Source organism: Carassius auratus, chromosome 4 (assembly GCF_003368295.1).
Source record: "Carassius auratus strain Wakin chromosome 4, ASM336829v1, whole genome shotgun sequence".
In the NCBI taxonomy this organism is placed as follows: domain Eukaryota; kingdom Metazoa; phylum Chordata; class Actinopteri; order Cypriniformes; family Cyprinidae; genus Carassius; species Carassius auratus.
This window is the reverse complement of record NC_039246.1, coordinates 24,134,231-24,278,409: the sequence shown is the minus strand read 5'-3', so window position 1 is coordinate 24,278,409 and position 144,179 is coordinate 24,134,231. Positions and strand designations below refer to the sequence as shown.

At 37.0% G+C, this 144,179-nt stretch overlaps 5 protein-coding genes, 1 long non-coding RNA gene and 1 pseudogene across 7 annotated transcripts; 4 read left to right on the top strand and 3 right to left on the bottom strand.

Annotated features, from left to right (window-relative positions):
- Positions 1–26,983: 26,983 nt before the first annotated feature.
- On the top strand, positions 26,984–48,001 carry LOC113063549 (prickle-like protein 1). 2 transcript variants are annotated; one of them, XM_026233975.1, is made up of 8 exons: positions 26,984–27,241; positions 41,091–41,273; positions 43,202–43,315; positions 43,648–43,782; positions 44,638–44,841; positions 44,937–45,123; positions 45,521–46,366; positions 46,454–48,001. In XM_026233975.1, the coding sequence occupies exons 2-8, from the start codon at positions 41,103–41,105 to the stop codon at positions 47,374–47,376; spliced, it is 2,580 nt and encodes an 859-aa protein (XP_026089760.1). In that variant the 5' UTR covers positions 26,984–27,241; positions 41,091–41,102; the 3' UTR covers positions 47,377–48,001. The 2 variants fall into 2 exon arrangements, with proteins under 2 accessions (XP_026089760.1, XP_026089759.1); XM_026233974.1 differs by lacking the exon at positions 26,984–27,241 and adding an exon at positions 38,925–39,140.
- Positions 48,002–48,144: 143 nt separating this feature from the next.
- Positions 48,145–69,666, bottom strand: LOC113063876 (periphilin-1-like). The gene is made up of 12 exons (XM_026234281.1): positions 69,505–69,666; positions 68,715–68,763; positions 68,362–68,426; positions 68,028–68,237; positions 65,234–65,301; positions 61,878–62,015; positions 61,601–61,776; positions 61,312–61,404; positions 60,645–60,684; positions 58,982–59,057; positions 56,826–56,957; positions 48,145–49,006 (listed from the first exon to the last, which is right to left on the bottom strand). Coding segments are annotated over exons 2-12 (1,194 nt in total). The 5' UTR covers positions 68,716–68,763; positions 69,505–69,666; the 3' UTR covers positions 48,145–48,811.
- Positions 69,667–69,856: 190 nt separating this feature from the next.
- On the top strand, positions 69,857–72,919 carry LOC113063816 (zinc finger CCHC-type and RNA-binding motif-containing protein 1). Its single transcript, XM_026234162.1, has 8 exons — positions 69,857–70,016; positions 70,125–70,223; positions 70,674–70,702; positions 70,806–70,917; positions 71,001–71,108; positions 71,255–71,367; positions 72,289–72,361; positions 72,463–72,919. Exons 2-8 carry the CDS (start codon positions 70,140–70,142, stop codon positions 72,601–72,603), a joined length of 660 nt encoding a protein of 219 aa, XP_026089947.1. The 5' UTR covers positions 69,857–70,016; positions 70,125–70,139; the 3' UTR covers positions 72,604–72,919.
- Positions 72,920–73,307: 388 nt separating this feature from the next.
- LOC113063846 (YY1-associated factor 2-like) lies at positions 73,308–84,924 on the top strand. The gene is made up of 4 exons (XM_026234240.1): positions 73,308–73,460; positions 73,763–73,888; positions 81,257–81,385; positions 84,268–84,924. The coding sequence occupies exons 1-4, from the start codon at positions 73,435–73,437 to the stop codon at positions 84,506–84,508; spliced, it is 522 nt and encodes a 173-aa protein (XP_026090025.1). The 5' UTR covers positions 73,308–73,434; the 3' UTR covers positions 84,509–84,924.
- Positions 84,925–86,978: 2,054 nt separating this feature from the next.
- On the top strand, positions 86,979–91,714 carry LOC113056891 (glucoside xylosyltransferase 1-like; annotated as a pseudogene).
- Positions 91,715–93,868: 2,154 nt separating this feature from the next.
- LOC113056518 (uncharacterized) lies at positions 93,869–103,283 on the bottom strand. The gene is made up of 3 exons (XR_003277695.1): positions 102,993–103,283; positions 94,361–94,401; positions 93,869–94,168 (listed from the first exon to the last, which is right to left on the bottom strand). It is a non-coding gene; the product is annotated as an uncharacterized LOC113056518 (long non-coding RNA).
- Positions 103,284–113,726: 10,443 nt separating this feature from the next.
- On the bottom strand, positions 113,727–143,298 carry LOC113063460 (PDZ domain-containing RING finger protein 4-like). Its single transcript, XM_026233886.1, has 8 exons — positions 143,035–143,298; positions 123,079–123,326; positions 121,353–121,455; positions 119,386–119,484; positions 117,891–117,953; positions 116,975–117,076; positions 116,207–116,323; positions 113,727–116,115 (listed from the first exon to the last, which is right to left on the bottom strand). The coding sequence occupies exons 1-8, from the start codon at positions 143,101–143,103 to the stop codon at positions 114,517–114,519; spliced, it is 2,400 nt and encodes a 799-aa protein (XP_026089671.1). The 5' UTR covers positions 143,104–143,298; the 3' UTR covers positions 113,727–114,516.
- Positions 143,299–144,179: the final 881 nt, after the last annotated feature.

The window sequence follows — 144,179 nt, the reverse complement described above, 5'->3', positions numbered from 1 at the left end:
ATCCGGGCGTTCCTTGATACGGGTGACCTCTGTCCTGTGGGAGACTCATTTACAATTGCATTATCATTATGTACTGAGCAACAGTTATATAGAACACATTACAGTCGGGATCATTTTATGTAGAAGACCCATGAGTCAGAGAGACACTGATGGTCAGTGTTGGGAAGGTTCGTGAACAAGTCTCTGTGTTATGAGAACATGAAGATTTAGGAAGAAACACATGGTTCTTGTTTAGAGAGAGAGAGAGAGAGAATAAAACAGAAAGGCAGGCATTCCATTCTGCAGTTGGTTTTAACAATGGATAATCTGACTCTATCATTTATTATATGTCAGCATAAGGGCGTTGTTTCAACCATAGGGACTTTTAGCTCGATGGACTTTCAGAAAAACACTTTTCACACTCTCACTAGTTTATTTAATTTTTTCCTCTAACATCTATATTTGCATCGCAGAAGAAATGGTTCATTTTTTTTAAAGTTTGTACAACACGCCAAAGTATTCTGTTTTAGAAATGACATTGTGGAAACAAAATAAAATAATTAGACATTTTAAGCATCCAAAGTAGCCTACATGAACAATATTAATATAATTTTAGAAAGTTACAGCTTGTTTATAAATTCTGTGCAATAAAACCTATTCTGTTTACAAATTATATTTAACTTGGATTACACTACTGAGGAATGGTAGTATTTTTTAGGTCTAAAAGAGTAAATACTCTTTGTTTGGATGTTCACATGTGAAAATAGATTTAAAAAAAATATGACTGAAAGTCTGGGTGTGAGATAGAATAAAACAATAAAATCAGTATATAAATGTAGCTAAAATAAGGCATGGTAAAAATGTTTCCAAGACAATTTTGAAAAGATAAGTAAAGAGAAATAATCTGTTTTAATAAAAATCAACCCCTGTGACATAAAAAGTGGCCATAGCTGAAGAAACACCCATAAATGTATGTCGGGCTCTGCTTGTACGCAGACACAGCCGATGTCTGTATGTGTATAACACTGATGCAGTCTGACAAAGTCCTTTACCGTCTTCCCATAGGCCTTTGCATGTAATGAGTCATTGCAGAGATGTGCAGTCTGCTGCTATGAGAGCTGGAATCTCTGTCAAATAAGATAATATTATGTGGGCTACAGATTAGACAGATAGAGGACACGTGTGATTTCTTCAGCTAAAGTACCCATATCTCACATGACTGTACAGGTAACCCAGAGGTCACAGATTACACCCTATCAGCATGCCCAGAAGGAATCTGCTCGGTTTTGTTTTTCATTTTTCCCCCCACATTTTAAGGAGAAAAGCACTGAAATTCAACAGTTTTTATTTTACACTTTTACCTTTAGCTAAAAACATGAATAAAGTAGCCAAAATGTTATAAACAAACACATAGGGGTGTGGGATCTGTAGAATTCTAACAAATATGGCTTGTTTCATCTATAATTTCCTTTTATGAGTCACACCTTCCAGAAGAGCTAACATTTTTCTCTGATGAGGTTCTGATTAAACCAGTAAGGAAACAACTGATATTATTTGGCCCTTCCTTCATAAGAAAGGCCTATGCACTACTCCTGTCAAATAGTGGCTGCTTTATTTACACGGAGCTGTCAAAATCTGTCTCAGGGGACAGACCTAATTAATTATTTTCATATACATAGTTGAATATTTGCTTATTTGTTCAAGGATTAGATTGATAACAATCTTCTGTGATTCCTACAAATCTATCAATTTAATTAACATGGGAAATGGCTGCCGACATGCTGGAAATAAAAATAGACTTGAGACATAAAATCTTCTGAATAAATTAGAAAAAAAGAGCTACAATTATCCCTGCTCTTTTTTATTTATTATTTAGACCTCAGTTCTTTTCCATGTTGTTCTGTTCCTTCACCATCAACATTTTTTTGTGGATTTCAAAAAATAAAATAACAAATCGGTTCATAACCTGCTGTGTTCATAACCACGAAGTGGCATATGAAGACACGGCATGGGTTTTGAGCAATTCTGACAGGCTAAATCAACAACAGACCCCTCTTAGAAATTAAACCGAAAACAAACACACACACATAAATAAACACATTAGATTCCATAACAGTAAAATATGGATTGTGTCATATTTGCTGATGTCTAAAAAGTTATATGTATTATTAACTACAGGCTTATATATAGTATAACCACTTGGAATAGTTTTGATGTTGTTGTTGCTGTTGTTGTTGTAAGCATAAAAAAAATGCAATCTGGAAATATTTTATATGATAACCTTGGTAAATGATAGTGTAGTATGCAAAATAATCTAAATAGCACTTTCACTAGCAAAGATGAGATTCTATATTTGATGCATACCACCCTTGATCACTAGTCAGTGTACAATCATGTTAAACAGAAATCGAAACCTTCAGTGTTGTCAGTTCTTTTCTCCAGTTCACATCCTTGTTTACAGGTAGACCTGCCAAACTGGGTGGCCTGAAGCTCCTGATCAAAACCTGACCTGCCTTCAGCCTCAGGGCTTAACGTTTGTTATAGTCTGCACTACAGGGGGTCACGACTTCCCATGTCACGCTCCAATTATGAATTTCACATTGATGAGCTAAAGATGAGCTTGTAAATAAATTGTGAGCAAACTTTTTTTTTTTCAGTGAAGGTGGGAGATTAATGCCTTCTCTTTTTTTATTAGAATATTACATTGTTTTATTTATTTATGAAATATTATTATTAAATGTTTGAAAATATTATTTGAATTACTTATTAGGAACTAGGTGTCATTATGAGAGTTTGATATGAATATGTGAATGTGTTTTGCATTTGTTTTCTTTTTTTCTCCCTATTTTTCAAATGGAAAAGTGTATATGTATTTAATTGTAATCGTTCTAATTATTATTTATTATTTTTTATGTGTTGGTGGTGGGTATTACCACATAATTGTATTAAATGTGTTTTGAAATGAAAGACATGATAAAGTATATATATATATATATATATATATATATATATATATATATATATATATATATATATATATATATATATATATAAAAGAATATCACATTTTACCATGTGTAAATACATTCCTCCTCATATTTCTACATATTTGTATGGGAGTTTGCTTCCTCCATGGGATTAAAAAAAATGACAATTAGCAATTTTTCCACACAGTTTTTATTTCACAATTCTGACTTTCTTCATGCAAATCTGTAACTGTGAGATAAAAAGTTAATAAGAATTGCAAGAAACAAGTTGCCAGTTTTAAACTTGCAATTGCAATATACAGAAAACTATATTTTAAACTATATTTTATATAAAAAGTATAAGAATTGTTAGATAAAAAGTCTCAATTACCTATTTTATATTGTGTTCTTTAAAAAAAATAAAATACAGAATTGTGAGTTCTGAGAAAAAATTGTTACTTTAGAGTCATGTATACCATGTCAGTAAAAAGACTTAGTCTCTCCCCCTGCTCTCATTCAAGGCCATCTATGATCCCATCGGGAGACTGTTTCCTATTGGGCAGTCCAGCCTTTGGTTTCATAGTCAGAGCTCGTAAAACACGAGCAGAGAGGAACGGGGAGTGACTGTCTGCCACACTTACATCAAGCGTGCTGCACTCGGCTGAAGAGGTTCAGCGCTCTAAGAAAACACTGGATGAAGTGCAAGCCAATGTTGTTGCACGTAAATCAGAGACGGAGCCTCGCAGAGACAAGACTTTTATTTCTCTGAAAGATTTATACAGCTAAACAAAGAGAGACATAGACCCTACGGTCTTTGTTCTGCTCAGAAAGAACGTATATGAAAGTATACTAAGTGGTGCTTGTTAATGCAAGCCTCACTACTGCTCATACTTAAGATTAAGCAATCAGACTTAAATGAAATGAAAACTGGACAAACAAAGGAAAACATGGGGGGAGATCACATTGGAGGGATAGGAGACATTTCTTGACTTGGAGGAGGGCTCTTTTGACTTGAGCAATTTAATGTTAAGATATAAGGATGTTCTGAAATCATTTGGGTGCATTGTTCAGTGATTTGTTTCACAGTCAAATCTAGTTATTTCAATTTGTTTTGATAAGTTCAGGAATTTTGCGTGAGTGAGAATGATTTCCCCACACAGATTTTGCAACAGTGTTACACATATTTCTTGCAGAAAGCTGCTTGGATTAAAGTCACTCGATTCTTCGCTACACAACAAGTGGCCACAAAAATCATTAAAATTTGCTAATGAGACCACATCGCTGTTTGAAGAGACCTCAGTATATAAATGCAAAAAGGATACACATGAAAATATGTTTGTTTAAAAAAATACTTTTTTAAAGTTTATAAAAAAAAGTATATCATTGCAGTTTTCTTCATTTTATAACGGTGCAAAAACTTTGCTCTAATCCTTTACGCCTCCTTATTTTTTTGTTTTTACATGTTTGATCCTCATTTTGTTCTCTTCCGCAAGCACAAAGTCATGAAGGAGGCATGAAGGATATGAATCTGTGTTTGTGTAGTCTTGGCAAAGTTCCCCACACTCCCAATCATCCGTTCCAAGAATAAAACAGCACAAAGCAAACTGAGTTCAATTCATTTTTCACTTGTATCTGATTCAAAGAGCAGCTGTTCATAAATATGTCTGCATTCTCCAGGGTTTGGAAGAAGACAAGGCGCTTTATTGAAGCGCACTCACTGTTATGTTAGTTTTGATTCCTCCTTCAACTATAGGAGCTTGAGAGTGTTTTTTCCTTCTAGAATGAATGTGATTAATCTATGTATCATTTTCCAAAGCCTGCGCAAGCCTGTTAAATGCAGAAGCATCTTTGAAGACTATGGCATGAGTAGCCAAATGCATTTGTTACAAACACAAACAGGCTTGCCCCATTAATCAGTCAGAGAAAACAAAGGAAGAGTCTCCTTAACCCTTTCCAGCAGAGGTTGTATCAGAAAACATACATGGCAAGTTTACAGGATTCATCAGATCATATATCAACACATTCATCCATCCATTTCAAACTAACCTTTTTCTTTACAAGGACCTCATTCATTTTTAGATTCCTCCTACACATCACCAGAGTTGCTGTCAATCATCTTAGAAACAGTTGTTTCCCTTTAGGCTTGGATGGACTTGTCTATAAAGGACAAAATGGTTAAGGCAAGGCAAGGCAAGGCAAGTTTATTTATATAGCACATTTCGTACACAATGGTAATTCAAAGTGCTTTACATAAAAGAAAGTAAAATAATAAAGAAGAAAAATAATAACAAGAATAAAACAAGCAATTTTAATGATTTAATGAGAAAATGATTTTACATAAAAAAAATATAGTGCAATCAGTTCGGACATTGCACAGTGCTCATTCAATAAATGCACAGCTAAACAGATTAGTTTTAAGTCTAGATTTAAATGTGACTAGTGTTTTTGCACCTCTGATCTCTTCTGGAAGCTGATTCCAACTGCGGGCGACATAGTAACTAAAGGCGGACTGCCCTTGTTTTGTGTGAACCCTTGGTATTTCTAACTGACTCGATCCTAATGATCTGAGTGGTCTGTTAGATTTATATTCAGTGAGCATATCTGCAATATATTTCGGTCCTAGGTCATTTAGTGACGTATATATGAGTAAAAGTACTTTAAAATCAATCCTAAATGTATCTGGAAGCCAGTGTAAGGACCTGATGACTGGTGTGATATGCTCAGATTTTCTGGTTCTAGACAGAATCCTGGCAGCAGTGTTCTGGATGAGCTGCAGCTGTCTAATGGTCTTTCTGGGAAGGACGGTGAGGAGACCATTACAATACTCCGCGCTGCTGGTGATAAAGACATGAACAAGTTTCTTCAAGTCTTGGCTGGAAACAAATCATCTAATTCTTGCAATGTTTTTTAGATGATAGTATGCTGATTTTGTTACTGCTTTGACATGACTACTGAAACTAAGGTCTGTCTCCAGAATCACACCAAGTTTCCTGACTTGATTTTTAGTTGTTTGACCCCTAGAGTCAAGGTATGTATTCACATTGAAAACTTCATCTTTGTTTCCAAATGCAATGACAGTTTTTTCCTTGTTTAACTGAAGAAAGTTCTGGCACATCCAACTATTAATTTCATCAATGCATTGGCAGAGGGAGTCAATGGGGCTGTAGTCATTTGGAGATGAGGCTAGGTAAATCTGGGTATCATTAGCATAGCTGATAGGCAATTTGGTTCTTTCTCATTATTTGACTTAGTGGGAGCATATACCAGCTAAAAAAGAGCGGTGCAAGAATTGACCCTTGTGGGACTCCGCATGTACTCTATCATAGCCTATACTCACATAATAGCCTCTCCCTTCTAAGTATGACCTGAACCATTTGAGTACCATCCCAGAAAGCCCGACCCATTTTTCCAGTCTCTCTAGTAGTATGTTATGATCGACAGTGTCAAACGCAGCACTGAGATCTAGCAATACCAGCACCGATATTTTGCCAGTGTCACAATTTAAGCGAATATCATTTATTATCTTAATGAGTGCTGTCTCTGTGCTGTGATGCGGTCGAAAACCAGATTGAAAATCGTCCAGGAATCCATTTGAGTTAAAGTATTTGTTCAGCTGATTAAAAACGACCTTTTCTATAATGTTGCCTATAAAAGGAAGATTAGATATTGGTCTAAAATTGCTTAAAATGGTGTTATCAAGATTGCTCTTTTTCAGGAGGGGCTTAACAACTGCAGTTTTAAAGGAATTTGGAAATGTCCCAGAAAGAAGTGAGGCGTTCACCACTTCTAAAAGATCTGCTTCTAAGCAGTTAAGCACACTTTTGAAAAAAGATGTGGGAAGTGTGTCAAGATTAACAATGAAACCTGATTCTTTCTGTCAGACCAATAAAGATGTGTCCACATGAGTTAGTACATTTATTTTTACAATTAAAATGCACAATAATGGCACAATCTCATGTGCAATCCCAGTTAAAGCCTATGAAATGGAAGATCTTTACCTATAGCCGTACATATTTCTGTTCAAATGAGCTGCCTAGTACATATTCAAATCTATAATTAACCAAGCATTAACCTCAAACAATTAAATTACAAAACACTGTCTACTCAATCAGTCGAATTCTGTTTTCGTTGAGTGAAATATAGAAGGTTTTGAAGCATGTGTGCTTACTCACTAATGGCAAAATCTGTTGTAATGGTAAATAGTGTCAGTTCAGACAGGTGCACATGAGATCCTTATCCCAAAACAACTGGGGGGCATCAGTGAAAGACAATCCTGGAAGAGAAGAATAGAGAAGAAAGTGAATGTCCACAACACGAGCACACTGAATCAAACAAGCCTGAAGGTCAAGGCCTGGCCTTTGTGCACAAATAATGTCTCGGCTGGAAATGCTGTGCATGATTCATTTTAGGGGCAACGAGAGCTCAGGGGCTACATGAAATATGCAATGTTGTAAAACACAGACTTACAGATCTTGACAAGAGTGTGTTGCACTGCAGGTGCCTGCCCAGGGATATACTGTAAAATGCCCTAACACACGCACGTAGAGTCACAGAAAGTTCACAAAAATCAAATCTCTCTTTAAAATCTGAATGATATACACACCAAATGCTGATATTTTGGATACTATGTATATATATATATATATATATATATATATATATATATAAAAGCACAACTAAATGTACATTTATTTTAATGTGTTTAGGTGGGCATAAGTAAAAAATTAAAAGATGCTATTTTTTATGTTCTATAATGGTTTTGGCCCATTAAATGTAAAAAAATAATGGCTTTGGATATTGCTGTTAAATAAAATATGCTGTCTTTAAGCTGTTTCCACTTTAATTTTTTTAATTCGATCTGAAAATATATTTCTGGATATAAATTCTAAGTGGCATTTAATCGCTATTTATGTGCATGTTTTTATTATATTTCTAGGTTTACATTAGATGTAGTATTACGGATTTTCAATTAGTGTCAAACATTTGGACCCCACTTTATATGAAAATTTGATTCCTAATGTACTTTCATGCTTTTTAAGAAAGTGACCAGTCAAAAAGGAGTGAATATTTAGACTACTCAAACACTTTAGTTTGGATACAGTCCAAAAGAAACATGATAGAGAAAAATATGTGTCGATTAAGGCTCTTGTGACCGTTTAAAAACCTCTTTTATTTCATGTTCAGTAACTTTAGTATCCTGTGGTGTGTTTGCGGTATTTGGTTAGCCTGCAGTTAGTTATTAATTGGCACGTGCACTCACGACATTCAACCCACCATACTGGGGGTCTGACCTAACTCCAGCTGTGAATCAATGCAGCAAGCGGGAGAGGTTCAATAATTCCCCATCATGGCGGTTTCACTGCTGTATTGATCTGTAGTGCCACAGATGCTCTGTAGTGAGACTTTGAGCCGCACATCACCTCTTAAATGCCACGAAACTAACTGATAAAAATCATCCACACGTGTTTAATAATGATTTAAGAGAGAGTTCAGATTTTTAAAAAAAAGAAGATTCAGTCATCATTTACTCACGTTCATGTCATTTCAAACCAGTAAGGCTTCATTTCTTCTGTGGAAAACAAAAGAAGATAGCTCAAAAAAATGATCATACTGATCTTTTTTTTTAGCTCTTCAGGCTTCAAAAACAACAAAACACCATAAAAACATCATAAACATAGTCCATAACATCTGTGAGCTATATTCCATGTTTTCTGAAGAAACATTATAGTTGTCTTGAAAATCCATGGTCACCATTCACTTTTAATGTATTAGGAAAAAAAAGAGTAGAAAACAAATGTAGAAAAACTCTCAAAACATGAGGGTGAGTAAATGATGACAGAATTTACATCTTTATGTCAACTATTGCTTTAACTTTCCCAGGCGTTTCTCAACAGTAAATTACATTTTAAATGACCCAATAAGTTGACCTAAAAAAAAAAGAAAAAAAAAGAAAAGCATGATAAATTCCCTGTATATATTAAATTAAAAACTTATAAAATTATACACTGTAAATAAATAGGACTTTAAATGCCGATTTAATCCTCTGGCATCATAAATGATTTTCTATAAAAGCTGACCTCATTAAGAGCATATATCATATTTGCATTGGCTGTCCATCACAGTGGTGGGTTAAGTTAAGCTCTGTGTCCTATTTTAGAGCCCTGGCACATAATTAATCATGCAAATGAGGTTAATTGCAGCTATTGTTTAATAGTGCCCTACTCCCATTATTGTACTGTTTGCGAAGCTTGATAAAAACTCAACCTCTCATTTGACTGTTCGATCCCACAGTGGGAAAATAACCTATCCATCCCCCCATCCCAAACACAAATACAAACAGAAGTAAAAGAGGATGGTGAACAGCACACACAGTTCATGGTGACACACAGGGTTCTGTTAAGGACAGGTTGACACCAGCTCTCTTTGTTAATCAATGGATCAGTCAGTTGTAGCTGCAGTGTGTTTTTATAGGAGCCTTAGGGCTGCATTATGAACCAAAGTGTAAACAAATAACCAGGGCTAGGGAGGGGGTGCCTGGATCTTCCCCGGGGCTGTGCCTACATATGGAGGACAGGAGAACAATGCAACATGTATGCAATAAGAGTGAGGGATGTTTAGGGAGGTTTAGACCGCAGAATTCAGTTGGGCATTCATAGAAATTCAGAGGAACCAAATGAATAATTTATAGACATAATCATTCATTATCATTGAGTCAAACTCTAAATTGAGGATGATGAATGTCCCTAAATTGAGGATGATGGATAAACTTGAAAATAAAATGCAATTAAATAAATCACAAATGTATTTATCAATTTAATAATAACTGATAAATAAATAGAGAGCTTTAATTTAAACATCTTTAAAGTGTAAATCTATTTAAAAATGAAAACAATACACAAATAAATGTTTTAAGCACAAATAAATTTATAAGATGTGAGAGAGAATGTAAACATTAAATGTTAATATATGATATGTAATACAAATATATAAAAACAAATGATGTAACAGTAAACTAATACATTTATATAGCTTTTAAAGTGCAAATATGTTTTTAAAATAATGTTTAGAAATACAACAATAAAGCAATACGCCAATAAACGTTTTTAAGTGCATTTTCTAATATTAAAGAACATATCAATAAATAGTACATTAATACATTGTGAATATTTGTATTTATTTTTATTAGTATTTAAAAATATTACAACAAAATTATAAATGAATATGTTTAAATGCAAATGCCTTTTAAGTATTTTTTATAATCTTTAAAAATGTAACAATAAAGAAATACATTCCTATAACTTTAAAGTGCAATTATATTTAAAATAGCATTTTAAATAGTTTTAAAATGTATTAATAAGATCATTTTAAATGTGAATAAAAAAAACACATTACCCATTTGCCTTTTTATCCATTAGCCAGCTGTTTTTTTTTTTTTTTTAAAGACATTCTAATCATTCATCAGAGATAATTCACACTGGAACGTCTTTCCATGTGTTAAATCAAAACTATTATGTTCTTCCGACTCTTTTCTAACTTACATTGCACACATGGATAAAGCAACTGGGGTTTCCTACATGTGAAATGTGATTAAAGTCTTAAATGAAATTATTTTAAATGGTTTAAGCTGAAGAGCTCCAGTAAAGGGTTAAAGATGCAGACTTGTGATACTGCTGTCCCTGTGGTCACACATTTGGTTACTTTGGCCATGATGTGGCCACTGAGCGGCCAAAAATGAGGTTAATAGATGATGTATGTTGATCTGTCAGATGGAAAGGCGCCTTGTTGGCAATGTTCATCCATCATGGTGCCCGGCCATCCATTTAGCCTCTGACACTACACGAACCAAACCGCCTAATCCAATTGCTCACACTAAAGGGACAAGTTTGGGGTGATGGGGGTGAGTCTTCTTAGAGGGAACAGTGGCTTTCTTTGGACTTTTTCTTTGGAAAATTTGAACGCACTTTATTTAGAAATGTAAAACTTTAATCCATGAATGTGAAAATGATAATGAATGAACAAAGCTTATGATCTTTTGAATAAACGCGGATCTGAAATTCAATCTTGTAAGCAGACCTGCAGATTTGTGTCTCTCTAATGAATGTGTGGGTGTATATAATGATTTGTCCACCTTCTTAATGATGAAGTCAGACCCCATTAGTCTACTGAATGCCTCTGTCTCCTCAGGCACTGGGGTGTCGCCACTGTTTCCCTCTGGGACGGACGACCTCTGACTTCATCAGCGTAAAGGTTGTCTCCGTGGGGAACCCTGCAGCTTTGGGGCCATGTTCCTGCTGAGAGAAAAAATAAGCATGTAAACACACAGTTGGAGATTTCCAGAAAACAGTCAAATGAGACGGTGAAAGTGTTCACTCGTATCAAGAGCCAATCCTAACCAATACACATCCACCAATCCTTTTGTTGTTTGACAAATCTGTCATGAAATATTGAGTGAATATTTCTTACACCATCAACCTTGCTTTCGAAACTCAGATTTAAAACTAATTTGAATATCTTGACAAGCTACATTGTATTAAAAAGCATAAAACAAATCATGGTTGTTAATAAATATTATTTATGTGACTCTGGAGCACAAAACCAGTCTTAAGTAGCATGGCTATATGTTTAGCAATAGTCAAAAATACATTGTATGGATTAAAATTATCTTTATTTATGCCAAAAGACAATAGAATATTAAGTAAAGATCATGTTCCATGAAGATATTTTGTAAATTTCCAACCATAAATATTAAAACTCTATTTTTGTTTAGTAATATGCATTGCTAAGAACTTAATTTGGACAACTTTAAAGGTAATTTCCCCAATGTTTAGAATTTCTTTTTCATTTTTTGCACCCTCAGGTTCCAGATTTTTTAAATAGCTGTATCTCGGCCAAATATTGTCCTAACAAACCATAAATCAATGGAAAGTTTATTTATTCAGTTTTCAAATGATGTATGAATCTCAATAAATGTAATAAAAAAAGAACCTTATGGCTGGTTCTGTGGTCCTGGATCACATATGTATTTATATAAATATAATACACACACACACACACACACACACACACACACATATATATATATATATATATATATATATATATATATATGTGTGTGTGTGTGTGTGTGTGTGTGTGTGTGTGTGTGTGTGTGTGTGTGTGTGTGACAATATATATATATATATATATATATATATATATATATATATATATATATATATATATATATATATATATATATATATATATATATTGTATGCGTATATATACAAATTGTAAGGCTTTTTATTTATTTGTTAGGTGCTGGTAAGAAAATCTGAAACAAGATGACTTATGGCACTCAATGTTAGCTTCTCTCACATAAGAAGAAGAAAAAACATCTTTATCTGTATTGATTTCATATTTACCACTCCCTTCTCAACATCCAACATGAGTGTTTTTAGCACTCAGAGAGTCTTGTCAAAACCATATTTAATTTCAGTAATAAGTAACAAGTGATTTATGGTATATTCCTTAGCTGTCAAGCTAAGTGCAGGAAAACACATACAGCGCTGTTATATATGGCAGCCATGATGAAGACTTTCCTTTCAAACTGGTAGGAGCAGTCTGGAGGCCCTGAGATCTGTTTATGCTTTGTTTAAAACCCTCTCTCGCATTTGTTCAGCTGGGTTGCTTTTCTTGGCATCAAAAACTATGAGGGCCCAGGACTGCAAATCCAATCCCCCTCACCCAGGTCCTCTCTTGGCTCCAGTGACGGTCTCCACCTTGCTAAGAAGAGATGAGGAAATATACATATATATGGAATGTGAAAAACAAATTGTAGTTCTAACTTTAGAATTAGGAAGCATATTTGTTCTGCTCTGACTCTCATAACAACCTCTGATGCTGTTGAAGCCCCCATAATGCATTGCAACACCAGGAAAGTCCATGAGCCCACAGCAAATACATTTGTGGTTACTTACGGGTATATTATTCTCTGTGGAATGTGTATCTCTTTGCTTCAAGGGCATAGTTTGTGATTCATGGAATAGAGGGGTGTGTTGGACATGACTACAGTCATTAAGTCTAAGTAAACAATGACTCTGTAAGTATGTTGAAAATAAGGGCTCTTCTGTTCATATAATAAGAGAATGTTTATGTAGCATTCACCAGGCTAGGCAATGCGGAGCATGTTGACGACTGATAAACATCTTTGTGGGTCTCTTTTGTTGTCTCTTTTTTTTTTCATTCTTATGGCATATCTAAATGCATTATTCAGCAGACTGATGTTTGACTCGTGAATTAGAAACACATCCACTCCATTTATCCACTCATATAACATGTGGCCTCTAACAAACCCTCAAGGGTTTTCTCTCTCTCCCCTGGGCCATTTTTCTTGCTCACAGCTGAGACTTGTAGAAGTAGATTAGATTTAAACTGATCCAGGCCGCAGACGACCTTTTTCCACTAAGGGTGGCTAAACCCAACTGGTCTCAAGCCAGAAACAGTTAACGTTAGTGTGTGTAGGATGTTGTCTGCACCAAATAAAAGAAAAACATCTCATTCTGGCAGAACAAAACTATATTTTTTGTAACAAAAACAGCTAATGCTGCGACAGAGCAAAGTAGCTCAGTCTTCAATATTCTTCATCATTCTAAAATAAAATATATATATAAAAAAATGTATACAGAATAAAAATACTTTTATTCAGCAAGGATGTATTAAAAACTGATTAAAAGTGACAGCAAAGGCATACATAATGTAACTATATATAGTCAAATAATTTCTATACATACATATGTGTGTGTGCCTGTGTCTGTGTGTATATAGTATATATATTTACACACACACACGCAAACACACACACGCACACGCACACACACACACACACACACACACACACACACACACACACACACACACACACACACACACAAACACACATACATAAATACATGCATTTTTTTTTTTGCTCACCAAGTCTGTTTTTATTTAATCCAGAAACAAGAGTAGTTTATTTATTACAGAAACAAGAGTAGAAACTCCAATATTGTGAAATCTAATTCTAATTTAAAACAACTGTTTTCTATATTAATATATTTAAAAATGTAATTTATTCCTGTGATAGCAAAGCTGAATTTTCTGCCGCCTTTACTGCAGTTTTCATTGTCATTATTCTAATGACGGTTAATGACGGTTGCATTAAAAGCATCATTTGATATTTGGACGTTAAAGTGTGTTTTTAAAACACGCAAGACAACAGTCGATTCTTTACATCCAGATGTCACAGATCAGTTGTGTTGGTGACGCCATTTCAGATGGAGTGCCAGCATGAAGTGAATCTGAAAGGCGCCAGAGGTCTCACCTATTCTCACGGCTGCTAGTCCATTTGGCGTGACCCAGACTGGCAGGATTTATTTCATAGGGGCTTCGTGACAGATGATTTGTGAGGACACGTGCAGTCAGAGACTGTGGAATGAGAGAACGTGGTGTCCTGGATAGCAGAGGGTAGGTGTCAAAATGTTTATCTCCACCACGGAGAGAACATATATACCGCATACATACCTCTCTATCCTCAGAGCTCCCAAACAGTGTATTATTAACCCCACACATCATTTTGAAAGAACTATTGCAAAGCCTTGAATAAATCATCTAGCTCATCAATCCAAACCAGATGAGCTCAGAAGAAGCGGCTGAGTCTTTAAATCAAGCCAACATGAAGTGACATTTTGTGTCACTGCTAAATCAGACACAAGACATGCTCAGAGTCATGTCTGACACTTTAAGCTTGATCAGAAGAACCCAGAGCAGGACAGATACAGGTCAGCACAGTACACAAAATGAGATCATAGCAAATTGCACTGTGAGTAAATGCATGTAATTTTAATTTGGAACATTCCCCCTTAGATGTTGAACAGAATTCTTTTCTCTGACAATGTTTTTAATAATTAGGATGGTTTTTGTATATCAAATAATTCTTAAAAACTAAATATAAATGAAATAAAATATGTCTTAAAATATTCCTGTGAAAACAAAAATTATTTTTCAGTGAAATGTATGATGATTACAGGCTGTCAAGTTCGGCAGCAATTTTTGCTTCGGTTCATTAAAAAATAAAATTTAATCATTTATAACATTATAATATATTATTATATATTACAATAAAGTAGTACTTTTAGCTCTGGTCATTGCTAAATAAAAACTGTTTGCCAACAACACAGCACAGCACAACACAACACTAAAATAAAAATAAGGCATGACACCCCTGCTAATTTGTACATTAAACAACACTAAACATAATCAACATCTGAACCCCCTGCGAGCTGGAAATCCTTTTCCACCGAGTTATTTGGTCATTTGTTTATTGATTTTTTTTTTTTTTTCATCAGGAAAGGAAGGAAATTATGGCTCAGGGGCTTCAGTCCAGCTCCATCTGGTATTTTGTACAGTTTGGCATCCACACTGAGGTTGCTAATGGATCAATATCTTTAAATTACAGAAGGAAGATTCCCAGACAACATGTAGTTAAGTTCTGGAGCAAATTACACAGTGTTTCTTATAACCAATGTACATTTTTACAGTACTAAATGTAATAACAAAAAACGACACTCACTCTTTTCCAAAAACAAGGTTATGTCTAAATTCTAATTAATGATAAGCAACTCAAGATATTAACCAATTTGTTATAAACATTTCACATTTCAGTAGATAGCTTCACATCTCAAAATTAGACTCCTAAACTACTTTACATTTGGTGACTGATTATCCTGAAAAAGATATTTAACCTGAGGTACAAAATTTTAATATTCGCTTTTTTTTCCCCTCATAGAACCCTAATCACAAAATAAAGGACGCTGAGAGTGAGGGGTACAACTGGAATTTCAGAAGTGAATAATGGTTTTACAGTGTGCACCTATCCTACGGGATAGTCTGTGAGCCGAGCGAATCGCTATGAAGGAGCAGAGATTATATTCTACACACGTTCAGCTGTTTTCGCTGGCACGGGTCTGTGTTTACATAGTTGTGGGAATGGTGAGAGATGCTGTGCTCGGTTGTGGAAATCCACTGTGCTTGTGGAAACCAAAAAGCTGCCTACCTCAGCCCTGAGGTGACAAGCCTACTTTCAAACTGGTTAACAGAGTTTAAAAGCCAAAGCCTCTGGCATTTTCACTGTTTAAAGTAATTGTCATTGCAGTGTGGTTTGTTTCCTTTTAATCTATGAGATCAGACCATTGAATATGACCAAAATGCCTTGTCTACAGAATATTATGGATATACTGTAAGCAGTAAAGATGCCATAGATATTCATAGTGCTGTGTTAAGTTGAGAATCTACTTGTGTGTTTGTAAGTAGGCACTAGGAAGCCATCTGTCAGGCCAAATATGGCAATGAGAAAGTATACTTGTTTAGAGAAAGTGGGGAGAAGGTCCTCTGTGATTAATTAGAGATCCTGATGGCAAGGACAGGTGCAGTCTGGAGAGAAAGAGAGAGAGAGACTGGCGAACGGTCCTTTGGGAACAAAACACTCGCACACACACCAACACTCACACAGACAGCATTCTATCTGAGCACTTAGAAAGGGCACCTCACTTTAAGCGCGAACACTTTTAGTTACACATACACCCATTTATCATGATGACATTAGGTTTTGCACAGCTATTCTCTGCTAAAGTAAAATGTTCCTCCGGGGGAAAATATATAAGTCTAACTATGTCTGTGACTCTTTTGCAATGAGTTAAGAGAGGAAATATTATTCAGTTATACAGCCAGTTATCTGGTGTTTTTTTTAGTTTTGTTTAGTGTTTCATTTAGTTTTGTTTATGTTATGACTAGCTTCATTTAGTTTAGTGCTTTGTCTATTGTTTCCCTTATTTTGTTTAGTTTTTTTTTTTTTTTAGTATTTCATTTAGTTTTGATTAGTAATTTGTTTAGTTTTGTCCAGTGTTTTGTTTAGTGGGTCATTAAGTTTTGTTGTGTGTTTTGTTTAGTTTTGTCTAGGGTTTTGTTTTATTTTGTCTGGTGTTTAATTCTGTGTTTTGTTTGGTTTCATTTAGTATTTTGTTGTTGTTGCTTTGTCTAGTGTTTCATTTGTCAAAAAATAGACAAAACTAACCTAATGTTTTGTTTACTGGTTTAATTTTGTCTAGTGTTTCGTTTAGTTTTGTTTACTGTTTCGTTTAGTCTTTGTGTTCAGTGGTTCATTTAGTTTTGTCTAGTGCTTTGTTTATTTTTGTCTATTTTGTGTTTCATTTTGTGTATTTTGTCTGGTGTTTGTTAAGTGACTTGTTTAGTTTTGTTTGGTGTTTCATTCAGTTTTATGTTTTGTCTAAAGTTTTGTTTAGTTTTGTCTATTGCTTTGTCTAGTGTTTCCTTTATTTTGCCTAGTATGTTCTTTGTTTTTCTAGTCTTTTGTTTAGTTTTGATTAGTGATTAATATAGTTTTGACTGGTGTTTTGTTTTGTTTATAGGTTTGTTTAGCTTTGTGTAGTGTTTCATTTAGTTCAGTCTAGTCTTTTGTTTAGTTTTGTCTATTGTTTCATTTAATTTTTTCCAGTTTTTTGCTTAGTTTAGCTTTGTTTTATATTTTGTTTAGTTTTCAGTATTTTGTTTGTTTTGTTTAGTTATGTTTAGTTGTTCATTTATTTTAGTGTTTTTAAAAGTGTTTCTTTTGTTTAGTGCTTTGTTTTGTGTAGTGTTTATTTTAGTTCCAATAAGAGCTGCCCCCTAATAGTTGACCAACCATTAGTCAACCAGAGGAGGCTTGGTTGACCAAAATTATATCAGTCTCTTGTTGCAGAATACAATAAAAATCCACATTGGCAAAGTCACACAGATTGTTAAAGGCTGGTCTATATGGTAAAACATTGGTTAGGGCAATGCAAATGCTTTCATATATCATTCATCAACCTCAAATATGGCTTTATCATCTGAAATATATTAGTAGCAGCAACTTTACATGGCCGCTCAATCTAATGTTGTTAGAGAAATGTGAAATTTATTATTAAATTATGTAAGCACATCACATTAAAGTAGATATATTCTTCTGTACTGGATTATTACACAGGTGTTCTTCTCAGGGATCATATTTTGAACAGTGACTCTCAGTGCTGACTGTCACACTACTGTCTGTTTCTAAACACCTCTGGCCTGGCTACACTTCAGTCAACAGTTACAGTGCTGAGCATGCACTTGAGTTCCTACAGGTTTGTTCAGTGTCATTTCTTGTTTGTGTGTGTGTGGCAGGGAAGAAAAAAAAAACAAAGAGGGAGATGACAAAGACAGACAGACAAGGATAAGTGCACGTCTGAACAGATTGATGCACGTAGATATAGATCAACTTCTACAGAGAACTGTGCAAGGTATTTGAAATGGAGGATAGAGAACAAACTGAAAAGTGAAAATAAATGGGAAAATCTTGTAAAAAGTGCCAGACAGAAGAGAACAGAGAGAAAAAGAGAGAGGTTGTGGAAATGATTTAGTGTGTATGGGAAGTCCAAAAGTGATGTTAAAGGGGGGGTGAAATGCTATTTCATGCATACTGAGTTTTTTACACTGTTAAAGAGTTGGATTCCCATGCTAAACATGGACAAAGTTTCAAAAATTAAGTTGTACGTTTGAAGGAGTATTTCTGTTCCAAAAATACTCCTTCCGGTTTGTCACAAGTTTCGGAAAGTTTTTTTCAAGTATGGCTCTGTGTGACGTTAGATGGAGTGGAATTTCCTTATATGGGTCCTAAGGCACTTCTGCCGGAAGAGCACGCGCTCCCGTATAGCAGAGCACTGAGTGAGAGCACAACAGGCATTTGCTGATCAGAGCGAGAGCGTCGCGAAATGTCACAAAAGGAGTGTGTTTTTGGTTGCCAGGGCAAGACAACCCTGCACAGATTACCAAAGAAAAAACAACATTAAGGGAGCAGTGGATGAAGTTTATTTTTACAGAGCATCAGCGGAGTTGTGCAAGTGTTTGTGTTTGTTCCCTGCATTTCTAAAATGCTTGTTTTACAAACAAAGCCCAGTTTGACGACGGATTTGCACATCGTTTACTTCTTAAGGATAATGCAGTCCCAACGAAAAAGGGTCACGATTGTGTGTTGGAACCGCATGCGGTGAGTAAAACTGCTTAAAATATCTCTGCCTCCTTGTTAGTGCGTCCCCTCCCATCGAAGACCCGGGTTCGAGCCCCACTCGGAGCGAGTCGTTGCTGCTGCTGCTCTCGTTCAGTTTCAGCCTTCACAGCTGTCACAGCTTTCAAACACTCTCAACGCAAAAGCTTACTCGCGCTCGTGATTCTTTAGCTCCACCCACACGTCACACCTCCAGGCGCTGGTGTTTTTCCGGGAAAAATCTGTAAAGACTATCTTTCTCTTATGAATATAATAAAACTAAATACTTTTTGGAGTTATGAAGGATGCAGTACTACTCTATAGTTACTCAAGATTAACAGGATATTGAGTGAAAACGAGCATTTCACCCCCCCCCCCCCCCCCCCCTTTAAAAGATTTTGGTCTGAGTTTACAGATTAGATTTATGAAGAACAGAATGTCTCACATATAAGACTTTTGGTTTATATATATATATATATATATATATATATATATATATATATATATATATATATATATAAATATATATATAAACCAATATCAGGACACAACTCTGTATAATGACATGGGTATGACACAGGTATTATAAGGAGAGGGTGACTTATGAGGACATAACCCATGTCCCCATTTTTCAAAACGCTTATAAATCATACAGAATGAGGTTTTTTTTGAGAAAGTAAAAATGCACAAAGTTTCCTGTGAGGGTTAGGTTTAGGGGTAGGGTTGGTGAAGGGCGATAGAATATACAGTTTCTACATTATGAAAACCATTACACCTATGGGATGTCCCCACTTTTCACAACTTATATGTGTGTGTGTGTGTGTGTGTGTGTGTGTATGTGTGTGTGTGTGTGAGAGAGAGAGAGAGAGAGAGAGAGAGAGAGACTGTGATACATAATGAGCAAATGTTTAAGCAAAGGAAGAAAGAAATGAAAACAACCTGAATCTGGAAAAATTTAAGAAGAAGTAACAAAAGTGACAGATGTTGGAGAAAAGAAGAAGAGGGGGACAAAAGATAAAGCACCAAAATTCCACAGAATGGTAGTGAGTGAGAAAGATGAATTAATTGTTATCACACAGTTACAATGAGGGATAGACCAAAACAGAGTAAGAGAGACCGAATCCTGTGACTAGATCTGCTTCAGAGACATAGCAATAGGGCTGGTCTCAGCAAGGCTCCATGTTGAGTGTTTTCCTTGAGCAGTCATTTCTCAAAGTTTGTCCTAGAGGTGAGGACAGAGGCTGTTTGGCACATGCTCAACAGATGTCTCTCCAGGAACTGCCTTTTAACTACAGGGACAAAACTATCTGTATTGCCAGCCTGGACACTCCAGAGCTGAGAGTAATTACCCTAGAAAACCAACCAATGGATCAAAGATTCATTTTAGATATAGTTAGAACTAGTAGTAAAAAAAAAAAAAAATCTGCTTCACACATCATTGCTTCATGTTTTAAGAGTCTATTTTCCTTTACCTGTCATTTAAGGCTTAACATTTTGTATAATCCTGATTACTTTAAAATGGGTGTCCATTGCTCCAGGCTTTCATTATTGGGTTCACAGAAAATTATACCCTACAATGCATTCATTTTAACTGACTGAACTATACACAGGGTTCAACATCAGGCTTAGGCATGTGTGCATGAATGTGGACTCTGCTGTTACACCATCCTTAAGAGCTACAAAATAAAATTTTAAAATGTGTTTTTGCAGAATGTACAAATCTGAAAAGTAGTTAAAATAATGCTTTGTTATGTAAAATATATCTGTAATTATGAACAAGATGTCTAGGGGTTCATTAACCCAAAAAGCAACACATATCATATGGCGTTGCAAATGCAATTGACCTAGAGTGAGCCATGACTCCTCTTGAGAGGTGAACTTAGTCCAGAGAGAGCAAAGAAACAAACAAACTCAAAACAGTCTAATTAAACAATTATACTTTTAACCTTTCAAAACTGCCCATAATGGCACAATGAGATGGGGGAATAAAAACAACTAACTAGCTAACTAGACTAAAAGAAAGCAGGAAAAGGAAAGCAAGCAAGAAAGTAAGAAAGAAAACACCATAAGGACTTTAATTAACTATTTCTTTTCTAGATCCTCTGGTTGTGGGTGGTCACAGGTATGGGAGGAGGATAGAGGTTGAGGGTTTCACGGCTGCCAGCTTTCACACCAAAAGCAAAGTCCTCACCTTAGAGTGTCCTGTGAGCGCTGGGTCAGAGAGGGATCAGGAGAGGGGCAGAAATTCAAACCCAGAGAGAGCTAGACTTCCTGCTGATCTTCACCTCAGCCTGGTGCAGACAGCCTATTAGAGGCGCTCACGGTCTCACAGGTCGGCTTATCTCAGAAACATGAGAGAAGCTGTTTGTCAGGGGAGAGGGGTGCTATTCCTCCCAAAATCTGCTTTGGATTTTGGTCACAGCCTTCGGTTCATTTTAGCCCTGAGTACTTGCAAAGGCTTCACATATCTGAAGTGTGTTTTGCATGGTCTTGATAACAGTCACACTTTTAAATTTTTTTCTAAATTTACCAGTTTATAGAAATTCTGAAATTCTCAAGTTCACTCATTTAATAACACAACAAAAAGGGCCAATGACAATGCAGATTTGGCTTGTCTTTCATGGGACCTTGCTGTGTTTGATCTGAGCGTATCTGCAGATCAAACGAACAAATAAAAAACACGAAACAAAAGAAAACAAACAAAATAACTTAAAAAGAAAACCAAAAAAACTCAAATGAAAACAAAACAGCACAAGTTAACAAAATGAAAAACAACAAAACAAAACAAAACAAAAGAACGTAAAACAATACAAAAACAGAACAAACAGCTAAACAAAAAAGGCTACTTGAAGTTGTTCAGCCCTTATAAATGCTAAGAAAATCTCAGTTTGACGTCATCAACATCCACATTTCCCTCTCCGCATTTGCATTCCCCCTTTACCTCCTTCTTATCCCGACTCACTGGCATCAGCGTCACCCTTGGCTCTATGTTATATGACTGTGACATTCCACAGGACAACCTGGAGCTCTGTGACGCCCTTCACTATCTCCCTGCCAAGATGGGAAAAAGACCTTCACTCCAAGAAGCCTTTGGCCTCAGCATCCAAAATGAGAAAATCAAGACTAACCTACATATGCTGTAGATTAACAGCTATTTCCAGAAATACGAAAATTGATTGTGGCAAAACAAAGGTATTTAACTTGCCAGTTAGTGGTTTTAAAAGAAAACAACTGTCCGAAAAATTTAGAGAAGCACATGATCAAAAGCACAAGTAGTCAGGGTAGATGTATTTGAGACAGTCCTTGGGATGGTATGGTGTCTTCTTTCAATTTTCCTTCCTTGCCCCTGTTTGTTTCTCAGTATTCCTCAGTAAACATCAACCCAGGAGATGAGACCCTGCCCTACCCCCATCCTAACCAACCACACTATTCTACCACCCAAGGCCAAGCAGGAAACAATTGAGATATTTGCTTGGTCCTTACCACAACCACCCACAATTTGTTTTACATTCCAATCAATGATCTTGCACAGTTCCGGTTACTCTTCCAAGTATCAGTGATAGTCTCACTCTAGGTTTTGTTTGTTTAGCCAGTTTCATAAGTACTGCACTGAAATGCACTGGGTTAATATTGGTTTAAAGAGTGTCAAGAGGCATAAAGATGTCAATGAGAGATCTGGCATTAAGAGCCAAAGCTGATGCTGTAGTTTTAGTCAAAAGCATGATGAACTGAAAAGAAATTTAGCAGTGCCAATAACAACAAAGAACAAAAATCAGGTGAAAATCCGCACTTGTCAAAATTCCAAACTACCAATGAAAGACGGGGAAACAATGTGTGACCATGAGTCCCCTAAACTCTGAAACAACATCTCCAGCAGCACTTGGCCTCTGAGTTCACTGGAAATGAAAACTCAGTTTGCATATTATATGGAAAACTCCACAGCAGTTCAGTTGTACTTAAATGAAAACAAAGCAAGATAGAAAAACACACGACTCACAAGCCTGGTCCTGCACACTGACTTCTGCAACTCTAATGACGTAGTAGTTTAAACATGCAGTTTATAAAGCATAATTTTAATAACAGCTGCAAACCATATAAAACCGCTTCAAAAAAAAAAAAAAAAAAAAAAAAAAAGAAAATTTCTGTGAATTAAACTTAATTTTGGCTACTCGTCACATGTTCCTTCAGAAATCATTTTAATATGCTACTCTGGACTTTCTGAATCCAATAATATTCTAATATTTAACAGTAAAACCTCAAACAAACACAAACAAACAGCACACTGCTCCAGTTATGAAAGTTCGTCTTGTTTAACAGACTGTCCATTGCCAACAAGCATAATCTGACCTTGTTGAGGAAAGCCTGCAAACCCTGGGCTCGGTTTTTAGTCCTTGACATTAAGTCCATGAAATCATCTGTATCCGGACCTCAAAAGAGCAGCTGACTTCAGTATGCGCAGCAAACTTCCGTCTTGTCAATTACATCCAAAGAACAACGCTAATTAAAGCCTCACTAATAGGGCATAGAAGGGCCCAGATTGACTTTATGTGATGGGCAGACCAGGCGGTGAAGTACTTAAGTGTGCTTGACCTGTTTTGAGAGTAAGCCTGGATCCTGCACCAAGACTCTAATTAAGGTTAGATTGGAAGTGAACTCGGTAGGGATGAACTGAAGCAACAAGACTCCTAAAAGGGATTAAGGAGTAACAAGAATACCCTGACTTTTCATCACAGGCCTGACAAAAATAACAAACGGCAGAGCAGTTGAGTCCATGTGTGTGCGTTTTTCAAGACTCTCAAACATAAATATTACACTTAGGTGCACAACTCATCCTGTGCTGCATACAACAGACACAACATTTTAAACTGTACAGCTTCTTCAGGTGATCGGCCGATTTTTACCTGGTGCATGATAAAATGGTGTATGGTGTAAGTCAGATTGACAAAATGTTGGTGAAACACAAATGCAAACACCATGAAAATGTACTGGTAATAGAAAGTTATTTTTATCTGACTCAGGCTGCATGTATAGGGCAGTGTGTTTCCCCCAGTAATAAGAGACCCTCTTCTCTGCACATCAACAGGCTCTTTGTTTTGGTCAAAGGGCAGAGTTTAAGTGTGTGGGGTACACAGAAACCAGGGTGCATAACTAGCGCTGGTCTGACTTATGGGTTAACACCCCCTCCTACCCCTTAATGAAACATTAATGACTTCTTGCCATGCATTCTTGCCAGAGGCTGAATATGCAGGGTAAAAATGAAAAGAATCCATTGGGTTTAGTTTTACACAGTAGTCATCTGAAAAGTCTGTAAACCTACTGACCCTCATGCTACAAAATGGATTAATGGGTCACAACCCAAACCTCAGACTATCGATTCTGCTACAGCGTGAAGGAGTGATTTATCCTGAATCATCACGCATACAACGGATAACTCATGTGCTACATGAGACAGCATGGCTGTTTGAGTAGATCGGATTCTGAAATTCTAACACCCTGAATGTAATTAAATCGTTTGCTACTTTTGGCAGGGTTCAGATTCTTAGCTAGATTGATTAAGACTTCAGTGTGAAACATACTTTGAAGCTATCTTACACCATCTTTGAAGCAACTAGGATAAAAAAATCAATGGCACGTAATTTTGTAAAGCAACTCCTGAGCCTGGAGCATGTAGAAAGCAAATTACCTAAGATTTGATCTGTCCTGATGTTGAGTTTGACACTCTATTGTTTTTGTTTTTTTATATATTATTATTGTTTAAATCGAATTCATGCATACAGTGGCTTGCATACACATTTTCTTTAAGTGTGATTTACAATTTCTTTTTAAAATTCATTCTAATTGAGCAAATAACAATAATAATAATTCTGATATCACCACAAAGAAAAAAAAAAGCATTATTCAACCTCTATGTAATTTAGCTTAATTGTGTTTTGTTCTTATATATTAACTTTTTACCACTTTAAAAACTTTTGTCTGCCAAACCAAAGTCATGTGATTCCATTAACATAAAAAACAGAACATAAAATGATAAAAAAACAGTCAAAAAATAAAAAATAAAATACCTGCCACCCATCATGTCAAGGTCAACAAGATTCTTAAAATATCAGAATACAGAATGAACATTTCATGACAAGGTCAGTTCAGGTTGTAAATGTCATGTGGTGTGACTTATTTATGAATTAATAATGAATTTCGTTTTTTATTTTTAACTTAATTATTTTATATATATATATATATATATATATATATATATATATATATATATACATATTTAATACATTTAAAAGTGTAAAAAAGTGTTTATTTGTGTGCATGTGCACATTTTGAGTCATTAAACAGCTTTATTTCTTTTTCTTTGTTTTGAAAATGGTATAAAACCTTTTCAAAACCATAGAAAACCAGCATGAATAAAAGACGAAAATGTATTAAAAATCTTGGCACATGCTTTAAACTATATACTTTCCTTTATGGTCAATCTTATATTTCACTAAGCCACAAACATCTGCGTACATGAATCCCAAAATGGTAGTTGGGGATAGACTGACCCCTCTTTCTCAGTCAGATGTGTGCTCTGCCGAGTTAATCTGCTCTTCCGTTCGCTCCCAGCATGTGTATAGTCTTACCTTTATGCCCCACTGTAAGTAGGATTAGTGTTTCAGTTGTCTGTGGGATACATAAAGGCCTAAAGCGCTATTAGGGGTTCCTTGTCTGTGAAGAGCAGGTGGAGAGAGGAAAGAGAGATAGGGAGAGAAAACGATCTACAAGCTGACTCTACGTTTCCAATTGTGGGAGGTGTGCGTATGTATGTGTGTCATTGTGTGTGCAGACTTAAGATGAATAGGGAGATAAGCCCCTGAGATTAAAATGTATGGTAGAAAGGGGTTTCTCCTGGGCTGTCATTGTGTATGTGTGTTAGGGGCAGCCCTGTGAAATAGGTCAGGGGCCCAGGCCGTCTGCTGTCGAGAGCTGCGGAGCCGGTTCTGTCAAGGTGTCAGAAAAGTGATGTTTCTGTACTCTAAAGCTGTAAAGTGAACTCAATCTCAGTGCAAACACACACAGTAACAAGGTACTGATGGACAAGACAGACGCGACTGTCGGCTGAAGAGACTCAGATGTGTAGCATTAACCTGTCAAGATTCCAGTTAATGCATTGAACTAATTGTCACCTATAGGATGGGAATTCTGGATTTGCAACAACTCTTTGATTAATATGAATCAAAGCTCTTCCTCTCATTTTACATTTCAATCAAATATGTCAAGGACGGAGTGTAAGTGCTCTTAAGTAAGCCACTTCACCTTGGGGAACCTCAAGAGTGCTGTAAATCTCACTACCTCCCTTCTCTTGCCAGATTTACACAGTCCCAGACAACTGGGGTGCTCTTTGCCCTAAAAATATGGTGAGTCAAGACTTACCACATCAGGCTTGATGTCAATGACATGCAGTGTTATTGGTTCGCACATGTCTTGTCACTGACGTCAGGCCTGGTGTGGTGTGTGTTGCACTCCATAATTAAACATGCACAAGTGCATATGATATTTGAGAGCTACGGGTGATTTAGTTTGTAGACCAGTTTTGAAAATGTGTGAAAAATGTATGGAAAAATTACAAATTTAAATAAAAAAATTAAAATAAGAGCAAAATGTTGGTTTCTCAATGAACAAAGGAGTCTGCTGTTTAAGATATATAGAATTAACCAATAAAATATTGTCATAAATTGATTTATTATTATTATTATTATCATGTCTGAATTTACAGTAGAAAAAAAATTTCGAAAAAAAATACTATTCTGATTTCTCCACTATATCGCACCAATCAATGTGCATTTCTGCGCATTAATTCGTCCGCTGATGTTTAATTTACTTTGGACCCCCGGAGAGTGAGAGAGCAAAAGCAAGAATGTGTGCGTGGAGGCATTGGAGGGGGCCGCGCCTCTGAGCCAATCAGCGGAGAGTATCGCTCATGTCATTTCAGCGCAGTGAACACACAGGCTCTTTAACTGACTGCAGACTGCGTGTTTACTCATCGCAACTGGGATTCAAACTCGCTTTCTCCGTCTCCACTATGCTGACCCATTGGTTCGCGCTGTTTGGATACTGAACAGCTCCACGTCCTCTACAGATATCGCTGGTTTACTTTCTGTCTTCTGGACTCGAGCAAATGACACAATTTGAGAATATTTTCTAACAGCAACGGAAATAAATCAACTCATTTCGTCCCGTGAGTATGTTTGAGCATTACTGCATGTCCTAAAATAGGCTGCTTTGTTTTGTTTTAAGAAATATAGGGTCGTAAAATGTCTAGTAATTCTAGTATTGTGATGTGCAAAAGCACGGGGGAATCAGAATCAGTCTTTTCCAGCTGCGTAGGCATGAATTAAATATAGCCTTCCATAATGGAAATCAAAGAAAGTGCGTGAAGTTTCAGTTTAGATTACTATTATTTTTATTTATTTTTTTTGGGGGGGGGGGGGGGGGGTATTCATATTGCTTTTTTTATGTTTTAAAAGCATTTATAACTAAATTATGCAAGGACCCCGAAATGTCAACTGGTCTAACCATTAAGTAAAAAGTAGCTTAGTAAACTACATACAACCAAAATAACATTTCTTTAGAAAATAACAATGACACTGAGACACAATTACGGTGTATCTAAAGTGGTCCACCCTGTTTTATGTTTTTCTTTTCACAAGCAAACAAATAGGCTTTCTGAATATTGGTTACACTACACTGACTTTGGTTTGCCAGACGAACTTAATATTGTAAAAACATAAATGATTCTCATATAGCCTATAAAATGGCTAATAATAAAATAAAATGTCAACAGACATTACAAAATCTCCGGTTAACCCGATTTGACATTTTACTTAAAGATCCGCAATTCCAATTATAGTTTAAAATTTAGAAATCCGTTTAAAGTTTAGAAATCCAAATACATTTTAAAGTATTTAATTGAATAACTTGACTAAAAGAAGAATCAGGACGTAACTGCATGTTTGTGAAAAATAACTCTATGTGTGTAACTCGCTGATCTATATTATAGATCAGATAGATTATAGTAGCCTATAGATCTATATTATAGATCAGTGGTGTAACATCGCTTAAACTATAGAAACACCGCGCTTTACCTGCCTAATAATAGTGCTTAAATCGCACGGTGTTGCAGCATTATGGATGTCTGCTGTGAAGCCCTGCGGGTCTCCAGATGTGTCTGTACACACACACTCAGCTGCTCCTTGTCACTCAGGTCACAAACCGGAATTAAGTGTCTCTCTTTCCTGTCAATCAGGGTGCAGTTTGGTCTCCTGACATTAAGCTCATTTTCTGATCCATGACCCAAAGACTCACCTTTTCCGTAATAAAAACAAAAGAATGCTGTTAGTTGTTAAGTACTAGCCGTTGGGGACCATTTCCATATAAGGCGAAAGAGACGCTTACCTGATCGGTTCTCTGTGAAACATTTGCGTAGACTCGGATTAGCACGATTGGCGCACATTGTCTTACTATATCTTTCGTGAGAGTAATATTCTGATTAAAATATATATATATACTTTAAACCGCGTAATGTACATCTGTTTCTTATTTTTGAGCCAGTACTTTGTGAATTAGGTGTTGGTGTCCTCTAGCGGTTGTTCTGCTAGTGAAGATTTGGCCTGACGATGTCTTCGTGTCAGTTGCTCAGCAACAGATATGAAAAATACGTCAGAACAACCGTTAACTTACATAAACTTAATACATTATCTATCAATTTCATGAATCTATTCAACTTCAAAATTACGTTTTATCCCGTATTTACAGGAAATTTTAACCCCCAAAATGGTGTCATCATTCACTCAGCCTCATGTTGGCTAGCGTTAGTTAGAATGAGAGCATTGCATCAACAAAAGTGAGTGACTAAAGTTAATTTTGTGACAAAATTTGAGGTGATCTACATCTCCTTTAAGCAATGCTTGGTATTTTAAGACACTCCATGTGGGAGTGAATGACAAACCAGTTAACTAGACCCCTGGGGCTTCTCAGGTGACTTAAGTGGAAGTGGCAGATTTCCTAATTTCCAAATGCACTGAACAGAGATCTGAGATTACATAAAGACTTGGTTAATAAATGAGCCATTACGACCACATGTGAAGCTTGGTTTCAGCTGACTGTACTAGAGAGTGATGTATTGTATCCTCTTGGCTTACTTAAATATCTCAGCTGTGTTTTTTTTCAGTTGGGTTATGCAACTGGCTATGGAAAATAAATCAGAATTGTAATGTAAAGTCATAATTTAGACAGTGAGTAGATATGTGAATTTTTGTATGATGGGAAACTCTTGAACAAATTTGCCCATCTTGACATTTTTATGCTTTTTTTAGTTTGGGTTGGTTAAGCTATCTGTATTTGGAATTTATGATAGATAAATTTGTCTAGTATGTGAAACAGAGGGATATTTGTGTGAGAACGAGTCTGTGTGTGTTCGTGTAGCTACAAGACAGAAAGGACAGAAAGAGTGATTCTAACTCCAGATCTTGGCTGACAGAATATGCTATGAGGAGTGCTTGTATATATGTATCTGTGTTGATTTACTAGTGGCGGGCAGAGGAGGTTCACAGTGGCCCGTTTATGCTGAGAGGCCTATGCAAATCACCCCACACCTCAAACGCATTTGGTAGCTTTCTGTCTGCCCGGCCTGTGAATGTTGCCAAGTATGGAGAGGGGGCCAGAAACAAGCTGCTCTGTCTAGTTGTGCTGAAAGAGTCAAGAGTCAGATTCTGATACAGGCCAGCTGACATTTAAACTAGCAACTGCTTCAGACCACTTCATAGACAACAAATATTTCCTCAGATAGCAACCAGAACAACATTGACAGTAAAGACATTTATAATGTTACAAAAGATATATATATATATATTTCAAATACATGCCGTTCTTTTGAACTTTCTATTCATCAAAGAATCCTGAAAAAATGCATGCATCGCAGTTTCAACAAAAACTTTAAGCAGCACAATTTTCAATATTGATCGTCAGAAATGTTTCTTGAGAACACAATTATCATACTAGAATGATTTCTGTGAAGGATCCTGTAACACTGAAGGCTGCTGAAGAATTCGGCTTGCCATCATAGTAGTACATATATATAACATATTTCAAAATCCTGTTGAAATCTAAGGAAAATTTTATTAAAAGCGAGCACAGAAGACAGAGAAAATGGAAATAAGCCGTCATGACTGACAGCTTGTAGGTCGACGCACTTGTCTGGCTCGATGTGGAAGATGCATGAGTTGTTTCTAATTACTCGGTGCCTGAAAAATAAAACGCAAATTTCTGGCCTTAGCTCACTTGCTAAACCAAATCATATTCATGGACGTTGTGGAACAGCGGGTCGGTATTAAAACACATCATATTCCACAATCTGAGTTGAAGGAACACATAAGGGAGACAAATATTGAGTTATGAGTATGAGGTAAGAAATAGTCGATTTTTTGCAAAGCCAAGGGATCAGAGCCATTTTTTCCCTTTTTTTTTTCTTTCTTGTTTAGATTTTTGTAAATGCAAGTGAGAACAAGTTGATTTGGCACCGCAGTAATTACCCACAACTGGCAGTATCAGAGCAGTAGATTAAAGGCAGGTAATGATTTGGCTCAGTCAGACAGACGGCTGCCGGCAGCTGCCTTATAATCAGAGTGTGAGGATGAGACAAGGTAAACATGTGCGGCAGACGTTCAGCAGCCAGCCGCTTCTGACAGCGTGGAGATAAGGGCTTCTCAACTGTGATCGTGCAGTCTTCCTGACAGCTGAAAGGTGGCATGCTGCTTGAATTATTATATCACAGCTGTTTGGAATGAAAAAAGGAGCACAGATCAATGTTTCTGCTGTTATGATAACTGATTGGCATTGAGATTAAATATATATTTGCATTGCAAATGTAACTTGCTTTATAAAAGCAGGTGTGATATTTCAGAGACAGATTTCTTTGCTTGTGCGCAAATGGATTTCCCGCTACCTATGCTATGTGAATGTTGTCACATTACCAGGCCTTAAAAAGTCAATGCTTTTTGCAGTTGCAAATTCAATCAGAATGTCCCTATTGAAGTCCATGCAATCATTTGATGGTCAAATATTCTGTCAGTCATAGTGGCCTGGTGGTTAATACATGTGCTCAAACACATGAAGCCATGGTGCTTATATGAGCGATGTGAACTCAGCTTGACTCTGCAACATTACCCATTCATGTCAATATTATAATGTGTTGTCCATCTCTCAAGTGGCACCTAAAATAAGAGTACTATTAAAGAAAATGTAGTCTGAACAATCATGCATTATATTCTAGGGCTTCTGGCACTATATAATAGATTTCTGTTTGGAAAAGATCACAGTTTAAGTCTGTATTCAATTAATATCTGGCCAGCTCTCAAATCTAAACAATTTAAGTATGTGCATATTCATATTTGATCACAAAATATTTCAATAATATTTCAAAATATAGATTTTTGAATAAAACATTCTTTTAATACAGTAACTATAAAAAATGAGAAATGCATTTATAATAGTATAAATAACGTCACAATGTTGGACATTTTTTGTAACTGCTTGAAAATGTCAGCTACTCATAATTACATTACCACTCTAAACCAAGTAGATAACATGCAGCCTAATATTTACTGTGTAGTTATTATTATATTTTAAAAATACATATTGTTATGCTCAGGTCTAAAAAAAATTATTTAATTTTTTTGCACAAAGTAGTTATTTGTGAGTACAATAGGCATTTAAAAAAATCGTTATGCAATATTTTGAAGCAATTATGAGCAATTAGAAAAAATCATGTCATTTCATTGGTCAAAAGGAGTGAGAACTCTGTGCAAAAACTTTATAATAGTAAAAGTATTTTAACATCAAAAAACATTTCACCTTTAAGATACAGTAATGGCTTCTTCCGCATAGCGTGGGATGGAAGACATGCTTATAAATTTGCTGTGGTTTACTAATGAATGCTCGGGGCTTTCCAGCAAACTGCAACTAAACAGAGATTTTATTGTGCGCTTGTTTGGCTGGTAAAGGTATGGGGGTTTAACAGCTACCATTAATAACAAGTTGTAAAGAATCATCCTGTGTGTTAATATGAATGAACTCCCGGAAACCAGACCATTTTGCTTTTCTAAAAAGAAAAACGTCAGGACGAGATTCATTATCTATATGCGTTCAGCTGTGAAATGCAACATGCAAACGCTTGTTTTGGAGTCTCATCCTTTCTGCTTCTATGCTTTTCATGCCATGAAGCTGCTGAAATTCACACTGTATATATGTGTGCATCCATACAGTTTACTGTAGAAAACCAGAAAGTCTCAGAAGGTCCCTGACATCTGTTCAGGGACAAACAGCTTTACCTTTCAATAATACCTGTTGCTCCTCAGAGAGACTCGATGAGGATGATTATACGTTACTTTTCCCATGACCCAATTCTTTCATGCCTAACGAGATGAAACAGATTTATTTAAACACATCTCACAAAATATCATAAACATAATGATAATATACAGACCAAATTATGATATCAGTATTGCAGCACCAAAGATGCGCAGTATCACTTTCCAATGCACACAAAATGATTACGCTAAAGAGGAAGTAAAGCTTCAGCCCAGGTTTAAAGAACTTTTGTCAGAGGGGCCCCTGACACAAACAGGCATTATGTGAGGATTACTATATCATCCTATGGTGATGAATTACATATCATCACCGCGACACCAAAGAAGCACTATTCCAACAGGTATAAATAGCCTCACAGTGAAAGTAAAGTACAGTCTTTTTTTTTTTTTTTTTGTCAAAAAGTAGGGATGGTGATTAGCACCAGGCTTGTCATGTTACCATCTTATGAATGATGTGAAACAGGCTGGATTGTATAACACCCAATGTGTGTTTAAACCCAAACAATCAACCTGCCCTGGGGATCTAGTGTCATTACTGTTGCATACTCCCTGGCTTGCATTTCCCTGCTGAGAGAGGAGTAATTACCCTCCAACTGGGGATGATGCAAGATAACATTCACAGTTGCACGATTTATCATCAGAATGACTGAAGTCTGTGTTTGGCACTCTCTGAACGGTGTGTAGGTGGCCTCCAGATCGCTTTACTAAACCTTGACCATTTGACCAAAAATAGCTATGCTAACTTAAGCATTCTTGGCTTTATTTGGGATTTTAGAACCACAAATGCCATTTCACATTTACAGTCGCAACTACATGGAAGCAGTGACTGATCTTTTTCCGTATTGTGATATATATCGCGAGTTAAACAGCTTAGCAAAAAAACAAAAAAAGGCTTCCATGCTGCTATTAAAATATGATTGGTACTTTTACATGTAAAGCAGTACTATGCCTGAGTGGATTATTTATGTAACATTTTATAACACAGCAACGCTATTGCTTATGTGAAAGGTGTCTGTTTGACAGCCTTTTCTGTGTATTAAACATGACACTTAGCCAAAAGATTGAGTAACTAAACTAATCATTTAAAGCTCATTAACAACAGTTGTTTACTTAGAGCTTTCCTATCACCAGACTAGCCGCTAGCTTTACTTTGCCGCGTTTGTTACTGCCACATGAGTGTAAACTGCCATTAGACGGTGAGGTTCGTCAACTACATTAAGTCAATAATCTCTTCATCAGCACCTGGTTAAACTGCATGCCAGGATCCGGAGCCAGGAAAAACTAACTAATGAACTAGCAAAACATATCAGGCTCATTGCTTCAACATGTTGCAGTGTATCCTCGCTAATAAAAACAAATCGCATGGACTTGTACCTCTCCTTGTTATTCCTGTCTGTTGCGCTTCCTCTGTGTGTCGACCTGGGAGTAAAATCTCCTTAATAATCACAGTCAGCAGCATTAGGAGCAGATGTTCGGTGTCCGTTTGGTATGAGGCAAATGATTGTAATTAGGAGATGTAGAGGTAAGGGCCTGATGCTCTCAGTGGAGTTTGAGGAGGGTTGTTGTTGGGCTGGGTGGTCTTCAGCTCTCTAAATGAGGCCCTCAAGAAATTTTTTAGACCACCAGACTTTAAATTTTGCTCTTATTGTGAGTAACGAATGCACACATGTACAACATATATGCTTAAACATGAAAAATAGCTGGCTGTCTGACAAATGGCCTGGTGGACACTGTATTTGTACCTTCTCTCTTCAAGTCTTGATCATCCAATATGGGTCATATTTCAACCCACACTTAATCAAATAAAAGAAATAAACAAAGGAAATAAATTATCATAAGTTATTATAATTGTAAAGAAATTACTAATTGATCATAAAACTACTTAAAAATATATTCTTATTAGCATAATATGAAAAAATTCAGTAAATTTGTTGTGCTTAAAAGTAATAAATAAAAAATAAAAAAGTAGTTGTTTATAATATAACAGTAATAATAATAGTAATAATTATTATTTATATAATATACTTATTATTATTATTATTAATAGCATGCCATGTTGCATTACAGCAACTGTGAACTACAAATAGTGTGGGGGGAAATTGTGTTTTTGGAAAAATTGGAATTACAATTTTTAAAACAAGAAAATGTTGTATTTATTTATTGTAATTGTTCATAATATATGAAATTATGTCACAAGACAAAAAAGGTCCTAAAAACAGGCTTTTAAAAAAAAAATTAATTATTGAAAATATTGTCTTGTAAACTCTCAGAAAAAAAAGGTACAAAAGCTGTCACTGGGGCAGTACAGTACAGTACTGGCAGTACAGTAAAATGTACATATTTTACATATTGTGCATATAAGGAAATTGAAAGTACATATTAGTACCTAAAGTGTACATATTTAAACCTTTTTGACAACTTTTCCCAAGGGACAACTTTTCTGTGTGCGTATATATATTTATATATATATTTATTTTAATTGTATTTTTTCCTGAGAGCGTACAACTTTAAAATACATTATCTTTTGGTGTGAAATAAGACCTGGTCATTATTGCAGCAAACAATACAAAAAAAGAAAACTGTTGGTTTTGTGCATGTCTTTTATCTCACTGTTAAACTTTTGAAAGTATATATCCTCTGCGGGTAAGCCCACCTGTGTCTAGAGAGGTTAGCGTGACCTCTCTTTTTTTTAAAAAGTGGAATGTATCAGTTAACAATATCAAATTAGGCAGGCAGGAGAGGGCATGGGGGCCAGTATTAAAACAGGGACCATTATGAACGAAATGCATGCACAAACACAGCTGGATCCCTGCACGCACCGCATATATTATCATTACTATAATCATCTCCACATTATACCATATACTTTTATAATACGGTCACATCGAAATGCAATTACAGTATTTTAAAGTCTTAATTACAGTATTTTACTGTCAACACGGGTTCAGGTCAGGTTTCCAAACTGAATGGGGATATTCATGCATCCACACAAGGACTAAATACAAATATCTTTTTAACCTACAGGACTAGTTCTTTTCAGTCTTGAGTGATTTATATAATTTGTGTGGCAATGGTATTGAATAATGTAGTTTTTACAGTACTGTGGCATAAGAACTATCAATTGAGGTTTATGTAACACAATACACCATAAATCCCCATGGGATTAATATAGGAAGATGGACCTTTTTCAGGGACCTTTATGTACTTGCTGGCTGTTTGAGACAGTGGCTAATGTCCAAAGGATTAAAATTAGCTTGTGTGAAAAGCTTTAAAAAAGCTCTTTATCTCACAACGTGTCTCTACACAGTACAGCGTGTCGGTAATGCTGGGTACTCTGACCTTTCCACTTGCAAACTATTCAGGAACATGACTATTTCCTTTTTATTAGGCTTTACAACCCTGTGAAGGTGTCTTGCAAACATTCACTGGCAGGCTATAAAGTTTTGGCACATGTAAGTTTACCCTTTTCTTTTATGACCTGATATCTCACACTAACTTGTGTCTTTTTACTCTTCCGTGAGTCTGAATATTAACACAACAGTGAGAAAAGCCCTTGCTAAAGCATTGATAATGGATATGATGTCTTGACTGGCAGGAATGGGTGAAACTTTCATCAGGCTTCAATGTCTGTAAGGCAGTTTCCAGGTGTAAATAGTCAATTAAATTCAAATTCAGACTTCAGAAGAGAGTTCAGTAGTGGACTGAACGTGAATGAACTGATGATGGGTATGAATAAGGACTTTGCAGTAAAAGCTTGGTGAATTGCACTGTATGGAAAATGGAGGGATGACCATTTGAGATCTCAGTAAACTTGACTGTTTAGTTTGTGCATTTGAACTATGGATGTTTAGAATTAAGTTTGTGAGAATAGCAGTAGTTTTTACTTGGGAATATCTAGGAACATTCTGACTAATTGTGTAAATTGTAAGGAAATTATTTGAACTTCCATTACGGGTAGTTTTTTTTTTTTTTTTTTTTTGAGACTATTACAAATGCAACCAATTTGTCCAAGAAAATGAAATAAATGTATAATGTTAATTTAATGTAAACAGAAATGTATAAAATAGCTTAAATTTAAAAGCGGGCATTAGTAGGTGTTCATCCCACTGCTAAATTATCCAGTTGGCAGAAGCATCCGCTTGATCTTTATGTCATTATTTCTCACGGCCGACTACATTTCTGTATGTCATACTGCAATTACATTACAAAAATACTCAGCCAGGGAAAATATGTCAGAGCGAGTCTGTGTCAATTCACAGTTATGCCCTGAAAGACTATTCGATGCATCATCGCTTCCTCCTCCGTAATCCTCAGTGTTACTCAAATCAGAACGACTGATCTAAAGAAAAAGTATTTGAGAGACCGTCTGCGGCTGTCAGGTGAGACAGACTGTGATGTGTTGTTCTGACAGTGTGAATTAAAACACATACGGTGTGACACATCACAATTCGGTCGTTATCAAATCAATAGTGCAATCAGGATCCTGCAGAGGCTCTGATAAAAATGGCTTAGCCTGAATGTAGAGAAAAGAAGCAATGCTGAAATCCAAAAAACCCTAGCTAGGCATCCAACACTTTATTTTGACATAAACATGACCGTATTTGCTTACAAATGTTGGTTATGCTGTAATTGGAGCAGCTGCGTGTGACCAATTGTGCCTTGATCCATTAGTTTGATGCCTTGTCATTAATACGGGAAGGAAAGAGCAAATCTAAATACTTAGAGAGATGAGCGGAGGGAGCAGGGTGTGCGCAGGGGTCAGGGGTCACTCAAAAAAGCGTCATTAATTAAGTAGCACTGACATGTGAATGCAGTAGGGCAGCATCCATTCTTAAACACTTGTCAATTGGCGTGGCAATGAGGTGAAATATGCGTTATCGCTTATAATGGCTCGCCTGGGGAAGGTCGGCCCATTTTACAATGGCAAGAGGAGGATGTGAACCTTAGGTGTTTTGCACGTAGTTTCCCTTTACTATAAGTTAGTGCAGCAGTAACTGTGCAGGGTTAAGTGGTAATATGCTGCAACTTAAACTTTCCATTGAAGCCGGAAGGGTTGTGAACCTACTCCAGGAAATGATGGGAACAAGGCCTGTTAACTGTGGTTTCTTTGTCTCTATCTAGATAAACATTCAAAATAAGATGTAATTTTTCTAGAAGAATAAGGTTATTCTTTCTCATTGCTTCTCTTGGTTTCATATTTCTCTTATTAAGAATCACCGTGGCATTTTCTGCCATTTTGATGGTGTTCCTGATAAACATCTTAAGAAGAGAAAGGGGTTTCTGACAAAGGTCATCCTGATGGTTAAGTGGTTCTTCACAGCTTCTGCCAAAAACCGAAGAGAAATCCATGTTGGTTTGCTTGTACTGTTGTTGCTATCTTATCTCGCTGTCTAAAATGACCTCTCAGTTCTGGAAGATGCTTGAGTTCTTCACAGTGACTTTAACTAGGATGATTTGGCAATTGTTCAGTCTAGCCGTTTCACACAGGCTTAATGTGGCATTTCGAATGGATCGTGATGAAGTAGCTATGACCAAACAGAGATGAATGTGAGGAGGGTCCAGCCTTTGTATTTGGTGAGTGTAATGGCAAGTATCATTAAATACTTGCAAATGCACTCTGAACTTATTAAAAAGAAAAGATCAAATATAACCCTAAAACTAATTATGCTTTTTCTACCAATATTTTTAAAACTTCCTGAGAGCATATGCCTTCTCGGGGGTTTTTCCTTTGTGAGATTCCAGAACTGGAACGGAATTAACACAGTAAGCTCCTTGTATCCGACTGAAGTGTGGAGGTGAGAGATGGCCATTGGGACCATCGTCACTGTCAACACACAGAGTTCAGTCTGAAGGAATGGAGAGGAGGGGGATATTGAGTGTATGGAAATGCCTCAGAACGTGTGCGAAGCGATCTCAAGTCAGGTTGCGAACCCACCCGTATGACCATTGTTCTTTGATAAAAAACAAATGACTCTGATGAGCCGGTTCTTTTAGTGAATCAGTAACATACAGTACAACCAGTGTAGTCTTATTCCTTAGAGAACGACAGAATGAATATAAAGTATTGCAACAGCGGTTTACTTCAAATGTACTGAAAGGTTACATAATTCATTATTCCAATCCCATATCTGACTCTGTGAGTTTAACACATATTTCCTGAGCGCTCTCTGTTCTTCCTTGACATGATAAATGTAGCTGAAAAAACAGGAAATCTTGGCCATTGGTGGAAGAAAACAAGCCCTTGATGCAACTTATGCAACACTCAATGGAGTATGAACTCCAAGAATTCCAGGATGTACTTGACTTTGAATGTTTAGGAACAAAACAAATGGCTCTGTGGATTGAAGAGGTTTTGCCGTGGGATGTGGACAGCTCTCTTACAGCAGGAATTTGGATGAAGGTTGTTTTGGGATGGGGGTGTATTTCAGATTAAAGGGTAGGGGGAAGGCTTGAATGTGAAGGGGGCTGGCCCAGAGGGGTCTGACTACAAGACGACACGCTACTGGGCACACACATTGATGCATTCATTTCAACGTGTTCACAAACACAGGAAACAACTGCATTCTCACTGACTATCCAAACTACAAACCTTCAGTGGAATTTAGACAGAATTTACCTGATATCCTTGTGGACATGCTTGCTAGTCTCTTCCTCCATAACTTTCGCTAATTGGAGGCTTTTCATGAATGCTATAAGATGCATTACACACAGGTAAGATGCTTCTCCAAATGCAATCAAGTCTAAACTAGTCTTATACTGTAAATATGAAATTCTAGACTATACTGTCAGACTGATAAGTATTTGATGACAGATAGAAACAGTAGTTGAAATAACATGTTATGGCCATATGAAGTTTTGGCATTACGGAGCTGAGATGAGAAGTGGTCACAAAACAAGAAATGGACAACATTTACACTTGGATTATCTCAGATATCATTTACACCTGAGGTTGAGATAAATTGTTTGTACAATCTTGAGATCTAATCATTCAAATCACATTTGGAAATAGTTGGAAAAAAATGTAACTAATTTTATTATGCTTTTATGAAGTGCTTCAGGTTTTATTCAGCTCAATCCTTGGTCTTAATCAACTCAGTCTTTGGTCTCTATATGCATTGAGACCAAAGATTGCTTGGCCACACTGTTGCATGCAGCATGTCAAACTCACTTAGCTTACTTGACACTTTACATTAGAGAAACTTTAATATCCTAGGCTTGACAACAGGGGCACTGTGAAGCCCAGGCGTGTTGGATCTCAGCCTTAGGTGGAATGATTATAATCCGAGCCTCAGTTAATCCACACACAAGTCTGTGTTTATTTCAGAAGTGTTTCATATTTGACACAGTAACTCCCGGCCAGCGCTGAACGCACACTTTCCTGTCTGAGGTGCCAGTCAGATTAGTTGCATACATCTGGAGCATGTTTACATTTCTCTGCTGTTGCGCCTTTTTTTTTTAAAACGACCTCTCTTCAATGTTGCTTTACTCCTACGTATGTTCCTTTGAAAACAGGGCAGGGTAGATCCGTTCTGTTTTTGTTTTTGCCACAAAGCCACACATTGTGTCGGTGCCAGAGAGTGACAAGGTGTAATGTGAGTGCTTGTGTATGTTGGCCCTGGGAGCCACAGCAGGTATTTCCTACTCTCGAAGACATTTTTTAAAGAAAGTTGGCAGAGAAAATACCAAAGCCTTTAGATTTATATCTATGTAATTCAAACAGGATTTTGAAAAGATTTGATAAATTTAGAGAGCCCCAAATTAATTCAGGTTTCTTTCTAAGGCATTCGTACTGATTTAAAATCCTAGTCTGCCACTTTTTCTCATTGCTTGGTTCCGAGGACTGGATGTGGGGTTGACCATTCATTGTCATTCAGGTGTGGTAATTGCTGAGAAGTTACTGGGCACTCATGTGAGAAATGAGTTCGCATTTGACCGGGGTCATAGAAGGTGAGCTGTATTGTGATTGAGGCAATCCAAATTTACATTTTCCATTAAGAGAACAGGGAAAATGTTATCTGCCCCAAGATATCCCAACCTATTGATGCCTCTTTGTATTGCAAATCTATTATCTTTGCTTCTCTGAGTAGTTAAAATACTGGGAATAACAGATAACTCATAACAGTCGTAGGACTTTCTCTGTGACTCCGGGGCAAGCTGAGAGGGGGCTTGTGAAGCTCCAGCTTCAACCCAAACTAGGGTGTTCACTCACTATATCGGGCTCATTTGCAATTCAAAACACTTGAAGTAGGAGTGTTCTTTTCAACACCTTGGGACCAAAGGCATTTTATCTGACAGAAAGTACTCTGAAGTGCTTAAGCATCAAGATAAAGAAGGCCTGGAGAAAAGAGTCACGAGTATTTAATCCTGCTTCGTGTACACACATTGACATCTTATCTGCAAGCTTGAGGCTTGGCCTGAAAGGCAAGACTCTGCTGACATTTCAAAGCACAACTTCCCTTCGTTTTACATATCTGTCAATTCTCAAAGCTCGGACAGATAAAGGAAACCACAGCACTGGGAGTTGCTCTCCATCTCAATTTTAAGATGTTTTGAGAACATTCTTCCCTTAAGGATAATGCATATTTCACAAAACAGATGCAGCTCTAAACTTTGGGTATCAAACTTTAAAATTGAAATATCTCTCTCTCTTTTTTTTTACAGTGGCGCCATCTGATGAGTCTTGAGACTACATCAGGGATCTGGCCCATTACTCGGGCACCGGACATGGACTCGAGAGGAGCCAAAGTGGCAGTAGGATTTCAGAGGAGCTCAACCTCTGATGATGACTCTGGATGCGCTCTGGAGGAGTACACATGGGTTCCTCCTGGACTACGACCTGACCAGGTAAACCTTAAGCCTCAAATCTCTTTATATGCATAGATTTCCCACCAAAGTCCAAAAATTCAGGCAGAAACTGTTTTACCCTTTCTGAATCTACAATTTTTTAGACAATTCAAGCCAGATGAAAGCAGCTGATTTAAAGCATTCCATTTTTTTCTGGTTTTACTTTAAGTCTGATTCTCAGCCGACATAGATTTGTCGAGCTAGTCAAGCTTTTTGAAGTTTGTTGGCTGCCTTCACACTTGCCTAAGAGATTTTCAAGAGGGTCTGAGCTTCTGAACGTGAGTTTTAGGTAATGCATGCATTGCTTGCATCTCATCTACCCTGACACACAGCTGCACATGACCTTGCACGGAGGCCAACAGCTCTTAATCAATGTACACTCCGACGTGGGCAAAGTCTGGCAAGCTTTCTGAGTGGAGATTGGACCCTCTCAACCTTGACATTGAGCACACATGCAACCTATATCTGACTGACAGGGTGTTGATGGGCAGCACAAAGACAGCTCAAAGTAAAGCAGAAAACTTTTAAAGGGCAGAACAACTAGTAAAGAACTACAGAGACAGGAAAATTAGGGAGGGAAAATATTTACATGTTGAAAAGTCAAAAAGTTTTCTTAGAAACAAATTCCATCGTGTGGAACGAGATTTAGCGGTAATTGCTTTGAATACTCCCTGCAGTGTACAAACTGTTGCAGGCATTTTATGTCCCCACTGAAATGCGTCTCAGCAAGTGAAGTCATTAATGGCAAATTACTGCTATACACTGGCAGGAAAATTAATATAATTTTTGTTTTAAAATATATCAAATGACTTGTTACACTTTTTAGATGGTATGCCGATTAATCAAAGATGTTTGCTAGAATTTGACTGTCTGGTAAATATCTCCCAAATCCATAGTTCAATAAAAAAACACTTTTCAATAAGTTTAAATTTATGCACAATAAACATTTATGAAAATGTTAACCACATTTATTAATTTATGTTAAACGTCAATTAATAAATAATTATATTCAATAATCTATTTTAAGCCAGCTATTGAATTCAAGAAGTACAAATTACCTATTGAATTAGATTAAGTTATCAGAGAACCTTATTTAAAAAAATATTACCACTGGCAAGCTAGTATCCCTTAGTACATTGGCTTAAACTGCTAGAATTGTACTTGTGTGGTTCAAGCGCTAGTCCCAACAAAACAGCTATTTAGAAAACCTGCTTTCTTGCCCTGCTGTGTGCAGAAAGCAAACAGAACCAAGACTGTCTAGGGGCTAGTTGGCACTTTCCTGAAACAAGGCAATACACAAACACACATGCAGAACCAACGGGGGTGGAGGTTGGTCTAGAGTGAAAGAGGGACTGGAGTGAAGCTGAATGTGTTTTTTTAACCCCCACCTTCTCCTCGTTTTTCAAAACGTGGAGTGGGAGGCCTGACATCCTCATGAAAGCTCTTCTCTCAGTTCTGTAAAATGCACTGCAATCAGCTTTGAAAGAGGAAGAAACTGTAACTTGAAGGCAAAAACATAATTCCTGAGATTTAGAGAGAATTTAGGGCAATTTGTATGACAGCTCTTGATCTCGAATCCCACTCACATTCCCAACCCCACTGCTACAGAAATAACAATCTGCCTTGATCTGGACAGTAACACTTAAACACAAGGAACATTCCAGCAGGCATCTATCTTTGTGTCTTTAATGGCATACCACCCCATAAATATTCTTCAGGGTCGCCACTGACAGACACTGCTGTTTAAATGCTTTGTCCCGGTCACTGATATACCCACTTCCCCCTTGTTGGGGGAGACAATTGGGAGAAGCCTGTATGACAGGTTGAACGATGTAGCACCGATTGAGGCTGGTGTCTCATTTCAGCTTTCAGCTGTTGAAAGCAAACCCTAATCCTCTCACTCTCTGTTTGCCTTCTTTCCCCACAAGGTTCAGTTCTACTTTTCGTGCCTGCCAGAGGAGAAGGTGCCATATGTCAACAGCCCAGGAGAGAAACACAGGATCAGACAACTACTCTATCAGCTGCCACCACATGACAATGAGGTACGAAGAAAAAACTAACAATGAAAGTGACTGAGATGACTGCTGGAATACACAACGGTTTTACTAGAGGACTTTAAGATCATGTAGATAGAAGTGCGTACAAATCCCTCTTGGGTTTGCATACAAAGATATGTAGTACTATCTCAATGGTGTATCTTTATCCTTTTCTCTAGCAGCAATAAAAAGTCCCTATGTGATTTTTATGGTGCTTGCTGTAAGTCCTTGTACTGTGTACTTTAGCAAATTCCTGGCATAACTTTGGGTTACAGATCTAAAAGGCTCTTCGCGTGTGGCATTAACATTGCAAATCTTTTTTTACATTTGCTTCACAGATCCGATACTGCCAGTCCCTCAGTGATGAGGAGAGACGAGAACTCCACATGTTCAGCATTCAGAGGAAGAAAGAGGCACTTGGAAGGGGAACACCAAAACTGCTTCCCAGAGCCCTGCAGCACGTTTGCGAGCATGTATGCATAAACGTTCCTGGTATTTTTCCCACCATCTGTAAAAAATTTAACTTGCAAATATCAAAATTAAATTAAATTACAAATGTTATACTCATTCAACTGCTACACTTGAAGGAAGATATATAGTTCTTCCTGTGACCATTAATTCTGGCCGTATCAAATCTACTTAAAATGAAAATGCAGTTTCTGCTTCATGCTACATTCACTTGGAAACTGTGTTGACTTGTCATGGCAAATCAGACAACTTGGAATCAGGCAAATGGTCCAATTATGGCCTAAAGACAACCAAAGCACAGAGAAAAATCATGAAAGTATTCCAACACACAATATTTGGCTGAAGACCATCTCCTTCAGGGACTGGAGTTAGCACATGAGAGCCAGTTCAGATGGTTGTTTCCCATTGAGAAGACTTATAAACACAAACCAAAAAAGTCTAGCATCATAATACCTCCGAAAAACAGATGTAACCCATCCACAAATTGCCACACAAGACACCGCAGAGCAGTGCTAATCTCGGGTCTCTGGTTTCCGTTGCCGAAGAACATTTGCGGGACATTCAACACCCCTTGTTTCCAAGGCCAACGGCCATGTAGTAATAATGGGAAGCAGCTGTGAAATGAATACTTTGGCAAAAGTACTTCTAAAAAGACCATGATCATGCATTTGATCATGCTCAGTTGGCCTTTAGAAGACTATTCCAACAGATACCGGGGTCTATTTTTAATTCAAACTTAATGTCTTTGTTCCAAAGAAGAATGAAGATTAAAGCCAAGTAAATTGTAGGATGACTTTGTATGACCAGAGCAGCCATACACCCAGCCTTTAATTCTAATAAAATCTTTTTTTAAATTACAGTGTAAAGACAGCATTAAGGGTGGAGACATGGCAGTGTTTGCTTCACGAGCGGGCCCCGGTCCTTGCTGGCACCCAGCATGCTTTACTTGCTCCACCTGTCAAGAGCTTCTGGTAGATCTCATCTATTTCTACCACAATGGCAAAATCTACTGCGGTAGACATCACGCAGAGCTTCTGAAGCCTCGGTGTTCAGCTTGTGATGAGGTGAGGATATATATATAATCTTCTAAAGGACTGATATACAAAGAAACTAAATGTACATAGCCAATACAAATTTCTAATTGTATGTCTCTTCATAGATCATCTTTGCTGACGAGTGCACTGAAGCTGAAGGTCAACACTGGCACATGAAACACTTCTCTTGCTTTGAGTGCGAGACTATTCTAGGAGGACAGAGGTACATCATGAAGGATCGGCGTCCCTTCTGCTGTGGATGCTTCGAGTCACTATATGCAGAGTACTGTGAGGCCTGTGGGGAAAATATTGGTGAGTTATCTTTGGAACAATTAAAAATTGTATGGCAGGGATGACTATTACTGCTTTAGCTTTAGCTCCAACCTGGTCCAGCATAACTGCTAGAAGATATTGAGTAATCCTGAATACCGTAAATGGCTGATTAATTAGGCTTAAAGGGAATCTCTACAGCAGTGATCCTCAAATCTGGCTCGCGGGATCCACTTTCCTGCCAAGTTTAGTTCCAACCCTAATCAAAGGGTTAGAGCTAAACTCTGCAGGGAAGTGGATCTCGTGAGCCAGATTTAAGGATCACTTGCTTTACAGGAAGGTGGCCCTCCAGGAGCAGGACTGGCCAACTGTGTTACCTGTATGACTATCTGGTTGAAAAAGTACAGCATTTCTTACATGTTGATTTCCCTTTATTCAGGAGTCGACCATGCCCAAATGACATATGAGGGTGTACACTGGCATGCTACTGACAAATGCTTCTGTTGTGCCCAATGCAAAACATCCCTGCTGGGCTGCCCCTTCCTTCCAAAAGATGGCCGGATCTACTGCTCCAAGGACTGTAGCATAGGTGAGGACGTCCATGCTTCTGACTCTTCAGACTCTGCTTTTCAGTCTGCAAGATCACGGGAATCTCGACGTAGCATACGAATGGGCAAGAGTAGTCGCCCTACAGAGCAGTGCCAGCAGACAAAACTATATTCAGCAACAGATTACAGGACCTCCAGTCTCTGTGGTGACAACACAGAGACCGTGTGTCATCAACTGGAGAGAATCAACTTTGCAGAGGACAACTACTGGAGAGAGCATGACGAGCAGGAAGGCCCTGAGGACAGTGTGGAAGATTGGGCTGAGCATGAAGACTACATGACTCAGCTGCTAATGAAATTTGGAGACCGTGGTGTCATTCACACAGAGGACACCAGGCCAGCCGAGCCATGGATGATGAAAGACTCTGAGACCAACAGGACCAAACCAGAAATGAAGATCCACAGCCATAATTTGGCAAGTAAGAAGCACCACACAGAAATGTATTGGGCTCAGTCTCAGGATGGACTTGGAGACTCTGCCTATGGTAGTCACCCTGGTCCGGCTAGTGCTAGAAAGATTCAAGAGCTGGAGATGGATCAGGGAGCAGTACCTAGATTCTGGTCTGAGCCCAGGCAATGGTATGAAGACTCACTGGAGTGCATTGCAAGTGAATTCCAGAAGGCAGAGCTCAACACTGGAGATTCAATGGACTCTCTAGCTCTCTCAAATATTACAGGTAGGAATGTCATTTTAAACATCTTTCACAGTCTTGCTCCTTCTTAAATTAATCTTAATGACTCATAACATGTCTTCCATTTCTCAGGAGCTTCGGTGGATGCAGACAGCAAGGACAGACAGACCATCTACTCCCTCCAAAACATGAAAGACCAAGAGAGAGAGTTGGATGAGTGTGATAACATTAGTAACATGGGCACACTAAACTCCTCAATGCTCCACAGAAGTGCTAATTCCCTGAGGAGTTTAACCTCTGAGCTGGACCATGAGGAGACACTGAGGCAAGGAGAGAGAGAAGACGAGGAAGAAGAGGACAGAATTCCTCCTTATTTTGGAGAGGAACTACCCTCTCCACTGCATCTTCCAGTGCTGAGAAGGACCAAGTCTCAGTCTCAGCCCCAATCCAGACCTCAGCAAGTGAAGTTCTCTGACGAGGTTATGGATAAAGGATATTATGGCGGACTAGACTTGAGGCAACCACCCATGAGTGAGAGGACTCACAGACGGACCTATCACATGGAGGAGGAGCCACAGAGACGTCCTGCTAACAGACATCACAAACGCAGACAGGGCCGGAAAACACGTTCAGAAAATGCCTTGCACCTGCCTTCCAAACATCAGGGTAAATTGCATGTTGTGCCTCAGATAATCAGCTCAAGCATACCAGAGCCCAGAAACGGTATTCTTTTAAATCACTCATCACACAGTCAGCACTCTTATCATCAAAGCCCATCAGACTTTGCTCAGCAGGGCATGGTCCGAATGGACCACTTCCAAAACTTTTGTGATGGTGATGATGACGACTCGTGTTCAACATGCTCCTCTTCATCTTCAGAGTCTGAGGAGGAGGGATTCTTTCTTGGTCAGCCAATTCCCAAACCCCGATCTCAAAGTTTTCATTATTACACAGATGACTATCCGACTCGTGTCACTGCTTTAACACCTCCTTTCAGTTCACGGACCAAACTGAAAAAGAAAGGTCATAAGGGCAAGAACTGCATCATTTCTTAGACTTTAGACTGAAAGCCTGCATCTGCTGCAGCGGGAACATACACACGCGTGATTCTAAAGAAGCTGGAAAACTATTTTCTTGAGATTTAAGTTTTCTTTATAAGTACGGAGTGTCAGTTGTGTTGCTGTTGGTCTGAACAAGGAAAGTTAACGTAATATTTTCTTGTACATTGTATAGCAAAACCATTATTCCCAAAAAAGCGAAATTTCTTGAGTAGCATGTAGACTAAATAGTTATTTAATAGTGCAAACAATCTATATTTGTTAAATTAAGATTGGAATACTGATATTTTTATATCCAAATATGTTAAATGATTAATTACCACGATTCCTGGCCTCAGATGGAGTTATAATTATTGATCAACAAAATTGAGGTTTGCCATTTTATTGGCCAGGGGTTTGCAAATGCAAAATATATATGCACTATTCATTTGCTTAATGGCCTCGTTATGTTATTCTGCAGGTGTAATAACTGCACCTTTAAACATTTTTCTGTCTACAATATGCTTATGCGCTTAAACAGTTTTGGAGGAATCTTCTCTCTATTATGTACATTTCACCACAGGTAACATACTATCCCTTTTTAACATTAAGATGTCAATAAAATAATTCAAGAGCAATATAATAAATTCCACTGCACTTTGATTTTTCAAATTTGCTGCTTGAGGAAACTAAAAAATATGATTCCTAAACATAGCAACTTTATTTAATTACAAACATGAAATCACAAAAGGGTTTTAAATCAAAAGGAAAAAACATGCATTGTAGTAGGTTCAAGACTCTTTAATACTACACAAAGGAAAAAACTACACAAATACTTGTGTTGGGTTTTCACAATATAGTGGCCAGAAAATGTGATAAAAAAAAAAGATGAAAATGCATTATTGTCAGCTGCACAGCTTAACAGTACTACAGATAGCAGCAATTTGCTGAACCCATACAGATTACTTATCATAATTCATTCATCAACTTTTCTTACTGGTTTGAATGTAAGGGAATTAATTGGCAACAACATAGAACCCTTTCAGTTTATACACAATTGATCAGAACAAACAGCATCATCGAGTAAACCTCCTCAGTGGGTTAATAATCTCTATATCTTCTGCAATTAATGATGAATAGAGCAAACCCTCTTCTGACACTGCTTTCCTTGTGTTTGCCATCTATTTTTTTTATTATTTATTTATCTTAATGTTGAAAGGTTACAAAAAGATTATACAACCTAGCATCGACTAGTGTCAATGGATGAACGGAACCACATAAATGAAATACATAGAGATTTTCCTTGCCCCGTTGCAAACCAGGAAGATTTCTTTTAGGTGGACACTCAGTACACAAAGTACATTGGCCTTTACATAAACCATAAAAAACAATGAAGGACTTTTGTATAGGTACAGAGGGAGGAAAAACTGCTGGTTGAGTAAATGGGGCCACCTTAGACAGCAGGTTCAGGCTGTCGTACCACTTCATCTAGTTCAGCAATGAAGTTTTTCAAGTCATCAAGGCATCGCTCACGGATCTCAATCAGGTTCTCTTTCAGTGGGTTCTGCAGGGGCTTTTCTAAGGTGGGTTCCTTGGCCACCAGCATCTTCACCACCATGCCAAACGTCTCACAGTCCTGACGATAGACCTATAAAACAGTCCAATGTCTGAAATTATAAAGCTGTAATATTGTCCAACATGTACAATGTGCACACAAATGTTATTGGCAATCCCCAATCAATGCATAACAGTGTATAATCATGTCTAGTTACTTATACCTTATCAAACAAGGTTCTTTAAAGTGTGTTAAATGTGGCACCGTAAAATGTGGTTTTCTTTTCCATTTGGCTTTCTGACCAACATAAAAACACATGCCTTGACAAGCTCAGACAACAATTTATTGATAAATCATCCTGGAGCTCACAATAAAAATAAATGAAAAGTTGCATTTAACATTACATTTTTATGCAGCAAATGTGCCGCATTACTCTAGCTGGAAACAATATACTCTGCTTGGTGCTTTACTTTTCTGGCAAAATTCAGTCATGACAGTCTCAAGACCCATCTCATTGAACAGACCATGAAATCATCTTAAATCTAACTATTTCTGTACACAAAAGACATGGGGATAGAGAGTGGTTTTGTTTTGTATTTAGGAGAACATTCTGCCTTTCCGATCTACCATCCAGACGATAGAACTAAGCCCCAAACCCAAACTCTCAGAGCTCAGTTATGTTTACTGTGGTTGGATAATCAAACACTTCTGGACATCAAAGCAATGCTTCAGACCCAGGGGAGACTGCATAACCTCTGCAATTACCTTGACTCACACACAGCCCTCAGGACATGTAACTTATAGCTGGAGATCATACATTTACATCAGGAGACTGTCACGACTAAATGATGGCACAGAGCAACACAATGCACCCAGCCAAAACGGAAAGAAACTGATGGTTAAACATCTCGCCAGTTTCCAACATGGCCCTGGCATTACATAACCATACAACAACAACATCTGGAAGTACTTAAAATATAACAGTAACCGAAAACTTTGGGCATAATTAAAAAAAGACAATGCGTATCTTCAGTGGTTCCTGCTACCTGCCCCCACAAGTCTGGAAAAGAAATGTGGCCACCCAACTAATTGTGCTGACTAATAATTTCTGCAGTGAGCTCATTAGCTTCTAACATAAGGGCTCTTTCCCATGGCTGAGATCCTGGTTCCAGGAATCACAGAGGCCCACACACAAAGCCCAGAGTTCTTGTGTGAGAACAGCCTCCAATAATCATTAAGTCGAATAGGTTAAATGAGAAGACTCTAATAGTCAATTAGAACATTCCAGAAGAGAATGGAGAAATTATGTAGAAAGGAAGTACTCAGAAGCCTAAGGCTGCAGGTTAAGAGACTGCAGTAAAATAGTCAATCTGTGGGACTGTTTAAATTGCATTAACACTCAGCAAATAAACCTGGTTGCTGGAGCCTTGTAGCATATGTGCTATTTTATAAAGGGGGTTGAAAATAAATGTTAATGTAAGTTACAAATTTAAATCAGTACTATATACTAGGGCTGGGCGAAATATCTAACATTATGATCATGCGCACCTAGTCAGTAAATCCGGTTCCATGATTACCGCTAAATTGGCATCACCTGCTTTCAAATGGAGAGGCATTTAATAGGCGGAGCCATAGATCAATGACAAGCTACACAATATCGCATCCATTATTGAAGGCGATTCATCTTGGATAATGAACGTGATATTGCGTAGCTTGTCAGTGATCTACGGCTCTGTCTATTAAATGCCTCTCCATTTAAAAGCAGGTGATGGCGATTTAGCAGTAATCAAGGAACTGGAATTTTAGTGAGCAACAGTAAATGTTACAACATCTTTATATTCTATGATATTTAGGTCATTAAAGTCTTTTTTGTGCCCATTTTATTGTATGCCAGACATAAAATCTTAAGTCAGATATGAGTTACAGATCCTGGCCCTGAAAAAAGTCAGTACATGAGATTCCCATGAATAATTGAGAGTCCATGTGGGCGTTAACTGTATGTGTGGCATAGAATTAAATTCAAATTAGATGTGAAGAGGGGGGCAATGTCATCTGCAGAGGTGTAGTGGTAAAAAAAAGAAACTCTAAATTTTGGGTGACCACATCGTGGTCACGGTAAGGTGGGCCACTGCCTACCGGTGTATGTGTATCCTGATGACATCGCTATAGGCTATCATTTGATATTACTATCAAGGGTATCACTGATTATTCCCTCATATAGGTCACAGAGTCACTATTCAATTCATACATTAATCTAAGTTCTTGTTAAAGAGACTCAAGAAGGAATAATTATAAATAAGGTTGAAATCTATAAAGTTTACTAAATGATAAAACAGAGAGAACAATTTTTTTTAAAGAGGAATAGAGAGGGAGGCTTATATCCAGGGGTTCCAATGCAATGCACTTGTACGTTATGATTAGAGATTTGGTATTATTTTCATAGTCGATTAATCTGTTGAATATTTTCTCAATTAATCGGTTAGTTGTTTGGTCTATAATATGTCAGAAAAATGTGGATCAGTGTTTCCCCAAAAGCCCAGGAATGGTCCTCAAATGTCTCGTTTTGTCCACAACTCAAAGATATTCAGTTGACTGTCACAGAGGAGAGAAGACACTAGAACATATTCACATTTAACAAGCTGGAATCAAATTTTTTTTTTTTTTACTTTTGTCTTTCATATATTTGATCAATGACACAGACTGCAATGACACAGACAGCTTCATTGCAGAAGGACATCCTTTTGGTCACGTGGTTCACATGAGATGATTGACAGCTTTACAAACTAATGATAAGGCACTGATGTCATAGCCGACGCAAATCAATAAGAAGAAAGTGATCGCTAGCTCTGTTAGCTGTTTTAGCTCTTCAGATCGCATAAATCAGTGTAAAATTAATAGAAATGTTATTCTGTAAGACGAAATATTCTACAAACATGTCATAAAATTATTATCTATTCAAACATGCGCACCATTGGACTATAGCCCTGGCGGATCGTGGATATTGTGTGTATACGAACACAAATAAACCGGAGATGAGATGAATGGCTGCTGTATGAGTGATGATTTCTATTCAAAATAACGAACGTTATTATTATTAGTATTATTATTATTATTTTTAATTGCCGGATATCCATTTTAGAATCTTGATGCAGTCTGTTGCGTGTTGTTCATTTTGAACGAATCTTTAATATGACTCAGGACTACCGAGTTGTCTCAGAGAGTGATTCGTTCATTTTGTGTTGACTGTACATGCGCATTACACAACATATATAGGTTCTGAATCGACAGGTGAGGTCTGAGTCTTTTATTCTTCATGTCAGTCCCATAGAGACGGGAAGAGAAAAGATTAGTTCATTTTGCTGAACGAGATTCAAAGATCCGAGTCAGTAAAATGATCCGAACTTCCCACTACTGGCAACATCGCAAGCAATTGGTCAACACTGACCATAAAGTTGCAGCGCAATATGAAAGACTTTGTCTTTAACAACAAACAATCTAGAAACTAATAATGAACAATATGAAACTAAAACGACATAAGCTTAATTTAAAATGTCATAGGAACTGTAGGCTATTTAGAGGTGAATAAACTCAATTTAGAGGTGGATAAACGCACTTTGGAGGTGGGTAAACGCTATTTCCTCATTTTGGGAGGTGCGTAAACGGCGTTTACGTGCATTTAGCCTCCACTACATCCCTGGTCATCTGAGTACAGTAGAAAGCACTCCTTGGTACACAATAAACCACTACTAAACTCAGGAAGCAGAGATGATCTGAAGCAGAGGTTAACAGGAAGTTCTGAAAGACCGCTATTTTTTAAAGCAAATTTATTCTATTTGCAACACTTTTTCTGCTGCTTTGCAATGATCAAATTAAACATTTTACTAGTAACAGTTGTGTTTCTAATTCATATCACTATGCTGTTCTTTTATGAGATAACCTTGAACATACAAAGCCACACTGAGCTTAAATAATTCGGAACAATTCCAAGAATGCTGGGAAGCGATTTCCTAATGCATGCTCTACTTCCATAGACTTCCTGTGAACCCCACCTCTTTTACCCAATCAAACAGGAAAGCTGAACAGGACCTAGAGTGTGTGTGTGTTCTTGTTCAGCCTTTCATGTGCCATTTTTGTACTGTGGGAGGCTGATTCCTGATTCCGGGTAAAGATAGCAGAGAATTATTCAGGAAGGGCGGGAAAGACAAGGAGGGAAAAGTGGGAAAGTATCTATAAACTAATAACTTTCACAGTGGTTCAGCGAAAGTTCAGTTCTAGTTGTGTAAGACCAAAGTTAGGTTCAATTATATATAAAAGCTTTGAGTATACTATTTTGCCATGTGAAATTTCAATATATTCATCTGTACGCCCAGCAATAAAGTAAACATAACATTAACTAAATAATAAGAAATGTACTGTACATACATTAGTATATAGATGCCCCCAAACATACTGACTAAAAACCACACAGAACTAATTTACAATCCCAAATAACTGTTAAGGATGCATATTCACCTTAATATAGTATACTCTAATGCCTGTGTTCTCGAACAGGAGCATAGACAACCTAAGCATAGCGAAACATCATGTAAGGGTAATGGCCTTTAGGGGCAACTGTGTATTAGTCTATTATTTTATTTGATCTGACATATTCAGATCAGAAACATCAAACGCGATTAACGAACAAAGGAATCAAACATCCCTGATGGACCTCAAAAGCCTTGCTTCAGACCCAGATTAAGCCTCACCGTGGACTGCAGAACTATCACAACAAAGATGCCCTACTTACAGTACTTTAGCAGCAAGGAATTCAGTCTCGTTAGAAACACACGGGCTCATCTGTAAAATAAACGTCTTGCTGGTCAAAACAAAACAATCAAGACCCAGCTAGATTCCTCTTTGAGCTTGACTTGAACTGAACTTGTTTAAAGTATATGCTCTCTGCCAAGATGAAACATAATAATAATAAAAAAAAGATGATGATCATCAGGTTGGACAGATAAAAACAAAAACAAAAAGTTTAACCATAAATGATACTCTTTGGTGTAACAATTTTGAAGAATTGCACTGGTCGGTCTTTTCCATTTAATTGGTCCCCATGTGTACGAGGCTTTCACACTGCAAAATGGATGCAAAAGCACCAAAGAGAATCAAGTGACACTTTACTTCAAGGTTTCTGAAGCCATATGATAGATAGAAACAAACTAAACTTGAAGTCATTATTTACTGAATTCTTCAGTAAACTGTTAAATGTTGTGAACAGACCATTGAGTCAGTGTTGAACTCAAGAACCAGATCAGTCCAACTCATGAAGTAATGATCCTGATCAGTTTTGAGTGCAGAAAACAAAAGATTAAACATACAAGAACAATCCTTTGTCCAATCACATAAACTCATGTTTGAATCAAGATCAATGGTTTTCTTGCTTATACGCCATCATATGGTTTCAGAAGACATGGAAACTAGCTCAAGAGTCATACAGGCCCTTTTTATGATGCCTGTTTATTATCAACTCATTGTTTTATTTAATGGAAAAGAGCAACTGCTGCATTATTCAAAATTTCTACATTTTTGTCTCACAACCCTTTAGATGTATATTAAGTGTATAGAAACCAAAAAGCATGCTGTATAGTGCATGCCAGCTAAATGTTTGTTGAAAAAAGGTAAAGTGCAGAGTGTAGAGATGGCTAGACCAGATTAAAGGAGAAGCTAAACATCTGGTGGACACTTAAACAGAAACAACACACACACTTTGTGAAATAACAGGCTTTGGCCTGAAAGGCATCCAAACACTGTCACTGAAATATGTGCATTCAGGGCAAATCATAACACACTCTGACTTCTATTTCAAAAGAAGTGCAGAAAAAAAAAAAAAAAATCCTGAACAAATTACAAAAATGTAGATCTGTCAGTCATTTATGCAGGAAAGGATGCTTAAGTGATTGAGAATACAAAGAGCTATTCAAACCCTAAAACTGATTCAAGGGACTTCCTGTTAAAGAAAGCTTAGCCATACATAAAATCAGATTTGTTTTCGATATGTAAATAAGCCAAATAAAACTCATGATTGGGACAAATCTGACATTTAAAACTGTGCAAGTCCAGCAGCTATTGAGCCAAATGCTTATTCTCAATAGCCACATTTCCATTGTCAGGCCAGTGCGGGCCAGGGCTTAAAACGGGCCGGTCGGGGCCAATAGCCTCGGAACAGTAGCACCGAGGCAAGAATAGCGCAGGGTTTCCACATTCAGGCCTGAAGCTCTGGTGCATGTCACTAAAACACGCCCTCTACACGCCTCTCAGGAGCAATGACACGCGACCCCATAATTTCACCAACAAAGAGAAGTTATCAGAAAACTAAGAAATAAGTCACTGGAACTAGAGCGATCAAAAAACGAACATGATAAAAGCGGGCATTCGATTGCATGCTTTGTTCAATATTCAAATTCAAAAGCATTGATGTTTTACTATAGAATAGGTAATTGACACATTGATCAATGAATTAATTTATCAGAATAAATGTATTTACATTTTATTGATTTATTTTTAACGCTTAAGCGTTATGAAAATAGCCTGCTTATTCAGTCAAGTCGGTTTCTGTTTATTTGTAGCCACAGTAGCTATCCTTTATATGTCACATTTAGAATGAATGATAATCTCTTATTTTTATGAAAGCTCCCGAACAAAAAAAAAAATATTTTTATGAAAGGCTACGTGGAGCTAGACGAGACTTATGACAGATAATATAAGGTACTAAATAAATACACGATTGTGATGGAGAATAAGAAACTGATGTCTGATTTCTTCAAACGGTCACATTTACCATGTTTAGTATGGTAATGTTAATGCCTAGCGTGCAGTCTTTTACATCGCTTATAAATATTTCCGACCTTGTATGGTGATAATAATCCACGTCCGATCAAATTATTTCAAACACACACGCTGCTGACTGAAAGTTAGTTTTGAGCTCAACTTATTTAAAAAAGTTTTTAATGCTGGTGTTATAGCTGTTAGCTTTCTGAAATGATCCGCATCGCTGAGCTCAGAGAAACTCCGCCTTTGTTCATAACCACTCCTCTAGCCCCAGCTGGCCCGCTTTGGCCCAAGGTTTTCGTCGGGCCAAAAAAACCCCAGCCGTTGGCCCCAAGGAAGCCCCGATGAGGCACGATCAAGCCCCAGAAGTGACAGTGGAAATGCGACTGGCCCTGGCACGCCCTAGCACGCCCACTTTAAGCTCGACAGTGGAAACGCGGCTAGAAGGAGGGCTGGCTCACCAATCCTGTGAAAGATCCCATCAAATGAAAGATCCCATCTTTCACTTAATAGGGCCAGTAAACAAGAGGAGGAGAGAGCAGTAACTTTATTATGATCGTTCTGAACTTACAGAACGATCAGAAAGGTACAGAAAGCTGAGACAGTGGGTCTTTTACCCTTGTATCTCCTTAGTAAATGTGATGGATAAAAAGTGGAAGTACTCAGAAGTACCCCAAATCCTCTTTTAAATTATGTTGTTGAACATAATAAATGCTGTACTGTAATCTTTCAATGCTTTAAATAACCTAAAATGTAAATAGTTAAACTCTTTCTCCTTAGTAAATGTGATGGATAAAAAGGAAGGAAAAAGACAAAAAGTGGAAGTACTCAGAACAGAAGTACCCAAAATGCTCTTTTAAATTATGTTGTTGAACATAATAAATGCTGTACTGTAATCTTTCAATGCTTTAAATAACCTAAAATGTAAATAGTTAAACTCTTCTGACAACCCTATTAATAATATACAGCACCATGAAAAGGAGCCATTAAAACAAGTATGTGGCCATTAAAAAACTGGCAAGACACTTTCCTAACTAATTTAGACACTCTCAGAACTATGGAAGAAGAAAAGCTCCAAAGGGATTTTTGGCGTTTCTCAAACCTTCTCAATTTCCCGAGCCTTGGCAGCAATAGCTTGAGCTCGTCGCTCTTGAAAGTCGTCCATGACAGAGGAAGCTTCATCTACGATGGGTGGAACTTCATCTGTGGGCCCTTCCACCATTGTCATGTCCTCCTGCAGTACACAGGACAAGGCACTTTTAAAGGCTAGATTAATACAGAAACATGTTCAGAGTAAAACACCCCAACAGATGCAGGAAATCAACATTAGGGAATTCTGATTTCTCTAAAAAAGAAAAGAGGAAAAGTTCTCCAAACGCAGAACAATGACAGAATGGATACAAGTCCAAAAAAAAGTTGACAAGTTGGCTCTGTCTATTTAGATCTACGACTTGGACCTAATTGGATAGGTTTGGTCTCAAAAGAAAATTATATATAACGGTCCAACACTAATTAAACAAAATCAAAATAATATCAATCATTTGATCTAAGTGGAGACAGAAATATATTTAAGACAAGAACTGCAAAGGCATTACAAACAAATATGAGCCCACCACAGCAAAATCATCTGTTCTTTGTTCTTCAAACAATGAATCCCCAAAACAAGTGTGTTTGTTGAACTTAAGAGACCGCCTATCAAGCTGAGTTTACACTGGCAAAGCCTTTTCATCTAAGGCACAAGGTTATGGCTTATGCCCCAAGAACAGAGCTGTGGAAGAAGATCAAAGGCTGAAGGACTGAGACATCCACCAACCAGAAACAACTTTCATCTGTACATGGTTCAGAGGTGAATCTAAGTGATCAAACAAAAGAAACCCACAGAGGTTCTTTAACAAGGCATTTCATGTTGTGTTGGCTTGAAACTGAAGCTTGATTCAAGCATTCTTGAATCAAAACACTGATTGAGTACTGGGACAAAACAAAAAAACAAAGTTGAATTATTTTACAAATTACTTGTATATGTAATGGCATATGTTTGGGTGCAACCTCAAACTTCATTTTCATCAAAATGTGTTTTTCCCTTTCCTTCACTCAATATGGGTCACCCTCAAAAACAAAAATAATGTGTTAAATATCAGTTTATTTATTAAAAATGTATATATTCAGAATAACTTTATATGTATTATAAATGGTGATATTTTATAAGAAAACCACTAATATACAAATAATATTTTAGAATTTGTAATAGATATTAAAAAGGTTTTTAATATATTTAAAAAAATGATTTTTGAAATATTTTGAACATCACACATTTACAATACAGTTTTATTTTTCTGGTGTTGCTAAGTATTTATTCTACCAACTTAAATCTTAAAAATTATCAAAAATCCTGAACAATTTCTTTACAATTTGGGTGATAGACCTGAAATATTACATTTGTGACACTTAAAAAGCAGACACATTTACCTATTATTAAATAGTAAAAAAATTATATATATATATATATATATATATATATATATATATATATATATATATAGAAAACTTAAAAATAAATTAGCATTTATCAAGCTTTTTAAGTAAGGAAAGCCAATGTCTTGGGAATCAGTGAAAGAACTAGTTTGCATAGCAAATAAAAGAATATTCACAGAGGAGAGTAAAATGTAATTATTTTTAATTATAATTTTTCTTTTTTTTCCTTTTTGTTTATTTAAAAATCAGCAAAGAAAATTTTTATTTGATTTTTCTCAGATTTGGTTCACCTAAGCACAAACAAAGAAAAAAAAAAGAGAGTACATGAGAGAAACAGTTAAACCAAATTATTTTAGGCTCTCAGTGCTCCCAAGAGTATGTCCAGAGTGCTCTGAGCCTCTGATAAGATGTTGTGATAAAGCCGAGAGTTGAGCTAATGGATTTCTCCCTCTTTTTTTAGTCGTGCTGCGGCCTGGGTGGCCCAATGATGTCCATGAGTCTCCTTCAGCGACCCGCCGCCTTTTGTGTCAGTACCGTGCTTACAGTCTGAACAAACACGACACGGGCCGCTTGCCTTTCATACGCCAAATAGTACCCTTTAAACCCCACCATATGGGAGAGAGGAAATCGCAAGCAAACAGCGTTTCAAAAAGAAGGAAAAAATCTCCAGTTTTTTCACCATCAGCTGAAATTGCTGGCATGTCACACTTATTATTATTTTAGCGGATGAAAGGGAGTGTTCTGGTAAGCACATCTGTTTGGGAGCTGTGTGTGTGTGCGACTCACCTTAGTGGCTGATACGGAGCTATGGGGCGAACCGTCTCGTGATGCACTGACGGAGGGGCCGGGGGCCTTTCCCTGTCTGTAGAAGATGAAAGACTGGGATCAGAACATAAGAAACAAAGCATCTGTTGTAGGACGTAAGCCAACAAAACAGCTATAGTTTGGACATGGATCAACATCCCCCAGAAAGCCACGGAATATGGCCTTGCTTGACTCATTTGCTGCCATAAACGTTTTCACATGCTTGAACGGATCCTGCTCGTTTTCCGAACATCCAGCTGGCGTGCAGAACCAGGTGGTTCCCTCGCTGCCGATCAGGACTCTTCCCTGCAGGCAAACCGCAGCCAGGTGCCTGCAGTGTCACCCCGTGACCCTCTCCGTGTGAGCTGTGTGCTCAACACCTACGGATTCGTCGGCAAGAGATCAAGGAATGCTCGCTAAATTGATTTGGAGCGGAGAGAAGCCTATGACCAGAAGTTCTGTTTAGATTTACACAGATATAAGATTCCAATCTAAATCTCCTTGCGACGTATGCATGCACATCAAACGTCTGGCAAAGAAAAGCAAAAAGGGAACGGATGAAAGCTAGAGAAAAAGGAAAGGTTTAGCAATCAGACACACTCCTGTGGACTTTTTACGAACCCTGGCCAAAGGAAGTGCTAGGATAGCAGACAAACAAAATGAGGCTTTACGAAGGTGCGATTAGCAACGCTTTCTCTCAAGTTACCGTGACTGCGGGCTGACCTTTAACTTATAAAGCAAAGTGAAACAAAATCTCCTTGCATCTGAGCAATAAACTTTATATTCACAAAAAATGGTACCCAGGTGACTGAATACCTAGGTACAATACCATTCAAATGTTTGGCCAGTTTATTTATTTATTTTTGTTAATACTTTTAATCAGCAAGGATGCATTAAATTCATCAAACAAGAAAGTAAACGGTTGCTATTTTAAATAAATATCGCTCTTTTTAACTCTATATTCAAATAATCAGTGTATCATTTTAAACAAAAACATTGAACTGTTTTCAATGTTGATAATATTAAGAAAAGTTTCTCGAGCACCAACAGAGCATATTAGAATGATTTCTGATAGATCATGTGTTAATGAAGACTGGAGTAACAGCTGCTGAAAATTCAGCTTTACCATCACAGGAATAAATTACATTTTCAAATAAGATAAAACATTTATTTTATACAGTAAATATATTACACAATATTACATCTTTACTGCATTTTTCATCAAATAAATGCAGCCTTGTTAATTTTACCAACCCCAAACTTTTTAACAGTAATATTATGTGCATGAAATTGAATTTTTTCTTTGGAAAGTAGCCATCTTTATTTATTTATTTGCAAAGTAGCCATCTCATTATTGGAAAAATATAGTCAACCAATCATAATTGCAAAATAAACCATATCAGGATGATACAAGACCACACTGTTGTGTTTATTTATTTCCAGTGATGTGTCCGCCTGTACGTTATCCAGTAAAAAGATGAACATTTATATTATTTAATTTTTCTCCATATGTTCCATCAAGCTATGTTAAATTGTTTAGCAAAAAAAAACATTTTGTTAGACTAAATGACCATTTTTCAAAATTGAATTCATGCAGGCTTACTCGTGTATAATCAATATGACCGAATAATCGACAATGTTTTACTCACCCGGTCCCCTGCCTGGCCCGAACGGCTCCTCAAATCCTGAAACGCAGGAAAAAAAAAAAAAGTGTATATCATCAAAAACAGTAAACAAACTGTATTTTTAGTGAACAATAATTCAGGTGTTTTTGATGCATTTCTTTGATCAGTATTAGAGATCAGATCACATGATCCCATGCAAATGTAAGCCTGCTACATCTTTTCACAGCTGCATAATTTTGGGAGGCTCACTTGGGGTACGTCAACCCAAACACGTGCATCCAATATTGGCTGCTCGAAGCGTCACTCTGGAACTTATTACTGAGGATTTCATTATAGTAACAGAGAACAGCGAAACAAACACAGATGGGAGTCTTTATTAGGACAGGCTTTGAGTGACATCATCTGTGACCGGAGGTCTGCGGTGGACGCTTCGGTATAGTCATGTACAAGCCTGTCTGTTTTCAAACACGATAACTCACATCAAACCTGTCTGGGAAGCATTTAGGACGTTTATCTATGAGAAATAAAGCATCCAGGGAAGGTCTTTCCACTCTGCAGCTGGCCGAATTAAAATGTGCTTGCGTGCAAATTAGTCATGAAAGCCCTTAAATCAATCAACAGGCTTTTAAATGTTTCAAATACTAGTCCACGTCAGGTCAAAGACTACACTTCAAGCTGTGCACTGACCCTTTGTACCATCTAGAGTCTGTGTGTGTGGGAGATCCAGCCAATGAGATTTCTCCAAGTGAAATGCAGAGAGGTTTGGCAGACTGTCTATACCTGTGAACACCACTGGCATTAAACAATGTTCAGTTGAGGTTGAAAGTTTGAGGTCATAAATGCCTCAATATTTGTGTCTAAGTATATACACTTCCATTCTAAACCCAAAAATTTGAACAGTAGTGGAAATAACTCAAAACCAAAGAAATACTAAGGTAGTGATTGAACAGGCATTTTGACTGAAGTTTTTTCATACTTTTCCCCTGCTGAGGAGGGAAAGGATGCACTTTGCCCCGCTCTGGTGAGTAGCTGCGGCTGCTTATGCTGGACCCCGACCGACTGTGAGGGGAAGGGGGGACGTCCCGCCGAGCTGGAGAACGCTCACGTACTGGAGGGAACGGCGCCTTTCTTCTCAAGCTGTCCCGCTCCTCCCTGTGAGAGAGATGAGCACAGATACGCAAAGCTTTCTTGAGTATCTCTTCCCTAGTTGAATAACATGAGGCACTTTACTTTTAAAGCATGTGAATACAAACCCCCGGTCCAGGTTCATTATGGCCTGTATGAGGGTGTCGTCTCCTGCATCAGGGGCTATTGCAGGCAGAGACCTGGGTGGAGGAGGGTGAGCACCCAGGACTCGAGCATTCGGAGGAGGACCTGCACGACTGCTCGGTCTGAAGCAGGAAAAGAAAAATAAGCCATGGATTGGAAATATTAAGCGTACTTTTTTTTTCCTCATGAAACTTTTTTTTTAAAAACACACTAAACCAAAATAATAATAATACTAATGATAAATAAATGAAGTACAAATCTATTCCAGCTTTGCAATCACAGTATAAATTACATGTTAAAAAAATAACCGTAAGCATCTTTAAACATACTAAAAAAACAAAAAAATAAAATAAATAAATAAACAGTAAAAAAAAAAGCATTCACATTATGGATAAGAACTATTCAGCATACCTTTTTTTCTCGTTAAACATTTTTTAACAAAAAACAAAAAATAAATCACAGGTAAACAATAAATTTGAAAATATATTAAAACACAAAAGAGAACTTTTAAAAAATATATACTAGACCAAAATTTACAAAATTAAGCAAACAATTAGCAAACTTAGGAAAAGATTACCAAAAATGAAAACCAAAAATCAAAAAGCAAAATAAGTAAAACGTGTGGTTTAAATGGTTGTCCACTGTCCTCTGACAGGTTGAGGGGGGGTTAAAGGGGGGACAATCTGTTAATCTTAAAACGCTTGTTTATATGAACCGTGCTCTGTAGGGTCAGATTCTGAGTGTATTGAGATGAAGGGTCAAGGAAGAGGAGACAAGAGATTTCTCCGGGCTCAGGACTGTGACTGTCGCTTCAATTATTCCTCTTTTTTTATATGTATCACACACATATTTCCATAACACATATCACTGACTAATGGAAGACAAAATATTATATTTTGAAGGATGTTTTAATTGTTTTTGTCCATATCCAAACCACATCAGACCAATTTATGAACACACAAACAAAAAAAACTTTTGCATTTTCATTTTTGGATGAAGCATCCCTTGTTGTGTTAAAAGACTTGTAATGGTTAATAAATATTCAGAAAAGGAGGGACAGAATATATTCTGCCACGCTGGTCCTGATGACACAGATTTAAGATTCTCTTAAACTAGTTTCCACACTGGGCTCATTCATTTAAGACTGTACCTATTTGTGCAAGGACCAAGCCAGAGGCTTCACATCCTGCTTGTAAAAAGCAACTCAATATAAACTGCACAAAGAAAAGGGCAAAATGAGGCTTGTAAAAAGTTGCAGCGCTGCCTGACAGAGCAGCATCACAGTTCTGCCGAGTCTGCCCGCAACCAAGACATTCATTAACACACATCTGTTCTAGCAGCAGTAAAACCCCCTTCAGTTTACTCTGCTCCCCCTCGACTCGCTTTCCCTGCCAGGGCCCTCCGGTCGGTCTCACAGGCTGATTACGTGCCACTTATACGGCCTGCCGCACAGGCGAGAGGGAGGACGTAAAAGAATCACAGGCACCTGGTCCGGGTGACCCTGGCCTGAACCCCAGCCAGGTTCCCCTCTCACAAACACACACGACAATGTGTCCGCACACAGTGTCCTCACAAAACTTTAATGACCCTCGCATCTGTTTGAAGTGCAGGTGACCCTGTCTGCCCTGGACTAACAGAGCAAATTACCACATGTCTGTCTTTACTGCCAATATGAAACTAGAATATTACCCCACGCCAAAAAAAAAGGGTAACTTCTCACTACCAATCACGACAGATTAAAGCACTGAGAAGGTCATAACAGGTACTTTTAAGCATGTTTGACAAGCACGATTATTCGAATTAGAGAGAAAATGCTTTATAAAACCATATAAAGGACATTCTTCAAAACTGAATCTTGGCAATGTCTGATTTTAATAAGATGAGAGACTTAGATGAGTATGACTCCCTAATATCTAATTACAAAAGCGCCACCAAAAGGTAAGAATGGACCAAACTCTACTTTTCTCAAACAGTTATTTAGCTTTAGCCACAAGGTGGCGCTAGAGTCACCAAGTGTAGTTTTACAGTCACCAGTTTTGATTTCTGAAAGCAGTAGGCATACCTTAACTTAAAAGACAGCCCTACCCACACACTTTGGAATAAATTTATATAAATGGTCTCATTTTGAAGAAAACAACCTAAAGTAAAAGCTGATATAGGATTTTAGGCTAGTATGCAAGCACAGATGTAGTTATCAGCGCAGAAATATGATGCATAAGTTTGCTTGTTCACAGGATTCATTTAAGTTTTCGTGATTCTTCTGAAAAAATATTCGTTGTTATGTCACTGTAATGCATGAGATCTGTGAAATAAACAGTAACATTCCTGAGAGTGAGAGCTTTCATTTAATGTGTGACTTGTCTATGTTTGGTGAGTTTGTGTGCTATAAATCTGAAATATGAACATTATTCGTCTGATTTTCTCAAGGGGGGTGGTTGCGGAAGAACGAATTTAGACCTTATTATTTTCTTTTATGTAAAATTAATGCAAATATCTTGGGACTTGCAAGAAAGCAGAGGTTCTACGCTTTCAAAAAATATCATATATGTCTAGTTTTGTGCTTCACAGTTTTTAGATTTTTAAAAAAATAATAATATGACCCCCCCCCTACCCCCGCTGACCCCCTACGGGTTTGGCCAGAGCTGAAGAGAAAACAATGATGTCACCATTTAAACAAGTTTTCAATGCTTCTTAATAGGGGTGTACCAACACAAAGTTAATTTGGCTGCAATCCATTTCTGCTGCAAACTGTTGCATTTAATTACCAGAGAGACTGATTAAGAGATACGGAAAACCACTGGGAAGCTCACTGTGCTCCTCCATTTGGCAGAGTGACTGTCTGTAGGTATTTCCATGGGAGCTGAACCACAAAAACCAACCAGAGAATGTAGGACAACTCAGAGTTTGATTTATGCGCCTTATTAACAAACTTCCTTTAGTGTCTTACTCAGAGTATAAAAACAAGGCATTATAGCTGGAGGGAACACAGCTTGTTTTTAGAAGGAACAGTCCTGCCATCTGCTGGGGAAATTACACGTGCTTCAGTGGACATGTCCACTCTTGACTCCATTGCGTTTTCACAGTGTATTAAGATCCTGAAATGTGTAATGCGGAAAGGGGATCCAAAATGTTTCAAGGCCACTGAAACCATGTTTGGAGGTTATCTGAAATGCATGTAACCACTTTGCATTTCTAACTTTTGCTAAATCTAATCTAAATACATGTATACAAGTGTGAGCCACTATTTCCAAAGAGTAGAGAGAGAAAAGATAGATTCATTTATCCAGAATACACCAGGAATACATTGTTTCCTTTGTAACGTTTTGCAGTTATGAAATACCTGAAGTCCATTTGGCGTCCACCTTGCGGCTCCTCTCTCGGACCTCTGTAGTATGGGAAGTCCTCTTGCTAAAGTGCAAAACAAAATTATATGAAGAAGAGGTGAGATATACAATTGCATTGCAACAAATTGTTGAGCATTTTCCATATCTGATTCCCCCCCCCCCCTTTTTTTTAACCCTTATTCAAAACATTCAGTAGTGTACATATATATAGTTTTATACCTAAGACAAACATACCTATAAATAACACAAATAATAAACAAAAAGTCAGACAGACACAGTTTTACACATTAACAGGGGTTAAAGAAAAACAATAAAAAATCCTAAACCTGAACTTTTTTTCTGGTTGGGCAGTGCATGCAAAGACTGTGACAACTTTAACATTTGAAACGATACTATGGCAAAGTTATTGACTTACTTTATTCAAAATGTTTTTTTTTTATGAATATATGGTTGACCTGAAGAATGAAAGCTGTATCATACACTTGGAAAATGATGAGCTATATCACAATACACTTAGCTCACGAGATGAGACAAAGTACAGACACTTAGTTCACTAAAAAGTGACAATATTTGAATACTATTTTTTTAATTTCAATGACAAAATAGTTGTCTTAATTACAAAAAGTAAAACAATGAATTTGTATTAGAAGTATTTTACCTAATCTAGGGCTGTAACTAATGTTTATTTTGGTAATCAAGTAATCTACTGATTATTTTGACAACTGAATAATCTGATATTTTTAGTAACAAACAGACAGACAGTGAAAACCAGGCTTTAGTATGACTATTTATAAATAAACTAACAATGAGGCAATAATAATAATAATTACTGTATTGAATGACTGTATTGAACAACACTGTTCAAATCTGATCAAATGAGGCTGAAAAAGTATATTTTCATTGTCTGATTCTTTCTCATATTAATTATTGCCTGACAAGATGGTCTAATACACATGCTATAGCTCTAAAACAACTGGAATGAATCCAAACAAACATTTAAAATTGTATATATATATATATATATATATATATATATATATATATATATATATATATATTTATATATATATATATATATATATATATACACACACACACACACACACACACAAAGGAAGCAATGTATTCCTGGTGTATTCTGGATAAATGAATCTATCTTTTCTCTCTCTACTCTTTGGAAATAGTGGCTCACACTTGTATACATGAATTTAGATTATATTTAGCAAAAGTTACAAATGCAAAGTGGTTACATGCATTTCAGATAACCTCCAAACATGGTTTGAGTGGCCTTGAAACATTTTGGATCCCCTTTCCGCATTATATATATAGCCATATATTTCACCATTGTCATATCTTAAATACATAACCTGCTCAGCTGGGAAAACTTCACGTTTGATCACATCAAGTTTAGAAATGTTTCTTTAGTTCATAGGATTATGCATGGTTTAGCTCCTCTTCCTCTAGTTGATTTTATTCCATTTAAATCTATTGAATACAGAGTAACTAGGGGTGCTGCATAATTCCACTTAGAAAAACCTTGTTTAGCCTAGCTGTTTTTTCCATTCAGAGCATCACAACAGTGGATTCAATACCAGAATTAATTAGAGAATGTACACCATTTAACTAATCTAAGCATCATTTTAAGAAATGGCTTCTCCATCAATAATGTTGTTTATATATGCTAATATTATTTTAATTGTTTTAATACATATTTCTTTTTTATTTATATTTATTAATTTTTTTGTCAGATTGTATAATTGTTGTTTACATTTTGGTAGAATTTTTGGTAGAATACCGATGAAAACAAGCCTTTGAGTTAGTTTGGGTACATTTCATTCAAGAATGTTGATTAATGTGTACACAGTCCCTTTTTTGTGAAATAAATATATAAAAATAAAATACATAAAGAAATATACCTATACATAATATGAACATTTCCAACTCAAGTACATTATGTAAAAAAATACCTACAGAGAGCAACAACGCCTTGGTGATGTTTCACTTTACAGCGTGATTAAACAATGCTTAAATCCACTTAATTTTAATATCTGGACACAAGCAGAAACTTTTATTTCGAAATCTCGATGTACAATACATGGCATATTTAGACACAGGTTAATTTATTTTTCTGTGTTGGCAAAGGTTTATAAATGATTTGCGCAACAAATCTAGTGAGATTAACGTTAATCCAAATTCACAGAGGAAGAGTTTGGCCCCTTTCACACATACAGTCTTTACTGGTAAATTACTGGTAAAGTTAAGAGATCATGTGTGAACAGGACCTTTTCAAAAATCCTGCAAATTTGTTCTGGCAATCATATCGTTTTATGGAGATGACATGATTACTCTAAATGGTTTAACAAGCTCCCCTGCTTTTTAATTAGTTATTCTATGTAAATACAACCATTTACAAATTGACCATTGCGCCTCGCAGCTTTCTGTTGTGCTTCTCCATTCATCGAGGCTGGGACTCCGCAATTGGAAACATTTATGCATGTCTCACGTTTATAAGATTGGCTAGTAATGTTAGCTTGGTTGAGAGTGAAAGCTATGCTCCTCTCATACCATTGGTAGGCGAACTCGTGGACTCAAAAGTGATATCAATCAACAAGGTTTATATATATATATAGGACTATTTTTTTTCTGCAGCCAAATGCTGCATGCCCGAAATCTAGCACAGTGCTGGAGAACTTTAAGCCCTGCATTAAGTATACACCGAAAAAAAGAAACAAATAAGTAAATTAAAGATGGAAGAAGAAAAAAAGGTAACATCTGATCTCTGATACTTACCCTTCGCCCTGGTGGTCCACCCCTGTGGTCGTTTGGAAATGAGTGATGGCTGTCTCCATGATAACCTCTCTGATCCTCTCCAGGGTAGTTGCGAGGAGCACCATTTGGGTAAAACCGAGGGCCATCATATTCAAAGCCACGGCCGTAGTCCTCGTCTGGCCGCCCAAAGGGTGGTCTCCTGTCCCCTTGAGCTTCTCTTGGATATGGACCCTGGAAGATCAAAAATGCTCAATCACAGCCGTTTGTCTCACAGCATAAACCAAGAATCGCAATTGTAACCTCCCCCTCCTCGTCGCAATGAATAAATAAAACAAAATAAATAAATAGTTTTTACCACTCTTCCTGCTTGAAACCGTTCCTCATAAACATCTCTAAGATTTCGCTCTCTCCTAAAAGCCACTGAGATATAAAAACATGGACAAAGATGAAATATTATTAAGATTTAAACCTCAGTAACAGTAAGGCACTTACACATGAATTATTACATCTAATTAAATTAATTTAATACAAAACAAATGACAACCATCAATAAATCTTTAAATATTGCATAACACTGAAAAAAATATATAACGACATTGATATCTTATTACATTTTACTCATATTTACAATTCAAAATAATCTAAACATTTATAATATTTATGCATTCATAAATATCAGTCTTAAGCTTATTTCTCTTAATGACTTACTTTTAGTTTGTGAATGGAAAGCAGTTGTCTTCAGTTGTATGATGGTTATCTATGAACAAATGAGAGGTAAATGAATCAGGAATAGGGATGTGCTAGTGTCTGTAGCTGGCAGATTATTTATGGCCCATAATAATTATTGCTGATAAATATATACAGCTTTGCGTTCAAAATAACTGAAAAGTAAAGGCTTTATCACATTTTATTGTACAGAAGAAAACACTACAATTATGTACTTCTGACTTTTAATAATACACTGCTTAATATATTTGTGGCTAGATGGCGTTAGAAGAAACATTGCAACAGATCGTTGATGTGCAACAAATATATCGATCTGATATGAGTGAAGCGCAATTGGTACCCAGAACTAACGTTAGACGTTTCAGAATTTAACTGAAATAATGTGGTTTTGTCTTTTATTTTATTTTCCATCTACTTCCAATATTCTAACGTTACTTATCAGACTGATAAGTTAAAACGCTCACTGTATTCGAGACTTTATTATATAACGTTAACTTATATATATATATATATATATATATATATATATTTATCAAAGATGTGCAAGAACCTTTGCTTACATTTGAGCGTTGTTTGTGCTAAATTCACAGTCAACGAGGAATCAGCTCCAATTTATATTAATTTATGTTTTACCCGTATGTCTGCATCTCCAGTCAACAAACTGATGTGATATTATAAACAAATTTAAACCAGACTCAGTCATATCGTCTTTTACCAGTGTGCATGCATACTGGGAACACATGCGTTAACCCCAAAATAAGCGTTTACATACCGTTTACATTCGCTGTTTGACATACCTCCTGTCAATGTAACATTCCTTTGTCTTTTGTAGCCAATTAACGTTTGTTAAATAATAATATTTTGAGACGAAACGTGCGAGACGCTCAGTCAGTTGCTAAACAAACATCCACAGCCACAATCAAAAACAAAATGTTTCCGGTTTCATACCAGATATTCTTTTTTCAAAATAAAACCACTCACTCCTAATAAAATAACTTTATAAAAAATGTTGATGCTAGTATTTGCCGCATTTTAATTATAATACCTTTCCATTGGTCTCTTTGGTTTATATAAATAGCAATTAATTTAGTGCATTTGTTTTGTGACGGAGGGTGTTATGTTGTGGAGCCGGCGTCTCTTTATCTTCCGGGTCGCGTTGCGTTGATATTTTGAATCGGATTTACACGCTGATTAAACGTGCAGTTTAGCAAGTTTAGACACGATAAATGCAGTTGTTGTCATTATGGTAAACGTGCTTTAAATCAATAAGATTCTGGCGATTAAGTAAGTCTGAAAAGCTTTTTTATTGATGTTTTCCGTAAGCTCTTTTAGTATCACACCTTTGTTTATAGTCCTTGCATGGTTTGAAATATGTATTTTATTCTTTTGCAGATATCAAAGATAAATATGAGTGGTGGATTAGCGCCCAGCAAAAGCACTGTTTATGTGTCTAACATCCCATTCTCCTTGACTAACAGCGATTTGCACAAGGTACATATAACATCAGGTATATTTGGGGGAGTGGGGTAAGCCACTTGAGTGAGAAGTGAAACTAATAAACAAAATACATTTCAAATGTGTATATCTTTTAGTTTTATTTTTTGACGTCTTACCCTGAAGAATCTGACACACTTTAAACTTGAATGGACTGTCTCTAAATATATGGTCACATCACAAATATTATGCAAATACCTTCGAATAAGGGAGCAACGCATCTTATCACACTTCCCTTATAAAGTGAAAGTCGTGATATTTGCAAAGTATGGTAACCCATACTCGGAACTGGTAGTCTGCATTTAACCAAAAACACACAGCAGTGAGTAGTGAACACACACCCAGAGCATAGCCATAGTTACCCCCATATATTACATTCTTTCATTACAGAATTTTAAAAGTAAGTTTACAAATATTGCTAACTTGTTTCTTGCAATTTCCCCACAGTTATGCTCGAAATATGGCAAGGTAGTGAAGTAAGTATCCTTTATTTTTGGGCTGCAGTGGATAGGTTCTGTTATACCTCTATAATTCTATCAAAGTGTTGCTTGGTCATAGTCACAATATCATTTTCTGAAGGGTTACTGTTGTCAAAGACAAGCAGACACGGATGAGTAAGGGAGTGGCGTTTGTGCTGTTCCTAGACAGAGAGTCTGCTCATAATTGCTCCCGATCGCTGAACAACAAACAGGTATGATGGTTTAACATGACATCAAGTTAATAAAAAAAGAACACATGAAGCCAAAGTTTTTGATTGCTCTGGAACTCTTTCAGTTGTTTGGGAGAACGGTGAAGGCCAGCATCGCCATCGACAATGGGAGAGCTACAGAATTCATCAGAAGGAGAAACTACTCCGACAAATCCAAATGTTATGAATGTGGGGTAAGTTTTCATCCATAATATGTGGGGTTATTCAATGATAATATGTTGAAATGTGTTCATGTATTACATTTTTACACTATGATATTCCTAATGTGTAGATGGTATTGCTTATATGTTTTTGAGGTCATGTAATTTGTCTCCGGCAGGAAGAAGGGCACTTGAGTTACGCTTGTCCTAAAAATTTACTTGGAGAGCGAGAACCTCCACCTAAAAAGGAAAAGAAAAAGAAGAAAAAGTTGCAGCAGCCTGAGGAGCCAGAGTAAGCAGTTCCTAATATAACTGATAATTCAAACCGTGCTTTTTTTTTTAATGCATTTAATGGAATGCATTACCCAAAAATTAAATTTGCTGAAAGGTTACTCACCTTTAGGCCATCAAAGATGTAGATGAGTTGGTTTCTTCATCTGAAAAAATTTGGAGAAATGTAGCATTACATCATTTGCTCACTATTGAATCCTCTGGAGTGAATGGGTGCCGCCAAAGTTCAAACTGCTGAAAACAAAAACCAATACCACAATAATCCACAAGTAATCAGCATGTCTCCAGTCCATCAATTAACATCTTATAAAGTGAAAAGCTGCTTGTTTGTAATAAACAAATACTCTTGCTTTCAGCTAAAATAAATGAGTTTTCTATCGATAACATTGCCTTCTCCAGTGAAAAAGTAATCTCATTTGAATTAGGAGAGAAAAATGCACAGATCAAGCACTGTTCACAAGAGAAAACAGTCCACACAGTTCTAAACAAATATAGTGGTGGATTTTGATGTACCAGGACAACATTTTTTTTTTTCACTGGATGAAGCATTTTTTTATGCATTATGGACTTGTATTTTTATGTGCGTTTATTATAATCATGCACCTTTTCACTTCACAAGACCTTAAATAGTTAGACAGGAATCGTGTGGATTACTTGTGGAAATTTTTTTTTTATTTTTTATCAGACTCTCATTCTGATGGCACCCATTTACTGTAGACAGGATGCATTTTTAACATGTGCTGTACATTTCTCAATGCGTTACGATGAAGAAACAAACTTGTCTACATCTTAGATGGCCTGAGGGTGAGTAATATTAGAGCAAATTTTTATTTTTGGGGGGTCAAAATTATCCTTTAATCTTTTATATCTATGAACTTGCAAATAATATAAGTGAATACAAATTCTACTTTTGTTCTTTCAGAGAACCAGAGGACAGTGAAGAAGAAGGAGAGGATCCAGCACTGGACAGTTTAAGTCAGGCAATTGCTTTCCAGGTCTGTGAATATTATATACTCTACAGTTCAGTCATCATACATTAATATTCCTAGTAAAAAAGGTTCAAAGAGAAAAATACATTTTTGCCTATCACCGTCAGCAAGCACGCATTGAGGAGGAGGAGAAGAGAAGGAAGCAGGTCACAGAGGATGTGTCTCAAGCATCTACATCAGAGGACACCCACAAACCCAAGATCAAAAAGAGCGCCTACTTCAGTGACGAGGAGGAGCTCAGTGACTGACTCATACTTTTATGTGTTCGGAACACATCGCCTCTTCTCAACCACTCTTACCTATTGAGAAGGTTGCATATTGATCTGAATTTCTAATTTTGTCAAACTGTGTTGCGGAAATTCTGCTTACCTTCATCTGAGATGTTTGTTGTCATTTTATGCTCCTCATTCAGATAATTACACCTCCAAATATCGGGTATGTAGTAATGGGATTTAAAGATCCAGATTTTTTTTATCTTGTAAATAAAGTGTAATTTTATGTGTTTCGCAATTACATTCTTGTTATTGTTCCAGGAAGCATGGAAAATAAACTATTTTAAAATAACTTCCTGTCACCTTTGTCATCAGCTCTCATTTTTTTACCCACTGATACAAGTTATGAAAGTTCAATATAATTACCAATTGTATTACCACAGTTTTACTACAAATACCATGTTTAAACTATGATTAGTGTAGCAAAACGATGGTTAATTTGTAGTCACTACAGTTTAAATATAGCTTTATTTGTGGTAAACCATAGTAAAATCTTAGTAAAGGTATGTTGCACCCTTTTCGTGTAAAGTGCGATGAACGCATGTCTTTAATTTAGAGTAGCTCAGTTCCCTCACTTGCACTTGTCTCGCTCTGCGCCCGGTTGATTTGTGCTGAAGCAGGAGCAGGAGGCTCAGGAGCACGACCCTGGTTTTTGAGAAAATAGTTCGGCGCCGGATTGGTGGAGCCCGGTCACGTGGCCACCGCTGCGCTCGAGGTTCTACTACAGCTGGGAGGGAGCCGCTCGAGAGAGGACAGAGTGCGAGAGGCGGCTGTGCCTGCGACGCTTCGCACAAAGTTTTTTGGAGTATGGGAGACAAGAGGAGTCCGACGAGGTAAAAACAAACAGAAAGAAACTCCCTCAGCCGCGGCTTCGAGAAACTCGAAACCGTCTCAAGGCTTAAAACAGACCATTAGGCAGCGCGCGCCTGAATGAGAAAGACGCAACAGAGTGGCCACCATGGCGGACTGGCTGCTTTTATCAACCTAAAGTGTCATTTATTTAAAAGAAAAACAAAGCCCGCGTCGCCTGCGCAGGCGTCCTGCTGACTGTTTGCATGGATAGGATCATATGTGTGTCGGATATTTCTACAGTCCGATATGTGATGTTCTCTCTGTTTGTTTTGTTTTTTTGAAGGCCGAAACGCCAAACGAAACCCTCCGCCGACGACGGCTACTGGGACTGCAGCGTGTGTACGTTCAAGAACAGCGCCGAAGCGTTCAAATGCATGATGTGCGATGTCAGGAAGGGCACGTCAACACGGTGAGTGCGCCACACGACGCCTGCTTCTTCACATCTAGCTAGCTACCTACCTAGACAACATTTTGGGCTTCACTCGATACCCCAGAACGCTGTCTAGATAGCCAGGTCGTTAGGTTTTGAGACAGCCGTTTGTCTTGGGTGTATTAATAATTACACAGTTAATACAATGTTTATAACCTCAGGAACCAGTGTCACGTTACTTAACTTAATCTCTGTTTGTAATACACCCATTATGTCCTGATTAATGTGGGCTATTTGAGAAGTAATTGGGGTTTAATTTCAATTCATTTTGTAATTATAGTACATTAGCCAGGCATGACACAACCTATAAATAAACCACTGTGATGCCATACATTTTTTCCATTAGCAGTCTAAAACGATTTCAATAAATTGGCTTGTATACCATACATTCAGCTTAATTCTAATGCTTAATCGTTCATATTTTCATAATTTGCATATCAAATGCATTAAAAATAGCAATTTGTAATAGGTTTCTCTGTTTTTATCTAAAAGCATTAGGAATGGACTCATACTACCGATAATACCTACTCATGTGGTATATTGGAGGTTAAATACTTGTACTTGGTATCAGTATCATTATTTAATGATTTAAATTAAGTGGTTGCTAAAGATTACTTTGAAAATATGTTAGTGGTTTGATAAGCATTTTTATGGAAAATCTCAAATTCATAACAAACATTTAAAGAATTAATGCTTGAAGACAAACTTTGCCAAGGCTAAGCTGGAAAATTGTGAAGATAATGTTTCTGAAGTTGTGGTGACATTTACTGCTGTTCTGCAAATGTTAACCATCGAAATTGAGTCATATCAATAAGAATCAGCGCAATCTGGAATTTTGCATTGGTGTGAAAGATTTGCCCACATGCAGATTTCGCAACAGGTTGAAGTTGGTTTTGCAAATACTCCACGTTGACCAAAAAAGCTGCTTGGTTTGGAAGTAACTTTTGTATGCTGTGCTTTCTTTCGTTACACTTTTGACTAAAGTATGTGTTTTGCTGTATGTGGATACCCAGAGCTGTATGATACTTCTTCATACTTTTACAGAAACGGGAAGAAAAAGGATCTTGCTTGGAATAAATAGATTGAATAAAGACCAAAGATTACCTGTTTGAGTTACCCAAACAAATTATATTTTATGTTGAACCACTAAAGAGACATCAGAGCCAGTGGCAAATGTCAGAAGGACTAGCTGAGTTGAGACTTCTCTAGGCAGATACATGATCACTGGGCTCCCGCTGATCGCATGAAGCTGATCATCTCCGAAATCTGCGAAACACATTTTTAAATAGGCGCTGTCTTTATAAATAAACCGCATATTTGTGTTTAAAACAACTACATTGTCGCCTGAAATACTTTTAAAACTACATTTCATGACACGATAACAGTAATATTTTTAAAATTATCAGAATAAATGGTGGTTTAAATCACAATGCTGTGTGAACTCAACTGGCAGAAGCCCCTACCATGACGCGAATTCGCATCTGTTGTGAAGTTAATTTCACGCGTGAATGCAGAGAATAAACTCAAAATGTTCAAGCATCCAACACACAGTAAGCAGGAAAATTAAAGTAATACGGTTTATAAAGATATGGTCACATTTCTTGTTGTTTGCTGAACTTTCACGGCCAAAATCTAGTCATGAATAAGAATCTGGTATTTCGCACGAGGCCAAAACATTTAACCTAGATTTCAGAACATTTGGTCATCCATTTCGCCATGTTGACCAACAAAAAGCTGCTTGGTTCGAAAGTGACTTCGGCGTGAGCTGTGCTTTCTTTCCGCTACACTTTTGGCAATGGAGGTTTAACTGAAATAGGAAAGAAATAGAAAATAACAGTACAATAATACAAAGATTAATCAATTCGGGATTTTTCAATTAATCATACAGAATGTGGGGTCCTACACAATACTAGCATCTACTCTGCTTGTATCGGTCTCACAGATAACATCTATCCCGTGGCAGCGATCCATGAGAGCGCACTAATGACCTCATCAGAGAAGACATTTAATGGGCTCGTATTTTCTCACCTTCATCTCATCTGTCATAAAAATCCTGCTTTGGAACAGTCAGCGACTGAGTCGGCAGTCAGTTATTTCCCTTATATCATTAAGATGAGATCAGGTCAGGAAGTAAAACATTCATCATCTGCGTTTCCGAACATAAACGCACACTAAAAGCAGATGATGATGATGATGATGACAGACCTCAGTTGTCAACAACAGCGGCAGATAACGATCATCTTTCTTTAGGGAGATTGTTTATAAAGGCATAATTATGTTCAAGTTTCAGATCCCTTTACCACCGCTGAATTAAAGTATTATTACAGCAGTTATTTAAAGCCAACCAATGTTCATTTTTGCTGCAAAAGTGCGTGTGAGAGGGCGGTGGATTTTTATGTGGGGGTGGGGAGCTGTCACTCGTCTAGGCCACCACAGCAGCTGGCGTCCAGACGGCCTGAACTCATTTGCATTCAACGGCTTAATCAAGAATGCTGTCATCAAACGAGGCATCATCACATCAGGCACACACACACACACACACACAAGGATTCCCATGCCCATAAATAAACCCATGATTGCACATCTGCCCTGTTATAATGCCTCCGAGATGGCCACAAATGATGGGGTTTAATGATGATGTCTTCTTGATTGTATGATCCTCGCAGGTCATTCATTTATGAAGAAAGGAGAGCTTCTTGACACGCAGCTTGTTCACTCTTCTTCTGCTTTTATTCTCCATTTGCCTAGTGGTTGTATGTGTAATGCCAATGAAATGCATTGGTGTTGATTGCCGCTTTCAGCTTCGTCGTCTTTGAGCAGCCGTCAGATGACAACCGTGTGTTCGTTTAGATTGCGGTTGTGTGCAGCGGATAGTATATGAATGTTTTATAAGGCTACGATTTAGCTGAGCCTAACTGATATGTGGCGAATGATACAAGGGTTAATTCAGAGCATGTTTGTGGGGCATCTCATCATATTTAATTTGTTTTAAAAGACATTGTTTTAGAAAAAAATACAATTATCTGAACGTCAATTAGAGCCTGTGTTGTTTTGGATCCCATTGACTTGCATTATAAATACAAAACCAGGCAAAACAGTCTTCAAATAAATTATTTTGTGTTTCGCAGAAAGTCATACAGGTTTGGAACAACAGGAGAGTAAAAACGTCAAATGTATTATATTGGGGTAAATTATCCATTTAAAATGACGCAATACTAGTTCCTAAGTGAATCTTGTTGTTTTTTTTATGTTGCTTTGACTCATTTGCTCATTCGAAGAGAGATTTGTTACCTTGCGCTGACAGAATGACATGTAATTGATGAAGCTGCAGTGCTTCTCATTGAGCATTTCAGGCCATTCCCTCACTGACCTAGCGAAACTGCCGGTCAAACCTCTTATTTCAGTCAACCGACACTTTTTGCCCCCAGCGAAAACTTTGCTCTGCAGGAGAGAGTTTATACCATTCAATTACTACAAAATGTAGAGAATGTCCCCTCTAGACCAAGCCGTTGTTTTTATTTTTTACTCAAGACCTCTCACGATGAAGAACTGGAAAAAGGAAGGCTGTATTAGATTTTGTTTCACATTGGAGCTCTATTTGACCTGACACTATTGTACTTTTGTGCTGTCACAACCAGTTTAAGGCTGTCGGTTATAAATTGTTGACATAACCTGTGCGCGCTATAGGGGTATTGCTAAAAGAACTGGACCCATCATCCTTCATGACTGTCAGTGTTGGTGAGGTGATGACAAACTGAGGATTTTCACTGCAAATGATTACAGAGCACAGCATAAATCTAAATTCTGTAGTCACAGTGATATTTTCTTTTTGCTTAACGATGCGATAAAACATGGATGAAAAAGTGTGTGTGTGAAAGTGTGTGTGTGTGTGTGTGCGTGTGTGTGTATATATATATATATATATATATATAAAACATATATACACACACATACATACATACATACATACAGGTTTGTAAGTAGATTTAAATCTTTTTGCACCAATATCTTGCATTTTAGGGCATAACTGCATGTTGCCCTGCATCATATTTGTAAACAGTCAACTGTTTGAAATGTAAGATGATGTACAGGGATGGGGGCGGGGCCAGTGCATTAACTGCGTTAAAATATTTTAAATTGATTTCTTTTCCATAACCAATTAACCCATTATATTGACCCTATATATATATATATATATATATATATATATATATATATATATATATATATATAAACATTTTAATATATATTTTTTTGTTTTTATTATAATACCTGCATTATATAGTAATAATTAGTAATTAGTGTGCAATCTTGACATATTTCGAAAAAACATAATTTGTAGCTATATGCATTATTAAATATGTTATACCATGGCTTTCACATGCTTATCTAGTGTATGTTATTGGATGACTAGTCAGTCACTTGCTACAGTGTGGCATTTGAAAGAGTTGAGCAGCATGTGAAATCCTCTCTAATTGCGTGTGTGCAGAAACCCAGAGCGCTGCACTGCGATTTCTCATCTATTTGCCCAAAAAGGCAAACCAAATGCAGTCTGAGGAAGCGTTCCCAGCATGCCTCTGCCAAATAAACAAGAAGCTACATAAAACATCTACATTATTCTGTAATTACAAGAGCCAGTTGTCATTTATTAGAGAAATTTTGCATATAGTTTGCAAAAGCATGCAAAGGCGCATGCCCGTACCGTCTCAAATGGGTTGACCTCATTTAGATTCAGACAGTTATGGGCCTTTGATGAAAGGAGAGAAAGCTGGATACAGAAGCGAGGGAGAAGTAATGTGGAACTGCAGTGTGGGATTTTGAAAAGCAGCTAAAAGGAAATGCAGACACTTGGAAAGAACCGGGAAAAAAAAAAAAAAAGCGTGGAGAGTTGGGACGGTGGGAGGCAGTGGGCCATCTGTCAAACAGGGGACTTGGCAGTGGAGCGAAGGAAGGAGCAGTATGGAGACTGCATGTTCACACAGTGTAGTGCATTAATCATGGTGTCCCCTCCCATCACTCAAGTCCATGAGGACACAAGTCTCCCCGGTACAGTCATTACGCCATTATAAAAACATGCAGATATGAACACATCTGAGAGACTCTCGGCTCAGTGTAGAGAACGCAGCCCTCATGTCCTTCTGATTCAACACTGTAATGTGGGAAAATTTGTTTTGTTTGTGCACTTATAGAAAAGAAGACATCTTTGTAGACACATCAGTAATCATTTGATGTAATAGCTGACATTGATGTGAGATTATGACGAAATTCAATGCATTGGCTTGATTTAAACAGAAAAATTATTTGAGAAATTGAATCAAGTTATAGTGTGAGAGACTTTGCTAAGAATACGCAATATATATTGGTACCATATTCATTATTATAATTATTTTTTTATTTAGATATTAAACATACTGTATATTTGATTGCACGTGCTAGTTTCTTCTATTTCAACATTAATTTTATATCACTAATATTTAGCAAATCTAAAAATGAATATCCATTTTCATACTGTACATTATAATGTTGTGTTGCCTAAATTGACGTTATGGTCTATTTTAAATGGTTTTAGTTTGTGTTTACAGAATAGTGTAAAATTGTATTAATATGCCTTTTTGTAAGTTATCAGCCATAACGTAATACAATTAGTTATTACATTAGCAGCAATCCCTTTATTGACTGAATTGGTTGATACACCATACAATATAGTTAGAACATTAAATATGTATTAAAAATGTATTAAGAAAATTAAATTGTCATTATTCCAAAATAAATCTAATATTAACTGGCTTGCTTTGCCTTTCTGCATTACTGTAAAGGATAAATTTAAACTAATAGCACGGATTACATAAAGCATAGTTGCAACATGTGTGTGTGAGACGGAAAGTGTCTAATGATTGAGTAATTTCACAAAATCTCTCTCTCTCTCCAATGACAAACGTTCAAAAATAAGCAGGATCAACAATGTTAATGCCGAATTGCTTTGTCTGGCATGGAGGAAATGCATCACAAAGTGATCGATTGATTTACTAACAGTGCTGAGTGTGAAGGGTGTTAAGAGTCCACGGCAAGCAGCTAGGTCTTGACATGCAGCAGAGAGCGAGGCAGGCAGACAGCTAACAACAACTAATAATGGCCGTTTTCACTTGCCTTGGGCTCGGGATCAATGCTAATGACCGGTTCTTGGCTGCTCTGCTTTAAGGCTCTAGATGTCCTAATTTCACATTGTGTAACTTCATTAGCTATTCCCAAAGCACCCGGGGGGTAATGGATGAAAGCGTAAACATTGCACCAGCACACAGATACTGAGAAGCTGTTTTTAAAAACAGTGTGTGTGTGTGTTGGCAAAGAAGATGGCTACAATTGCTGTTGTGGACTGTTTGGTGTGACAGCTGTTGTTCTTGACATTAGAGCAACGGTCACGGGGCATCCCTGTCGACTTCACCCGGAGCTCTGATCTGAGATCAGTATAGGTTAGTTCAGCTCGTAGGCCTAGATATAATCTGTAATTGCCGCAGCTGTCAAGTTGTTAATGAGTGGTGCAACAACTGATGCATTGAAATGACAACAGCAATACAGTATTCTACTAACAGACAACAGTAGGACAAGAAGGGCTGTTCTAGCAATTTCTGATTGGCTATTTACATCCATAAGTTCAGTGTGGATCTGGTGTTTTACATGGATTGTTATCATGATTTTATATTATGCATATATTCTCTCCGGTTTATAATGTCAGTCTATTTTTTTAGGGCTGCCAAAGGTAATGTGTTAATTAGTATAATAGTGTTATTGCATCAATTTGCATTCTATTTCTATTATTTGTATACCATGTACCAAAAACTGAAATAAAAATTGACAAACTCATTTTAGGTTGTGGAATTACAAATGTATTTTAGTTTTTTCCCTTTGTTTTATTTATCAGTTAACTAATATATATATATATATATATATATATATATATATATATATATATATATATATATATATATATATATAGTGTGTGTGTGTGTGTGTGTGTGTGTGTGTTATGTCATGTTTAGACAGGGAAAGCTTGTATATTAGGGGAAGCTTATTACAGGAAGTTGAATTACCAGTTTTTGGCTTCCTGCTATAGAGAGGAAAAGAGATGAGTGAAATTGAGGCGTTTTTTTCTACTAATGAGAAAACACATTATTCTCAGATTACTCTGTGTAGGCAAAACTTCTTAACTGGCTTCAACACTTGCCTGTTTTAACCTGCTTTTTCCCACATAGTCCTTTTCATCAGGCCCTTGTGAGCTTGAATCATGTCACCCTGATTTAAAATATCTCGCTTTCTCACTTCTCAGTCTTCCCTTTTTTTTCCCCTCAGGAAACCTCGTCCTGTCACACAGCAGTTTGCTTCGCCCACACAGCCCAAGAAAGAGAAAAAGGAAAAGACAGAGAAGGACAAGAACGAGAGAGAACCAACACTGAAAAAGAATAGCCACAAGAAAATGAGGTGAAATGTTGCGATACGGTCCCTGTATTCATAAATTCACTGCGTAGTTTGCATTCCTCAAACAAATTAAGTGGTTTTCTTTGGCGTTTTACATAGCAGGTAGATCAGTCAGGAAAATATAGTGTATTGTTGCCCTCTATGTGGAAACTATTTGAATATAAATTATATTTCATCTTCCGCAATGCACCGAGAATTATACTACTTTTTGTCCTCTTATAGTGACAAATATTACAAATACAAATATTTGTAACCAATATTTGTTACAAAGTTTGGGGTCAGACTCAGTATCATTAATCTGTTCAGCAAGGATGAATTAAATTGATCAAAAGTAAGATTAAAGTCATTTATAACCAGGGCTCTGAACCGGTTCAAGGAACGAAAACCAGAAACGAACGAAATTTTGAAAGGAACAGAACCAGAAACTAAATCAAATTTTATAGTCCCGAACAGAATCGAAAATTTGAAATGGCGATAACGAGTTAATAACGTTATTTTATCGTTCCATTTAATATTTGAAATTTGCTGTCAACCAATCACGAAGTCCAGCAGTACCTATGCAAATGTGACGCTGAAGCCAGAGAGTGAAATGTCCACTCAGCTGTGAACTCATCATAGGCAAGTCTCAATGACAATGCACCGCCTTCAGGGCCGGATTAAGACCAAATTAGGCCTGATGCTGCAGCGCAAAAAGGGCCTATTTTTTCTCGGCGTTGGTGCATGTGCATTCGACACTCAAGTTCCAGCATGCTTAGCCTTTCCTGCCCAACTGAGGGCCGCAGCTCTCATTTGATTATTCCCAACTTTGAGAAGCTCCGCTCGCCTGGGGCATTGGACATCATCATGCACAGAAAGATGTGCTAACCAATTTCGACATTTGGAAACGTCTGAGAAAGATTAAGTGATGACAAAAGCTCGTACAAGCATTACTGATGCGTTCGCAGTCACCGGTTTCTGAGTGCGCATGAATGCAACTAACTGTATCCGATTTGACCGATTAATAATCAGTTAAACGGTTTAAAAAGTCATTTATTTATTTTCAGTAAAGTATCCAAATATTTAAAAAGGTTTGCTGCATGGTTAAAATACGCTATGCGTATATATATGTATGTAATGAGAGAGAGAGAACTTGCATATAAGCCTTTATGTTTTTAGAGAGAAGAAAAATATATTATTTCATTCAGAAATGGACATAATGCAGACACAAAATGTTTACAAACATCAGGCTATAATAAACACTAGGCTATTTTGTATGATAATTTGTCATCCAAATACATCGCGAATACGGAAACTTTGATTTTGTGTGTCGAATGCATCAGCTTCACCTTAGATTAATTTGTTTTTGGATTGACGTTTTTATAGCCTAAACTAATAGCTGTTTTTATAATGTTTTTAAACATTTTGCTTTAGACTACAGGCATTTTAGCCTTTATTATTTCGGAAGTAATATGGCTAATCAAATGCGACGTGAGCCGGAACTTTTTTTTTTTTTTTTTTCAAACGCAAATCTTATGATGTTGTTTTTTCTTTTAACAATGCAGCAAATATATTTAAATATCTTAAAAATACTTTTTCTTTAAAGTGTTCATAGATTTTTTTTTTTTGATGATGATGCTGTAGCCTATTGGCTGTGACTAAGCGTTAGATCTCCATTTTTCCTTTTCTTTTTGAGTATTGAAAACGCTATACTTTATTATTATTTTTCTATTATTAGGTAAATAATATTGTTTTAAAAAAAAATAACGGAACAGAAACGTTAAAATATCGATACTGCTCGGAGTGAACCGATTGATTTTTTTTTTCGTTTTCAAGCCCTGTTTATAACTTTACAGAAGATTTCCATTTCAAATAAAATCCTATTCTTTTGAACTTTCTATTAATCAAAATATCCTGAAAAAATGTATCATAGGTTCCAAAAAATATTAAGCAGCACAACTGTTTTAAACAACAATAATAATGATGAGAAAAGTTTCCTGAGCAACAAATCAGCAAATAGTAAACACCTGTATTGAATGGTAATATTTTACAATATTACTGTTTTTACTGTATTTTAAAAATGTACTGTTTTTGTGTATTTTTCCGAAATGTTATGTATTAGAGCCTGGCCGATATCTCATTTTGCCGATTTTATCGGCTGATATGAGTCTGTCGCATATATATTGTATCAGTGAATATGCCGCAGATATGAATTTTTATTTTTTTACAGAACATAGACCTTTTTCCTTAGTAAATGATGAGTGCCACCATTACACACATGAAATGCTTCTAAATGGTGTAAATACTTTGTTTGATCATCACATAATATACACGCACACTCACACACATATACATACATATATATATATATATATAGAGGTCGGGCTCTATTATTTATATGTTTGTTCAAATACACGTTTCTGTATGTTAAAAAGTCTTCAAATTAATGTTTCTGATTCATCTCTTTGATGATTAGTTTGTTCATTGGCTCCCTGATTTTTTTTTTCATTACCTATGGTGAAAATTAATGAGAAAATGCTCTCAAAGCCAAGGTTGCCAGGCTCACCTTCGTGCTCTATTATACTAGCAATTCAAGTCAATTTATATATTAAGCCAAATTAACTTAATATAATACAGATTTAGTTTCAAAACAGCTTCACAGTAACAAACAGTTAAATCACAGTGTTGATTTTGCTAAATGCATCAGTTATGAAACTATTTAAATTTCAGCTGTAAAGCAGCTCTACAGAAGTTCTCAGTGCAGCTAAGTTTAGTTTGGTATCGATGTTGACAATTTCATAAATTATGAAATGCTATAGAGAAGCTCTACAGAAAAAAATATGGTGTCATTTATTCAGCTCAAGGGATGTCAAGCATGTCTGATCTGTTCTTTGCTCACTATCCTGTAGGCCCAGGTTAAAAAATGTGGACCGCAGCAGCGCACAACATCTGGAAGTGACAGTGGGGGATCTGACGGTTATCATAACAGACTTTAAGGAGAAAACTAAGCCCTCCTCCAGTTCGTCCTCCAGTGCAGCTGGAGACCACCACAGCCAGAGCGGATCCAACTCAGACAACACAGAGAAGGGGATCTCCAGATCCTCGTCCCCGCGAGGGGAGGGTTCCTCACTCAATGGGGAATCTCACTAAGAACCTGTGGATTACGAACGTTACTTCCAGTCTCCTGCACCTAATATATCCATTTTAAACGAACAGTTACAGGAGCGTGCTTATGTATGCCAAGACTTACCGAGACACAGACTTAACCCAGCAATATAAGCCATCTCTCACTACTTACCACAGTTATAAGATCAGAAACATAGGATTTGACCACAATACACTCACCCTGGTTTGTTACAGTGCCCAGTAGGTCAGCTTGAGATAAACTGTAGAATTTGTAAGCAATTTTGATGATTGAATTTTGACGATTTAATTCCTATAGCATGTGGTAGTATTATGAATTGGATAAGTATTGTTTTTATGTTTGGATTTGGACATTGACACCCATTCTTGTTCTCGTCATTATCTTAAATGGTTCATTTCATAAACCATTATTTAAAAAAAAACCACAATCTGTAATTTCTGCAACAGCACCCATTACGTCTCGACAATTAGCCCTGGGGCTTAAAAACATTCAACTGGAACATTGTTCTGAACGTATTTAATGACGTGTCTGTTGCAAATTGTTACTTTAATATACTTTAAATGCATTACATGATGAAGTCATCTATGAATAACTGTGACCCAAACAAGACTTCCTTTCTCAATTGTTTGTTGCACCTGTTGGTACATTTTGTATGGTTTTATGAGATGCAGAAATTAATTGTTTAAATTGTTCTTGTTCATGCGGTTTTATTTGAAACTTGTCATAGATTTCATCACTTGTGCGGCTAGTTCTACCAGCGCTGTTTTGTGTTAGACTGTCTTGATATAATTCTGTTAATTCCACAAGAAACATAACATTTATGACTAAAAATGACAAATGTATTTGTAAGATGTTGAATTCATCCCCTCCTTTATGATGAACAGTGGTATATAAATATATTGCAGTAGAGGAAATATCTCTTAATAAAATTTAAGATTTAGAATCCTGTTGTCAAGTAAAAGTTATTTCTAGGGCAAATGAAGATCTTAAGGGAGTGATTATCGAATTTTAATCATTTTTTTGTGGTGAAATGTATTCGCCGTGGGTCTTCAAAGTGTTGTGGTTTTTTACCTCACCATGAGGAGTGATGCAATATGTGGCTAATGGATTGAGTCAGAGACAAGCAAGAGTAGCTATTGTTTCTTATTTGACAACTACCATCAGTGTCTTAACACAACATGCAATCCATTTCTCAATAGACATTGCCTTGTACAGCAGAAAACATTCCTTTCCTTTCATCTCTGATGAAAATAAAAAGCAGAAAGCATGGTTTGCTGGTAAAAAAGGTCACCAAGTCAAGTTCCTCTATGCTCCCTACAAGTAAAATATTAGGAATATTCATAATTTATTTTAAATGTATGGCTGCTGCTTTTGATATGTGTTCCTCTAAACATTAATACATATTTTAAAAGATATTACCACTAATTTAGTTATGAATCATTATTACACAAGTCAAGCTTTTGTTTTTGCTAGGAGATATGGTACTAAGAATTCATTTGAACTTTACTGTTCTTGCAATGGCTAGGCATAATAATAATTAAATTAAAATATTTTTAAGATTAAAATTAAGATTTGTTATTAATAATTTAAATGTCACATAATCCTGTAAAGGCACACTACAAATACTAGCAGTTTGTGGTTAACAAAAATAGAAGTCCGCGACTGAATAATGTGTAATAACTTTAAATAGCTGCTAGTAAGTTAAAGTGTCTGTCATAGCTGGGCTCATTCTCACACCATTTGTGGGAAAAAAATGTATCTGGGGGATGGTGGTGGTCGTTAGTGACAGGAGAAGGGACTCATTTATGCGAATCGGTTCCTACGAACAGATCATTTCAAACAATAGACACAGCGGCTCTTTAGGTAATTACGTCATTGTGTGGTCTCTTGTCAGAGTTTTTGCATGCTCAAGAAAGGTTCCAGTAAAAACAAATGTAGGCACGTATATGGCCCTGGAGCACAAAACCAGTAATAAGTAGAACAGGTTATATTTGTAGCAATAGCCAACAAAACATTGTTGGTAATCAATGGTAATCTTTTTCAGATTATGTATAAATCTCCATTAAAAAAAAATATATATTAATATATCGCGGTCACGTTTTATTTGCCTTTTATTTTCCGTTTAAGCTTTACCAGATTGTTAATTATAATTTAATGTAATTGATTTCAGTTTGTAGCAGCCAGGATTCAGTTGATATATTTCTAGCAATAATGCTATTTTATATATATATATATATATATATATATATATATATATATATATATATAAGTCAGTTTTGCTAATCACAACTCTAAACATATTTACGTAGCAAGGCTTTACATTTCTGCTATCCCTGTCATATGAGTCTCAACAGATTCATGTAAAAGATCCGACTCAAAAGAACGATTCACGAACCGGACATCGCAAGTGGTCATTAGTGGGCAAACACACAAACACTACTCTTTTCAAGTAAAACAGTGTCCGTGTCCTGTAGAATGCGTGTATATCTTGGTACATTTAGTCTGTGCATAGTTATCGCTCTTCTGTTTTAGTATTTTTGTTCAGTAAACATGACGCTCAAGGTTTGAAAGCAAGTCAGGGCACCGCTGGAGCCATCCGTCGCGAAGAACTTAAATGGAGTAAGTTAACGTAAAATCAAAACAACTCCCCACCGCGGCCACACCACACAGACCGCGGTAAATCAGTTCATTTCATCATTTTCTTAGGGTTTGTTGTTGTTATTTGGCGGCAAACTGTGACATTCAGTGTGAATGTATGCTGCAGCGATAGCCAGTTGATCTTCGCATAGGAGGAAAGGAACAGGAAAGGTCCAACACTCCAACTTCACATGAGAGGAAAACGATGCGCATGACAACAGCCTGTGTGTAATTCCACACGGACTCAAAGCTGTTCACACCTAACTTACCTGCAGGCCTAACGTTACTGATTCATTGTCAAGGGAGAGCGCTGGCATGTCGAGAACATTGTTGAGATGTTGAGCAGTGATGCAACAGATCACAAACTGCCAAATCAAGTCTTTCTCACGCACACCTGTGTTTCAGCTGGTAGGCTCAGATTACAGGCAAATGGGTGATTATTTCCTTGAATTTCTGTAATTGACTGGCTTTATACATTAAAACTTTTTTGGTGAGTGGTACATCTACGTGTTGCGGCTAAATGCCTTCATCAGGGTGTGTGTACCCAACATCATCTCAGTTCATTTAACAGCAGTTAATTATTCAAATTAGAAACACCTGGTCGCTCTATGTAAAGCAGCTAGAGAGAAAAAAAACACATTTCAAAGAGCAAGTGTCACACATAAAAAATAATAATAATAATAATATATATATATAAAATATAATATAATACAAAATGTATTGATTTATTTCACTAATTCCATTCAAAAAAGTGAAAACTTGTATATTATATTCATTCATTACACACAGACTGATATATTTCAAATGTTTATTTCTTTTAATTTTGATGATTATAACTGACAACTAAGGAAAATCCCAAATTCAGTATCTCAGAAAATTAGAATATTGTGAAAAGGTTCAATATTGAAGACACTTGGTGCCAAGAGACAGCGTCAGAAGCATCTCACCTGGGCTAAAGACAAAAAGGACTGGACTGCTGCTGAGTGGTCCAAAGTTATGTGCTCTGATGAAAGTAAATTTTGCATTTCCTTTGGAAATCAGGATCCCAGAGTCTGGAGGAAGAGAGGAGAGGCACACAATCCACGTTGCTTGAGGTCCAGTGTAAAGTTTCCACAGTCAGTGATGGTTTGGGGTGCCGTGTCATCTGCTGGTGTTGGTCCAATGTGTTTTCTGAGGTCTAAGGTCAAGGCAGCCGTATATCAGGAAGTTTTAGAGCACTTCATGCTTCCTGCTGCTGGACAACTTTATGGAGATGCAGATTTCATTTTCCAACAGGACGTGGCACCTGCACACAGTGTCAAAGCTAACAGTACCTGGTTTAAGGACCATGGTATCCCTGTTCTTAATTGGCCAGCAAACTCACCTGACCTTAACCCCATAGAAAATCTATGGGGTATTGTGAAGAGGAAGATGCAATATGCCAGACCTAAGAATGCAGAAGAGCTGAAGGCCACTATCAGAGCAAACTGGGCTCTCAAAACACCTGAGCAGTGCCACAGACTGATCGACTTCATGTCACGCCGCATTGCTGCAGTAATTCAGGCAAAAGGAGCCCCAACTAAGTATTGAGTGCTGTACATGCTCATACTTTTCATGTTCATACTTTTCAGTTGGCGATGATTTCTAAAAATCCTTTATTTGTATTGGTCTTAAATTATATTCAAAATTTCTGATATACTGAATTTTGGATTTTCCTTAGTTGTCAGTTATAATCATCTAAATTAAAAGAAATAAACATTTGAAATTATTCAGTCTGTGTGTAATGAATGAACATAATATATATATATATATATATATATATATATATATATATATATATATATATATATATATATTATATTATACAGAGCACCTTCCTTTTGCAGATCATTTGTTTGGAAAAAAAAGTGCTTTTTAATCCTTTTATCAGCTCATTTAGTTTTTTTCCCCTTTTGAAGTGAGATATATTAGACAGCTTTTATTAATTATTATGTTTAATAGACTAATTTAAGTTGAATTTAACTTAATTATACTTAAGTTACTTTTAGACAAATGTTTAATTCAAATGTTTTTTCCTTTGTCCATCTTATTACATAAAAATTGTGTTTAATTTTGATATTTAATTGCAAACTTGACTGCAAATTATAAGAAAATAAAAGCTATTTCATTACCTAGTTTTAAATATTATAAACTCATAATAAAGCACATTTCAAAATTTTACTTTTTCTAAAGGATAAGCATATCCTGCACTGACTGTTTGTTGGAAAAGTAGTAGCAGCTTATTTACTCATGGCGTTCAGTAAAGCTCAAACTGGTGTATTTCCAGAGATGTTGCACACAAGGTGAATTCACCTGGACCGTGAGAGACGATGCAGTTGGCTGTGGTGGCTTGTGGAGAGAGACACAGAGAAGTTGTCAACATGCTCAAGACCGCAGCAATGCTCAGCAGCCGAGCCTTGAGATTTCACATCTTTGCAGAGGAGTAGTTACACACCAGCATAAAAACAGCAGTCAGTATGAGCCAGTTGTCATTTCTGACATATGTATGCACATCTATGTTGTTTCACTAGAATGTGCGAGTTTTTTCAACATCAAAGGGGATACATGTCATTTTAAATGGGTAACTTAATGCTTAATTTCTCCAAATCTGTTCTGATGAAGAAACAAACTCATCACCATCTTGTATGGCCTGAGGATTAGTATATTTTCAAATTTTCATTTTTAGATGACCTATTCCTTTAATCTGCTACTAAACTATTGAGAAACTGTATAAAGAGATTAAAGACTTAATCTTTTTTCCAATCCATTTTCCACTTTTACAGCTGGATTCCTGGCCAGCTTTCATCTGAGCAAAATTCAGCTATGTTGTTCACTCCATTTCATTCCCCCATGAGAACCATGAAGAGTGGTTTTCTCCAGATGATTCTGAAGGAAGTGGACTCCTTACTCTACGTGGACACCGATGTCCTCTTCCTGCACACAGTAGCCATGCAGTCTTCAGTGTCACATGACCCTTCTGAAATCACTCTAATATGCAGATTTGGTGCTCAAGAAACGTTTCTTATTATTATCGATGTTAAAAACAGTTGTGCTACTTATTTAAATACATTCGAGTAAAATTTGTGCACAAGTAAAACACATATGCTTATCTATTTAGGACTCCATGTTAATGTTTTTTTTTTAACATGTGATTACATTTGAGTCCAGAAGAGGGGGTAAAAGTCTCTCTACTCATTTCAAACTCTACTCTTTTTCTTTCTTTTTTTACTCCGTATGGACAGAATGACTTGTCTTCTGTTGGTCTGCACTGGGACGAGCTTCTGATGCCTCTGTTACAGAAATACAAACTTAACATAACCTGGGGTGATCAAGATCCGATCAATATCATCTTCCATTTCAATCCAGGTAAGCCTTTCTGGATTCCGTCCATTCCTTCCCATTCTCTTTCAAGTCTCTATTATCTCTGTTATTCAAATCTTGCCAAGGAGGGCCAGTGCACTGCAGAGTTTAGCTCCAACCCTGATCAAACCCACTGGCTTTCCAGGGCAAGACTTGAATAACCCTGCTCTATAACGTATGTGTTCACCCAGAGATGGTATTTACCTTCCCCTGCCACTGGAACTACCGCCCTGACCACTGCATCTATGGCAGCAACTGCATCCTGGCAGAAGATGAGGGTGTTTTAATGCTACATGGCAACAGAGGAGTGTTTCTCAGTGACAAACAGACAGCTTTCAAGGCTGTGTATGATGCTTTCAAACATGTAAGTTATATTATTTTAATAAGTTGCTAGTTTTTTTTTACTTTAGGTTTTTCCCCCTTTCCATTCCAAAGCTAATAAATCAGTCTTTACTTTTTTCTGGCAGTACATATTTGGAGAGGATCTCATAAAATCATTCTTGTTACCCCTGGAGGAGGCTCTGAATGGAACCACTCACACATACTACAGGAAAGTTAGTCATTTTTTTACCAGAGGACTTGGAATGTCTGTAAGGATCGGAGCATCGCTGCTCTTCCATTCGAACCTGTGCAATATTAGTAGAACGAGTTGAATAACGAAATGTGAATTTAAACTGATTTTTTATTAAAAAATTGTATCCTATTAAAGGGACAGTAAAAAATAAAGAAATAGATACAAATAAAAATTCATTATTGTCAATCTAAACAACTTTTAATTTCCAGAAACAAATCTGGCAAATTGTTGTGACTACTATAAACGATCCTTCTAGTGCTTTTGGGTGTACTGTTTCTTTAAAGGAACACTCCACTTTTTTTTTTTTTTTTGGAAATAGGCTCATCCTTCAACTCCCCCAGAGTTAATAAATTTAGTTTTACCATTTTTGAATCCATTCTGCCAATCTCCGGGTCTGGGGATAGCACTTTCAGCATAGCTTATCATACATAATGGAGTCCTTTTAGACCAGCAGCATCGCGTTCAAAAATGACCAAAGAGTTTCTATATTTTTCCTATTTAATATTCGACTCTTCTGTAGTTATATCGTGTTCTAAGACCAGCTGAAAATCTAAAGTTGTGAGTTGGAGAATGAGCCTATTTCCCAAAAAAAGTGGATTGTTCCTTTAAGACTGATATTGAATGTACTGCAACAGGTCAATTGGGAAATACTTGAAAATGTAAATATCGTATTCATTTTACGAAAGTCAAATTGAATAAAGAGATATACATCTCTAATTAGACTTTGTGACCATCACTTTTTATTCCCCAATTAAGAATTACTGGAGCAAGGATGAAAAATATTAAAGGTATAGTTCACCTAAAAAAGAAAATTTGCTGGAAATTTACTCACCCTCAGGCCATTCAAGATTTAGATGAGTTGTTTCTTTCCTGGAACAGAGTTGGAGAAATGTAGCATTACATCACTTGCTCACCAGTGGATCCTCTGCAGTGAATGGGTGCCGTCAGAATGAGAGTCCAAACAGCTGATAAAAGCATCACAATAATCCAAACGATTTATGAAAAGCTGCGTGTTTGTAAGAAACCAATCCATCATGTTTTTAACTTAAAAAATTATGATCCATAATAATGCTTCCTCCATTAAAAAACTTGAAGGGTAAGTGGATTTTCAGCTCATTTTCATTTCTGAGTGAACTATTCTTTTAAACCTACCATTTTAGAGAAATAAATCAGAAAGGATTTAGTACAAGCTACAAACAACAAACTGAAAATGTGTTTACATATTTTTTTCATTTTTGTTTAAATACAACTGATGGAATATTTTGCATTTGTAATGTGACATCTCTGCAATTGACTGGATCAAATAATATAAAATATTTTTTTTTAAAAAACGCCTGCTTCTAAAGTTAACTGTCAAAAAGAAAAGAAAAATGTAAACTTTTCTCCACCAGGGAGCAGCAAAGATTCAGGTAAAACAAAAAACAAAAAAGTGTCAGAGTGATTACAGTGGCTTTGTTCTGTGATCACATAACATAACAGTAAACACATCCAAACAATAATTTCTTCATCTCATAACAGGCTGAGGTATACTTATTTGAAAAGTGAAAAACTGACGTAATTTAAAACGCTACTAAATTACAGTTCTTGCAGCACAAACAAAAAGAGCAAATGGTCCTGGGAAGTTCTGCAAGGAGATCAACAATTAAAATATAATTACTTTGCAACCCTTAAAGCCATATATGTTAATAAACCAAGGAAGACCAAACTCATTTATATTACAGAAGCTGACCTGCATGTGGTGCATTTGAAGCATCAGCAACCTGCACACTTGAAGGTCACGATGACTTCACAGACAACACAGTGAGGAGACTGATGTCATGTTTCATAGTTACATCTCATGGATCAATGTAGCTGCAAATAATCCATGTCTGGACCACCTGAGGCACAAGAGCTGATTTACAAAGCTGAGCAGGTTAAAGGCAAGACCTGATAGAACAATAATGAGGGCCTGTAAGTGGTCAGTCTCTTGTATCTGACAACCAGGATGAGAATTATTAGTATTTTTTATATATATATTTTTTTTACTACTAGTACTAACAGCACAAATGCTACTACTACTAATAAAATCAAATCAACAAAAATTCAAAAGGAAAACATTTACCTTGAATACCATTCTGGGAAGCTTTATGTTACCTGATCTTCTAATATTATGATACTGATATCTTAATTTATTCATAGGACCTTAATATATTGCAAAGGCTAATAGGATTTGAATAATCCTATTATTATTACTACTACTGCTTATATTTTAACATTTTGATTGGAGAAAAAAAAAAAAACAATTTGAATAATCATTTCCTGCAAATGAATTGGAATGATAATTAGGTTAATAAATTATTGTATTTATAAAAAATAAGCAATAATCATTAGTAAATGACAGCAGGTGACACTGCATAAAGGCTCAAATCACTAAAAAATTTAGTGATAAAAACAAATACAAATAAACACTCAAAAGTTTGATAACTTATGAATTTCATGATTTAAAGCAAAAAAAAAGTTTAACACTAATGTGTTTATCACTAATACTGAGATTTTTTTAAAACAAACAGCATTTATTTTCCATCTCCATGACTTTTTACATCCGTTCACTGTAATCACTTCAGTTCATGAACCGTAGATAAACATTGAGTCTAAGACAAAAATCTGTGGGTCTATTGTCCGTTTCCTCATGTGTGTGTCCTCCATCGAACCCTGCCAGTCTGAATCAGCCCCTCGTTACAATGGGTCCTCTATCTTTGCTTTCCTTTCCATCATTTCTCCCTTGGACAATATTTACCTCAAGTGGTAACAAATAGATGTTTTTTCAGCTCAAGAGAAAAGCAGCCTGAGGTTTGGTGAAAGAGACCTTATCTCTCATTCCTATTTCCCTCCAGTGAGCTTTTCAATTAGGTAATTACAGTCATGTGAAAGAAGACTCGGCAGAGCGCCCCGCTGCATTGTGGGAGCACCTGTCCCCCACAGACGCCAATTACCTGGCACATGAACCGTCCCCATTGTGTGGGCGCTCGGAGGGGTCCGAGTCTGCAGGAAGTGCAAACCCTGCCAATGCGGCATCTAATCAATGGGCAAGCGGTGGCTGTGAAACAGGTACACAGGAAGAGAAATAAATGAGCAGGCTGCTTTTCTCATTTATTTATGCATTTGTATTCAGATTGGAAGCGCACAAACAGACAGTGAAGCTTAGACTATCTTTGCTATGGGCATTTTAGAGTGTCATTTTTCCACTCAGAAAAATTAAAAAATAAAATACAAAGTGTCCTTTACTCACCTTCATGTCATTCCATCCAAACCTGTATGAGTTTCTTTCTTCTGTGAGACAAAAAGACAATATTTGAAAAATGGTCACATAATACATTGTGGTGCAATATTTTTGAACTCCGTTTACTGAAGTGTTAGTTTGCCAAATATGGATTGAAGTATCAATGCGTTCAACATCCAAATACGTTTTAGTTAGTTGTATTATTTTTAGGCACTGTTAGTTTCTACAAAAAAAAAAAAAAACATCTAAAATAATTACAATGTATTACATTTATAATTCCTGTCATTTTAGGAGCTGATGGTTTTCCAAGACTGCATGAAGTCATCTTGTGGGCCCTTTAAATATTTGCTGGGGCCCCTTTATCGTGAACCACCATTAAATGAGAAAAAAGTAAAAAAAAAAAAAAATGTCTGCCTTGCAAGGTGTATAATAAATAACATTGAAAAACTGAAAAGTCAGCGCTTCCCAAAAGTGTCATAAGCCTATAGATCATAGAAATTATTAACACCAATGATCTACTTACTTGAAACGCTGCCCAGATTTTTTCCAGAAGTTTTTTACTGAATACCTTTTTGAAGCTTTAATAAGTCATTTAAAAATCAGAAGGCCCCCGAAAGTAAATCTTCTACATCTGCATTTTTCATTAAAATCATCTTTGGACCACTGAACTTTTACTTCTGAATTCGAAAAAAGTAATCAGATTACCTTTTGCAATTTATAGCTAAAGGAAAGCTTTAAAGTGAATTCAGTACAAAAAACAAAGTCTCACCGAACATTGCATGCAGAAAATAAAATAAATTAAATGACTGCGCACACAGATCACAAATAGAGTTAAATTAGACTAAACGGCACCTGAGTGGACACATCATCATGAGGGGAACAGACAAACAACCAAAATAAATAAGACAAGACAAATGAACCTGAATCTCTTACTGCCGAAAACACCCAGAAACCAAAAGAAATACATCAGCGATGAAGACATTTCCTGGGATAGGTCTCACAAATGTCAGTTTTATTCATCACTCTGCTACTGAATATATGTGCTTATGGTGACCTGAATAGACATCTCTTCTCTCTTACTGTATGTGAAGGAAGAGACACCTTCTGTCTCCCAAGTGAGCCAATTTACACTCAAGTCCACTTCAATGTGTGCTGCATCGATTCAGTTTTAACCGCTTTTTCCTTGATAAAGAAGCCCAGTGTGCTGGATGCAGATGTCTGCAGGGTGACATGGCAGGGAAATCTCATTCAGGAAATGAGAGCGAAACTCACGTCAGTCAGCTGGCCATAGGTTGATTTAAATCATTATTTAAGTATATGTCAAATAAGAGAACACACTGGTGTGAAATTAAAAGTCTGCAACAAATCCCCCTTTACATTTGTTATATTATTAATGGGAATTATTTTTGTTGTTGAATAAGGGGAGGACAATTCCTTTAAGATGGTAAGAGTAATACTGGTGCTGTGGTTGGTATGGTACCCGAGCAGAGGAAAATACCAAGGACATCTTCAGGGAGACAGACACACTTTGATCTGAGTTAAAGCTGAGAGGCACTAGGTTTGACAGGTTATATAACTTTCATTTTTGTGACTTAGTTTGTGACTGCCTGTGTGCTGGGGCCAGGAGAATGGATGAGGAAAGAGAGTGAAATATTGACCCAATAAACATGATTAAAAGTCTAAAATGAAATTGCAGCTAAACGATGTTAATGGTTAATAAAAAAAATTGTGACGTTCATGCCCTTGTCAAATGAAATAAAAATGGAAAGTTATATTTTGGTACATTAATGCTAATTTTCGACGATTTTCTTACACATTTTGCCTTCTGCAAGGTTATATAATGCTGTAGTTGACAATTTCAATTTATAACCACTTGTAGGAAAAAATATGCAATACAAAAAACTAACATAACATTTTTTAGGAGAAATTATCACTGCAAAAGTGAATAGTGAAACTGCAAAAATAAGAATAAAATACATTTTTAAACAGGTTTCACTCAATTATTATGAGCTCATAAAACCAAAATGAATAAACAGTCTATTTCTAATTCTTTATCTTAAATATTTTTTTAATTAAATGGAACAAAGCTGTAACTCTAGGGCAGCAACCGTTCAAAAGTCAATTTTTGTATCTTATTTATCCATAAATGGTACATATTAGTACAGTACTGCCCAACTGAACCATTTTTTCTGAGAGTGAGGTATATCATATCACAGTCACTACAATCACCTTCCCAAACATCATCTAGCCAATTGGTTTTCAAACCATTAAACCTTAAATGCATTTTGGTAAAAGCAACATCATTTAAACTCAGTGAAGTGAATGGTGTTATGAACACAAAGTATAATCATGTTTGATTTCAGCTGTGGATCCATGTGAGGAGTGCACAAGTTCAAAAAGAGCTGCGTTTGCCAAAACGGCGAGCATTCGCGTGATTCATAGGATCATTTAAAAGAAAAAACCCCACTGTAAATGTACCCATGCTCTCATAGTGACTCAGACCCTTTCCATCTTCACGTTAGGCAAAGGTAATTAAACTGTCAATTTTGCATTTCAAAAACGCAGCAGTCACCACATTCCCCTAACGTCGAGGAATATCTGTCATTTGCGATGACTTCTGAATGGTTCATTTCCTTTTCTGAACCTTTGATTTGTGCGAAGACCTGTGTCAATAAAGCACCCCCTCCCCTCACGCTCTTCCACATCACTGCTGATGTTGTCTTAAAATGAACATCACCAATTAGACACAAGCAATCATTCATTTGATGACTCACTGTTCACATTCATTGTTGCAATCTGCGCGAGACAATTCGTCGTACCTTGTGGGAAATCTAACGCTTAATCACTGTATGAGAAACATTACACCTCCTATGCGTTTATGCTGATAAACTCATTATTTTTGAACTGTGAGCTTCGGCTTCATCAAATTTAAGACAAGACAGATTAAAAACTGATAAAACCGTACACTGAATTATAGAAAACGACAAGAATAATGAATTCAATGTCATTCAAAACACTTGAATTAGCAGTTAGCGCTAGCTTAGCTTTGTATTTAGATCTTTTGTTCCTCAATTCGATTGACTCAAGCACACAAACAATAACATGAGACTTGAGGGGATTTCTGTGTTCATTTGTGCCGGGATACAAAGCCTAAATAGCTTGCGTAGGCTTTTGTTTACATACCGTACGCTACTATGCTACCGTCTCCCCCTCATTCAATTAGAAATGAATAGGAAACAATTGAGCTATAATTGATAGGCCTCTCCGTTCATTCTCCTCACAGACTCTATTTATCAGCCACGTAGTGACAAAAATCACAATGGCTGTCTTTTCTGCCACCTTTTCAGTTCATTCAGGCTTGGACTGGTACCATTGTTCTGGCCTGGGCCTGATAAGGCACTGATAATGTTAACCGGTTATCGCATTTGCAGAAAAGAGGGCAAAATAAAAGACTCAAGACAACCGGCGAATTAGCGAATGAGGAATCGTCGGTTTGAACACGAGAGATTAGCATACTGATTGGGCTGATTATTTGTAATTACAGTTGGAAGTGAAAGCGGGACACGCCGGATAGCACTCGTTTCTGTTCTAAGCAACTGAAATTTCGAGCTTTGCAATGGCATTGGATTAATCTCTCTTATCCCCCTCGCCAGGTTAAAATTATTGCAAATCAGTGTTTTTGTTTGAAAAATTTAATTGTGAAATGGCACCAGACGGTTTTTCAAGAGTACATACTTCAGGGGCTTCTCCAGGGTGGACACATGGCAGCATCTTGAGATATGCGATAAGGGAAATCTACATGAATTTGGGCAAGTGTTGTCACCCGAGGTACAGCGAGTGTCCTTCAAAGCCATCTGCTAGCATTTGCACCAATTAATTTGTTCTTCACAGGATGTGTTGGTAAAGGCAGGGGAATACAGATCCTGACAGATGCTGAACACAGGACAGTCCTGATGCTCGAGGGGATGCTATTCGCCGTCTAGAGAATATCGAGACACCTAGCAAGATTAATCAATCACGATAGAGCATGAAGTTGTTTTGTAGAAAGAGACACTCAAGCTGAGGTAAAATACTGGGCCTTCAGCATCGAGTACATTTACATAATATTACATTTCTTACACAGCTGACTAGCAGCAATCATTTCGTTGTTCTTTCTAGATGATTGATGTTTGGTTGAGGATGTCAATTGAAATCACAGTCCCTATCATCTCAGATACCACTAGGGAAACTGGCCAAGAGCATTATCATATATCACATTCTGTAAACAAGCTCTGCCTGTGGCACAAACTAATGCAGATTGCATTTCCAGGATCCATTTATATACACTTCCATATCCACTGCTTCAAAAGAACCATGACAGATGACACTAGAGACAATAGAAAGAGGAAAATCAAGTCTGCTGTTCAACTTGCAAGTTGTCCCATACGGAAATGTAATATATGTACATATATGAAATATACATATATTAAATATATCCCCATAGAAAGAGAAAACATATATGTACATATATATCTGCCCATATATAAAACCTATTAGAAAATGGAACAATTTCATATATTGACATATAAAACTAGCCCATATATTTTATGTATGTATAATAGTGTTTTTTATATATGACACATATATAATTTTCAATATACATGACATATATTTCTTTGTATATATGTTCAATATACAAACTTAACATATATGCATAGCATATTGCTTACATACATGTGACATATATATGTCCCTTATATATGTTTTTATATAGTCTTAGCATATATTTTACATTTAAAATGAAATATATATATATAAAATATAATTTTGATTAATGTATATGCAATATATAAATTAAATATAAAAACATTGTGTGCACATATATTTAAATGATATGTTCTTATATTATGTATATTACTTGCAAAATATCTTGAATTAATGCATGATATAAACTAAACAAATGTAAAAAAATAAATAAATAAATAAATAAAATTAATTTCGTACATATTTTTAAATATAGGTTATGGATATGTACTTACAAACATGTAATGCAATGAACATGACATGCCTAAGCTTCAAAATCCTCTACACTTTCATCCAGTCGAGAAGGTGCTGTCTCACCTAACTGCTGTACATGCCTCCGCAATTGAACTCAAATGTGTGTACGTGCCTTTAGAACAGCACAGATGTGATTACATTATGACTTTTCTTAACCATTATGAAGTAACCGTTTAATTTTTTTTTATATATATATATAAAAAATGTCTGGCATCAGTGACATCAGTTTTTGCAGCTCTGCCAAACTTTGATGAAAGCACCAAAAGTTTATTTTATTTGAATGCTAGTGGAGAACCCAGGTTTACATAGCTGCATAAGTTAGAGAAATGTGTTTAAATTGAGAACCCCTAGATTTTTGAAGACAAACTCAACTGTATATTATTCTGTATGCATCTGCATATGTAGTGCATGTATATGTGTACTTTCTTACATATGGATATTGATATATTGCTATTGATGAAAAAAATAAAATGTATGTTTTCAAATAGAATTTGTGTAGTATTTTTTTTTTTTTTTATGAGCTGGTTAAGAAGAGGTAAAATAATACATTTTATAAAAGATTCGAAAATGGGATTGAAATGAAATGTGGATGTGTAGACTTGATAAAAGTTCAAACTGTTCAAATAAGGAAAACACATGAACAAGGAAACCATAGGCATGTGCAATGTATGTTGTTTGAATAGTTTGGCATATATAAATTAAACATATCGGTTACATATATGGTCAAAACATAAAGCATTATATAAATAATAATCATATACATCATATTAATATATGTCAATATACTAATTTAATATGCCAAATTTATATATGTTATAAACCTATATCAACATATATCTTGAGATATGTATATATGTGATAGCAATATATTGTCTTATATTTAGCAAATATGATGGTGTCAATAGCGATATAGGGACATATATGTCATATATTACATTTCCGTATGGGGTTGGAAAAACTCTGCTTTCCATTGGGATTTGGTAGACATTTGTCTATAAGGTGTAATTCTGGCATCTGAAATGCATATTAGTAACAACAGCATTCTAACACATTTTTAGTCAATGAAATTAATTAAATGTTAAATGCAATCACTTAGTGCAATCACTAATTTGGAATTGTGATGGTTGACATTATGGTTGACATTTAATATTAATATTATATAAAATAATATAACATTAAAGTCCTCAGAAACGCTGATTCAAGTAACTGAATTCAGAATAGCATATTACTCTTATTATTTACGTCATGTTTTGCCTCATGAAGGTGCGCATCAATTGCACAATTAAATTTTTTTAATTTTTCATGCTATTTATATGCAGAAACAGTCGTTGGCGTGCATAGGATACACACGTTTGATGTGCATATAAAATGCAGTTTTTGCATGCATATGATATGCACTTTGTTGGCGTAAATATAATATGTATCCAACTCACACCCCTAAACCTAATAATTGCATATCATATGCACGCCAAAGTAAATTTTTGAGACTGAGTGAACACTAACAAAGTTGTTTCATTCATTCAAAACTCATCAGCCAACCCCCCCCTAACCTGCTGACACAGTTTTGCATAGGGCCCCCATAAGTCTAGGATCGGCTGTGGTAAAAGTAGTATGCTATGTGCTTTTGCGAATTAAGCTACTGAGTCTTTGAGTCATTGAATCATTCACTCAACATATTTGTTCAAAACACGGATTCATTTACCAAAGTCAGAACTTCAAAATGAGTAAAAACTTTCATCATTACATAATCATATATTTTTTATTTATCTTGAACAAAAACATACTATAAAACAATAGTACAACATACTATTATAGATTTATACTAAAAGTTTCACTGTTATGGTGCTCAAAATATCTATACAGTAGAAAGTTAACTGTACAAGTATATTTAAAACATAAAAGATTAATATTTTAAATATTTTAACATTTCTAAAGCTGTGCATTCAAATACCTTAAAGCTGCGGTAGTTAACTTTTGACGCTCTAGCGATTAATAAACAGAACTGCTTGCGTCTTGCGGAAGAATATCGTAGCCGGAACTGTTTCTCTCTGTTTATGTCTATGAAGAATTACAAAGGTACTGGGTTACTCCGCCACGGTATCCCGGAAGCAATCTAAAATAGTCCGAATATAAACACTTATTATAGGTGCACCCTAGTGATTCAGGACAAGCTAAAAACACAGTTTGGAAAATGGATTCATGGTGTACTCGCTTATTATATAAATTTTTCTACATTTTGAACACAAACAAAGTTTACGGACCGCAGCTCTGATTGGTTGTTTCTTACCGGGAACGGATGAATTTCTGCAAATGGCAATAGGAGCACTGGGAGGAGCCAGAGGAGCTTGATTTTTTCACAGATTATCTGTCTCATATTCTACTGTCAGGACATAATGACAGGTTTAACAAATATGTAAAAAATATATTTTTACAAAAGTTACCTACTGCAGCTTTAACTTTTTATATTTCAACATCTCAGAGTGTCAAAAATGTGAAACTGTTACATATGAACACCTAAAAATAATAACGATCAGACTGAAATATCAAACTCAAATGGGTTTACTCAATTAAAAATTACTTTAAAGTTCACTCAGATCTAGCTCACAGAGGTCAAAACCTCATTTTTAGATGTCAGATATTAATATTACAGACATGGAGACTGAACCATGTTTTAATGCAATATATCAGATTCAGAATAAGCAAAAATTAAGGAATGATAAAAGCTTAAATTAAACTAATTCACAGATCGGAGTATACATTCATGCAACCGCACACACATAACCTAGTTCTCAATCTTTGTATCTAGGTCTTGCTACATTTGCCCAGTTTTGCTTTCCACAGCACTTTTTCTGAATAATTACTCCCTTTCGAGTTATGAGCTACTCCCAGCAAACGCACTGGTTCTTAGAAAGAAACATTCAGTGAATTGAGGTCAGAAGAAGTCTAGAGATTACGTCTATGCAGATACATGATTCGGTTTCTGCATTTATAAATGAGACTCAGAAGTGGAAAACCCCCAAGTCCTTGTTTGTTTATAGAGAACAGCTGCTTTAAAAATACAATTTGCTCTAATGAATGGCATCATCTTAACATTGCAGTGCAATACAGACTGTCATTAAAATTGAGGAAAAACTTTCTAATTTACTCTAATTGAGCAGAAGGTGGAGCGGAAGTCAATAATAACTCACACGTCAACCCTCAGTTCAACCAGTTTACAAGACACCTCCTATCATGACAGCCTGAGGTCTTGAAACATGCTGATATTAAACAATCTCTGCTTACATACTTTTAATACATTATCTAATAATAAAATAAGCATGTGAATAGACTCATCTTGCCTCAGGCCAATAATGAACCAGTGTCTAGTCCGAACAAGCTGCAGGTAGCAATTACTTGGTGCATTTACTTGCTTGAAGAAAAGATTCTCATTTGATAATGAAACAACTAGACGACACATAGAAACACAATCACTTTACAAGCAAGATAAGAGAAGATCAGCTTATAAAGGAGTAGGTGGAATAATGAATTAAGAATACAAAAATACAGATTGTCACATGGAAGGGGATATGAAGCATGATCCACTAAAACAACCCAGAGAACTTACCTATATATGTACTGTGAGTATGATGGAAGATCTGCATTCCCTCAGTTCATATTCACTCGATAGCCAGTCCCAAGATAGAGCATTTTGCAACTAGGTGCAGCAGCACACCTGATTCTTTGTGTGCCCTAAATCCTACTCTTTCACTTGGTCTTGCTTTTTCTCTCTCTCTCTCTCAAATGGTGCTAGAACTTTCTCAGAACTAACTTAACTTTTTGCAGACAGTTTTTTAAATTATACTTTTGACCAACAAAATGAAAACCAGTGCTCCTCAAGTTCACACAGGGTCTTAGCATACAGTTGCAGCCCATCACATTAACTATGGACATGTTTGATGACATCACAATTTGGGCAAATGGGAGCATTCTGGGAAATGAAGTGTTCTTCCAACACATCAAAAATAGCCATAAAATGATTCGCAGGTTATATACACATTTTTGTGGATTGTATTTACCCGCTATGTTGTGTGTATAATGACATTTATCATAAAGTTGTCATGAATATATATATATATATATATATATATATATATATATATATATATATATATATATATATATATATATATATATAAATAAAATGTTAAGATGGGTGCACACCTCAATTTGTCCAGTTAAATGCAAAACATTCATCTTATCCTAGTCAGTTGCTAGTTTGACATATTCACCAACAGCTGAATAATGAGCACTGCGATCAGATTACACCAGATTACACCTCTGTTACACATGTCAGACGTTTTTAATCCTGCAATGTGGCTTCTCCTACTACGAATGTCAAATATAAAATCATTACGAGGACAGAAACTGATGACGCAATTATTGCGGAATTGAACTACCACTTGTTCCAAACACATGGACTTAGTTTTTGTTCCAATTTTCTTTTCCATGTTCAAAATTAATGCTAGAGATTAATGCTATTTTGCTTGCAATCCCACAATATGAATGCAGCTCACAATCATCAAACGTTACGAATTGACGAGGTAAAACTCTAGCCCGAGTCTTCTTGTGTGTGTCCATTTTTAACTAAGTCTTGACTGTTATAATATTCACTTTAAATTTTGCTTAAAATATAACTTATTACACTCCCTTAAATTCAAAGTTAATTCACATTCTGCATTTTTGCGATTCATTCAAATTAATTGTAATTTAAAAGGCATTCTCAATACTGACTTTTAGTTTGCGACTTGACCTTCTGCCCCTCTGGACTGCCTATTAGCTTAAATCTTATGGACCCTGTTAAATTTTTTATTAAAATAAAAAGGTTTTTCAAAACATATATGCACTGGTCCCATCCAGCACTCAAGTTAACACAAGTGTCTGGAGCCAAAGTAATGTGGCGCCAAAGCATGTCCAATACACTGGATACAAATGCAACAAGTCTCATTTGTAGACTCTCTTGCAATCAACTGGTTTTGGTTATGATTGCAATCACAAACACAACTTTTATTGAGCTTAATTAGCTGAATCAATATCTCCATGTATGACTGTTTGTCTTGCTGTCAGGTAAACTGATTAGTCTGCACGCAAAGTGACCGGGCGTTTACTTATACACTCACATCCTTTCCTCAAATGAATATTTTATTGATCAGAGAAGTGCACGTCTGACTCCTGCATTATACATCCTGCAGTTTGTGCACTTTTAGAGTGATTTAACACTGTATTTATCGTGGAATAAAGTGCAATATTTCAATTAAATTCCTTTTAGTTCAGAAGAGAAGCAATGGTATGAGTGTTCTTTTCTGAACTCAGTGCTCTGTTAAAATATTGATTGCTTATCAAACTATAAGATAAAATAAATCAATAACCTGCCACAATGTGAAATATCAAACATCAGTCTTCTTTCTGCAATAAAGTCCAGCGATCATAGTTCTGGTTCCTATAAAGTCGGAATCAGCCAGTTCAATCTTCTAGAGTGGATCTCTTAATTTATTTTCATTCGCTCTTCATTTTTTCATGGCTTCAAAGGGATTTCAAAAGGATCTCTATGAGAGGGGCGCCATCTGTGCTCCTCAGTCGGAACAGGAGTGGGCTGTCAGACCTCACACCTCTATAAAGTTTTGCACGGAGAAAGAAAAAAAGTGGAAGACCAGCCATTTTCATGTCCATAAAATGTGTCTCACTTTCTGCACCAAAAACATTTGTGAGTGTTGAAGCTTGAGGAAGAAAAGAAACTCCATATGGCTGATTGGCACATGCCATTTCATGCTTATTAAATCCAGCACTCAGAATATTGGTGAGTGAATCTGAACAATGTGCACCACTGAAGTGGATGCAATTATTTTAAAAGGAAACACACAGAATAAATTAATTTTCTTTTTAAAATCAATATCAACATTTTAGACTGAACTATGAATGCATGATATAGCATTTTTTTTAGTAGTTTGCATATACTATTAAATCTTTGTTAACATTATACAACTGTTCATTGTTAGTTTAGGTCCATTAATAAATAATAATGATAATAATATTAACAGACATAACTTTTCATTTTAATAATGTATTTGTAAATGTTGGAATTAGCATTTACTAAGATTAATAAATGCATTGTTTCATTGTTAGTGCATGTTAATGATTTAACTAATGGTAACAAATGTAACTTTATGGCAAAGTGTTACTATCCTACCATATATTACCATATACTAGTTCATTTTAAACGGTTCAGCGGTGTAACAAATGAGTTTTCAAAAATGCTAATATTCCCTTTAATCTCTCAATATGAGCTCATAAAGCTGCATGCATACTTATTAGAATTAATTAGCAAAGTGATGCTTATATGGAAAACAGCATGTCACACAACAGGACATCAACTACCCAAATGCTTTCACTTGATATTCCCGGATGCTTTATTCATCAGATTTGAGTTCATGGAAATTCATCAACAGAGTATGTATGGACCTATTAATCATAAGACTTTTCGAATGCATAAATGTAAATGGAGAAAAAAGACTAAGGGCATAGGCATAGGCCACTTAGGCCCATTTAATCCAATTGAAACCCTGATTAGTCTAAAGAGATTGTGTTTGAAGGATACATAAGCAACAAAAAGAAACATGTTCTGTGTGTTGTAATCTGTCTTGCCAAGACTTTGAGCAAATCTTTAGAGTGCATTTTGAAGGATCGGTGAGCTACAAAAGAGTTAAACAACAAAGAGAGAATCTATGCGGTGTGCCAAGAAAACATCTCACCTGTGCTGGATCAATACAGCTGAACTGAGCAGCTGTTGAAGAGATGAAAGCTTTTAGCTGAGCATTATCTTTAGCCATAAAACATTACCGTTTCCTTTCTGAATCAACATCCATCAAGCTGCCAAATTTCTACAAAACATGGCCTATTCAAATCAAAAGAACAATAATAATGCAGCAGAATTGATCCACAAACCCAACCTTTACTAGTTTGCATTAATGTCAGTGTGTTACTCCAGATTCTCACTCTGGATAATTGCTTAAAACACAACAAAATCAGTACAAACAAACTGAGCATTGCTTTCTTTTGAAAGGAATAAAAAGAAGACGAAATGAGATGTTTGTGTGTGTGTGTGTGTGTGTGTGTGTGTGTGTGTGTGTGTGTGAGCCATTGGCATGTTGTCAGCTCAGCTAATTATAATTGTGCTTCTCCTCCTGTGTGCTCACGTTTTTCACTGCCAAAACTTGCCTGTGCTAAAAACTGCACCTTAACAAACCAATGAGAGCTAAGGGGGCCAGAGAGGGGTTTGAAATCACCTGCTGAGATCTGAGCATGGAGGCTGAATGGATTTTCAGTGGGCCTTGCACAACATGCACTGTTAGAAAACGAATGCCCTCCATCATGCCTTACTGATTCTTTGCAGAAAATGAAACTTTCCTTAACTTTTACATTGGACATCAGTTGCTGTCCTTCATGTTGCTAAAATCACCAACTCTGACTTCAAGGAACATTTCACCCAAAATTGAAAACTTGCTGAAAATGTACTCACCGTCAGGCCAACCAAGATGTATATGATTTTGTTTTTCATCTGTACAGTAATTAGGCATTATATCACTTCTTCACCTATAAATCCTATGCAGTGAATGGGTGCCGTCATTTCAAACCGCTGATAAAAACATAACAATAATCTACAAATAATTGACACCAATCCATCTATTAATGTCTTGTGAAATGAAAAGCTACGTTTATCAGCTGTTTGGACTCTCGTTCTGATGGCACCCATTCACTGCAGAGGATCCACAGCTGAGCAATTGATATATTGTTAAATTTCTCCAAATATGTTCTAAAGAAGAAACAAACTTTTTAAAATCAAATTAATTATTTTGGTGTGATTTTCTTTTTTCAGGTCATTTGATCTCTGCCTATGCAGCAGTCCCTTTAAGTGACACTTTTCTACTTTATACAGCACTTTGGCCAACAAAGGTTGAATTTAAATGTGCTTTAGAAACAAAATTTATTTGAATTGAATTGAACTGAACTGACACAAAGTCACTAAACCTGCCAAGATCTACAGCTGTCCTTGTCTATTTTTCTCTGACTTCTGTCTATGCAATTACTTCTCCTTGCCTGCAAATTATTCCTTTTGTTCTCAGTGTGTGCAAGTGTTGTTTTCCTGAATATAAAACATGAATCCGTAATGCCGTGTGGAGGATTAGAGTTGTTGCCGTGTTTGGAGGAGAACTGCCTTATTTTCAGGTTGGCTCCATCTCCATGCACAAACAGCTGCTTACTGTGGGATTAAGAGCCATTGTTCAATGAATCTCAACATGGGCACTGATGTCTCACAGTATAAGCCTTTAATTATGCCAGACACTATTTCAGACATTCAAGACTTTGACTCCAATATATTATAGTTTCAAAACACTCACAGTCAGATCTCTGAATGCACAAGAACAATTGAATAATGGAACAGTTGTTTTGCAAATAAAAAGACACAACAATATTTTTATTATATTATTTTTTGCTTTCATACATTTAAAAAAGTACATATATTACAGTTCAGAAGACCCGAATAATTGTATTATTATTTTAAATTTGTATTAGCTTTATTTTTAGTTTAGTTTAAGTGATCTTAATACTTTATTTTAAACTTCTTTTAATTGAAGTATATTGTATTTTAACTGCATTTCAGTTGTTATTTCATTTTAATAAATGTAATAGTTTTTAATAACAATAATGGTAGTTCTCTGACGTGAATTTTCAGCTTTTCACTTGCATCTTCTTCCAAACTCAAGTTTGCAGTGTTGTGTCTGTGTCTGACAGCTCATTAAAAAAATGCCAGAAAGCAACAAAAGTCCACAGGGCAGTTTCACAGGCTGTGTGTCCATCATCAAAGTCAGAAGATGGCTATATAGAAAAGACACACTACTGATCACCTCCCACCCTGTCAGCTCTCTGTTCTTTAGTCTTTTCATCTGCCCTTGTTTTTGGATTCACCCCATTATTTCTGTCATGCTCTCTCATGTCTCTGCTTTCCCATTGGGCTTAGGGAGCTCTGAGAGCATGTAAAAAGACGTTACAGGACGGGAAAAGAAATCAAATGCTGCTGAGTTCAGCTCAAGTACACCAAAAACTCAAAAGGAATGTGACACTCTACACCCCAGAAATGAAAAGTCATTACACACGATCAGGAGAGATGTTTTGTCAGGAGAATTATACTGTGTATTCAGTCTGTCTAGACTCACAAAGTCATGTTCTGATTGTTATTATTTACTCGTGTTGTTCTCAACCTGGAGTAATTTTTTTTATTACATTTAATATATGTATTAACTCCTTAATTCTTCGTGGCATAGATTCAACAAGGTGTTGGAAACGTTCCCCAGAGAGTTTGGTCCATATTGTCATGATTACATCATGCAGTTGCTGCAGATTTGTTGGATGCACATCCATGCAGAGATGCTCACAAGTCTCTGAGCTAGAGTCCAAGTCAAGTCTCAAGTCTCTGAGCTAGAGTCCAAGTCAAGTCTCAAGTCTCTGAGCTAGAGTCCAAGTCAAGTCTCAAGTCTCTGAGCTAGAGTCCAAGTCAAGTCTCAAGTCTCTGAGCTAGAGTCCAAGTCAAGTCTCAAGTCTCTTTATTATATTAAGTCTCTGGTTATAATAAATGTTGCATCACGTAGAGCGACCCATCCAAGCTGCTTAGAACACTGCATAGCTATATATTAGGAATTCAAAGCATGTAATATGTTATTATGACAACTCTATCTATTAGCGTACAATATCAACTTTGATTTTGGTATATAATCAGTGTAAACAGGCTATTGCAACATGACAAAAACACCAAGAATGCTTTACTTTTAAGTTAATATCTGTATTTTGCATTTATGGATTCAGTAATGGCCTTCTGTCTGTCCTGGCTGTATAGCTGCACACCTCTTGTCTGGCTTAAGAATGAACAAAGCTACGCTGACTTATGTTATTCATACAATACCTACTCACAAATAAACATCAAAAACAAAGCCGGCTGCAACGAATTTCTATGCAAAACAGCTTTTACTACTAACTCTTCCACACAAGAACATTGTTATCACACAAGAACATTTTGATAGAGAACCAAAAATATTTAAAGTAGATAAAATTAGAATAAATAAAATGGAAATGTCTACATACTATTACTACTGTAAACTTTGCAAATAGGACATCAGCCCCTTCAAGTCAATGAACAATAACAAAGTGGGCTGCAATGAAAATCTGTGCAAAACGTCATGGCTCCGCTCCTACCCAATGACAGAGGCACGCAGGTTTTTTTCCACTGGAGTACTCACGTGAAGGATGCGTGCACAACTAATAACTAATATCATCACGCTATAAAGGGTTGGCCTGCGCTGGGTGCGCCCCTCCCCCTATAACTGTTCTGTCTCGCGGAGGAGCTCATTTGTGTGCATCTGTGTGAAACACGCGCTCTGAAACACGCATAGGAAAAATAGAAGAAGAGAAAAATAGAAGAAGAGCCTCCAGCCGTGACTCGACTCCCATCGTTCATGTTTATGAGCCGTTCAAAAGAATCGGTTCGTTCGCGAACGTCACAACTCTAACAGCGAGCTCATCTGACGTTTACTAAAAATTAACATTGTTCACGAGTCCCGGAGCTCGAGTCCGAGTCGAGTCTGAAGTCTTTCGAGGAAGACTGAAGTCACTGTTTGTGCGACTTAAGTTGCACTCGAGTCCGAGTCTCAAACTCGAGTCCCCATCTCTGCATCCATGATGCGAATCTCCCATTCCACCACATCCCAAAGCTGCTCTATTGGATTGAGATCTGGTGACTGTGAAGGCCATATGAGTAAAGTGAACTCATTGTCATGTTCAAGAAACCAGTCTGAGTTTATTTGGACTTTGTGACATGGTGCTGTATCCTGCTGGAAGTAGCCACCAGAAGATGGGTACACTGTAGTCATAAAAGGATGGACATGGTCAGCAACAATGCTCAGGAAGGCTGTGTCGTCTAAACGATGCTCAATTGGTACTAAAGGGCCTAAAGTGTGCCAAGAAAATACCCCCCACACCAAATTACACCACCAGCAGCAGCCTGAACCGTTGAGACTGATCCATGCTTTCATGTTCTTTATGCCAATTCTGACCCTACCTTCTGAATGTTGCAGCAGAAATTGAGACTCATCAGACCAGGCAACGTTTTCCCAATCTTCTATTGTCCAATTTTGGTGTTCCTGTGTGAATTGTTGCCTCTGTTTCCTGTTCTTAGCTGACAGGACCAGCATCCGGTGTGGTCTTCTGCTGCTGTCGCCCATCTACTTCAGGGTTCGATGTGCATTCAGAGATGGTATTCTGTATACCTTGGTTATAACAAGTGGTTATTTGAGTTACTGTTGCCTTTCTATCATCTCTAACCAGTCTGCCCATTCTCCACTGACTTCTGGCATCAACAAGGCATTTTCGCCACACAACTGCCACTCACTATTTTCTCTCTTTCGGACCATTTTCTGTAAATCCCAGAAATGGTTGTGTGTGAAAATCCCAGTAGATCAGCAGTTTTTGAAACACTCAGACCAGCCGTCTGGCTCAAACAACCATTCCACGTTCAAAGTCACTTAAATCCCCTTTCTTTCTCATTTTGATGCTCAGTTTGAACTTCACTTGAACTTGGATGGATGGATGGATTTTTTCAGCAGTTAACAAGAAAAGTGGGAGTACAAATGGACAAATGGAAATGTCAGGGTTATCCACCCCATGTTTTAATGGTGTTTTACAAAAGAAATTTCATTTTTGGGGTACACTATTACTTTAAAGAAGATAAAGCTCATCTTCTTGGTGAAGTGTGAACATCACATGAATTGACAGCAGTGCTCTCCATTATTCTTTGTAGTAAAGAAGGGAGAGTGAGAGAGAGAGACGGCGAGGGGGGAAAGGCACTTGCTTTGATATCCCTTCTCTCGTTTCACAAGTCTCCGCTCTGTCAGTCATAATGAGCATTTATGAATAAATAAACGTGAAAGGGAACCTTAACGAGGTAAACGACTGGCACACATACATAATACAGCATCTTTTTTTACCATATTCAGTCTGATAGAATATCCTTCCAGCAGAGTAGCAATTTCTGTAGCTGGTAATTAGGTAAAGTTCATAAACCTGAGAGTTCAGCTTAGGTTGAAGACTGAAAACATGAAGGATGTATAATCTAAAGACTGACCAACTGAAAACTGAGAGGATTTGCGATGAGAAGATGTAATCACAGAAACTTCACATGCTGAAATATTCAAGAACGTATTCTGAGCTCCTGTGGCATGCAATTTTTTGGCAAGATATCAGATTTATCAGATTTCTTTCTATCAGCTGTATTACATAGATGATTATAGACACATTCATAGAATTACAATATTGCCATTCCTTATAAAATGACTAGCTAACTAGCAAATAACTGGTTTATCAGTCAGTTTTAACTCATATTTGGTGCCCAGTGTTTTAAAACCCTGATAGTACAATAGGGACGTGTTCAAAAGTGTCTCAACGTAATCAGTGTTCAAGTGACTCAACACAGCTGAGGTTTATGACACCAGTGCATAAGACCTACGTTAGTGTTATCACTTTGAAACAGAGGCAGACAGGTCTTTACATGCAGCACACATTCATAGCAAAGATGAAAAACATTAGACTTCAAAAAACCTCTAACCTCCCTCACACACAGACAACCTCAGGCAGATTTCATCCATTCAGAACAATCTGTGTTAAAATAACCTGCACATATTACCAATTTATATCAAATGTTCTTTTTATATGTTCATTTAGGATGTTAGATTTTAGATTTAACTGTATTTGTGTCATACTGTCTTATTCATTGGTATTTGCTTGTGCTCACAAAATTGCATCAGATAAACTTGTTTTCAGAGAGCATATCTTATATGCAAATTATATTGCAAATTAAGGATTTTAGCACAAATATAGCAATTTTGAGAGGATTATGCCCAAAATGAGACTAAAAGAAATTTATGACTTGGGTAGGAAGAGTAAACTTCATAATATCTTAACAGCTAGCTAAACAATTTTTGCTTCTCTTTACATAATTTTTTCTTACAATAATACATAAGAACATCTGCATCAAATACAGCGAAGTATTTGATGGTCTAAAGGCAAGAAAAAGATTTAGGTTTTTATACATAGAATTACATTTCCAGTCAAACAGATTGATTTTAATGCAACTGCCTGCCAGGATGGCAGGATGGCAGTTTAACAATGACAGTTGTGGTATTTAGGTGAGATGTGAATCGGACAAATGCCATTGTTGTCTGACTCTAATGATATAATCACAGTTTATCTCAGCAATGCAGTTGTTGATATCAAGCTTAATTAGTTCAAGCAGTCAATCAAGAAAACTAATCAATCGAAGCTGGAAGTTACAAATATATTTGTATTCTGAATGGTTTGGTTTCTGAAAGACTGGAAACCATTCATCAAATTGGAATTATAAGGTTCTATCTGACATTTTTCAAAATTTGAGTTATTCACATATTCATATTCTGCGACAACTTATTTACATCATGGGATGTTTCTTTTTTAAGTTGTGTATATTTTGGGACTTTTATTTTTAGAATGTCATGGGACTGCTCTGCGATAGCGGAAGAGAGCACAGAAAAACACAAAATCAGTGAAGAGACTAAACAATTTCACACAATGCAATGTTTTTAGAAACCTCATGATCGACTATTTTATTTAGAATCTTGTCAATGACAACCGCCAAAATTCCATAATTGCTGTAGCTATTGTGGAGTTATTTTCAGTTATACACCATGCTAGCCAGCAGTGCTATTCAGATGATAGGTCCGGGTTTCGTAGTCTATTTGCTTTATCCCATAGACTACTGAAGTATGAAATGCATTGTCAGAATAGTCCATCTGCCATCAGTGGTTTAACCGTAACAATATGAAAACGAGAATGTTTTTTGTACACGAATAAAACAAAAATAATGACTCAAACTGCCTACTTTTCTGTGTCAATCGCGCAACAAGTATTCTTTGTTTCTACATGTATTTATGCTTTGATTTGAAAGAAAACAACACATCCTTGTGGCTGTCTTTCATACTTTCTGGACTTTGACAGTGTAACCTACTTGGCAGTCTATGGGACAGTCAGTTGGTTTTTTCTCCAAAATATGTTAAACTGTGTTTCGAAGATAAAGCTTTTATTGGACAAATTTTTTTATTTTGGAGTGGAGTATCCCTTTAATTGCAATAATAAATGTTGGCATGTTATTTCAGCCATACTGGTGTCTAGAAAGAAAGCCACTTCTAATTTTTGAGTTATGTAACAATAATTTATTATTCTTTTTTCCTCATGTAGCACACCTAGAACACATAGACCTGGCTACAAAAAAATTTTACACATCAAAAAGAGACTAAAAACATGACAGCAAGATTACTCAAGGTGTCTCTTCACAACCTGTGGTAGAAAAATGAGCCTCTATACAAGGCACAATGAGAGTGACTGAGATACAGACTGGGTCATTTTGGCATTATAAAGATGGAATAAGATAACATAGACTCAAAAGTATAAATAATGTTCATACAGAACAGTACAAAAATCGTAGTATTGTATACAAGACCATTAAAATGGTATCATCGTGCGTTATGTCAAACGACTCTTGTAAACCCATTAAATTGCAATGAAGACCTTTACCCATGAAGATCTTGATAAGAATCATTACAGATATTTACATTTCAGATTTAAAAGATGTAATGGCAGCAAAAGTTGATATTCAAGTACTGTATTTTATATCGCATGAAAACTTGCCATTTATAAAATACAAATGCAAATGCATGAAAAGAAACACTACATTAAACCACAATGTAGTGTGTAAAATCCTATTAAAACCGTCTTTTATACATTCTAGTACGAAAACACAGCGAGGTCTGTAACAGTAGTGTCAACGTGTCAGTATATCAAAAGAGTTTTAAAACATTCACATTGCTTGAAGTCTTGAGTTTAGTTGAGTTTTCGCAAAGAATTTCTCAGTTTCACAAAACATGAAAAATATCTGCATCTTCACCTTTATAAAATACCCACTTTGAATGAGGCAAGTACATACAGTAAACCAAGACCACCTGGGGTCATGCTTCTTACTAAACTGTGGTGACTGACAGGAAGGCGTTGTGAACTTTGGTGCCCTCAGGTGCTCGTGCTCCATGGCTCATGAGCTCTTGAATGGTCATCCAGTTGTCAAGGATCTTCTTGTTTCGTTTCTTCATCATCTTCTTATGGCTGAGCTCCAGGATGCTGACCTCTCCGCTTGCCGTCCCCATGGTCTCCCTGAGGCACTCAAGCCGGCTCCTCTGCATGAATTCCCTCCTGCGCCTCTGCTCCCTGGCCCGTGCTAACTGCTGCTTGCGTTCTTCTTTACTCCAGTACCGGCCCATCTTCAACTCGCTGACTGCGTCATCATCTGTTGTCATCCCACCGCTGCGTTCCTCCCGGATCCGTAAGGCTCGTTCACGCAGGATGCGGTCCCGTGTGGGCCGACGTGCCACATATCTGGTTCCGTCAGCTCGTACTTTGACCTTCCATTCAAGTCGGCCAGGTGGCGAGGGTCCCGGCCGTCCACGAAGGCTGAGGAGGCTAAGCTGGCTCTGGGAGTACTCCAGAGAGGAAGAGGAATGTTGTTGTAGGAACTGTAGGTAACTCTGGTAGTGTCGTGTGCTGGGAGGCTGGGTTGCTGTGGTGTTGCTGTGGTAGGGTGATTGGTAGTGCCGAGCGGTTGCAACCCTATTCCGGTTTCTTTCTTTCTCACAGCGCTCATCATCAGCTGGAAGCGCTGGGTCTGACTCTGAGGGATTGCTGGGGCTTTGCTCCAAGCTGCTGGAGAAGGCCTGGCTGGGTCCTTGTGAACCAGGACTGGTGATGGGCGTCTGTAAGGGTGGTGTGAAGCTGGTGCACATATAGGCAGGACTACAATTAGGGCTACTTTGGCTGGGTAAAGACAAAATGGGACTATTGTAGGGACTCTGCAAGTTTTGGGTACTCCGAAGGTTCCTCTGATTGGTCAGGTGGACTCGACGATGTAGGGAGTGATCTGGTGAACCTTCAGTGCCCAGTGGGGTCGAGCGGGAACTTTCGGCTGAATTGTAGGCACTGGAGCTGTCTTTATCTTTGAGCTTCTCACTTTGTATTCTCTCAGGATGCTCGTTGATATCTGCAAGCTTGCCACGATGCAGTCGACTTTCCTTATCCGTTCGAGGAGAATCGTGCTTGCTCCTGCGCAGTTGGTGAGCTTGCATGATGCTCTGGCACTCAAGTTCAATGCTGCGCAGCTCTTCGTTGAGCATGTGCAGCTCCCGTGCCACTCCGCTTCCACCCTGCTCCGTCAGGCTGCACTCAATAGTACTGCTTCGCCTGTAGACCAACCCGCATTCTCCACTATTACGGATCTGGCACTTGAGCTCCAGGAGTTGCTGGAAATGGTCACACTCCACTCCATTCTCGCTCAACTTGCCCTCCATACCCTTTTCCTGCCTGGTCAAGCTTACGGTGTCCATAGGAACCAAATGCGAGCCTGCTTCCCACCTGTCCCGAAGTTGTTTTTGAGTCCATGTTTGGGGACGAGACAGCATTTCATGTTCAGAGCTCTCCTCAAAGCTGCATTTCACGCCTCTTTCCTTCTCCATAATGGTAGAGGAACATGTTGCTGAATCTTTACTTGCTGAGGCATCATCATGTCTTTTAGACTGCAAAACAAGACACAACCCCTTAATGCCTTAATGTCATAACATCAAGACTTGGTGCTAAGGAACTTCTGGCAGATATGGTCACACTTACCCGCATTACACAACCAGCGGTTTGAAGAATTCCCTCCTTTTTCTGTTCTTCTAAAATCTCCATCTTCAGCTCCTCTAGGAAATCTTGATGGTCTTCATCAAGCCAGCTTCCATCCATCTAAAAGAGAAGATCCCAATAGGGTTCACAACTTCAAAGACAGAATAAATGGTTAAATATCTACCAAAGCTTGTTAAAATATGTATTCCACCACCTATTTTTGAATGACCAGCAAAGGAAAAAGATGCTTTTTGCAGTTATGCCATCTACTATCACATGATATGCCAAACCTTGACCCCTTAGTTGGTTGGGAGGGCTTTTTAAAGCAATAAATGGACATTGTATTTTAGCTTTTTGCTGCCATTTACATCAAAGCCACATATAGTCACCTGTGAAGGGTTTGGGATCCCTGTTGAAAAAACAACAACAGCATATGCTGGTTAGATACTGTATGTTTTGAAGCATGACAACTGGTTTGAGCTGGTAAAAGCTGGTCCTTAGTTGTTCATGAGCTGATTAAGAAGGTCCTGAGTTTAGGACATGGCCAGCTTAAACCAGCACATCAAAACATCATGCATCAAAATATACCTTTGTTGTTGTTGTTGTTTTTCAACAGGGATTAAAAAATCAGATTTTTACTGACATCATTTTCATTATGTCTCATATGTTTCATAGTCTCAGGTGATTAGCTTACAAAAATATTTAAATAAAAAATCATCACAAACAGAACTGTGGTACTTAATGTGGGCTAAGACAGGCTACCAGTCTCACCTGTCCTTCAGGTCTGGTGACGAGTAAAACTATGGATCTGGAATTTTCATTTGAGAGGAGAGCGACAGCCTCTTCCCTGTTCTGCACGTCATGACCATTTATCTGGAAGAAACATGGACACAGAGAGACTTACACACACACACAAAGCTAATGACAGAGTGTGGGGATTTTCATACCGGAAGCACACTTCATCAGTGACAGAAGTGGAGCAAAATTGCATTTCCACACCCACCCCAAAACTAGGCCCCCCTTCTGAGATAACAACCTCCAGTCAATTATGCATTTACTGGAGGAGAGACTTTGCATCGATTACTAAGACTGCCGACTGGGCTGCAGGAGCCACAGCATTTATAAAATGCTGTTGTGGCGGTACACACCCAGACACACAATTAAGCAGCCTTTGACAGGTGCCGTTCATCTTTTCTTCTATAGAGTAATGGCACTGTCAAAAGAAGATAATAGGGGTGGAGAGAGTGAGACAGACGTGCACTGAACCACTGTATTCATCTCCCTCACGGTTACATCCACAGATGCCTAGTGTCTTTTGTATCTCGCTCTCTCTTTATCTTCCTTTGCTCATAAATTCTCCAAACCTTTAACCCTACTGTCACTGCTGAATGTCACACCAAATTGGTCTACATTCTGCAAAAGCAGAGCCATTTAAAACTGATATTTAAGTGCAATTTATCACGGTTTTCCTATAGCAGAATAAAATTATTATTATTTATTAATAATCTATTTATTATTTATTACTGTACAAAATTTGTACAGACACGCACATTCAAAGCACTATACAGTGGGAAGTCACTATTATGTATAGTCACTGTAGATTTTCACATCTGGATTAACAGAATGATGGATAATAATTTTTGGAAGATTAGGTTGTGAATGTGTGTAAAAAAAACATTTTTCCTACCTGTAAAATTCTGTCTCCCTCTCTGATGCGTCCATCCCTTGCAGCTATGCTGTTGAGCTCGACCTATCAACAGCACAACACACATGGCATCAATATGTAAATTGTCATAATTCATCTCAACACACCAGCAATAATTCCAGGATTTATCATAAAAAGAACTCATTATTGTAATAGATTCATTTGCATATCTGTTCTAAAATGAGAAAAATCTATTACTTTCAGACTATTTACAAAACAAGGCAATATAATACCCCCATATAAAATATAATGACAGGAAGTGAATACTTTTGCTTCTCCCCAAAAGTAATACATGTTTATTTATTCAGCATGCTAATTCAAACAACCATATTCTTTATAAGAATTTATATAAGAATCTATGCTGGTTAACTTTTCTTCTTCTGAAATGAAGGTCTCACACATCAGAGACATGCTGATAGAGGAGGGAGAAAACATTATTTCAGTACATTGAAAGAGCATTATACTAATGAATCCATTTTTAATGAATGATATTTGCATAACATACTCACTCCCCCCAACAGACATGTATTAATAGAACATTTCTGTAGGTTGTTTATGATACATTTTCTAGAGATGATACAAAAAGGAGAAGCAGTTCCCCTTGTTTGATGTCAGGTGCTTCACATTTACACATCTCTGAGTGAGAAATGGTGTAAGAACAGGCAATATCTCTACAATAAGCTAGAATTCTCTCTGTCGATATGCAGTGCCTGTTTTCAGCCTTTGTTTTCCTTTGGTGTGTCAAGTAGGTGAGAGATAAAAAAGTGCCATTTTACACTCCACGGGAGACAGGAGGGGAGCCATTGCTTGCTAATTAAAATCAGCAATTAAAACACTGGAAAACTGTCTGTATGCGGAATAATTTTCCAAACTCGACTTGCTCTCTTCATGCTTGGCCCAGTCCTGGTAGACTTTCGTCTGCCATTTGAACTTCGGAAAACGGGACAATTTTCCATATGAAACACTTTTAATTTCAGTGAAGGAATACAGTGATGTGGAACAATGAGAATGGATCAAACTGAGCTTTTATCTTTTAATTACTTTTCAGAAAATTTAAATTGCTGTTAAAAAGGGTTTGGCCCGATTAATTCGATTGCCTGCATCAAATTTGATGCTCAGTGCCACATCTTACAGGTGAGAATAACGTGTGCTAATGAATTAAACACAGATCACCAAATTACCAGTCTTCATTCTAAACACATAATTCAATTCATTTTCAGTAGATCTTTGTTTGCAAATTTAACTGCTGCATTAAAAACTACAAAATAGAATCTGAAATTATATAAAATGTCAGCTTGTTTCCTTTTTTAACACATTGTCTGTAGAAGGCGATGACTAACCTTGAACTTGGACAGCATGAACTATTTTATTGTCCATGCAAAAGTTTTACATCATTGGTATGATGACCAAATTATACTAGCCCAAATGTTGACCACAATTTTGCTATTACAAAAAAAAAAAAACTTCCACCACCCACCTGACCAACAAAAATGCCTGTATCTTCCTCATCATCAGTGCGGTAACAGAGTGTGAGACCCAGCTTCTCCTGGCTGTTCATTCGACAGAGTTCAATCTCCTGTAACACATAAACATCCAGATATACTGAAACACATGAGTCATCCAGCCGTCTCATTTATTCCATTCAAACCGAACAGAACCTTTTCCCTTCGTATTTCAAGGGCAAGAAAGAGGAACAGCCATCCAGTATAAATAGAAACATTCGCAACTATGAGCTCAGCTGTACTCAGAGCTCAGACAATTACCTTTATTCTCATTTTCAAGGCATTTATTTTCTTATGAAAGCAACTATTAATACAATACTGCAGCTCATTACATTTCACTTTAGTTTGGTTGATCAAAAAGCTTCTAAGCTTCTAAACTCAACAACTGATTGCATTGTTTTAGAGTAGTAAAGTCTGCTTAAATGTTTGGCTTTACATAAGAATGAAATAGATGACCAGTAACGGTTCCTTCGCCTACAAAGAACATCAAACGTGTCCTACAAAAAGGAGTGCCCCGGTGAAATATGATATAATCAAACAGGCACAGGGGTTATATGTCAAGACTAAAGCCTGGAGCAGGTGACAGGACTGCATCTGAGAGACATTCGTCTGTCAAAGGAGAGCAGTTAGCCACATCTCGACATCCCACGAACGCCAGCCTCGGTTCAGTCAAGCAGAACGGCTCATTTATCGGTCGATGGTCCTGACCGAGCACCAGCGTCATACATCAACCGCTCCACCCTCCACATTAACCAGATTTACCACCTCGACTATACGAGGTTTTCCTTTTTTCTTTCAAGAACACATCCACCGAACTGTCAAGTGTCCTTATTTGCCAAATCATTTCTAAAAAAGATACACCAACATGTTCACGGCCACATCTCGTACCACTCTCGTATTTCAGCTGAATCTGGGTTACTGTCAGTCCGCACAATGGATGCAATTCATCACCAGCAGCTTTAATGCGGCTTCATATTGATCTGCTCCAGAAGCTCAGCGATACTTCATATTTTCTGCAAGTCTATTGTTCAGACCACATGCTCATCAAAAAGGATCAACTGACCCGCCGAGCAAAGTAATCCACACAATCTCCTTTAAACTAGTGCAGCCGGAAATGGAACTGGCAAATCGCTGTGATAATTGCACAGATCATAGTAATAATCCAGGATATGTGCCATATTCAGAGAGCTAAAGTGGTTCTGTCAGACTTTTCTCTTGGCTCGGATGTGCTCATGATGGACAGACTGAAGTTATCTTGCATGGAAGAGGTTCATTCAGGCATGAAGACTAATGCAGGACCCATGGAGGAGAGTTAACACCGTGCATAAATCCTGCATATAGCTACTTATGCAGTTTTGATAAACAGATCCAAGAATGAAAATATGCCACCTAATTTGCTAATAGAAAAACTCTTACTGTACATGAAATGAGAAAAATATCCCACAATCTCACTCTTTTGTTGAAACATCTGTTGACATGCTGTTTATGCACCTACTAAAAATTATTACGAATAATGATTCATTAACACATATGCAATTGTTTGTTTTTTTTTTCCAAAATGAGCATGAGACCCAGTAGGAAAGAACATTAATGTCACTAAAATAAAACTAATTACACCTCACTGGAATCTAATTTGCCCCGCTGTTTATTAGTCAAAGGAATAATGAGGGTTCTCAGTCTGTAACATGCTACTCTGAGACATTAATGCCTTTTGAAACTCTCATTTTTAAGAAAGTTTTATTATTAGTATTATTATTTATCGAAATGGTTCATAAAACTGTGAATAATAATTGATTGTAAATAATAATACTATAAAATACTATATTATAAAGTATTAAAATATGAATAATATTAATATAAAGTATAATATAGTATATATAATCAGGTATACATTAGGTGTATGCATTATTATTCAAATGATTTCAGAAAGCATTTTACTTACCTCACACTCGAATTCAACTGCCCTGTCCACCTCTGCCTGAGTGCTGGCCACATATTCCGGACATTCAAAATACTCATGCTCCATAGTCTGAATGGAATGACAACTAGAGAAAAAGAGAATGAGAGAAGCCAACTTTATACACTAGGCTAGTTTTATGCCTGATATGCCTGAACTATAGACCGACCCTGAAGCTATGCGTTACACTCCACAAAAGATAACAGAATTTGTTTGTAGTCTGGGGATGCATGTAATTACAAACAATACTCATTAATCTGTTAACACATCAAGCTGGGGTACAATTGCAAATGCACTGTTCCAAGATCCTAAGCAATCTGTGCAAAGCACACAGACACCCACTCACACAAATGAGCAGGATCTTTGATTTTGCTTACTTGTAGCCAGACAAACAGATTAGAATACATAAATCCAAACAAAACACATTCACATAAAGAGCTAAATAATCAGACGTGGCCTATCAACCGCAAACACAAGCCTTTTTGGGCAAACTGAAGCACTTGGAAAGCTGTAAAAAGGTATAAAACATCAAGAGAAAGCTCTGTGCCAGCATGTTTGATATTTTAGCACTCCATTAGGTTTTAATCACCCTGTATACTACTCATTACAGGAAATGGATAAGGGAAGCCACTACAATAATTACACATAGGCCCTGGCGTGACTTTTATGATGGCAGTGGGGAATATTTCATGGGGAGGAGGGGGGTAACGGCTGCTGTCTGGTGATGAAGAAATTCTTGACAATAACATGTGCTGGTAGGACACCATTAATATGCATTCTGGATGGTAAGAAGAGTAGGTAGCATTTGTTAATAAAATATAAAAATAAATAAACAACAATATTAATAATAATAATAATTAGTAATAAATGTAATAATTATAATAATAAATTAAATATAAAGAAATATTGTAAAGAAATATAAAATAAAATTACACATTTATAATTATAATTATACATAGAAAATAAAATAGCATATATTTTTTCAAATGTTTAGGATTTGTTAAATAACAACAACAACTACAACAAAAATAAAAATAAATTAATTGTATATAATATAAAATACTATTAAATAAATATTAAATAAAAATAACATAATATAAAAGAGCATATATATTAACACACACGCACACACACACACACACACACACACACACACATATATATTATTGTTATATTACAGCATATTATATTATTTACATAATTACATTCATATTTATCAACTTTTTCATATATTATATTTAAATATACATTAATTACATTTATAATTTATATTCATAGAATTATGTTGAGTTTAATTTATTAACTTTTTTATTTAATTACATTTTAATTAACATTGCATAATTAAAATGCTACTACTACAAAATAATAATAATAATAATAACTAACACTAGCTTGCTCTATTCTTTTTTTTATAAAAAAAAACCTTGCCACATGTACTACGTTAAGCTAACTGAGTCATAGCACTTGCATGTCATTGCTCTTTTGTTGTTTTTGATTGCTTCCATTGTCCTCATTTGTAAGTCACTTTGGATAAAAGCATCTGCTGAATGACTTAATGTTAATAATAATAATAATAATAATAATAATGTTATTGTAACTAAAAATATATATTATATAATGACAAATACACAGTACAATAAACAGTATGAGGATTAAATCTAAATCTAATTAAGCCTAAATGTAATTAAGAGTTCTGGCAGCATGTATGTACCTGTCCGACAGCAGGAAGGGGCAGATGTCTGGCACAGGTGGGGTGGTGGGTCTCATCTTAGCCAGAGCCATGATGTGCTCAAAGGTGATGTCCGTCTGAGTGCACACATCCACCACACACACTTCCTGCAGACTGCCCTGGTTCCGGGCCGAGGGCCCCCGCCTCAACACCTGCACCACGATGGGATCCTTCTGCATGGCCTCCACCGTTCCCTCATGTGCAGACTTGGAAAATTCACGCCCATTCACCTAACAAAAAGAGAACAATATAAATATAAAAATTTACATACAGAGTAGCATAAAGCATTACATATGTTATGGTATGATCCTATATACTAAAACTAATACTATACATTATTATTATTTTTTTTTTTTAAAAAAAAGGCATATATGTTTATAATAATGATTTGAAGAACCTTTAGGCATGCGTGTAGCTCTGATATATAGATTTCATAAGGGACCAAACAGTGTGCGTAATAACAGTGACATCTGACATGTTGCACCTGACACCTGTCAAAGCCGCCCCATCAGAATTCACTCACCCGCGTCAGCAGGTTCACTGCCAGACCAATTAAATCAGAGTACTCAGGCTTTCAACCATTTATTTAAGACAGAATCATACCCGTGGAGCACACAAACCTCTTTACCTTTTTGCTGTAGGTTTGTGAAATAACTGACAGGTCGATACCCTACATGCTGCTGCTGAAAATTTATGATTAGTCTTCAAAGTGTAAACTTATTCTACTGGTCCAGAAACACAGGAACCCAACATAAAATCAATGAAAATGGAATGCAATGCATTGCAATGCTTCGTGATGCGATAAAATCAAATAAATAAAATAAAATATTTCACGTCAAAGAATCCCATTGAGTGTATTTACAATGCACTTTAATTCATGCGTATTGTGGATTTCAACATACAGGGGAATTTATTAGCTAATGCTGAAAAAAAACTAGGTCAAATAGTCCACAGTGAGACTCCAAGGCTGGAGCTCCTTTACACATGATTTATTCTAGGCTGAGCAGTTTACCTTCAGCTACAGTATGTGGTTCCTGTGGGGCAAAACTGAATTATACAGGACTTCTTTAAGATTTCGTACCCTCATTTCACATTTCTTGCGTGTGCCAACAACAAAGAGTGGCCCTTTTCTTTTTATTTAGACCCTTTTCAACTATTTTCTTTTGTTTTGGGGGAGCGCTTAGCATTTGTGCCTCAGGCTGTCAGGTACAACTGCTGTTGAATGACCTCAACATTCGACACAACATGACAGGGACCTTTGCTCCCAGACATTCATCAAGTGATACTAGCATCCTGCAACGTTCCTTACAGGTAGACTGAAGAGCAAGGGATCATTGGGCTAGCTGTGTCTCACTAGATGGGCCAATTAATCTAGCAGTAACTAGGGAACAGTCAAAATATGCACACAGAGATGGAGTCTCTCTACCTGCTGAGTCTCGTCTTCAGAGCCGGGGTCATCAGAGCAACTCGACAGATGTGTTCTACAGCGCTGGGAATGACGATTGTGTCTGGTTGAAGCTAGTTAATTTTATTTTCGAAACAACACAAGCTAAAGGTCTGGTGAAGGAATAAAGGAAAACAAAACCTTACACCCACAAAAAAATATGGCAGCGTGATGGTTAAGGCAGGATGGAACAAACAGGAATAATGCAAGTGCTTCACTTTTGCTGATATCAAGCATATGGCTGTACATTTGTGGAGAGGTACTGTGGATATCGGCCGATGGATATTTCCATGCATATATGTTTATTTCATTTATTTTTACAGATAGATAACATTTTACTATCATTTATAATGATCATTTAATTTGTTAACAAAGTTAATTGTTAAAAATGTTTATTTTTTAATTGTTAAATAATGTAATAATGCAATTAAATATGAGAACAAAATTAGTATATAGTAATAAATAAATGTAACAATACATTTAATATTATATACCTGAAATATAATACAATAAATACTAAACATTTTTACATTTAGATGACCTTTTATAACCCTTATTATATATATATATATATATATATATATATATATATATATATATATATATATATATTAATATATACATATATACATATATATATATATATATATATATATATATATTAATATATATATATATATATATATATATATATATATATATATATATATATATATATACATATACACATATGATAGGTACAAAATCTAAAAATAGGTAAAACACATGATAGGTAAAAATCTAAAAAATAGGTAAAAAAAATGGTAAGTCGCTTTGGATAAAGGCGTCTGCTAAATGCATAAATTTAATTTAATTAAAAATTTAATAACACTATTAAATATTATATTTATGTAAATATAACAGTAATACATATATGTATTGATGCATTTAAAATAAAAATACATGTTATATAATACATAATAAAAAGCAAAACATTATTAAATGCAAAACATTTTTACATTCAGATGACCTTTAAGAACAGCCAGCTCTAATAATTTTATAATATAATTACAGATTATTTAATTGTAAATATAACAGTAATAAATGTATGTTATAATACATTTAAAATAGAAATGTAGTAAATATAACATAATAAAAAATAAAAACTTAAGTTAATTTTTTTGTTTGTTAATTTAATAATTAAATACTGATTGTGCATGTAATACAATAAAAATAATAATTAATATATACAATTTAACACAATAAAAATATTAAAATAAATATAGACTTTTACTGCTGTAATTGTGGAAAAATATAAAGCCAAACATGTATTTTATTTTATTATTTTACACAAAAAAATTTTTTATATTTAATAATAACATGCAATAATAATTGGCTTATTGGTATTGGTTACAAATTTAACAATGACACACCTGTATAATCAATAACTGAGGCACTCAACTCTCTGAATTGTATCATTAGACTTTTAGCATAAATAAAAACTGAATATAAGCATGTCATGGATTGTTTTCAAGGGTGGTTACTTGTTGTATGCCCCTAACATTCATTACTTCCTATATGAAAGTGGTTTTAAATCAGTCAAAGTCAATTAATAGCCACTGGAGGAGAAACAGCCCATTGATTTCTATAGATTTAGAAAAGTCCAATGTCCAATGTCCAAAGATCAGTGGGTGAAGTTCATGTTGGTTAACGCTGATCCAGAGCGATATGAATTTAAAGGTCATTAACGTCAATGAAACTAGCCGCCGCAGACCAACAAAGCTTCACTAACCCACCTCCACATTCCTCCTGAATACATGACTCTGAAAAGGTCAGGTGCCACCTGGGTTTGATAACAAGGTCTGAAACTGGATTGTACCACAGTCACCTCAGACCCGTCATATTGATTTCAGACGTACAATACCAGCTCTGCCTCAGGAGGAACATGCAGTACATCTGAATGCTGAAGTGGAGAACAGAATCACAGGAGAGAACAATGTGTGTGAGTGTGTGTGTGTGTGGGTGTTTTCGGAGCTGTCATATTTGGGTCAATTCTCGTCAGGTGACACATATCTACAGGCCTGTTTATATTCTTCAAGCTGAATGATTTTGCACAGGTGAGATAAGCACAGAGGAGTGATAAAACTGCATGTGTGTGTGTGTGTGTGTGTTTGTGTTTAAACACATGTGGCATGTGAGATAAGAATTGGATGGGAACCTCTTGGACAGGTGACCAAACAGCAGAAAATGCAATAGCTAGGCAGACGCACAAACAAACAACATTACATCAACCCAAAAAGTGCCAATGGCTGTTGAGGGAACTGACAAAGGAGCTAAACACCGATGAAAGACACCAGACTAAAGTCTTTTATATGGCACATTTGTAAGGGAATCACACTTTACGTTTCACAACACTGTGATTCCAAAAAGAAAGAAGGCATGAGAGCATAACATAGTGAAATCCCACCTGGGAAGTGTCAAACAATCAGAAAGGATTCTTCAGGGTATTATGTGTGAGCAAAAACACAATATCTGACACATGGTCCCATTCACAACAGTGAAGGCATCTTATCTTATCAGAAAAGAAAGACTTACTTATTTATAATTTGTCATATTGCTTTAGAGCTCAGACTCTTTCTCTGCGCAGCTGCAGGAGTCTATAAAACGCCCGTGGACAAACATCGTCTCGCTGTGGAAGAAAAACCACATAGTTTCTCTCACAGTCTGTTTGTCAGGGTTTTGGTAAGGGAGGAACTCAGGTGCAGACAGGGATTCTCAAACAAAGGGTTTATTACAAAAAAGGGGAAAACAAAACCCACGAGGGGGAAAACAGGACTAGGGCAAATACAGCAATACTAAATAAGACTGACTCGACAAGATAAACAAAGACTCAAAACAGGAGAACACTGACTACAACTAACACTCACGGTTATACAGGGACTTCAGAGGAACAATCACAAGTGTGGAACACATCTGAGAAACACAGTTGAGGTACAATCACAGGTACAATCACAATGACAATGAACCGACGCAACACAGAGCACACTAGGAGATCTAAATAGGGGTACTAATCAAGACACGACAGGTGTTACAGATAGGACAATCACGACACGACTAGGATAACAAGGGGGGCAGGGCAAGGGAACGAGACAACACAAGCACATGGCCCAAAGACAAGGCCATGCGCTTGTACACAAAACATGGGTCTGTCATGATCCTGCCTCAAGACTAGGAAAAATCAAGGACACGAGGGCAGAATCATGACAGAACCCCTCCCTTAAGGAGCGGCTTCCAGACGCTCCTCAAGGGAACATCAAACACGGGACACGACTGACATGACAGACTGGGACACAGACACAAACCAACAGGACATGACAAATAATAACAATGGCAAACATGAATACACAACAGCAGGGTTGGGGTGACAAATCAAAAAAAACAAACAGGGAAGGGGAGGGGGCGGGACCACAAAGTTCATGGGGGACAGACCAGGGCGGGTGGGGGGGGTAGGAATCTTAGGAGGGTAGGACGAAGGCTGACGACGGGGGGTACGGGCAGGTCTGGATGGTGAGGGGCGGGGAGGGGTCTCGGGACTACTGACGGGGGACATAACAGGAGCAGACAAGGGACGCGGGGCAACAACATCTACTGGACACGGGGCAACATCTACTGGACACGGGGGGGCAACATCTACTGGACACGGGGGGGCAACATCTACTGGACACGGGGCAACATTAACGGGACACGGGGCCACATCCACAGGACACGGGGCCACATCCACAGGACACATGACTACATCCACAGGACACGGGGCCACATCCACAGGACACATGACTACATCAGCAGGACACGGGGCGACGACATCTACGGGACACGGGGCCACATCAACGGGACACGGGGCCACATCAACAGGACACGGGGCCACATCAACAGGACACGGGGCCACATCAACAGGACACGGGGCCACATCAACAGGACACGGGGCCACATCAACAGGACACGGGGCCACATCAACAGGACACGGGGCCACATCAACAGGACACGGGGCCACATCAACAGGACACGGGGAGACAACGGCTGGACATTTGGGACTTCTGGGGACAGGGTCAGGGGACAAGACAGGACTGACGGGGATTTCTAAAATTTGGACAAGACGGGACAAATAATCAGAAAATGCTTTAGCAGCTAGGACAATAGGCATCTCCTTACGAGATGAGACAGACAGCACAAGAGTCTTTGCTGCAGAGTCGGCCGCGGCTCTCTCCTCCGCTCTCACGACTGCAGACTTGAATACGGCTTTCTGTTTTGCCGGCTCGGGCACGCCAGCGCTCCTCGCTGCTGGCTCGGGCACGCTCACCGCTGCTGGCTCGGGCACGCTCACCGCTGCTGGCTCGGGCACGCTCACCGCTGCTGGCTCGGGCACGCTCACCGCTGCTGGCTCGGGCACGCTCACCGCTGCTGGCTCGGGCACGCTCACCGCTGCTGGCTCGGGCACGCCCACCGCTGCTGGCTCGGGCACGCCCACCACTGCTGGCTCGGGCACGCCCACCGCTGCTGGCTCGGGCACGCCAGCTCTCGACGCTGCTGGCACGGGCACGCCAGCTCTCGACGCTGCTGGCACGGGCACGCCAGCTCTCGACGCTGCTGGCACGGGCACGCCAGCTCTCGACGCTGCTGGCACGGGCACGCCAGCTCTCGACGCTGCTGGCACGGGCACGCCAGCTCTCAACGCTGCTGGCACGGGCACGCCAGCTCTCAACGTTGCTGGCACGGGCATCCAGCATTGCCTCCTGTCTGCTGAGTTCCATTGTGGTCGGTTCATTCTGTCAGGGTTTTGGTAAGGGAGGAACTCAGGTGCAGACAGGGATTCTCAAACAAAGGGTTTATTACAAAAAAGGGGAAAACAAAACCCACGAGGGGGAAAACAGGACTAGGGCAAATACAGCAATACTAAATAAGACTGACTCGACAAGATAAACAAAGACTCAAAACAGGAGAACACTGACTACAACTAACACTCACGGTTATACAGGGACTTCAGAGGAACAATCACAAGTGTGGAACACATCTGAGAAACACAGTTGAGGTACAATCACAGGTACAATCACAATGACAATGAACCGACGCAAGACAGAGCACACTAGGAGATCTAAATAGGGGTACTAATCAAGACACGACAGGTGTTACAGATAGGACAATCACGACACGACTAGGATAACAAGGGGGGCGGGGCAAGGGAACGAGACAACACAAGCACATGGCCCAAAGACAAGGCCATGCGCTTGTACACAAAACATGGGTCTGTCATGATCCTGCCTCAAGACTAGGAAAAATCAAGGACACGAGGGCAGAATCATGACACTGTTATTATTCTAATTCATTTTCTTCATTAGATTAACTCAGAGACTGATAACTAACTTGCCGTGATGTTAACTATTCAGATATTCAAAAAAGACTATTAACCATTTGCATATGCTATTTTCCATGTCGTCTCTGCGCTGATTAATCAACGTGGCAAGAAATTAATGAGAGGCAATTAGTCCCCCAGCGAAACGCATGACTGAGTGAGAGATGAGGAGAAAAAAAGTGCAAGGGATTTCTGTATAAGTGAAATTTGGTGCAAATTACTGTCGATGTGTGGCAACAAAAAGGCATTTTGGTCTCATTATAAGTAGAATCCAAGCATACTAAACAGATTGCAAACAAAAAAGTAAATTGAGCAGATTAGTTATGATAATAACTTGGGGTAATTAATTCAAATCAGACTCTATGGCACATACCCACATTTTCAACCACTATGAACTCAGTGTGAAAATTATCAGTTTGACAATCATTAAATTGAACAAGCAAAATGTTTTCAATTAAAATATTTTATATTTGATTATATTGAAACAATATTTAAATATGATTTAAATAACAAATACAGTATTTAAAATAAATATTATTTATACTGTATAACAAATACAGTATTTGCAAAATGCTAAAACAACTTTATCCATCCAGTGACATTCAGTGTTATTTTAGTGTTATTTATGTACTATTCTTGCTTTTATATTTTGCTTTTTTTGTTTTCATTGTAATTTTAGTTTACGTTTTAATAATTTTATGTGCTTGTTAGATTTTTTTCTAGATTCCTAATTTGATTTGTTTTCATTTTAGTTACAGTTTTACTGATATTTATATACTATTATTGATTTATATTGAACTTTTTTATGTTTAATTTCGGGTTTTAATCATTTTTTTATGTGCCTCTTTTATTGTTTTCTAATGACTATTGGATTCATTTCTATTTCTGTTTTCTGTTTTAGTTTACCTAGTTTTAGTACTTCAATATGTATTACATTATTTCAGTTTGCTGCCAAGGCAACATTTCTAATATTCATTTAAGTTTCACATCTAATATTCAAATTATAGTTAAAAACACAAAAAATGTTAACAGTTTTCTAATAGTTTTATTAGTTGTATAACTTATGGTAGGTGAGGAGAACAGGGAAACCTGTTTGAAAACAATTATTTTTGCAACTCTGTTTGGTGTGGCTGTTACAACCAAATGCTATTACAAACTTCATCTTAATTATTCTAAACCTATTTATACTATAGAAATAAGACGTAACACTTAGGAAGGCATAAGCATCTGCAAGTACAGGTCTTCCCCCACTGTTTCCATTTTTAATAAGCATATCACATACACAGTATTCCCACATAAGTATCTGTGATTACAGAGTATCACCATAGAGATTCAACCGTCTCCACTGCTATTGCTTATGCATGTGCTTTTTTTGCGTTAAATTAAAATTCCTCTTTAGGGACAAAGAATTACTCCTCAAAGAGTTTTTCGGTGGCAATATATATTCTGTGGAAATCAGGCATTGGGAGTTTGACTACAACGATGACAGAGTTCACCCTGCAGGCAAATGTCTATCTTTCACAACATAATTAAATTCTCCATTAGCACCAACCTTGGTTTGATCCTCTGAGAATAAATGCCTCTCATTCTTCTATATTTTCAGGTACAAAAATAAATAATGCATTTAAAATAACAGGCACATATATCACACAGAGCTGTGTATGTCTAACTAATGAGCGCTTCAGCAGGACCCAGCCATGGATGACATGGGTTATGACAAACTGCATCAACAAACGTTTATTTAGTCTCAGTGTCTCACTACAATAACCCGACGGAAGCACTCTCAATACATACAATCATACCACATACTGTCATAGAGTATGTGTACTGAATCTAGGCGTAGGGAAATATTTTTCCATTATAGTTTACAGGAGTGTGAATGAATGAGATATTCTCAGAATGAGTAGTGATTTTTGACAGGGTTGTGTCTCTTTGACCACATCGCCTGCCCTATTTCCAGGCCTTAAACCTAACATGTTTCAAAATGTAGAGACTTATTGCTCTTCCTGGTCACTAATGGATTTCATCAGGGTTGGTTTAGCACTAGAAATTCCAAAAGAAACTAGATGAGTAAACAAACTTTGAAGTTGGCGTGAAAAAACTTTGTCTGAAAGTTTGAATCAGTTGTAAATGCTTGAAGTTTGAATGTTTAGATAGATTAGATAGACGTTGATAGTATGTAGCTAATATGATTTAGTACATAACATGATTAGCATGTAGTTAACATGTTTTTAATATGTTTTAACATGATTAACATTTTGTTAACATGATTAGCAAGTTACTAGCATGTCTTTAGTATAATTTGCATGTTGTTAGCCTTAAGTTACTACCATGTTACTAACAAGTTTCTTATATCACTATCATGTTGTTAACATGTTTTAACATGATAAGCAAGTTACTAGCATTTTTCCAGCATGATTACCATGTTTCTAACATGTTTAGCAAGTTGTAAACATATTTATAGCATGATTAGCATGTCACTAGCATGCTGTTAACATGATTTACAAGTTACTAGCATGTCACAAAAATTTTTCTAGCAGGGTTAGCCTGTTACTAGCATGTTGCTAACATGGTTAGCATGTTACTAGCATGTTAAGCTTAAATAGCAGATCAGTAGATTAGATATTTCAATCCACACTTCAAATAGGTTTCCCAAACACTTCCCCCATCTGCAACTGAAAAATAGATAGCCCCTTCCCCAGACTCACGCCGGAGCCAATCACTGTGTCCAAAATCTACTATATGATATGTGAAAACACTACACCAAAACGACTAGCACGAATTCATAGCATTTTTTTAAATCATTGTATATATATATATATATATATATATATATATATATATATATATATATATATATATATATATATATATATATATATATATATATAAATAAGCACACTTCAAGTTTAAATCTACTGTACCAACCCTCAAAACCATTGATCCATACTGAAGCAAAAACCTGGACCAAGGCCTGAATTTAGCTATTGGTTTTGCTGTTGAGTTCACTTCAAGGTTCACTAATAAATGTCATGGCGAAAATGCTGTGGAACAAGCCGACATTAATCATAACCATCACCTCAACAGAACAAGGCTATGCAATACAACAATAAAAGGAGGGAAGACCAAAGGTTCAGGGTTAAACCTGTCTTTTTTGTATATGCTGACTCTCACTTGACCTAATGCTGAAAACTACTGATTGTTCCTGAAGGCCAATGAACCTGGTGTCTCAGCCTTAAAGCGCCTGAGGAATCAGTCAAGCGAGCCAAGGAGAGTTATGGGAACTGCAGTCAGGCTGAGCCAGAGAAAGAGCAGGAGAGACAGATCAGAGGGTTATTTGTGGTTTCAAGTGGGTATGCTTCATTATTTCAGCTGATTTCGCTGGTAGGAGTGTCCCACAATGCCTCACTAATGACTTTAATGAAGGACTCTTCTCTAGAGAGATGCCAGCTCTATTCCAAAGCCTAGTGAGCTGACTTTTAAGGCAGACGTACAGTAGAATCTCATAAGTGACTGGTTTGGAATGCTCTGCATGCTGTAGCTAGCCTAACCACACAAATCAACTTCCATTTGATATCAATATAGTTTGATGTTGCCATGTTACTGAGCTTTCCATTTTACGTTGCTTATCATGAATGCATGAATGATTTAATAATAATAAAATAATTTTAAAAAGAATAAAACGTATGATCATTTTATATTTAAATATACAAATATATAACAATAATTATAAATAAATAAATAGCAGAGCAGGGCACAAAATAAAACAATTAAAAAAAAAAGCATGCCAGAAAGATTGTAAACTAAAAACGTTACATAGATTGAATGAAAAACAAAGAAAAACAGATAGATTTAGTGTTCTAGTAAAGAGTCTAATGTACTGGATTATCTTCCACTGTGAACTTCATTCATGTGTCTCCCTTTTCAGACTGACTTTTAATAGATGCACTGTAGTGTGTCCGGTGTATTGTCTGCTACTTCCTCCTACACACATTACACACAGATTAACCTTACATCTGCCATCATTACAGGCAGGAGCACCACAAACAATAGCCATATACATAGACAAACACATGCACACACCATGTACAAAGCAATATTTCTAAATCAAATCAATGGAGGGATACGGTAACTGCTTTATAATCCAATGTATCAGAGTTCAAGAGGCGGTCAGAGCCTGTACCAGAGACTTTCATTCATTCTGACAACGGATAAAGTTCATTTCTGAGTTCTAAACTTAATATGCTAGTAACCTGAGTGAGTCCTAGTTGTCAGCACTGTCAAAGTACAAATCAAACTCCTGTTGATGTACTTTACCATCATTTCCAAGGAATAAAAAGTGGTGTTGCACACTTGCCAATTCAAACACATTTCTAGACAAAAACATACTAATCAAAGACCACATTATTGTGTGCTAATCTTTTGTCCTGCATCCCACGATTGCAGATCCAAAGCCTGATGAATGCGTCTGGCAGCTGAGCGTGGGCTGGCATGGGTCAGTCATGCTCTGCGTGTAACTAATTCACCACTACAGGTGTGGCACATGGCACGTCCAAAACCGACATCTGCTCCCCATCAAACCTGAAGCCCAATATGAAGATTAATCAAATAAACAGGCACACAAACACAGTATTTAATATGCAAACCTACACCTTCTGAATAAAACCATGTACATTCTGCGAGTTGTTCAATGTGTGAACGACAGATTTAAATCAAATTATAACAACCCTTTAATGAGCTACCAGCCGTGAGATTTTTTTTTCTCTCCCTGAATGTGTGTGTAATTCCCGGCTCTTCCTGTTACATGCCAATTAGCATTATTCCTCATGTGTGCAGTCGGATTCCGCTATAGGCAGATAGAAAAATAACACACGCCTTCACACCTGAACAATCTTCAAGAGCACGTCAGATGTGTGTGAATGGACATCCAAACACACACTTGCTTAAAGATCGTCTCTTATTCAAACAGGCCCATAATGCACGGCACGCTGGCTTGTTTCGCAGTGCAATTTACCTCCATTCAGCCAGTCGGCAGTCAGTCAACGCCTGCTTTTACAGTTGCTCAACGGATGACTTCAACTATGAATTGGCCGTAATTGGCTAATCAGAAATAGACATGGACGAATTTGAATGAGCAAATAAAAAGAAAAAAATGTTTTGTAGGACAGAGCAAGGATAGGAGAGACACTGGAGACTTAATATTTATCAATGTAAACATATTCAATTATTGTGTAAATACAAATACAAAGGGAAAAAAAAAACATTTTATTCAATCAATCAATCAATCAATCAGTTAATCAAATAAATGTGGGATAATCAGACATTTTTACCAGTCATCTATGTAGATTTAATTAAAATGAAAATATAATATAATATAATATAATATAATATAATATAATATAATATAATATAATATAATATAATATAATATAATATAATATAATATAATATTTGTTGTATATTAACACTTTTGACTCCAGTCAATATTTCTAAATATAGATTTATTTTTTGTCAATTTATTAGATTTATTATAAGTAAGTTTACAAAACAAATAAATAAAAACAAATTATTAAATAGCTTTACCGTATAAGATTTATACAGTTCAAACAATGATTCTAATTTCTAATTTTAATTTAAGAGAGCTTTGAAGTAGATGCATGAAACCAACATACAAAACCACTTCCTTGGGTAAACACACGCATACTATAACTTCTAATCTTAAAAACCTTAATAATTGGCTCTTGTGACAACATCCCTGTGTGGAAACTGGCCCCAGTCTCTTCTGTATGCTTTAGTCTGCCCAAGCTGTATATGAAAGCAAAAAATAGGACACAAAACTACTTAACCTACTGATGTTTCAGAGAGCAGATCTGGTTACAGAATGGAGACTCCGCGGTGTGCCCCACAGATGGGCCGCTTGATACTTAATATGCAAACGGACGGTGCAGGAGACCTCAGAGAGCTGCTAATGACTTTTCAAGCACACTAAAAACCCAACTCAAATTTGATAGTCACAGGAATGAATGAACATACAGAACCCTTCCAAGACATGCAGGTTTGGACTCAATGAGGGAAAAAACCTGAGTGACAAGAAATGACAAGGAAATTAGATCTGCATCATCAATATGACATTTACACTCTTACAGAATCAGTGCAAAAAATTACAACCAAACCAGATATGAAAGACTGTGTGTTTCTTCAACCATAGACAACTTCTGGCTCGGTGGATTTTTCAAAAATAAACTCAAACACTTCTCTTACCAGTTTCTTTTACCATAAACAATATTTTCACACTTTTTGTAATTGACAAAATTACAAGTGCTTCATTTTAGATTAAATGCATTGGTTCTGATTATTGCACTACTACCGTTTTTAAAACAATAAATCTGTAATAATATTTTATGGATTTTCACATTTAAGTTTCTGGCACAAGAGTACAGCAATAAAATCTACACATAAAAGGTATTTTAAAAAGCGGCAAGAATTAATTTTCAAGTTTTAACATGGAAAAACAGTCAAAATCTCAACCCTTCAGAAATGCATGATTGTTGTTAATGTTCAACACATAAACAAGGAATGTTTGAGTAATAGCAGCTCATCATTGCTGTTGAATTAAGGATGTCACAGTGTGCTGGTGTCAGACTCAGAGGAACTGACCCGGGCCAGTTTGTGTCTCGCACTGACAGACTGTCACTCACACAGGGGGCCGAGGCCAGCCAAGAGGAACAGACAGGAGCAGTGACCTCCCTGTATGTATGTGTGTGTGTGTGTGAGACGTGTGTGATGAAAGGTGAAATGCATCCCATCCTGTCTGCTATTGCCAGATGCTATCGCCATATCTGCAAAGACACAAGGTCTCTCTCAATACTTTAATTCCAATAGTGCGTTCAAATGTACTAACAGTGTGAACTGTGAAGTTATACTGAAATTAGTCTCTGATAAACACTGCAATTTCAGCATCCCATAATTCCTCAGGCTTCTGCTGTCTGTTTTCTCTCAGAAAATGTCTCACCTTTGCAAGAACAAAAGAACAGACAGAAAGTGGGTGGGGGAGGGGTATCATCCACGTTTCGCGTGCCGTACAGACACAAGAAGCCACTGAGATCTATTCCTGTGCCTTAACCTTGCACACACAGATGCTTTATTATTTGATCCGCATAACAATCTTACCAAGTAACTGCGCTACTGGGCTGAACTGCAGTGCTCACAGATTGTTTTAATATTGCAGATACATCACACATAACTCATAAATGATCTGAAGAGCTCTCGAACTGTAATGCTCCACAATACACTAGCAGCAGCAGACACACACATTATTTCCTCCCTGTGTCTTTGGCCAGATGGGATATTAGGAATTGTCATCGAGACGTAAGTACTACGAATTGTGTGTTAATTACAACTGGATCAATCCACAATCCTCCAGTGCACCATAAACCTGCTCTATAGACCCAATCATTATAGAACAAATCAACGATAACAACCTTATTTAAAGTCAATGCGAATTGCCATTTGAAACCACTTTTAATAGCTTGATTTATTCAAGATTATATTCTGTGTGTAAAAAAACAAAACAAACAAAAAACCTTTAGGTTGATTTTACTTTTAGGAAATCAGTTATATGATAATGTTATCTAAATAAACTAAGAATTAAGCACTAGAAACTAAAGCTACATGTAATTTTAAGCATTACAACATTATAAATGTACAGTGAGACAAATAAAAGACTCAACTTGTGTTATGCTGAAGATTAAATTGGAGTTCTATTCAATTATTAGCATTTTAAAATCCATGTTATATTATGGCAAACGTAATCTAGTGTAAAAACAGAAGAAATTTGCATTCACAGTCAAATATTCAACATCATCTAATAAATAAATAAATCCAAAACAATCAGATTTAAATTCCAGTCAAATTGTGGGGGAAAACCATTAAGGTTGATTTTATCCATAGGAAATCAATTGGATCGTGGAAAACAGAGCTATTTTGTTATTGATCAACATTATCTTAAGGCCTAAGTGACATAAAGCAAAGATCTTTCTGTGTTTTTTAATGCTACATTCATCACACCAGTTCTCGTCATCAAGTCAAGTGAACAGTGGTATGAAGATTTAATGCCCTGAGTTTCATTCGTGCAGCACCCATGTGTGACAGAGGTGTAATCAGCCCCTTTTGACTTGCCAATTGGGCCAACTCACAGAGGATTGCATGATGAAGGAAAGACAAAAGTCCATAACTTTTTATAATTACCAATCAGCTCTGAAGCCCAGCACTAATTACACACCAGTGTGTCTAGGGCAGACAAGCAGGTCATCTCCTCTGCAGTTAAAGACAAAGAACTTTTATTACCTCTTCTACTGAAACTGGACTTTGGTTGTCTTCTAAGAATGAAAAAGAGAGGATCAATATAAAATGACAAGTTTTATATATTCATCAGTTTTTTTTTTTTTTGGGAGTTCATAATTTCAAAAAGGAGTTCATAAGTTCTGAAAGGGCAAAATAAACAATAAAATGATATTAACTGCAACTTGGCCTACTTAGAAAAAAAAACTGCAATCTTTAAAGGGGAGGTGTGAGTTAAAACCTATATGCAATAAATCTCCTGCAGTGTCTGGTTGATGCAAAGTACATTTTTGCATTGCATAGCTAATGTGTCTGCAAAGGTGGTGTATGGCACATTGGTATATTGGAAAAAACAAAAGTAGCGAAAGGGGTTCATAGTGAAGACCTTGAATGAGAGGGTCTGACTGGTCGAGTGGGTTTGTTATACGGATGTAAAGGTCAAGCCTGCACTTTTTAAAATGAAATAACACAAAAAAGAAAAGGTCACCTCATATTTTCTCTTGAAAGACAGACATAGGAAAGCAGATCAGACAGAAGTGTAAAATCCCAATAATCTCAATCCTGAGACAGTAACAGCAACTATAATTACCCTGTTGGCACTTGTTATTGCAGTTGATGCTATACAACTTAGAAAAATCTTTTAAAAACAGTTAAGAAAAAGGTTTAGCAGAGTGCAACCTTGCACAAACATAACTGAAATTGGGGCCAATACCTAAAAAACTGATATTATGCTAATGCTGATAACCAAAAAATAGAAAATATAAACATTCTTTAGTATTTTGTCTAAATAAATTAACAATTTAACACACATAAAAATAAAAAATAATGCATGTGAATTTAGGCATCAAATAATGATAATGTACCGTATGAAAAATATTTCATCCCTAACAAAGGTGACTAATTTCATTTACTAAATTAAATAAAAATTAATCACACTATCATAGATCTGTTCATGTGTGCAAAGCCAGGATAAACTTCTGCATATTCACATGGAGTCTAAAAACTGGTATGCAGTAAACATAAAACCACTCACACAATAGCAGGTAATATGGTGTGTCTGGTAAGGAAGATCAGTAGCTGCATAAATGACATGAGACACGGGTTTAGATGAGGTCATCTGCTCTCTTTCCAGATCAGGAGAAAAAGATGAACTCAGCATCTGTCATCTCACTAAAGCAGAAAATCACCTGGACCACTGAGAGAGTAGAGTCTATTTTTAGCAATAATTATACAATCATTCCATGCATGCTAGAGCCAAAAAGAATGATATGGGCTTTAAATGAGATTTCCATCAAATGCACACACACGCGCTTCGCCTGGGCTGGAGTTGGCAGGGTCTGCTGATATGATCACCTCGGGGTCTGTGCTATCAGACAGGCTTATCATCCAACACACTCACTAGATCAATCAAAACTACATGTTTCTCCGTCTTTCCCTTCTTTTGTTCCACACCCATCACATTTCATCAGCAAGGAGCATCATTTAGAAAAAGGCTCCGGGACAGGAAGATAAATGAGGGTGTTCTGAGACAGAGACAGGGGACGCGGCCCAACAGTGACGATGCCAATAAGAGAGTCCTTGGTTCAGGCGGGAGTGTGAAGCATCCTTACACACATACACACTCAAAACTCAATCTTACACACTCACAAAAGCCAGTTTCTTTTGGCAGGTCTCTCTAAAGGTTGTCCTCCATCTGGAGGCCCATTAAACTTGAAGGCTGCGATACACTGACTGCCCAAATCACTCGCACAGGTCCAGAACCATATGGTTGTTAGTGCTCTCGAGACCAGCACTTCCTCTGACCATCGATGGCCACTGTAGGGGGCGCAGAAGCAAACTGCCGCCAGCTTTTTCATGTTAATAAAAAATCACATTTGGAGTTTGGAGAAGATCTTTTAGAACAAGGTGAATTATAAATAACAAATGTCATTGACGCAATTCCTGCTAATTTCTACTTCTGTGCTTGCCAAGATATCTCTGAAATTCATGGAACTGCAGATGCTAAAAATGAGCATCTGAGTGAGAGTAAATGAGTGGGAGGTGATATCACTCCTTCTCCTCCCAAGCTTATCCACAGACTGGAAATTACACTGAGCATCTGTCCCCATAAGGGATCCTGACCAGGACCATAAACTGCATGGCTCCCTTGAGCCTCAGTGTTTCAGCTTGACTGAGTGAAATAGCCTCTATCACCTCATGCTTATACAGATTCGCTGATCAGCAGTTACTAGAGTTTTAGAGATTACTGGAGAAATAAATGCATTTACATTTAGTTGCCTGACTCTGAGTCTGTGCACCTTTCACATTTAGCCTAGCAGTAGACAACATTAAGTAAAATCAGAGTTGCCGTAGTAACAACATGCTAAGTCATATGTTCATCACACTGGTTTGACCTTTTTTAATTTCTGATGAAGAAAATCAAGCTAAAACTCTGAGAACTCGTGCAATGAAGTAAAAAAATACTAGTTACAGTGTTATGCCATTTATTCACAGTTTGGTCAAGTAAGTGACCATATTATGAAGATATCCAAGAGTTCACATACTTTTACACAATCACTGTGTATTAATGCATCCACCATAATGTTTTAAGTTTGCTGTACTGTTTTCTACAGCAGATTCTCAAAAGCTGCCATTTTGAAAGGTTACCTGATATCATAGAGTGTTTACATCACCCTCAGATCAAGTCATCTGTAATAAGACTTGAAAGGACATCACATATTACATCACGATGGATAAACAGCAGCTAATCACAGAGATTTTGCCAGTTTCATCCGCCAGCCAAATTAAGGTGAAATGGCTCAGACCCTACAATCTAAAACTTGATCTTGCTGAACACACGTTCAGCCAAGTCCTCCGAGACCTAGAGTAAGAGAGAGGGAAAGAGTGCTGGATTATGGATCTTTGTAACGTACCCAACAAAGAAAGACGAATACATTTCCATGGTGAGCCCGTTGAGGGGCGAACACTCACACTAAACTCATAAATCTCACAGACCACTAGGGCTAACGGGGCTGTGCTGCCAAGAATGGTGTCAAAATTGTCAGGGGGCGTGAAATTGCAGTGTAGGCGTGTGTTTGTGTTGATCCATGTCTGCTTCTTCATGTGACTTCAATAACACAGAGCAATATTTTCTTTGATTTGTTCTCACGAACCTAAAAGCTGGAAAATTTTAACTGCATAAATAACAGAAACATCTGAGGCAACGCTTCCTTGACACACTTTCGCTTCAGCTTGGGAATTCACTCCACAGAGAGTAGATCTAGATTTCCCTTTCCTTTCAACCTTCTCTAGTACCTTCATCCTTCCTGGAGACATTGCATTATTCCTTTCTCTCCCCGTTCTCTTGTTCTTCCGTTGGGAGCTGAGCTACAACAAAGGGACCAACATGTGACATATAAAAAGTCATCTCATGTCAAGCAAAAAGCAAACCATAACCAGCCAGAAACACACACACAATCTAGGGTGTAAAAGCAGAAACACACCACACACAAAAATGCTACCAGCCACTCTTCACTCTACAGTGCCACAAAAGAACAAGCTCTTGTACAAAACTCCCAGTCAGAGCCATTACAGCTCCGCTATCAGCAAGAAGTCACTCTAAACACAATCCCACCGTTTTGAAGCAGTAGGGATCAAACTTCTATCAACTCAGTCCAGTCGCCGACAGGGATAATCTCCCAGATTGGCTTCCACACAGACAAAAAGCACAGCTAACCATCTAATTAGGGACTAAAGCCATTTTGTACAACAGCTTAATGAGGCGGTGATCAGAGCAACATGAAAATATTATTTTGCACTTTTGATGCTCAGTAGCTTTGACCTCCTGTGCAGCCTGGAACATGAGCAATTCTACAGCTCGGAGAGGAGCGGAGGCAGGAGATGAGCCAGACTAGTATCAACCCTAAATTGATCTTTCACTATTGTATTAAACAAGTCTCTATTTCTAAGTATATGTTATATTGTAGATCTCCAGTGGGTGTCAACTGTAGAGACTAGGATTGGAAACATAGTGGTACTAATCATGATCAATGTTGTTTTTGCAATTTGTTTTTTATTCAGGCTTGCAGAGTTTATTTAACTCTGACTTGAAACTACATAATGGAAAAACAAGTTTCACTAGCATGTAAAATCTGAAATTCTCATTCTCCTAACTTTGAGCATCTTGTACAACAGCTGTACTGGAATGAACAAGAACATGACAACAGTTGTAAAGGGTGTGCACTGCAAAACTTCCTTTGATCCCTGACAAATGCTTCCAGGTAAGTCCCCAGTGCAGTTGGGAATCCATCACACAACACAAACAAAGAGTTCCCCTAAAAACTCCTCACACAAGAAGAGATCCAAACACATAACAACTACTAGAACCAAACTGAACGTCTTTAAAACACAGGGTTTGGAGTCGATAGCCCCATGGGCATGCTTGGACCAGAGTTCGAATCCCAGCTTGTAGTCCTTTCCATTCCCGCACCTCTTGATCTCTCCCACTTCGCTTCCTATCCACCCTCTGACTGTTGTATCCAAAAGAGCACAAAGGACTTCCCCATCTACTACTTTTAGAAGTAGTATCCTGTCCCTTGAAACAACTAGTTCTAAATGCATTATTCTTATTTGCAGGATGCATAGTCTAAAAAAGTGGATCCATTCATCTGACAAAATTGCCTAGGGAACATATCTCTGGAGAAGGTAGAAACTTACATGGAGGGTCCCATCTGATCTCCTAACTCAACTTCAAAATGCTCTCAGGAGTAGGTTAAACAAGTCGACTCACCTGTGCGATCTCATACAGCAGCTTGTAGTGCTCTTCTCTCTTCTGCAGCGTGCACAGGTTACAGCCCATCTCGCCGTCGCGGGTCCCCCAACAGATCTCTGGCAGTAGTGCACACACACGGGCACACCGGGGATTTCCCTCAAACGTTGAGTAACGTCTCTCATCAGTGGGTACCTCTCACCCCCTCTTCTTTGTGGGAAAAATCACACGCTGACCGGCCTGCCTGATGCTGCAGAATTCATACCCCTCGATCTCCCAGTGCCTCTCTCATCCACACTAGCTAGCAGTCATCCACGCACGCTGTACTAAACCCCTTTTCATAGAGACACACCCCCCTTCTCTCACTCGCCCATCTCTCTCTCTCCCTCTCTTTAGATTCCTCCCTCTAAAGCTCAGTGCACATGACTACGTCTACTCTAGTCCATGAATAATAATGTCTATCTGTTGGTTATTCATAAAAGACGATGCTTAGAAGGTGCTATGACTTTTAAATGGGTATTTATCTCAAGGCAATAAATAAGATGGTAATGACCACCAACTGAGCAACTAAAAATACATCTCGTGTTCATATAACACTTATTTATTTATTTATTATGTGACTGATTTATGATGTTCATTTCTCAGTCATTTGTGATGCTGTATTTCATGAATAGGAATTGGCCTTGTGAAAGGAGAATAAATGGTTTGTTTTTCAGTGAACAGTGAATAAATGTTGACAAAAATGGATTTCAACCATTTTGTGAACACTGTATCCAGTCCAGACATGATGCAATACACCAATAAGAGTTAAATCTCTTTTATGTAACTCAGAGTTTTTATCCTAACGAGCCACAACAGGACATTTTGTCAGTGCCAGATTCTATGCCTGCTGTGTGGGCCACTGTGAAATTTTTTTGGTCCAAATCCTCACCACTTATTTCTGCACATTGAACATCAAATATCGTCTGATTAGCTGTGAATGTATCGCCTTCTGGTGCAGTTTTTGCTGGTTGCAAATCGCCACCCTAGTGGTCATTGTAATGAACTTTCAATGTGTTTGCGCATCGCCAATCTTTAGTTTGCGACTCAAGTAAAGTAAGATGACAGCAAGAGCTTCTATCTTTTGCTTACCATAACCGTTCAGGAGGACTTGAAGTCACATCCAA

Bases quoted from the DNA above. Each gene is read 5' to 3' on its own strand.
- LOC113063549 (XM_026233974.1), top strand. The intron at 45,124-45,520 runs GTGAGTTATCTT...CCCTTTATTCAG, and splicing joins GGCCTGTGGGGAAAATATTG to GAGTCGACCATGCCCAAATG. The intron at 46,367-46,453 runs GTAGGAATGTCA...TCCATTTCTCAG, and splicing joins AGCTCTCTCAAATATTACAG to GAGCTTCGGTGGATGCAGAC.
- LOC113063876 (XM_026234281.1), bottom strand. The intron at 61,405-61,600 runs GTATGAAAAAAC...TGGTGTTCACAG, and splicing joins CCCTCCTCAGCAGGGGAAAA to GTATAGACAGTCTGCCAAAC. The intron at 56,958-58,981 runs GTGAGTCGCACA...TGTGTACTGCAG, and splicing joins GCTCCGTATCAGCCACTAAG to GAGGACATGACAATGGTGGA.
- LOC113063816 (XM_026234162.1), top strand. From the start codon at position 70,140: ATGAGTGGTGGATTAGCGCCCAGCAAAAGCACTGTTTATGTGTCTAAC. The intron at 70,918-71,000 runs GTATGATGGTTT...GAACTCTTTCAG, and splicing joins GATCGCTGAACAACAAACAG to TTGTTTGGGAGAACGGTGAA. The intron at 71,109-71,254 runs GTAAGTTTTCAT...TGTCTCCGGCAG, and splicing joins CCAAATGTTATGAATGTGGG to GAAGAAGGGCACTTGAGTTA.
- LOC113063846 (XM_026234240.1), top strand. From the start codon at position 73,435: ATGGGAGACAAGAGGAGTCCGACGAG. The intron at 73,461-73,762 runs GTAAAAACAAAC...GTTTTTTTGAAG, and splicing joins GACAAGAGGAGTCCGACGAG to GCCGAAACGCCAAACGAAAC. The intron at 81,386-84,267 runs GTGAAATGTTGC...ACTATCCTGTAG, and splicing joins AATAGCCACAAGAAAATGAG to GCCCAGGTTAAAAAATGTGG.
- LOC113063460 (XM_026233886.1), bottom strand. From the start codon at position 143,103: ATGGGCTGTAACCTGTGCACGCTGCAGAAGAGAGAAGAGCACTACAAG. The intron at 121,456-123,078 runs GTACATACATGC...CTTTTTCTCTAG, and splicing joins CCCTTCCTGCTGTCGGACAG to TTGTCATTCCATTCAGACTA. The intron at 117,077-117,890 runs GTAGGAAAAATG...TGTTTCTTCCAG, and splicing joins AGGGAGACAGAATTTTACAG to ATAAATGGTCATGACGTGCA.